Raw genomic sequence first — 144,179 nt, 5'->3', positions numbered from 1 at the left:
ATAGTCATCAAATGGCAAAATCAAAAGCTCAAACACATCAAACAACTGTCATATTCCTGAGAGGTATTTGATTACTTTTCACAAGATTTTTTATGTTATATTCAACACCATAGAGCCATAAGTTAAAACAAATTCAGCTTACTCTTTCCTCACTTATATCATGTATATTTACCCCAGCTTTTTTTACAAAGGGGTTTTTTTGTTACTAAATCTAGTTTTTGTGCATTTTGCATAGATGGTTATCTTTTTTCTTTAAGGCATGGTCTTATTCTTAAATGTCCTTCTTTCATCAAGGCTGTTTAATCAACTTTGCATTGTCTTTTCTTTTATTTCTAATTACATGTAGGTGGTTTTCTTTTACAACATTCTAAAATTGGAAACAAATATTGTTCTTTTAAAAAACTGCTTTCTTGGAAGAATGGAACAATTTCAACACGGCAAATTTTAGGAATTAAGTTTCAACATGGCAAATTTTAGAAATTAAGTTTCAACATGACAAGTTTTAGGAATTAAGGTTAAGTGGATTTGTTATTATTTGTGACAGACTTTCTTCATGGCAATAGATATATATAAATATACCTTGAATTAAAGTGCTTGGGCCAAAAAAAATTTATGTGTTTAAGGTCCCCATGGGACCATCATGACCATAGTCTTAACACTTGGCCACAGGCTTTCAAATCTTCTATCTAAGCTGCAAGGAATTCTTCTAAAGGTCAATATTAAATTTTCAAAAACACTGGCATAATAGACCACTTCAGAGTTCGTTGCATTTCCATCAAAAACTTTGGTTTTAGTGAACATTATTTGTGCATTTAGAGGCATCGTCACTTCCTTCCCATGTTTAGCAAGCAGTTGAAAAAGTATGATGCTATATTGCACAAATTATTCAGCAAAATAATTATTATAATTGATAATCAGCACTGCTGTCATTAGGGAATTGAGATTAAGTACCTACGGATCAACAATTATTTCTAGCTTATCCATTAATAGTACAGGGATACAGGTGGTCCCCTCTATCTGGTAAATGACGTCATGAAGGGTTGGATTTATCATTATGTACATAAGAATAAAGATGGGTGTTTGAAAAACGTCAAGCAGTTACAATTACTTTATCAGTTCAAAGATGCAGGGATCCAGTTAGCTCATAAAATGTTTAAATGCATGAGAAATCAGCATATAGTTAATGAGTATTTCTGGTAATGGAAATGATGGACAATAGATATCTACATAACAATAGGTGAGTAAAGGGTGTAACTAAATGGACAGTATCAAATGTAATTCAGGTGTTTGTTTATTTTTACACCAACAGTAGGAACGAAAAAAATGCCCATCAAAACACAAATAAAAATTTTATCTTTCTGAAACACAAAATGCACTTAACTATAATATATATCTAGTGGATGCTAGGCCTTAAAACTTTTCCAACTGCACAGGTTAGGCTGTACTCAAAGAGTAGTTTTTAAGGTGTTAATACAGCCATTTTTGTTCATTTGTTAAGTCCTAATAATTATGACGTCTTGAAAGGCTATTTTAATTTTTTTCTGTGACGCCTTCCATCGTGAAAAGGTGATTTCATTTTTTTTCTGTGACGCAAAAAATTAATATAGCCTTTCAAAACGTCATAATTATTAGGACTACCGGGTCTCACTAATTAGCGACAAGAAGCGTCAAGAAGAAACAAATTAGCGACAAGAAGAATAATTTAGCGACAAGAAGTATAATTTAGTCACAAGAAAACAAATTAAGCGTAAAAAATCAAAATAAATATCAATAATTCTAAATAAATAAATTTGAAACACTTTAAACAAATGTTAAAATGTCTTTTTTTTAATATGCGAGAAACAAGAGAATTAACTTTGGTTTTTTTTCATAAATTTATCAAGGATATGTTTCAGATAATATACCATCAGTTTACTTCATAGTGTATAGATGAATGAATCAATATACATGTATATGTAAAGTCAGCATGGTTGGTGTACAAAGTTAAGATTCAAACCAAATTATAAGATGATATTATCTTGATTTATTTCAGACTCAAAAGGGCAATACATATATACTAGTATATAAGTACTGACACAATTTTTTCTGTCTTAACAGGATAAAAGGTTCAAATATTTACATTATTAATAAAAAAACAAAAGGTATACATTAATGTTGGATTAAAAAAGGGGGGTCATTTTTTAAATTTTCAATTGCCATTTTTCTCTATTTTTTATTGATCCTTAGTATAATCAAATGATTTATTTTCTATAAATCTATTGTTTTAGTAGTAAATAAACTTTCTTGTCGCTAATTAGTGAGACCGGGACTACCATTTGTTATGGTGAACCAAAAGGCCTGTGGTTTCATAACATGACAATATATCAACAATGACAACATGACCAATAATCAAGAAAGGACTAATCAAGCTAGATTTCCGCACCTACTTCACTATTCTGACTTCATACCATTCAGTGATTCACCCAATACTTCTATTTGAATGATAATATTTATTTGATTACTGTTACTTGTTCGTCCCCCTTTTCAACATAAAAGTAGGGAGATGTGGTATGATTGCCAACATGTTTACATCGAAATAAAATACTAGATACTGATATATTGCTAGGTGTAAATGAAAATTGATATAACGTATAGCATACCGCAAACTGCACAATTGACACCACCATTATAGTTTTCATTCTTCTTCAAAATTTCCAGTACACCTCGGATGTCTAAATGCCTTTCTGTTGGTCCATTTGAGTCAAAGTGCCGCCCTGAATCATGTCGCTGTCGTCTTGGTCGAGAAATATATGGATCACAAGCGTTACTGCTCACCTCAAATGAAATCATCGCTAAAAATCCAGCTTTGGGAGACTTGGATGTGTATTTCCCGCAAAAATAATCACCTCGTGGTCATTTAGATCATAACAAACACACGTGACACTTCCAATCCAATATTTTAAACAGACACGCCCACTTCCGATAACATAACATTTATCACGTGAATTAAACCGCGGGAAAAGGTTCGCGGGCTTTTTAAAACACCACTGCACCTGCTTTTATTAAGAGGGGGAGGACAGGGGTAGGGGAACATGGAAATGAGGGATGGGATTTTGGGAAAGCGAAGCCACAATAAAGGTGATTCGCCGTTAGGAAGTAAACACAGATATATATGAGAGGCGGATTTGGAGGGACGGGCCACTCCTAAGTTACGGAGCTGCCTGGGAACTGCATGGTCATTTCACGTTCATTTTCTTTCATTGGTTTCGGGGGGGGGGGGGGGGAAGGGACGAAACATCTGAATTTCTTTTATTTTTTTCAAGTCCTCACCTTGAAGAAGGAAAATAAATCCAAGACCCCCTTCATACAAGTGAGAGGTATAGCTAGCTATAATCGACCATTTTCTACATAAGGAAATGCCTGTACCAAGTCAGAAATATGACAGTTGTTTTCCAACTATGTGTTTGAGCTTTTCATTTTGCTAGTTGATAAAGGACTTTCCGTTTTGAATTTTTTTGGAGTTTGGTATTAATTTTGTTATTTTTTTTCTTTTTTCCAAAGACATACAAATTTCAACCCACCCCAACACTTATCGCTATTTCTATTATTTACAACAAAAAATGCATGCATACAATTTCTATTTGTATACATATTATTCAATAAAGTAGTGTATCGATAGCGGCAATACAATCTAATTAAAATTAGGCGACACATCAGAACGGAAGCAACTAAAGGCCATGATTTAATTTTAATTAGATTTGTGGAAATAAAGCTTGAAATTAAGTAGGGAAGTTGTTTGTGACTTCAGGGAACTTTATTTAGATATGCCTGTTATGCCGGTCTTATTGACATTTATCACACATGACTTCGTTCAATTTCAGCACATTGTTCCTTTGCTTTTATTAAAGAAGTTAGTAAATTATTATTGATACTTTCCTGGAAGAACATGTTGAAACTTAGGATTTTTATTTGAACAATTTAGCCGAGCGGAGCGAGGCGAAAAAAAATGTGTTTCCTGCCTAAAAAATAATATTTTTTTGTATTGTAAGGGTAAGCATTGGGTATGGGTCGACTGACTCCGCATTTCCAGGTCTTAGCGGAAAATTATTTATATATGTAAGGAATGACTGCAATATTTTTTCTGTCTATTCGAAATAACATCAAAAATGTGGTGCACACTGAATAACCCGCGTAGCGGGTTATTTTAAAGTGTGCACCACATTTTTTATGTTATTTCGAATAGACAGAAAAAATATTTCAGTCATTTCTTATAATTTAATTCTAAATTCCATTTTTAACCGGAGTATACCATGAAAAACGTTGATGACGTTACGGTCACATGACAAAATTATGTCTATGAGCTGATAAACAATACAACGTCAACCAATCAGAAGACGCGTTACATCCAAAATTAAATTATAAAGACATATAAAAAGTTCCACACTTAACTCCTAGATATCATATAATATATTAAATATCAGAGTTTTTACTATATGGAGAAAGTATAATATTATAAAAAAAAAACCTTCAATAAAACCTACAAAAAACAAAGACACCAAACCACCATTCCCTATTATTGTCATTTTTCGTGTCCAACAAACAAACAGAAGATGGTCAATACGTAGCATGAACAAAACATTGAAGTGAAGTTTGAAGCCAAAAATTATAATACAAAACATAGATATGACATGTGAATCAAGTGTTAGACACTTCTGCTGAATAATCAGATACTGATTTAGAGTATTCATCAAAATAGCTATAATTTTTGCATGTTTGAAATACAGAATTGCACAAATCTTGCACACAATTTTCGATGCCCTCCCTCAACTAAAATATTGAAAAATTGAATACCCCTTTCCATGCCCAAAAATTTTCAAGGCCCCCTTAATTTCCTCCCATCCCACCCCCTTTCATGTTACAAATGACCAGTCCCTAAATGCATAGAATTTTTTGTATCTCTCCAAACGTTGACATGCCAGCCCCCCTTTCAAAATCAAGGATCCGCAACTGCATATATTTAATATCATTACAGTATATAGTCTCAGATTTTATATCCCTTTATTATCAATCATGAAGCAGATCTACAACAAGTTTGTACCCAGCACCTCTCTTAAATTAAAATACTACGATAAGAAAATCATAGTTTCAATCGATTGGGGAAAATGAACATAACTTGAAATCCTAGATGATAAAAACAATATAAATTTTGGAGATTCAGGATCCTCAGTCATAAACTTCCTATCGAATTTTGGAGGTAGAATACTGTACCCAGTATAGAGAAAATCGATATTGTAAACTTTATATTTCAGGAGATATTGGTGATGAATTTCACTAAATATTAAAATGTTCGAAATTTAATGATGAAAGTGAATAAAGTTTAGTGAATACTAGAAACATCAGAATGCTGAACCATTTGTGCAAATTCATCAGACTGATTTACAAACGGCTGGACTCTTAAGGGTAACATTAATGAATAACATTTATATTATATTGTATACATACATAATGTTGTTTTTTTTATATAAGCTGGAATTTCTTTCTTTTTCTACAGTTGTACATGTAGATCATACATTTGTGTTAATTCTGACTATGTGTTATATTATTAATGTTTATAATATCTCTGTACCATGGATTTTGGTTTATGAGAGTAAAGATATATGAAAGCATAGATTTTAGGTATCCGCTGTATGATTAATATTTTCTATCGGAATTTCATATTTCAAATCATGAAATAATTGCAAGTCACAGGCACTTGTTTCTATCCATGGGTAGGTCGACCTTCCCATGGATATCATAGAATCTATTTCTATTATGTATGGAAAGTCGACCTTCCCGTGGATAGAATCTATTACATGTATAGATAGTTAACCTTCACATGGATAGAAACAAATGCCTGAGTGCAAAGTTTCGGGTTGTGAAAAGAGGGCACTTATTTTTCACTTTCAAAAAAATGAAAAATAACTATTATAAATGATGAAATAGGTATGATGAATTTAAAAAACTTACACATTATTGATGTTGATTGTTGGATAAAGAGAGATAACTCTATAATTATAAATGACACGTTTACACCAAGTAGAGGATAGTTATAAATAAGTATTCAAATTGGCCGGGTTTTTTAAATAAATTTAAAAAAAATCAAACATTAGAGATAAAAATGTTTTGGTTTAGTCTCACCCATATAAATAGGTTGGTTGTACTGAGAAACTTTATATTGGGAAATTGGTTATTATATGTGGCAATAAATTTCTTCTCATTTGGCTATATTGAGGCACTGGAGTAAAAAATGTACCTCGTCTTCTACAGATTTGTGGAACTTAAAAAAATTATGTTGGGAAATTGGTTATTAATATGTGATAATAAACGTCTTATCCTTTGGTTATATTGAGCAATTGGTTAGTTTTATAGTGATAATAATAAATTTCAGCACATCGTTGCAAATAGAAACTGGCAGATACCAGGGTATCCCTCCACACTTTAGACTTTGCTGGCAGTGTGACTCAAATGAGGTAGAGGATGATATACACGTTCTCCTCCATTAAACCAAATTTAACGAGGAGCGAAAAATTTGTTTAAAACTATATCTCAGTCATGTAATAATTTTGCTAACATGAATCCTCCAGAAAAGTTCTTTTGGCTAATGACCTGTGAGGACACATCAGTAAATAAACATTTGAGTAACTTTATTCATACTCACTGTAAATAGTTTAATGCTTTAATCTTAAAATAAATTTGTTAAACTCATATTTCATTTTTTTAACTGCTTGCTTAGTTGGTTTTGGCACGGGGAGAATCATATTCAAACGATTCTTAAGGGCATACGATACAGTAGAGATCCCTCGTTGATTTTTTCTTGAAATTTTGGTAGAAGGTCAATTTCGATGTGAACTTTTGAAATATGCAAAGAAAAATATACCTTCATGACTTACTTTTTGAGATAATTTGGTTCGAAATTTGCATATTTGAAGGAAAAACCCTGAAATTTCATAAATAAGGACTTTTAAGGAAAGTACCAATACTTTTGAACGAACAGTCATATTTTAACCGGGTTTTTTGTAAAATGTTCCCTTGATCCATGGCATCAGCATGTTGTAACAAGTTAACGGTTGAAATAAATAATTATATCCTAAATTCTTTTAATACAAGTGAAATAAAGAAGTTGAAAATATTTTTGCGTCTACACAGAAGTACAGAAAAAATTCTATCGTTGATTTTTTCTTAAAATTTTGGCGGAGCGTTCTTGAAACAGAACTTGATCGATTGCAAAAGAAAAAACTGGGGGTCCATGTGCTTGTTTTTTCAATAAAAGCAATAAACCTTAATTTTTATTGGCAAACGGGACGTTTGCCAATAAGGCGCCAAACTACGTTGGAATAAGTTTTATTCGCAACAACGTCGTGAAATCTTTCCCGCCGTTCACTATACTACGTTGTCAATTTCAGTGGTAGAGCCAAGGTGTTTTTTTATAAACCAATGATATTAATCATGAAAATTAATAAAGCTGGCTCCTCGTAAAATAGCATCATATTTGCCAAACCTTTATGAATTGTTACGAAACTTGGATAGAAATTTTTTTCTAGTAAATTACTTTTAGAAAAGAAATGTTCGGAAACAAAACAGATATATTTAATAAAAAAATATTCATTTGCCTCTCTGTCCGACATTAGTCATACAATTCATGTAGACAACACAGCTTGAACATAGTTTTAATTATTCAAAAGGCCCCGACATGACAAAATGTGCATCAATTATAAAGTTAGGGGGATGATATAGAAATAAGGACATTTGGTATGATTGCAAAAGAGACAACTATCAACCATAGTTCAAATGACGAATATGAACGCTATTAAAGGTCACCCTACGGCCTTCAACACAATAAAAAAAAAGAAAAAGAAAAAGCCACACCGTATAGTCAGCTTTAAAAAGCCCCGACATGAAAATGTGAAATAATTCAAACAAGAAAACTAACGACCTACTCTATAGGCATTACATGAACACAAAATCATACCCACATTAAATCGGGTCAGCTTAGTCAATTACAGTGTAGTATAACATTCCATACAGCAGTCGATATTAGAGCATGAAATTTAATGATTCTGTATCAATAGATAAGTTACCTAAGCTTGTCTTCAGGTTTTTTTTTTATTACGGTACATATAATCATTGAATTACTTGTCTGTATTATACCTTCAATCTAGGAGTGAGTGCAACCACATTGATTGTCTGGTCCAACAAATATTTTGTTTCTTATCTGAGAAACTAATTTACAAAAAGACTTCGTATTTGGTCAGTAACTTAACATCAATGAGTTGCAACTCTGGTCTGTCAAATACCTAATTCCTGTGTGCCGATTTTTCTCTCTCAATATGTACACAGAGGATATGCTTAGCACATCAACGGGTGCGTTTTTGTTTTTGGTCTATGATACGGGGCTTATAACTGAGTCATTTTAACTGACAATTCTCCTTCATACACTTATATATTCCACGTGTTAAATTCTAAAAATGTTTTTTAAACTCTTTAATGTACCTTTTCAAAGTCAGGAGCAGTAAGATGCGCTGTCATTATTTATTACGTTTTTTTGTCATTTTGTTGATAGTCTCTGTTAAATTTATCCGTACAATTCTCATTACGATTTAGAGTTAGCCAAATGGTGAAGTTACTATATAAAAAAAAATTTAGTGTAGTTGGGTTTCTCTCTCATCGATGTCTTATGTGTTTCATATCTCTTATTCATTTTCTATATGAAATAACAGACATACAAAATAAAGAATGTGGATTTGATTTTTTCCCATTCGAAGTTAATATTGTTGACTTCCTTATTAATGAATAAAGGAATAATTCTCGTGATTTGGCCGATTTTCATTGCAGGTACTTTTTTCAAATTCGCGCAATCGGGATTATGACGTCAGTGGATTTCCGCAAATGTGACTACATCTAAAGCGACGGCGCGAAATGTAATCGTTCTTATTAGAAACAACGCGAAATTACAACGTTCTGATTAACAACGTCGCGAAAACGACACGAAAAGTTTTAAAAACGTTATTATCTGCCCCTGCTACTGTATCGTATGCCCTTAAGCACCGCCCTCTGGTGTCTCCTTCAGTTAAGCAATCATATAAATGGCCCCTATTTATCTATTTTATGTATTACTTCTTGTTGGCTTTGCTGGTTTAGACACGGGGAGATTCATATGAATATGATTCTTAAGCACCGCGTCCCCTGGTGTCTCCTCCACACTGTAAATATACCTGACGCCAGACGCGTCCGGACGCGTTCAAAATTTGTACACCGAATGTTCAATATTTTAACGTCATATGTTCATGCTTTGAGACGTGTTCAAAGTTTTAACGTTTGTGTTAAAATATTAACATGTGTGTTCAGACGCAGTGAACACCGGTGTTCAAATTCTGATCTAAAAAAGAAGATAGTCGTTTGTCCGATTTTCTATCCTTCCAATTGGCAAATTCAAAAAGAAATTCTTTAAAAAATATGAATGTATACGCAGGATGATGAACTTGTGAATTTTTGGCTAATATTTTAGTAATTGTGAAAAATTAAACTTCCAAGCTGGCATATATGTATATATATAGTTTATGAATTTATTTTATTATTTATTTATATATACTAGTTTTACTTATAAGTGACATAATTATGCATATCAATGAGGCCTGTTATGATAATATCGTAATAAAAATATGTCGATGTTTATCTTATTTCATGATCCGTTCATTTTATTAACATTACATGTTCAATCAGTGTTCAAATCGCTCGAAATTTTGAACACCTCGTGTTAAAAAAAATATACCAGGATACCAAATACCGGAAACAGATATCGGCTGGCGATTTAGGCGGTTAAACGAAGAATGGATACACATAAGAAAGAGAACTGGAGAAGGGACTTCTATCCCATATGAACACGAAAGAAGTAAGTAACAAGTTAGAATAATCTCCATAGGTAGTTCGATGGCTTCCTTGTTATTTTCTCATGCCAGATATATATTTGTCAAATATTCATAACTGTTATATCCAAATTTTCAATATTCAACATAAAAGACGAATTAAAAAACGGGCTTTAGATATAAACGTAAATAACTGTCAGCTTTGTTCTGATGATTTCCTAAACTGATGAATAAACAGTCTGTCTGCTATACAGAATAAATGATGATTTTCGACATCCACATACATTAGCTGAACACTAAGTGTTAAGAATTCTAACATCAAGTGTTAAAAAATGAAACACAAAGGCATTAAAAACTGAACACCACACATTCAATTGATGAACACTAAGTGTTAAGAACTCGAACATCAAGTGTTCAAAAATGAAACACAAAGGCATTAAAAACTGAACACCACACATTCAATTGACGAACACTAAGTGTTAAGAACTCTAACATAAAGTGTTCAAAAATGAAAGACAAAGGCATTAAAAACTGAACACCACACATTCAATTGATGAACACTAGTGCAAACATTTGGAACACCATTTTTGACTTAGAAAATGCATTTGTTTTTTTTTTATTTGCAGGAATCGTTAGATTAAAATGTTTGAATTAGGAACCGGTAGCCAATAATCCCAAAAAGGTCATTTCTGCATGCTATAAAGTGGTGGAAAAAAGAAAGATGTCGAAAAAAGGTATGACAATATATGTATATTAATAGCTTATGTGGGTGTATCATTTCTATCTGTTCACCTTAGGTCAAGAAATCGACTTTCGTAATTTATAATGTCAAAACTTGCATTTCATTGATATAGAATATCAATTTGTACACTAGTATATATCGACATTAAAGCATAACAAGCATTGCATAATTTGATGCTTTATGAAAAACTCTCTTCTATTAATTTTTAATTTTATTTTGCAGGATATATAGGCTCATAGACATTCCTTGTTGTGGAGGATTTTGACATTGGAAGTTGATAACAACACATAAAATGCCACCCAGTTGATAGCTTTAAGTGAAGATGCACTGAAAAGTGGAGCGTACATTGTATGTGATCGTACAAGAACTGTTGGAATTTGCAAACTTTTTTTCAACTTTCATTGTGACAAATACCTATATCATAAACTATCTAATTATCACATTGACATGCTTTTTTGGTTAGGATACAAATGATGTTGCAACTATCTAGTCATGTAGGGGAAAATCATTATTTGTGATATATATTTAAGTCAGTTTAAAAACATTATGTATGTGATTTCACTGACTGTTACTTGTGATATCATAAGGTATCTGGTTTACTTTTCTTACATATAATATGCTCATTTGATTACATAAAGAATTACTTGTTAAAATATGTTTTATTGTTATATTTTGCCTGATTGAATATAGTTTTTATAACAGTTTATTTAAGTTGAGTACTTATGGAAAATTATGTACGCTTGAAAATAGGACATGTTCCACATTTGAACACCATCACTTTGAACACTTATGTCAACTGTTCTGAAAGTTAACGTCTGGTGTTCTGAATCTTAACACTTTGGCTTTAAACATGTTCTATGAGTTCAAAAAGTGTTACATGGCTGTTGAACGCGTCGACGTATTAAGATTTTGAACATTCGGACACGTTAAATCGTTGAACACTAAGTGTTAAGAACTCTAACATCAAGTGTTCAAAAATGAAACACAAAGGCATTAAAAACTGAACACCACACATTCAATTGATGAACGCTAGTGCAAACATTTGGAACACCATTACACGTTCAAAAAGTGTTACAAAAAAGCGTTCAAGCAGTGTTCTATTTATTAACACTTAGATTTACAGTGCAGCTAACGTCGCGGCAATCAATTTACCAATTTGAATGTTGGCTCCCCTCTGGTCGCACTGCCGCAAACATCCTTATTGCAGAGAACTCAACATTTAAAATAATCTTATATTGTATTTGTTATTACCACATCGGTATTTTACATTATATGCTTGTACTGTGTATTGTTTGTATAACCGAATTATGATTGTATCTTTGGCATTGCCCCCTGGGTGACCTTAATTGGAATAAACACATGTTGTATTGTATTGAGGGCATTGGAGTAAAAATTGTACCTCGTCCTCTACTTGTTTTATATTATAAAACTGTAAAAGTCGTTCAAATCTGGGTAATGGTTCTATTATTCATAAGGAATTGTATTTTCTTTCTTTTCTTCCGGTTTCTATTTCAAGACAATGCCCCCGGCTACTTATTCTAAATTTTGTTAGGGTTGACCGATTATCTTTATTTATCATATTAATTTAGGCATTCGAACTGGAACGAGGATTTAATTTTAAAGCAAGTGACTACTTTGCCTTGATCATCAGGTGGCGAGTCTCTCAGATTATGTGCTTTATATTGCATTAACCGTACTTTTCTTCATATACATAATAACTGCATTGTAATATCATACAGTCAATTGTTAAGTACTGGTATAGATTTGAACATCTTCTGACTGATTTCAGACTCTTGAAAGATGCATTTAAATATTGTATTGTTACGTATATTGCAAGCCTTGGACACTGTTACAAGTCTCAATGTCTGTGCACATGCAGTAGGTATTGTTATTGTGTATTTACATTGTACGTATCTATAATATGCTAACCAATATGATCTTTTTCAATTCGAACACGAATTACAAGACAAAAAGTTTTCCTATGATTCTATGCATTTTCAGTACAACATAAGCTGCGAGGTGCTTTTTATATACTACTGACACTCTTACCACGTAAGTTAAAACAAACTGCAGTGCCGGATCCAAGGGGGGGGGTGGGGGTGGGGGGTGGGGGTTTGATTGATTGATTGGTTTGATTGATTGATTGGTTTGATTGATTGATTGGTTGATTGTTGTTTATTGAAAGTTTATTGACAAAAACTTCATGCATTCATGCAGATTCAGGAATGAAACAAATTGACAATTATCCAAATGATAGGATCTTTAGAATGGGTAGACCAGGATGAAGTGTTGGAATTTTAACACCAACTGGAGAACGGAATGACACTTTGGACAAGGGTTATGAATGGTGACGAGAGTGTGGCAACGAAATCCATCTTTAAATTTTAAGTGTATTGTTGTTTTCTCTCCTTTTTTGGGAGCAGGGGGCTATTGATTTACCAGACACTGGCACAAAGTTCTTCGTTATGATTAATCTATATTTGAGGTTTTGATATTTTCCATTGGTTATTGAATTGATACATATAAACATAACTACTGGTTCGAATTTTATAATCAGTGTTCAAATTAAGACAGGTCTTGATTATGCTACATATAAAAAAGAAGATGTGGTGTGATTGCCAATGAGAAAACTCTCCACAAGAGACCAAATTACACAGAACATGTTTGTATTGTTTTTTGTCTATCGTTTTCTTATTGATATGTTTTTTCTTTAGTAACAATCCTATTGTTTGGATTTTTAACTTATAAAATTCTTATTCTTATTCTTGTTCTGATTAAAACAAATATATTTGACACAATCATACTAATCTCTAAAACTGTATTGCATGTCTTGCAACTTATTCGTGCTATGGATAGATTATAACTGCCTCGTATTAATATAGCATATAGTACGTGAGAAAAGTACCACATTTGGTTGCTATAGGAACATATGGTTGAGAATTGGAGCACAGTAGTTTCCCATAGATAGGTTGTTTTTTTTTTCTGTTGAAAAACTCGTCATTCAAATAAACACATATGTTTTCAAGTAAACAAATCAAGCTTCAATCATGTAAGCTGTACACAGTTCTAACTTTTTGTTTTAATCAAGGATTTTTCCAAAATATACTTTGTTCATTTCTTTAAACTAAGATACTTCTATCTACGTTGATTTTTTTATGAAAACAAACGTTGGACTTGTGTTCTCTTATTCTGTTCCTGTGTTATTTATAAGGAATGCTTGTGCATGCATAAATGCCGATAAAGAATTCGAATGTTTGGAAGTATCTCCACTCTTTATTTACTATCGAATTAACGCATATTCATTTCAATGTAAAATTATGTTTTATATAAAAATTATGGTGTATTGTAGTGTACAAATGTCATTCTGCCCATTAATAACCCTTAATTGGAACAATAATATTATTGCATTTTATCTTACTATCTTTTCTATTCTATTTCTCTTCATCCATCTCTTTTGTTTCTAAGTCAAAACTTTGGAAAGGCAGTTGCCTCATTGCCCCAGTGGAAATGGCGGAGTGTTAAATCTAATTTAGGAGCATAACAAACTCAGATATCTATATTTTTTAAATTAGATTGTTACGAACTTATAAAAAAATTCCTAAGCGAGCAATAATTTAATGAGAAAGTGGTCCTATCCCTTTCAAACTTTGATTCAAATAAGACTATCATTTTGAAGAAAGCAATTATGTATTAAAAATATCTGGTGGAGAGGCAATTCTACTGCAGACGATTAGTAATAATCTGCAGGGCGGGAATTTTAATTCCGACGATTAATTTTTTTCCATGTATTTATAATGAGAAAACGAATAATAGTTGGTTGGTTGGGGGAGGGGGGGGGGGGTGTACCGTGGCTTCCATATCATTCATATTCAAACTTTTGATAAAACAGCTAGAAGTAAATTTATAACCATTGCGATTTCATTGCATAAATCTGATTAAGATTCGGATCTATCTAACTCACGTGCTCGTATATACATCAGGATAACAAAATCAGAGATCTATATTTTAATTAGATTGTCATTGCATGGACAGATTTGTTACAATATAAAGTCTATAATATAATTACTTCTGATAAAAATAGTATAAGAGAGACAATACAGTGGCGGATCCAGGGGGGGATTCCAGGGGTTGGAACCCCCCTTTTTGACGATCACTGCTTTTGAATGGGGACATATGGGTGGAACCCCCGTTTATTTTTTTAAAAATGGCGGATCCGTCCCTGCAAAATATAATTGTCAATTACTTGCAAAACTAGAACAATGGTCTCAATATATATAAAAGTACAATCACTTGATTTCCGGGGTCGGTTTCGGGGAGGATTTTCTGCGGATGGAATATTTCCAGCTGATGCTAGTACTGCTTATTTACAGAGGCGGATTTAGGGAAGGGGGCCAGGGTGCCCCTCCCTTAAGGGGCTATATATATATGGTTAATGCATAGACTCATTACATGTTCCACTCCAAACTTTGCATAATTAGGGGCCATGCATGCCCCCCCCCCCCCCCCCCCCCCTTTTTAAAAAATACTGGATCCGCATCTGATTCACTCTTGTACGCAATTATTTAATGCATTTTCCTGCATTTTATCGGGCAGAATATTTTATGCGAGACAAATTTAGTTCAAAGGTCATCATTTGACCGTTCTCTGATTTATCCACAAGCAAAATCATGATAAAAGTTTAATCCTATATTAATAGCGGTTGAAAGTGTTTCGTAGTTCACAACATTTTATAAAAGAATTAATTTCGTAAAATCATTGTTTTTTTTTGTATTTGCAATGTTTCTCTTATGACTTTTGTTAATACATATAAGAAGATACTTATTATTATTCATTGTGAAAGGTTTATGTCAAGTTTGGAAGGTTAAACTACTAAGTAATCTAGTTCCATGTGTTAATTTGTTTTCAATTAGCGACAATTACTCCAATCTTTCCTAGTATTCTTTGATATATTTAATTCGATAAGTATGTCTGTGTGTTCTTTTGTTAATTGTTAGCTATATGCTCATTTGTCTATAATCCGTTAATTGTATTTGTCACTCATTTAGAGAAATATTTGTCTAGTCACTATTCACGTATTGTTTGCTTTGTTATACGAAGAAAAAATGTTTTATAATTTCGATATGGCAGATTGGATTTAGTATTACATTGAGCAGTACCTACTATGTACATTGTATTCCATACTGAACTTTTCAAAATATAAATCTCGGAAACCAGAGTCGTCATTTGTTGCAAGAGTTAGTCTCAAGAGTCGGTGTAGACTTTACTGTTTCTGTGTATGCGTGTTATGTTGCAGGCCAACATACAATCCAGTCACCAGAGATTCAGTCTTAGCTTAAATTCGCTATGTATTTTTTTTAACTATTACGGACACTGAATATCCCTCCCCACTAATAATCATCGAACTCTGGATCCACCCGGCCGTGTGTCTGACCAGAAACTATCTTTCATGATTGTTAAATTCTTTGGAACTCCAATTGCATCTTTTTATTTAATTCAAACGATTCTTAAGAACCGCCCTCTAGTGTCTACCCCAGTTAAGCAATCATATAAATGGCCCCTATTTATCTATTTTATGTATTACTTCTTGTTTGCTTTACTTGTTTAGACACGGGGAGATTCATATTATATGATTCTTAAGCACCGTCCCCTGGTGTTAATATGACCGGAAGAAAAGTGACATTGGGAACTTTTACCATAATTCGAAAAGTGCTTTATATGAACTCTCGTTTAAGATTGGATATTTCTATGAACTCTCGTTTTAGTGTTAAATTGAATATTTTTTGTTTTAAAATGTTTCTTTATTCTTAAATAGAATGTTTCTTTATTTCAAAAACCCAAAGAGATTATAGATTTACTATTTTACAACTTAATCCGATGGCTGTCAAAAGTGCGAAAGATAATACATGTATCTCATACTCGAACTACAAAAGAAGCAATTATCGCTATTTTACCAAGTTTAGCCGGTGGACAATAATCCGATTATTATTACATAAGATTGAACAATAATATATATTTGATGAGAACCTTTTATAATGTTTTAATACCCTTATCTTTGACTTAATTTATGTTTTGTAAACTGTTGCTTGGGCAGTCTTCCCCTAGCTCTCAAGCTGTATACTTGTGAATAAATTTGTATATATTGTATACGGTCTTGCGTTTAAAGCAGCCACATTGTCGATTATAGACCAACAGACTTTAATGTAAACCGTACCAAAATTTACGGGGTTATATCTCCTCCATCCAGCTAACGTCGCGGCAATCAATTTACCAACTTGAATGTTGGCTCCCCTTTGGTCGCACTGCAGCAAACATCCTTATTGCAGAGAACTCAACATTTAAAATAATCTTATATTGTATTTGTTATTACCACATCGGTGTTATACATTATATGCTTGTACTGTATTGTTTGTATAACTGAATTATGATTGTATCTTTGTCATTACCCCCCTAGGGATCTTAATTGGAATAAACAATAGTGGGGACACTTCGCTATGTATTTTTTTAAACTATTATGGACACTGAATATCCCTCCCCACTAATAATCATCGAACTCTGGATCCACTTTGTGTCTTATCAGAAACTATCTTTCATGATTGTTAAATACTTTGGAACTCCAATTGAATCTTTTTATTTGATTAGATTTTAAGATTTAGATTATTAAATCTTTTAAAATATTGATGTTGCTATAATGTCCATACCCTTTGAAGGGGGGTCTCATGGGGGCGGGGGTTCTGATACAGGATCCCGCTTATTGTTTTGTCAGAATCCTGTATCCCGCTTATCATTGTAATAATAGCGCTTGTAATTTCAGGTGTCCCGCTCGACTTCGTTTCCCGTTTTCACGCAAAATAATTTGACTTTCACGTGTCACAATTACAAAAAAAAATAGGCCAATCCCGGATCACGCTTACACCCCAATGAGACCCACTTGAAGGTCCATGGAGGTAAAATGTATTCTACTTTCATTCATTAAGTTCAGTTCAAAAAGGGAATTTTGGATGGTTAAGGGAACGGTCATTATTAATCAGTGGCCGAGTAGGTCGGATAAAATTTTGCAACAACATAGAATGGATAAGTGGGCAATCTCCTACTACCACTCTTACGAAACATATAATGATCGATGACCCATAAGAACATATATGTAGTTTTTAAAGCAAGGAAACTCCCTCCCCCCCCCCCCCCCCGCCCCAGTCACACACCCAATTGCTATTCCCATGTAGTTCTATAATAAAAATTTTGAGGGGTGCATGTTTAATTCTAACTTTCTTTTTTAAATGCTAGTACTTAACTTCTAGAAGGGAAGTGAAAAAAAAAACAATATAAAATAAAAACAAATTGTGGAACATCGATTTAAAAAGAAATTCCTGTTCTTGTATGTTGTATATCATTGTAAAAACATAGTTTATTCTTCAAAACATTTGAAAGAACAAGGAAAAAACCTGCCTCCAAACTCAAGCTGATTTTATCGATATTGACCCTCCCTAAAATGCTTCGACCTCCCCTCTGTATATATTTATATATATCCATACAGAAAATCAACCTAACAATATTAGAGTATATCTGATTCTTTACTTCCTCCCCGACAGTGACTGGAACCGACCTGTACTGGCTGTTCCTAAACCCATGAAAGTATTATATTGACTTTTTCATTTTACTAAGCCTGCATATATTCTCTAGAGATAATATAGCCGGTTTGTTTATTTACAGAATAAATTAACATTCTCGATCGAGATGTGCAGAAATCAGGCCAGGTGTAAACTATGCGGCTGGCATGCATCAATTTTGGTCAGTTGGTCAAGGTATCAATCAGAGGGTCACGTTGGGTTGATCCAGGGACATATATACGTGTGTATATATGTCTCTGGTAATTGATCTAGCTTGGAAACTTTTTGTAAGATTGTCTCCCAGATAAAAGCCATTGTCAAAACTATAAATGTAGATCATGATAAAATACGAAATATCATTTCAAATTTGTAAATGCCAAATAATTAAATGTACTAAAAGCAATAATAATAATAATAATAAAAACTTTTGTTACGAATAAGTACTGCAGAAATGCAAACATTTATTTTTATTTCTCGTAAACTTAACGTTCTCGCTCGAGGAACTCCTGACACTCGCTACAAATTAACCGATAAGTAATAATTGTTCATTCAAGAACATAATTACACACTCTATGCTATTTGATCATTGCTTATCTCTTTCTTCCTTTATCTATTAACGAGCCTTGGGTTAAACGAGAACAGTTTGATCCCACGATAATATTTCGTTCTCTATTGTGTAACTTCTATCTGATTGCGTGTCATATTTTGCCCCTTAGGGTGCCCACTACATCACTGACAGTTTGCGCATGACCTAGGAGCATCATCGGCTGCTTATGTGTGGAGGTAGAAAGGCGTGGCAGATAATCGTAATATTTTTTGCAGTTTTTGAGCGTAAAGTTTGTTAACCCAGTAATTTTATCGTCAAAATGGCAGGAGGACAATGGCAACATGGACTTTTTGGATGCTTTGATAACTTAGGATTATGCATTATCTCTTATTTTGTGCCTTGTTACCAGTTTGGGAAAAATGCCGAGGCAATGGGAGAAAGCTGTTTACTTTATGGAATTGGGTTGTTTGTTCCCTTGTTGGACATTTATCTAGCAATTACACTCAGAGGAAAGATTAGAGATTCTAAGGGAATAGAAGGAGGCTGTGTTGGTGACTTATTAACTTGGTGTTTTTGTGGAATTTGTGCATTGGTCCAAGAAGCTCAAGAGGTTCAGGATATCCGCGTCGGCGGGATGGCAATGGAGCGGGAATAAATATCCTTAGTTAGAAAATATGTTGGAAACTTTATTACATTTTAAATTTAAATAATTTGTAACATATAACTTTCCCGTTAGTTTATGATTATCGACCATAAGATAGAGTATTGACCAAGTATCCTACTATAGCAGACGACCTGTTGAGATCCATCAATGGCGGAATATCACGATTGATGCGTTGTGTGGAAAATTGAACTTGGTGTGTATTGCCTTGGGGAAACATCTTGTGTACTACAGCTTGACGAAATCTATGTTCAGCAGCATTATCATTTTAAAATTGTGCCTAACATTTCTTCATCATTATTAGCATGTGAACAGTTGGTTGTTATATTTTTGTTAAAAAAAAGGTTGTATTTGTTTTTTACATGTCAATTTGTTTTAAAAGTTATTTTGTGTTTCTTGCCAAAAAAACTGCCAATTTAATGTATATTTTAACATACTTTGCTGTCTAGAGAATTCACTTTGTTGAAGCACTTGTTTATAAGGTAACTCTTCCCATTTTAAATTTTATTAGACACATTTTATTAACATCAAAGTTCGTGTTTATAGATACTCTCAGTTGTTTGCATATATTTTTTCTCTATTTGAATTGCTTATTTTATATTTTAATGTGAGCTTTGCCAATAAGCATTTTATTTTATTGTATTTAGTGTACCTTCAGTAAAATATTTAATATTTTTAAGGTTAAAATTGTTTGCATGCAACAACATTTTAAATATTATTGTGAAGTAAATTGCATATTTTTATAATTTTTGTTGTGCTTTTAACAAAGTTATTTAAGTCTTGTGCCAAACAAAACTGCATGAATAAATAATGCTAATATTGTTCATTTTATGAATCAAAATATTTTCTTATTTTAATGATCTCTTTGATTTAATTTGCTTTCATTTTAAAGCTATACATGTAACAAAAATCCAAAATTATTTTTTAAACTCTGTGTACATGTATAAACAAAAAATAGTTATATAAAAATCTAGCATCAATTTAGCAATTCTAGTCTAGTGTTAACTCTATATATGTATATTAAAGTGAAAAACTGTTGATAAAATTAAAATATATAATACATTAATACTGGTTTATTTTTTAATTGTAAATATACATGTACAGGATACCTGGAAAACTATTGTCAGTGTTGACAATCAATTTTTAAATTGTTCCTCAAAGCTTTTTCACATCTGATCAGTAGATCTACAGTTTAAAAAGTTTCCAATCAGACAAGTAAAATATAGTTTTTTCAAAAGCTATTATTAAGACTGACACTTGATTTCCCACTTTGTTGTAAATTGATCCTATTTATTGAATTGACAACAATAGGGGTAACAGCTTGTTACATCTTGTTTAATGTTGGCATTGTTAATATCCCAGGGATGAAACACCTTCACCCATGTTAGTTGTTAAAATGTATCACTATATGTTTGAAGAGATCTCTCACATTGAATGATCAATTCATTCTTACAAAGTTTCTTATCAATATAGCTGAAACTTTGTTAATATATTTGGTATATTGTTTCCTTACAGTACTGAAGGTCAACAGATGTTAACAATTTTCTGGCTGGCTTAATTGACAAAATTTCAATAGAAAAAATCAAGCACAGCCTTCATCAAAGGTACTAAAAATGTACAAGAGGATTATTTTAAGTTATCCAATATATGGCCAAGATTTAAATGCAACTGTTTATAAAAAAAGACGTGATAAAATCTTTGAAAGATTTGGTACTGAAGTTTTACTGTCAGATACCCGGACATTACAGTTACATGTGTATAAATAAAAGGTTATGTGGTGTACAGGTTAATGAGAGCAACCCTATGACAAAATTAAACAAGACATCTAATGGGAAGCATAGTCTTCAATAATCCAATTATTGATATTATTGTCGTCGTTTGTATGAAATGTACAATATGTTGAGCTGTAAATCGTACAGTTGGAGCCTAAATCTTGTGACTAAATAACATTATTCTTTAGTAATACATTGACCTAGTGTAAGTGATCTTTAATCTATATAATACTGGAAATATAAAAATAATAAGATGTGGTATAATTGCCTAAGAGACAACAGAGACCAAATGACATACTAGAGGTCACCATATAGCCTTCAACAATGAGCAAAACCCATACCGCATAGTAAGCTATAAAAGGCCCTGAAATGACAAATGTAAAACAAATCAAACCAGAAAACTAAGGGCCTGCTTAATGTAAAAAAAAAATAAATGAAATACAAATTTGATATACAGCAACAAACGACAACCACTAAATTACAGGCTCCTGACTTGGGACAGGTACAGACTTAGTCTGGATACTCGGTTGGCGGATCTTGTCATTTATAAAAAGGGGGGTTCCTAACCCAGGATAAAGGGGGGTTCCAACTATATGTCCCTATTCAAATGCATTGATCGTCAAAAAAAAAGGGGTGGTTCCGAACCCCCCCCTGGATCCGCCACATGAATATTGCAATGTCCACCCATTTACGACTAGAGTGGACGTGACATTTGTTATCATTCATCATTAAAATTGAAGGTGCAACACCTTGAAATAATAAGAATATGCTATTGCACTCAATAATTTTACAAAATCTGTTCATTGTTGTTTAAATTGGGTGGACATACTGTGATACAGTGGGTAGGTGGAAAATCCACAGGAGATGGAGAGGAGTATTTATTTCATCCATATCAAATAGAACAGCTTAAGACTTAGAATTATTTACAAGATGCCCAGTCTAAATTTGTTCTTGATCAAATTAATGAAACATGCTCAAACAAATAAACAAGGTTGTCTTAATCGGTCCTTTGGGTTGACCTATATTTGATTATATACTCGATGTGGTACATATAGGTTCATTGTAGACCTGATGTGCAAAAATCTATATGATATTGATTAAGGAACAAATTTAAATCAATAAACATCTTGAACATTGTATATTGATTGGAAATCAGAGTTCAAAGTATTCAATGCAGTCTTCACAATTGGCCACAGGTCCACCAACCCAAGCTTGCACAAATTTCTATCGGGCCTACAAGAATTTCTTCGACAGGCCAATAGAATCCATACAAAATTTTCCATAAAGGGAGTGGGGGGGCCTGTGTCTGCAAAAAGTAAAATAACAAAAATACAGAACTCCAAAGAAAATTCAAAACGGAAATTCCCTTATCAAATGGCAAAACCAAAAGCTCAAACACATCAAACAATTGGAAAACAACTGTCATATTCCTTACTTGGTACAGGCATTTCCTTATGTAGAAAATGGTGGATTAAACCTGGTTTTATATCTAGCTAAACCTCTCTTGTATGACAGTCGCAAAAGTTTATTGTGAAGAATGTCAATGCGGACATAATAGTTGTGGCAACTTTTAAAATATGATTATGAGATGTAGAATATATATACATTAATGAGGCAGCAAGCCAAGGACTAAAATAAGATTTAGAGGCCAACAGAGAGGATCCTGTGAAATATTGAGTTTTGAAATCATTTTCAGGTCAAGATCAAAAGATATAGTTCCTAGGTATTTTCTGAATTCACACTGTAAGTACAGAATTGTATGTGGGGGAACTACATATTACTGTTTGGACTAATTAGATGATGAACTACATGTAATTAAGATGTCACTACTGGATGGCCTGGTCTGAAGTGAACTGGAAAATCCAGATCTGAATGAAAATACAACTTTCAGATAAGTGCTTAATGTCGTGACAGAAGCACAGGTTATTCTTTTAATGACAAATATATAACTCAATTTAGTGATGTCATAAAAGAAATCCATTTCAAATTCTTAGGGCACTAGAGAATTTCAAATGTTGAGAAAGTGATAGGCCTAATACAAAGTATATATATAAATGAAAAATGAGTTTTTCCCTTTTATGTCAATTGGAAGATCAACATTTGAGGTCACTTATGCCTGAATTTTGAAGTCAAAGGTCGTCATATTTAATGTATAATTATCAAGTTTAAGGACACCGATGTCAAAAGTAACTTCTAACTATTAAGTTTACTTATCTGAGTTATGAAAGCCAAATTATACAAGAATTAAGCGGCATCATAAACTAATAGTTATATATTTCAGAGTATAGAAGACCTAAAGGCTTCATATACAGATGCCTCATGTTACGAAGTTTCCGTCTGTCATAAGTCCGTTGTCCTTGATCTCATTTTCATGGTACAGCAACTGCTCGAAAAATATGAAGATTTTTTTGTCATGTGAATTTCTCATTTATTATGAGTAACAGGATAACTAAATTTGATATATCATGGGTACCTTGCAAGGTCTACATGTCGGTCAGACAGGGCTCACCAGACCTCGACCTTAGACACTGAGCAGTCATTGAAGTCTGAACACTGAACTATATCTAGTGTATGGAATTATTGTAGGGTGTACATGTCTGTCTGATTTGGTTTATCTGACATTGACTTCATTTTCATGGATCGTTGACAATGTTAAGTGTATGTGATACTTATAGTAAAACTTTATATGTAGGACTATCAACATAAAATCAATCATACTCTACAAAGCAGACGAGACATTTCAGCATGCATGTTCACTCTTGTCATATTTTTCCATGAGAATGATTGATTTGATTGCTTATCAACCAGTGGCAAATATTTCCAATTTATTAAAAAATAGGAATATAACTATAAGTGGAAAATGTGCTTTGAACTAGCTTTTAGTAACTGCGAGAACATTACGATAGGAGCGTTGTGTCTTTTGTCATTGTGTGGTCGGTAGGGGCGGATTCAGCCATGTTTAAAAGGGGTTCCAACTCAGGATAAAGGGGTCCAACCATATGTCCCCATTCAAAAGCATTGATCGTCAAAAAAGAAGGGTTTCAACCTCCGGACCAACCTCCCCCCACCCTGATCCGCCACTGCATGGTCGGAACAAATCTTTGCTATTACGCTTAGATATACCTCATACCTCATGCCCAGTGGCGGATCCGGGGGTTGGAACCCCCCTTTTTTTAACGATCAATGCATTTGAATGGAGTCATATAGTTGGAAACACACTCCCCCTCCCCCCCCCCCCCCTTTATCCTGTGTTAGGAAACCCCCTTTTATAAATGGCTGGATCCGCCCCTGATGCCTCATGCTTATGCAATTTACAAGTTACGAACCTTAATTTTGGACTTACAAATTCCATAAAAACAAAGTTTGAATTTTCTGAGTTTCGCTATATGCTTATAACGTCGACAAGATTCAAATTTTAATCATTACTTTTAAACGGTTTAGTAATGTACGTAATTGTGTTAATGATGTAAAGCGAGTTAAGGTTTCACGTTTGTAAGCCAATTTTAATCATGTGGTTGACCTATTTTCAGGTAGTGTGTTTATATGTTATTTTCTGATTGAACGGTATATTTGTAATTTTATGGCATGTTGCCCCAGATGCGGACCAAGGATTTTGAAAAAGGGGAGGGTGGGGCGCGGGCCCCCAAATTAGACAAAATTTGTAGTGGGACGGTTTAAAAGTCTGGATTAACCCGAGGATTAACCCACAAATAAAGCTCCATAAGGGAGCCCGGACACCCCGGCACCCCTAAATCCGCCTCTGTTCCCCCCAAAAAATCCACGCAAGCCTTTTTAAAACTATATATATATTGTTTGTTAAGGGTCACTTTTTTTTTAAACCACCGCCCACACACTACTATGCACGATGTTACCATTGATTGCCGGCCATAGATGTTTATACATCTATGCTGTTACTGACACCACAGGAAAGTCTGATTATTGTTCCGTCCCCCTTTTACAATTTCAAATGATAATGTCATGCCCTTAAGTCACGAAGTAGATTTTAACTTCACTTTATTCTAAATTGTGTAAATGAATTGGGTAATGTTGCATAATAAAACGATAAATCAGCGTTTACCCCTTAAATCGATTTAATGAATACAAACGCTTGTTTAATGAGTAAATTAAAGGTGTAGCTATAGGTCATCTGTTTTTATTCTCAAAATAAATTAGGGAAAATTGAAATTAAATACTCGACCAAAAACCCATAAACGTGGTAAGGATGGGCTGGGAAACTTTAAACGTATATTTTTTCTCGGTCTAATCAAAACAATGAACATCATTATATCGTTGGGGGGGGGGGGGGGGGGGGGGGGGGCACTTACTTTGTATTGAGTGGTAGGGATGGTTATATTTATGAGATAAAACGTAAACCCTGGTGTTAAGTTTTGATATTTGCAATCTAATTAAAATATAGAACTCGGATTTCGTATGCAGTATAACGAAATCCGAGTTCTATATTTTTATTAGATTGTGATATTTGCAATGGTTTTAGGAATCGAAACGGCATTTGGAAGGCCATTTAATTTACCTCAATTTGGGATTGACTCTTGAATTTTGAAGAGTCGAAATAGGATGAACGGAAGCCCAAACGAAAACATATAATTACAAGTTTAAATTGAAAACAACGTTCAAACCTATGATTGCGTTGAATAAAAACCACAATTTTTATACGTGTGCATGCAAAACAAATTTCTTGGTAGAGGAGTCTAAATACAGCACAAACAACATTTTCGATTTCTAACATCACTGAAGAGACATTAATTGTCGAAATCCGGATATGGTGTATAAATTTTTGCACCTCATGCATGTTTGCGGTATACCATTTTTTCCACAAGTTTATTGTTTTCTGTTTGGTATTAAATTATTTATTAAGATCCATTTTTTTATATACATCTGCATCCGTTTATTTGGCAATCTCCATGGCAGTCAGCAGGGTTTAAGAACATCCGTTGTTCGACCTGCTAGTCAAATGCGTTTTGTTAAAATATACTTTTTCACTTTTACATATATATCCCACATCCCCAAGTTTTTTACCCGTATATCCCATTTTCCCAAATTAATGCGTGTCATCATATCTAATTGGCAAGTGGGAGCCATTTTCGGCATGAGAAAACCCCCCACCCCTCTATAGCCAGTATTTATAAGATTTTACCATTTTCACCACTTCATTTGTTCAATTCTGATTTTTTCGCAACTGTTGTCATGATTAACTGGGGCATGGTGTGCTAACGGTATCTGGTGATAATAAAGGCATTGTTCACTCTTTTCTACTTTTTAGAATTTTCTTCAATAATTAAGCACCGAGTATTTAATCCGATCTTGATTTTTTTTGTGTTGATTGGTTTCTTTCTCAGTGACGTCAATCAAAGATATGCTTTATTTCATAATATTGTTAAAGTTAAACACAAAATTGTGTCAAACGTGATTAAAAGACTGCGAGAAAGTGCATGTTATTTGGACACATTGTCGAAAATGTTGTATTATTTTTCTAAATGTTCTCAGTACTGCGAAAACGATTTTCTGCACTTGTCCAAGGATTTGTATAGTAAACTATACAAATCGATGGCCTTGACTAGAAGTCTTTGAAGCAACTTTCTTTCTTTCTTTTCAGTAAATCCCTCCACTATCTGGAGCACCACAGGAATACTGTGTAACAGAGCAACGGATTTTAAAACTTCTTCTGCATGTGTGGGCCTAAGTTTATATCTTCGAAACTACACAGTAGAATATAGTCTTTACAGCAGCACAGATAGATACACATTTTCCTACCACCTATAAGAAAACGCAATGCACAACTTACAGAATTTTTAGGTAAAGCATAAATAAATTGTCTTTCTTACAACCCACATTTTCGCTCCGGATGTCTGACCTCCGATGGTTAAAAGATGTCATTTAAAGTTCCCTCATAACAAAATATACACTGTTGTCCTGTATAATCCGACCAGAATGAAATATTTTTTGGACTGTTATTTGACATGTCTTGATTTTTTTCTCTTTTTGTTCATGGTGTTGTACGTTCCTCTCTAACGTTTTTTTCCCTTTTTGGTCATGGTGTTGTACGTTCTTCTCTAACGTTTTTTTCCATCTTTGGTCATGGTGTTGTACGTTCTTCTCTAACGTTTTTTCCCCTTTTTGGTCATGGTGTTGTACGTTCCTCTCTAACGTTTTTTTCCTTTTTGTTCATGAATGGTGTTGTACGTTCCTCTCTAACGTTTTTCCTCTTTTTAGTCATGGCGTTGTACGTTCCTCTCTAACGTTTTTTTCCCTTTTTGGTCATGGTGTTGTACGGTCCTCTCTAACGTTTTATTGTTTTTAAACACTCGCAAACCAACGACACAAATCACATTTACATGTCAACATCCGGAGGGTCTACAACGATTAATACAATATATAGACTGTAAAGTGTAAAGTGTATATATGTTGTGTACAAGTTATCATTTTGTACAAATTATAATTTGTACAAAAAAATTGTACAAATTATAATTTGTATTTTGACTTTGTACAAATTGTAACTTGTACAAAAAGTGCTTGTACAAATTACAATTTGTACAAAATTTGACTAAAATTCACTTACAACTTGTACAATAATTTATAGTATGAGTTTTGTTATAAAAAAAGATTGATACACACTATTGAATGTGTATTCAATGACCACACAAAAAACCTTATTTATACAAAACAAATACCCAGATGGAGACAGGAAATGTAAATGATACATGCATGTCAGTTATGGTCGTGCCCCAACTGATCCTCGAAATATCTTAGGTGTAATTATTGAATCTGGGGAATTTGGGTACCGCATTGGAACAGCTATAGGAATTTTAACAGGATATTTGTTGAGAAATTAAATTGAAGCTGTTAAAGACACATCTTTATTCGTAGCAACGGTTCCTGAGCTTCAACTTTTGCTACGTGAATCAGTTAAACGGCTTTCAAACCTGGTGGTCAGGGTCCGTTAGGGGGTTCTTTTATGTAAATGCAAAGGGGGTGCAGCACTTCTATATGTAAATGTAAAAAGCAAAAGATGCAAAAAGATGCAATTCCCGATGCCATTATAGCATAATTCACTCACATGCTCAAACAAATGATACAGAACTATTTTTTTTATTTTGTAAATAAGGTTTCAAAAACTGGTGGTCAGGGTCCGTAAGGGTTTTTTTTCATGTAAATGCAAATAGAGCACTTCTAAACGTAAATGTGAAAAGCAAAAGATGTTGTGCAATTCCCGATGCCATAATTCACCCACATGCTCAAACAAATGATACAGAACTATTTTTGTATTATGTAAATAAGGTTTATTGTGTGGTCATTGAATAAACATTCTATTGTGTGTATCAATGCCTTTTTTTAATAACAAAATCCATACTAAATTATTGTACAAGTTATAAGTGAATTTTAGTCAAATTTTGTACAAATTGTAATTTGTACAAGCACTTTTTGTACAAATTACAATTTGTACAAAGTCAAAATACAAATTATAATTTGTACAATTTTTTGTACAAAATGATAACTTGTACACAACATATACACTGTGTCAAACTCTTGTCCCGAGTCAATAAGATTGTAAATAAATTTAATAAAGACTATACATGAACTAATTTATTAAATCACAAAAAGCTTAAGATAGAAAAAGACAACAATGGACGAGCTTCATTGCTTAGGTCAGATACATGAACATGTGTCGGTTTAAATAGTTCAGTTAGACTATAAAGCAAAGAAACCCCAAAGATTTGAAGGACAATCCCTAAACCTGCTATGTTTATGAATAATATTACTATAAATCTGGGTTTGAAATACCAGGCATGCAATTTCTATATTATATGTGTATGTTATATGAATGTTGTTTGACGAAATTGTAAGTTTTGGGAAAGATCGATCATATTTATTTTGGAAAATTAAATACTTGATATTGAATTGTACTGTATTACATTCCTGCAGGTATAAAATCGATCATAATTCCACAACTTTTTATATTTGTGATAAAACCAATATTTGAAACAATTCAGTAGAGAAAACCAACGACCGGATTTATGATTTAAGGAATGACTGTAATATTTTTTCTGTCTATGAAGAAATAACATAAAAAATGTGGTGCACACTAAATAACCCGCGCAGCGGGTTATTTTAAAGTGTGCACCACATTTTTTATGTTTGTGCACCACATTTTTTATGTTATTTCGAAAAGACAGAAAAACTATTACAGCTATTCCTTATAATTTAATTCTAAAAAGGAGTAAATCATGATAAAAATGTTGATGACGTCGCAGTCGCATGACAAACTTGTGTCTATGAGCTGATACACAAAACACTTTCAGCCAATCAGAAGACGCATTACATCCAAAATTAAATTATTCAACAATGAAACAACGAAACAATACCAGGCAGCAACCAATGACAATCACTTGCTTACCAGTTCCTGGCTTGGGATACGTTACGATACATCAACAGTGTGGATGGATTAAACATGTTCTTGAGTGCTCAGCTCTCCCCATAACCTAGCTTGGATGTCGCTCGCCTATGTCTATGTGCATGTTCAGCAATGGACACTGTAACATTGTAGACTAGAATATAGAATTCATGATATCAAGCTATTTTTCGTTGATCTTGTATTGCTGATCATTTTTCTGTTTACAGTTTCTCTCTACTTTCTTATCTATCCAAAACACTAAAAAGGTTAGAAAAATATAAGGGCAAACACTCGTACAAAAAGTCTCACTTGGCCGTTTGGACAACAGGCACCAAGTGTAAGACAACAGGCATCAAGTGTAAGAAAAGCTCACTTGGCCGTTTGGACAACAGGCACCAAGTGTAAGAAAAGCTCACTTGGCCGTTTGGACAACAGGCACCAAGTGTAAGAAAAGCTCACTTGGCCGTTTGGACAACGCGCCAAGTGTAAGAAAAGCTCACTTGGCCGTTTGGACCAGGTGAGTTAAAAACAAAATACGACCGGACTGTTAAATTAGTTGGAAAGAGCTTGACTATAAGATCGGTGCTAACGGAGACTTAGGTACTAAGCACTAAACAAAAACTTTTTATTTCGACAACCTTAGGCCTTTCATGCTTCGATATGTAAATACAGATTAAGTATTATTAATGAGTCCTCAAACCATTGTGTGTAATGCTATCTTAGGACAGCTTTGAATTACAGTCTAAGACATAATATTACTAGTAAATTCTGTTGGAAGATTTATCTAATAACATCTACTCTATCTTGAGATACTATTGAAATCCAGGCCCTAAGTCTTTGTTGATCAAACTGGGGACATGTGATCATGGTGATAACAGTGTGTTTCTGCTCCTGTACACGTATACAGCTTCTTACTTAACTGGATGATAGGCAAACAACAATCACTTGTTTATTCATATCCAAATATTTATGTAATTACATTTTATAAGTTAGGTTAGTATTGTTGAATTTATTAACTTTATTAAGGAAGATCTCTATCAATCTTTCCACCAGTGATTTTGATTACTGATTATATAATATACGAGGGTCTGGATGGGGAAAGGGGGGGTGTCCTTCACTTCCATATTCTTTAATTTTTTTTTGGCCATTTTTCTCCATTCTTTATACGGTAGCACATTATTCTCTATTCTTTATATTTTAGCACCTCATTATTCTCTATTCTTTATATTTTTGCCCATTATTCTACATTCTCTAAACACCCATCCACATCCTCATATATCTTCTAAGTTATTTTATGATCTCATTCAAATAGGCAAGAGATTTAAGAAAACAAAATGGACATTTAATTGACACTAAGATATATAACTGTATGATGGCATCCTTCATTTATATTAGTTCAAATTTGATGCAAGGGAAGAAACATGTGATGGATTATTGAATTTGTGTTCAATGTCCAGTGGCAAATAGTACATTCATATCAGGACAATCACATGTCTTTTAAATGTTATTTGAATATGAACCCTGCTATGTACTCAACAGAAACACAGATGATTTTAAACCTGCTAGTTTACATGATAACAGTCTGCAGGAAGACAAGCAACTGGACACATTATTTAAACTCTGACTTACTACTTAATGCTGCATGCTTAGGGATTAAATGCAAATAGCAATTTTTATTTTTTTGGTTTGACGCAGACAAACATCAACCAGATGACCTGCCAGGCTTGAGCTAACAATGCTACCAATAACTAAACAGCACCAAGGCAGTCGCTTTACATCCTAAACATCCAATTGTATTGTTGAATAAAACTTGTCACCAAGTTTGTACTACCATGAATAACATGAAGGGTGCCACATGTGAAGCAGAAATTGCTTACCCTTCCAGTGCACCTGAGATCATCACAGTTTTTGTTGTTCAGTCTGTGGTTTTCTATGTAGTAATTGTGTCTTGTTCGTTTCTTTTCTTCTCCAAATGATTACTCATTATTTAATCATTCAAGTATCGAAGGTTTTGTTCGATTGTAATTATTCTGCTCAACCTGGGTGCTGTGATTGGCAAATAAAGTATATGTTGTTATTTAAGACATTAAGAAACAAAATTTAGGCATAAACATTTATTAAAGCAATAATAATTAATAAATAGTTCATAAAAATCTTATCAAATCTTAAACAAAAGAGTATTCTTCAACACTTTTTATAAATATAATCTGACAACCCTGTTGTATTATATAGCTGTAAACATAGTGAAATTACAAACAGCTGTATGTCTGGAAGACTTCTTCACATTTTTTAATTACATGAAAATTATGGAACATTACAAAAAGTTCTTTTAAGGTAATATGGGGGTATAAACAAAACATCACACAATTATTTTCATATGTTGCCAAAATGTAGTTTTTATTGTGCTTTTTTCAAAAATATAATAAAAACTATTATGTCAGCAAACTTTTTTTCAAGCTTCAAGTTGTGAAAAACTGACACATTTTGAAAACCGCAATACACTTGTTTTTCTAAAATACATGTACAAAAACGAAATTTAACTGTACTGTCCAATATAAAATTAAATTATCTGAGTTATCTGCCCTTATAATACTAAGTTTGATGGAACCATATAATTTTCTTTTGTTTAAATCATAATTATGACAAAAGAATTGCATTCCTATCTCAATCATTAAAGCTTGTGACAGATTGTTTTTCCCTACCTAGTGATAAAAGTTGACAGAAGACCCCCATACTACCTTCAGCAAACCATTTATTTATTTTTTTTACAAATGTTTTATTTTTCTAATTAGAAGAATTAGTCATCACAATTAAAAGAAACTTATTTCATAATTTCTTTTCTAATTAATTTTATTCATTTAGTATAAAACCAAAATAAACAAATCTTAGATTCTTCCCCAATTAATTTAAGTGCAAAATTAAAAAAAAATGCATTGATTTTTATCTATTTTTGTTTTGTTTTTTGCAATATGCTGCCATAAAAATTGTCAAAAATAAATCTTAATTAGACAAAAATTCTCCAATTTAAAAAAAAAAAAAATGTTGGATGAGAATCTAAGATTTTTTTTATTATGGCTTAAACAGTAATTTTTCTTATTCCATATGGCAATATATAAAAGTATGCAAAGATAATAAATCTAACTTGTAATATATAAGATATGTGAAAAAATATATAAGAATTTGTGATTTGGCAAGACATCATGTGTTTATAATTTGCGTGTTTTCCTCAAACATTGGTTAGAAATTTGTGACAGAAATATGTAAAAAAACATCATATCATTACATGTAAAGCTCTTTTTAAAGCAAAAAAATATTTAAAGCTATAACATATCTTTGACCAAAACAAATCAGCTTGTTTAAAAAAAAACATTAAGCAAACAAAATTTTAATAATCTTCATAGTCCGGCAAATTTTTTTAATAATCTGGCAAAAAATTTGCTAATAAACTAATTTGAGAGGAGCCAAGTATCGTAAAGTATTGTATGCATTGTTCGTTGAACTAATGTAGGTTTTTTTGAAGAATTATGATGTTGTCTGGCGACGAATCTTAGTTCTGACAACTTGCAACATAATAAGTTTACGAGCTCCAAACTTGTCTCCAAGGGCAACTATGGTTCCTTTGTCTTGACTCATGGTTACATTAAAGACATCGACACCAGTATTAAAGGCACAGATCTCACTTCCGTTTTTCGTACGCCAGAGACGAATAGTACCGTCTTTGGAACCTGAGACAATGATCTCATTATCAACAGATATGGCAGAACACCAAACCTGAAAAATATAGGGAAACAATTGTTATGTAACAATTCAAATTAGATGAATTTACTTAAAGTTACTATTAATTTATGGTATATCCAGAAATAAAAAGTAAGATGGTTGGATCTTTTAAGGTCTGCACCAAAATCTTTTCCAACTACTAGTATAAAGACCAATAATCAGACATTTTTCTTATGTGTTTAAACAGAGCTTTGCAAATACTTGCTTGTCCGAATAAAATGAATGGACCATCAGACTAGTGTCAAACGGTGCAGACTGCTTGGAAAAACATATCTTTTAATCCCATTCTGCATAAAATTTAAGTTCAATTAATGTTTTCCTTTACTCTTGAGGCTTTCTCCAAGATGATAATTTTACTAATATAATCTGATGTTTTATCTTTTTTTTTCACAGAATACAAATCAGGGGAGATAATCATCATTACCAATAAAAGTTGCAAGATAACCAAATATCTAATTGCAAATCACTTTGAAGGCACTTTCTCCAAGTTGATAATTCCACTAAGATAGTATGATTTTCTTTATTTTCTTTTTTTATAGAATACAAAATAAAGGAGATATAATCTACATTTTTTGTTTGTTACCACACCAAAATGTCGCAAATTTCAAAATATTAATTCTTGCAACTTGCTGCTCATGTGAACTTAGTCATCCGTGGGTCATATTTAGTAAAACTTCTAGACGTTCCCCTGCGTCTATCCTATAAAGTGAAAATCCCCATTCCTTTTCTTTCATGGTAAGAACTGAAAATACTCTATACCTTAGCAAAATTAGTTAGGCTTATGTATTTAATGTTTTACAACAGGCTTCATCTGAGTAGACAAGAGAGGACTGCCCATAGTGGGCAGGTTCAAATGCCCCCTAGTGGCCAGAGCTTGTGTAACTTTACAAGCTATAAACTAACCTCATCAGTATGTCCTGACATTGTCTGCACTGGCTTTTCTGTTGTCATATCCCATAATTTCATTGTGTTGTCTGCGGAACAAGAGACTAAATATTTATTGTCCTGTGATAATGACACAGCCTTAACTTCTTTACTGTGGGCATGGCCGCCAGATGATAATAACTGACGATCAGCTTGACCTGAACGTAATTTCCAAATAACGAGATCACCATTACGTAAACCTGTACAAGCTTCTTCATGTGGCAATATGGCGGTACATTCAGGATTAGCATCCAATCGTAAAATACTAGCATCGTTTATATTATAACTTGTTAATGTCATATCAAACACTACAAATTCTGCGTAATTGTCGAAAGAGTTTGTAAATCCCGCCACACAGTAGCGGTCATTCTGTGACAAAGCTAAGAAATTTATATAGTCATTGTTTCCTACAGGTGCATCGTAACGCATTTCTTTGATTGGTTGGTTACCTAATAAGTCCCATACTACGATACTTGAAGCATTGCCGAATTTGTCTGAACGTCCAAATACGACCTTGTCTGGATCTGACATTACACATAAAGCTGAGCATGTTTCTTCTACTCCCATGTCTAATGGCTTCCCTGTTGTAAAGTCCCAGATCTGAAAATTAGGAAAACACATATATCAAATAATATCAAAATAACTGACTGACTCCCACAGAAATTAATAGTTACAGGTATAGACAAGTCATTATTATGTATTATGGTAAAAAAAAAGCAAACTATCTCTATTATGTGAATTAGTTTTGGTTTGTCAATACAAATAGGTTATATCAAATTACTGTAAATGTTGATGTGTGTCTCTTTAAAAATTCAATTTCAAATATATCATATGTTAATAAAAGCAAGGCCCCTAAGAGCCCATTGAAAAATTACAGATAACAATTTCCTTGAGTATTTATTGGCTAAGATTGTGTCTATAGAAGCCAATGGATGTTGGAGATGATTATCAATCAAAAAATTTAATTTGCTGAATAATTCGTGCAATATAGCACCATATTTTTTCAACCGCTCACTCAACATAAGAAGGAAGTGACGATGCTCCTTAACGGACAAATGATGTTCACTAAAACCAAAGGTTTTGACGGAAATGCAACAAACTTGAAAGTGGTCTATTGTGCCATATAAAAATTAGGAGATGTGGTATGATTGCCAATGTCTCATTCAACTACCCATCAGATGATGTGGATATAAATGTTTACCAAGTTTAACCTTTGTAAAAAGATAAGGAGTGCTTTGCAGTATCATAAACTACATTAATATGAATCACTTACTGTTGAACAGGTCTTGGGATATATTCCCAATTCTAAATCTCATTCTAGCCAATAAAACCTTGGCCACATCATGAGTCAACCAATCAAAACTGATATTCGTTCAAGTTATTTTTCAAGATGGTGTGAATATCAAATGAAACTTTTAAAATAGCTATGCACATACCTGCCAACTTTGGGGGATTTAAGGCACAAGAGGACCTAATGCATACCTATACATGTCATAGTGTACTTAATTTGAATATCTATGGTTTTGAATGAGTATACATGTGTTTAAATGTATTTTTACTCCTCTGAATGCCTTTTTTAATTTTGGTCTAAATATTTGAGTTGTATAAGGATCAGGTCAACACCTCTCATGGGAAATATCCCCCCCCCCCCCCCCCCCCCCCCAATAAAATGGGAATGTTGGCAGGTCTGTTTGCACCATGATGCAAAGCAATAACTAACAGTTCATAGTCATTTCCAACAAATCTGTAGTGATAATATGACAAACTATCATTCACCAGAATTATGCTGTGTTAATTATTGCAAAATATACCAATATTTATTATAGATATACCTCATGTTCATTTCTTTTTTCAAAAACTGAAGCCAGAACCCTACCTGTAATTTTTTAACTGTTACACCTTTTCTTGTAGAAAATTCATTTATTTCTAAATCAGCATGGACTGCTCCAACTAATAACCGATCATTACAAGCCAGATGTAGATTTGTTGATCCCACTGTGTCTCCTTTCATTATTCTTAGTAATTCTCCTGTCTGAAAGATAGAAAAAAAAATATACACAATGAAAACATTTTTATGCTTTTAATATTTCAAGTTCAGTGAAACCAAGGATTTACATATTATACATATTAAGGTGGTACCTAACACTACAGGGAGATAACTCTGTAAAAATCAGCTAAACGTTTTAATTACGTTGTATTGTTAAGGATATATTAAGCTTCTCAATGATCAAAATTAGTGTTTGTCAAACTGCTATATAACCAATGAAATTTTTCTGATAAAGTGGTTGGTTCAAATTTTTTGAAATTTTTATATTTTTGTCAAAGGGTCAAAGTAAACATTTTGTCAAAATTTTATGAAAATTAAACGAGCCAAATTAATATTAGTCAAGGTGTTTGGTACCACCTTAAGTTTTACTAAATAAATCATTGTTGAAACTTACTCTTCAATAGTAAACGATAAAAGTTCCTTTAGCTTTTTTGAAAGTCAATTTACCCAGTGTGTGTATTTAGACCTTCCTACACACTCCATACTTGTGGCGGTCCCAGTGTTTATTTTTAGACCTACCTGCATATTCCATACTTGTGGCAGTCCCAGTGTTTGTATTTAGACCTACCTGCTAATTCCATACTTATGGCAGTCCCAGTATTCAAACCTTCCTGCATATTCCATACTTGTGGTGATCCCAGTGACAGTATTTAGACCTACCTGCATATATATATATATATTCCAGACTTGTGGCGGTCCCAGTCAGTATATGTTTAGACCTACCTGCATATTCCATACTTGTGGTGATCCCAGTGACAGTATTTAGACCTACCTGCATATATATATATATATATTCCAGACTTGTGGCGGTCCCAGTCAGTATATGTTTAGACCTACCTGCATATTCCATACTTTTGGTGATTCCAGGGACAGTACTTAGACCTATCTGCATATTCCATACTTTTGGTGGTCCCAGGGACAGTACTTAGACCTACCTGCATATTCCATACTTGTATTGGTCCCAGGGACAGTACTGAGACCTACTTGCATATTCCATACTTGTGACAATCCCAGTCAGTATATACTTAAGATCTACCTGCATATTTCATACTTGTGGCAGTCCCAGTATTCAAACCTACCTGCATATTCCATACTTGTGGTGGTCCCAGTGTTGATCCTGTTACAACTGTACGTCCATCTTCATTCATCAGACAACAGTCTACACGTACTTCATCTCCAGCAGCTCCAGGGGTGACGGCACCACTAGCAGAATGATATGTAACTAGTTGTTGTGTTCCTTGGTTGTTGATAAGTACTGTTCTCACATTCTGAACCTTCAAAAAATAAAATACAAATATTACTGGAAAAGGTATGATGGTATTATATTTTCAGTGAATAAGATTACCCTCAAACTTCTTTTATTACATCTATTGCACTGATCGTCCTGAAAATGCATGAACTATTTGCCACTGGACATTAAGCAAACAACAATCAATCAATCCATTACAGTGAAACACTGTGTCAAAGAAAACGTCCAGTATTTTCATGCTATAGCTTCATACAACAATCGGTCTAAAGACATTGTCAATGATATTGCATTGTATCAATACAAAGTGAGAAAACATAAAAGAAAATGATTACCTTCCTTCTATTTCATACTTTACATTACAAGTCATTGTAATACAATTTTCAACTTTTAACCAATTGATTGATTGTTTTTGGTGTTTTACACCACTTTCAGCACTAATGAATAAATGTGTTATTTGGTCATTGGTTGAATATTTTTTCAACATTCTAATTCTTGGATTAGTTATTCTATAAATATTAGATCCTCCACCACATTACCTGATAAGAAGACTGCATTGTGCTGTATTTATTCATAGTATTAGAGCCACCACCACCACCTCCCATCATGGTTCCTGTTCCAGATGCTAAGTCATAATCAGCTGTTGTAGATTCACCGGCATCCATAGCTGAGTGACCACCAAGAGACTGACCACCCATTGTATTTGAACTGTACATTTTAGATGCAGAGTAGTTGCTGGTTCCAGTTCCATATCCTGCACTTCCACCTCCGCCAGTAAGAGTTCCAGTTCCATATCCTCCACCTCCACCGCCGCCACCAATGGTGCGTGTAGTAGTTGTTGAGTATTCTCCACTTGTCATACCATAACCACCTCCACCACCACCGCCATAACCTCCTCCGCCACCACCGCCATATCCTTCTCCACCAGCAATACCATATCCTCCTCCAGCTCCGCCAGCACCACCTGCTGTTGCCGTATTACTTGTATAATATGACGAGAATGCTGATCCTCCGCCTGCACCTCCTCCCATACCACCGCCGCCAGCTCCACCGCCACCATTCACAACTGTTACCTACAGAGAAAAATAAATGCAGTTTTTAGAAAAATCATCTTATTTATCAGTTATTTTCCGAGGATATGAAAAAGAGCTTTTTTCCCTATTTTCCAACTGTTGCTTTTTTTGGTTCAAAATTCTGATCTGTAAGCATCTTAAATCTCTGGTTTTCATCTAGGTGTTTATTAAATTTCATTCCTTTAAAATATAATTTTCAGAACAAAACATATTTTTAATTAGTTCATTTCTAAGACATGAATTAAAAGTTTTGAACATATGTGAAAGGCTTCCACTATTAGTTGTACTTATAAAGATACAACTTCAATTTTCTATGGATGCAGTACGTGTATATAAACAATCTTATAAAAAGTTTCACTGTAAGACATATTTGGCTGCAGACCCCCTTAAATATCACAACATTATATTGATATCGTACTATAAGGCCTTCTTTGAGAAAAAAAAACAAAAGAAAAAGAAAAAGCTGAAAATATTCATGGTAATGTAAACACATTGAAATTAAAATCCTTCCCAATTCACAGAAGTGCTATTAGCTGTCACTCCAGGTAAATTTTGTCAAAATAAGCTAAAAAACATTGCAAATGTATTATTAGCTTTTAGTAAAAAATTCAGTTTATTTGAACCCTTTAATTTGACTTGGGTTACGCAAGTTCTAACCATGTTCAGTTGTTAAACAAAAGAATGTCAACATTGTTTCATACAGCAATTTTAAGTTAGGCCACAAACTACAAAATAAGTTAAAGCCCCATTTAAGATATATTTTAAGTACAAAAACCTCAACTTTTAAAAAATTTACCAGCATTAGCAGATAAGTTAGAAGAAAAGAAAATCAGTAAGAAGCTATCATATTAATCAAGGGACAAGAGTTATTTTAAAATACTTAAACTGTTTAAAACAAGGAATTATTTGAATCTGGAATAATTTCAAATTCTGTAAAATTGATAACTAGAGGCTCTCAAGAGCCTGTGTCGCTCACCTGTATTTACTGATGCTTTGGAAATCATGTAAAATAAGGTTAAAATCATAATTAATAGTATTAGATATTAGATATTATAATGATATCTAAGATAATAACAAAAAACTGCTAAATTTTTGTAAAATAACTAACTCAGGGGCAGCAACCCAACAACGGGTTGTCGGATTCGTCTGAAAATTTCAGGGCAGATAAATCTAAATCTGATGAACAGATTTGCTCTAAATGCTTAAGTTTCAGAGATATAAACCAAAAACTGCATTTTACCCCTATGTTCTATTTTTAACCAAGTCGGCCATGATGGTTGGAAGGTGGGGTCATCGGACAAATTTTTTACACTAGATACCCTAATAATGATTATGGCCAAGTATGGTTAAATTAATTTGTCTCAGTAGTTTCAGAGAAGAAGATTTTTGTAAAAGATTACAAAAATTTACAAAAAATTGTTAAAAATTGACTATTAAGGGCAATTACTCCTAAAGGGGTCGACTGACAATTTTGGTCATGACAACTTATTTGTAGATCTTACTTTGCTGAACATTATTGCTGTTTACAGTTTATCTCTATCTATAATAATATTCAAGATAATAACCAATAAAATGCTCCGCAGGGCGCAGCTTGATACGACCGCAGAGGTCGAACCCTGAACAGTTGGGACAAGTATGGACACAACATTCAAGCTTGATACAGCTCTGAATTTGGATTGTGATTAAATATTTGACACAGCATAGGTTTCTGACACAGAATGAATGTGGTCTAAGAACTTAAAAATTTTAAATTGGACATTCACCTATTATGGTCCAATATCCAAAATCTAAATACATGGTTAGATTCAGCATATCAAAGACCCCCAAGAATTCAATTTTTGATGAAATCAAACAAAGTTTAATTTTGGACCCTTTTGACCTCAATGTGGACAAAGTTGATAACGGGGCCCAAAAATCAAAAATCTAAATACATGGTTAGATTCAGCATATCAAAGAACCCCATATATTCAATTTTTGTTGAAATCAAACAAAGTTTAATTTTAGACCCTGATTTGGACCAACTTGAAAACTGGGCCCATAATCAAAAATCTAAATACATGTTTAGATTCAGCATATCAAAGAACCCTAAGAATTCAATTTTTGTTAAAATCAAACTTAGTTTAATTTTGGACCCTTTGGACCTTAATGTAGACCAATTTAAAAACGGAACTAAAAATTAAGAATCTAAATACACGGTTAGATTCGGCATATCAAAGAACCCCAATAATTCAATTTTTGATGAAATCAAACAAAGTTTAATTTTGGACCCTTTGAACCTCAATGTGGACCAATTTAAAAACGGGGCCCAAAATCCAAAAACTTAATACACGGTTAGATTCAGCATATTAAACAACCCCAAGAATTCAAGAATAAAACCCCATTGAAATTGGTCAAGAAATAAGCAATTTATACGAAGTATCTTCTTTTGCACAATACTGTGCAATTGAATATTTCTTGCTATTGTGCAATACTGCACAATTGACAATTTTTTGCTATTGCGCAATATTGTGCTATTGGATATTTCTTGCTATTGCGCAATACTGTGCAATTGAAGATTTCTTGCTATTGCGCAATACTGTGCAATTGAAGATTTCTTGCTATTGTGTAATACTGTGCAATTGAAAATTTCTTGCTATTGCACAATACTTATTATATAATAATTTACACATCCTGTTTGGTGTGTATCTCCTACCATATCATTATTATTTGCTTTTAAATATAAATCAGAAATAACCAACTTAAAATGGAAAATTTTAAAAGAAAAAAAAAATGAAAAACCCCCCCCCACCCTCAAATTTTTTGAACCCCCTTATGATTCATCACCCCCAAACTCAATCCCAGCCTTCCCTTTGTGGTATATTACCTTGCAGTACAATTTCAGAGAGATCCATACACTTGAACACAAGTTATTGTCTGGAAACTAGAAAAATGTGTTTTTGGGCCCTTTTTTGGCCCCCAATTCCTAAACGTTTCGGGCAATTACCCACAAACTCAATTCCAGCTTTCCCTTTGTGATATGGAACCTTGTAGTACAATTTCAGAAATATCCAAACACTTACACACAAGTTATTGTCATAAAACTAGAAAAATGCTTGTTTTTTGCCCCTTTTTTGGCCCCTAATTCCTAAAATTTTGAGGCAATTACCCCCAAATTCAATCCCAGCATTCCCTGTGTGATATGGAACCTTGTGGTACAATTTCAGAGAGATCCATACACTTGAACACAAGTTATTGTCTGGAAACTAGAAAAATGCTTATTTTTGGCCCCTTTTGGGCCCCTTATTCCTAAACGTTTCGGGCAATTACCCCCAAACTCAATTCCAGCTTTCCCTTTGTGATATGGAACCTTGTAGTACAATTTCAGAAATATCCAAACACTTACACACAAGTTATTGTCATAAAACTAGAAAAATGCTTGTTTTTTGCCCCTTTTTTGGCCCCTAATTCCTAAAATTTTGAGGCAATTACCCCCAAATTCAATCCCAGCATTCCCTGTAAGATATGGAACCTTGTGGTACAATTTCAGAGAGATCCATACACTTGAACACAAGTTATTGTCTGGAAACTAGAAAAATGCTTATTTTTGGCCCCTTTTGGGCCCCTTATTCCTAAACGTTTCGGGCAATTACCCCCAAACTCAATTCCAGCTTTCCCTTTGTGATATGGAACCTTGTAGTACAATTTCAGAAAGATCCATACACTTTCACACAAGTTATTGCCATGAAACTAGAAAAATGCTTGTTTTTTGCCCCTTTTTTGGCCCCTAATTCCTAATATTTTGAGGCAATTACCCCCAAAATCAATCCCAGCATTCCCTTTGTGATATGGAACCTTGTAGTACAATGTCAGAGAGATCCATACACTAACACACAAGTTATGTCTGGAAGTTACAAAAATGCTTATTTTTGGCCTCTTTTTGGCCCCTAATTCCTTAACTGTTGGTACCATAACCCCCAAAATCAATCCCAACCTTCCTTTTGTGGTATTGAACCTTATGGTAAAATTTCATAGAGATCCATTCACTTAAACTAAAGTTAGAGTGTGAAAACCAGTGTGTCTTCGGACGACGCAGGACGACGCCGGACGACGACGCCAACGTCATACCAATATACGACCACAAAATTTTTTGCGGTCGTATAAAAACTGCAAAATTTCCTTAAAATTACCAATTCAGGGGCAGCAAGTGCCAGCAACCCAACAACAGGATGTCAGATTTGTCTGAAAATTTCAGGGCAGATAGATCTTGACCTGATAATCAGTTTTACCCTATGTCAGATTTACTCTAAATGCTTTGGTTTCAGAGATATAAGCCAAAATCTACATTTTACCCCTATGTCCTTTTTTTAGCCATGGCGGCCATCTTGGTTGGTTGGCGGGGTCATCGGACGAAGGACGCCAAGTGATGAGAAAAGCTCACTTGGCCCTTTGGGCCAAGTGAGCTAAAAATGAGTGATGAGACTAAACAAGCTAAAGAGGGAAGGTTCATTTTACATTCACTGATATATCAGTTAACTAACTAACCCCCCCCCTTAAGCCATGCATGTATGGCTTACCCTCCTAACTTGGTTTAGTTTTCATCACATATTTCTTATCAATTGTACAGATTTCAAAAATTATTTCAGATTCAAACAATTCCTGTTATCAACCTTTTTAATCAATTAAAAAGAAATTTCCATCATGTTTCAAAAAAAAACTTCTTTGTCATATTATAATCAAAGACACTTACTCTGGATAAAATAAAGAACAGTCATGGGAATTAAACTGGTTAAAAGTGCCTTGAATAACAAAAGAAATCTTCGGTAACTGGTCGTTAAGACACGATCATAAAGAACATTAACAAGCTAATTATAATTCATAAGACTTTCACCCCTGTTTGCCCTTCGAAAAAATGACCTGCTTTGATTATTTTTTTTCTATCATAAATCAAGATTTTCAAAAATTTATTATGTCCATGTCTTGAAAATGAGAAGTCTTAAGGCTTTTTTCCGTCATATTTCATACCTTTCTACATTTCAAAATCTCCACAGGGAATTTTTAATATTAATCGACCTAATGCATCTCTATTACATGTAATGTCAGGACTGTTCTTTTGGTCATTTTTCCTTTTTTGCCATGAAATTATCAATTTGTTGTCATCAATATAGCTAATCAACCCTTTGCTATCTCTGCCTCTCTTTCATAAGAGTTTTCAATCTGATATTCTATGGTTTTGTATGCCTTTTATATGTATTTAGTTTCTATAATTGAGCACTCAAGGGTCATGACAAAAACGGAGAAAGTTAGTAGGTCTAATCTTTCAATTAATATAATTTCATCATTAACAGAGTAACCACTTGACCAAACTCCCAAAAATGTGATCCCCACCAGTGACAGTGATTCAAAGGCTAAATTTGATGCATACAATCATTTTGTGTCATAATTAAATCGCTCATAAACATCCCACGACATGGAAAGCAAAATGAAAGAATTACCGACACCCTACTAAAAATAGAACTTGAAAAATGTGTATACGCCAAAATTGACAGAGAAGTAAAATCTTTCATAAATAGAATGTAAACAAAATAATATCCTCATCTGCCTACATAAAAACTTCAATTGGCCATAAAACAGATCTGTAAAAATGCTGAATCAAAATATGACTGATTGATTGATGGTTGCTTAACTTCCAAAAACAAAAGTGAAAATATGTGTAAATGACTTCCTGTTAGTGTTACTAAGCAACAGGATTTGTTTGTTTTATTAGTATATGTAGTGCCCCTTGAAAATCTAGTACAAAGGAGTACACAAAAACATACCTCTGGGTATTGAAAGAAGTTCAACGACTATTGAAAAATAAGCCAAACATTACATACATCAAAATGAAAAGATATTGGATAAGTGTTCATAAAAAATAAAGTCTAAAATACATGTACCATTAATGTGAATAAAATAGTTAAGCATGCATCCTTTCATGCCAGAATTTGAAAACAATAAATATGATCATATTTAGTATAAGGTAAAAACACAACTGTCACATTTTATCCCATTAATAAAAACTTCAATGGAGAACCACCTGAATGGACATTAATTCTTTCCTTATGTTTTTTTTTCAAGTATTATTTTCTTATGATCAACATGTGGTTAATTTGATCTCATTTTTTCATTTGTAAAAAAAAAAATTCATGACGTCAAATTTTCTTGCTTTCCATTTTTGGGGTACCTGTAACAAAAACTAGAGGCTCTAAAGAGCCTGTGTCGCTCACCTTGGTCTATGTGCATATTAAACAATGGACACAGATGGATTCATGACAAAATTGTGTTTTGGTGATGATGATGTGTTTGTAGATCTTACTTTACTGAACATTCTTGCTCCTTACTATTATCTCTATCTATAATGAACTTGGCCCAGTAGTTACAGTGGAAAATATTTTGTAAAAATTTACAAAAATTTACAAAATTTATGAAAATTGTAAAAAATTGACTATAAAGGGCAATAACTCCTTAAGGGGTCAATTGACAATTTTGGTCATGTTGACTTATTTGTAGATCTAACTTTGCTGTACATTATTGCTGTTTACAGTTTATCTCTATCTATAATAATATTCAAGATAATAACCAAAAGCTGCAAAATTTTCTTAAAATTACCAATTCAGGGGCAGCAACCCAACAACATGTTGCCTGATTGGTCTGAAAATTTCAGGGCAGATAGATCTTGACCTAATGAACATTTTTATACCATCAGATTTGCTCTAAATGCTTTGGTTTCAGAGATATGAGCCAAAAACTGCATTTTACCCTATGTATTATTTTTTTGCCATGTCGGCCATCTTGGTTTGCGGGCAGGGTCATCGGACACATTTTTTAAACTAGATACCCTAATGATGATTGTGGACAATTTTGGATAAATTTGTCTTACTAGTTTCAGAGGAGAAGATTTTTGTAAAAGATTACAAAAATTTACGAAAAATGGTTAAAAATTGACTATAAAGGGCAATAACTCCTTAAGGGGTCAACTGACCATTTTGGTCAAGTTGACTTATTTGTAGATCATACTTTGCTGAACATTATTGCTGTTTACAGTTTATCTCTATCTATAATAATATTCAAGATAATAACCAAAAACGGCAAAATTTCCTTAAAATTACCAATTCAGGGGCAGCAACCCAACAACGGGTAGTCCGATTCATCTGAAAATTTCAGGGCAGATAGATCTTGACCTGATAAACAATTTTACCCCATATCAGATTTGCTCTAAATGCTATGGTTTCAGAGATATAAGCCAAAATCTACATTTTACCCCTATGTTCTATTTTTAGCCATGGCGGCCATCTTGGTTGGTTGGCGGGGTCATCGGACACATTTTTTTAACTAGATACCCCAATGATGATTGTGGCCAAGTTTGGTCAAATTTGGCCCAGTAGTTTCAGAGGAGAAGATTTTTGTAAAAGTTTACGTACGACGGACGACGGACAACGGACGCAGGACGACAGACGACGGACGCAAAGTGATGAGAAAAGCTCACTTGACCTTTCAGGTCAGGTGAGCTAAAAAAGGCTACCCTGCATAATGATGTAACAAAGAAAGAACAGAATTTTTTGCAGATCAGAATCCTTCATATGGTTAACAAGAATGTGTCCATAGTACACGGATGCACCACTCGCACTATCATTTTCTATGTTCAGTGGATCGTAAAATTGGGGTCAAAACTCTTAATTTGGCATTAAAATTAGAAAGATCATATCATAGGGAACATGTGTATCAAGTTTCAAGTTGATTGGACTTCAATGGGGGTCTCATTGGGGGGTTCTGATCCCAGATCCCGCTTACTGTTTTGTCAGATTCCCGTATCCAGCTTACACTATGTATGTAAGCAATTCTCATTTTTTTGTAATTTCCCGTGTCCCGCTAGACTCCAATTCCCGTTTTCACGGCACAATAATTTTACTTTCACGTGTCACGCTTACAAAAATTAGGCAATCCCGCGTCACGCTTAGACCTCAATGAGACCCACTTCAACTTCATCAAAAACTACCTTGACCAAAAACTTTAACCTGAAGAGGGACAGACGGATGGATGGACAAACAAACAGACACACAGACCAGTAAACATAATGCCCTTACTACTACCGTAGGTGGGGCATAAAAAATCATTAGATAAACAGATTACTCCTCACTCTAGACAGTCCTTGGATTTTAAATTTGAAAATTCTATTTCTCGAAAACTATTTCACACTCTATGCAGTGGTAGATTATTCACATTTTTCATTAGGGTCTAGATAGGGGGTTCATCATTTCTGTATTCTTTAATTTTTTGGCCATTTTTCTCTATTCTTTTTGACAATTATTCTCTATTCACTATTCTAGCACCCCATTTATCTCTATTCTTTATTTATTAGGCCCTTAACTCCATATTTATTTTCATTATTCTCTATTCTGTAAGCCCCGTCCAGATCCTCATCACATTTGTCAAACAAACTTCTCAGAAAGATAATCAATTCTCACAAGCAAAATCAGCAATATTGTCAACCTCATTAAAATACTGATCCTGTGTCCAAGCTTTGCTTACCAGGATCTACAACCGCTCAATTCTACTTTGTGTTTCAAAGAACTTTTGGGATCCTCTGGTTTTGTCGGATTAATACACACCTTCAAAAACTTGAAGGCTGAAATTTCATTGGCTGATGTAATAATTACCAAAACAGAAAGTAAAACTTTGTGTTGTTAGATTCTTGTAAGCAAAGCTTGAACACAAGATTTGTATTTTAATTAGATTGCAATATTGTAAGCATCAAACAAAAATTAAAAATTACAAAGTATAAAAATATGAATTTCAGAAAAATAAACCACAAAAAATGACTTACTTCTGCATCCAGCTAATTTTAACGAAGCAGGAAAAAATATTGAATGAATGGTATTAATGAAATTAAATCTAATTAGCAACAAGGCATACAACATACATTCAATGTAGCAATGATAATATCAAAATAACATGGCCTAAACAATGCAATAATTCAGATAACAGAAATCATACAATAACAATTTAACACTGTCAAAGAGATACAATTTTTCCTATTTTACATTTTATTTGACTAATACTTTTTCTAAAATGTTTATTAACTTCTCTCTATTTTGTGACTAAGTCTCCACAGTTTTTTTATTCAAATTTTTAATATCCAATTTTCTCCTTCCAATGGTAACCATATAACAACATGAACAATTAATAATTACCTTAGCTCCTCCTGCTCCTCCACCTCCAGCTCCGCCTCCTAAAGCTTGGGCGACAGGCAGATTGGTTGCAGTAGGTGGTGAAATTGACATTGAGGGTGCTCCGCCTCCACCACCGCCTCCTCCTGCTCCCATTGGAATCACTCCTGGTTTCAAACCCCAGAAAGCCCACATCAGACTGGCCAAAAATGCCATTGTTCCAAGAATTGCTCCCATTACAGCTCCAGCTCTAGCTCCGCCAGCAGCTCCACCTCCTGCAAGTGGTACGGGACCAGCACCACCTCCTGTCAGGGCACCAGTAATTGGCCCTCCACTTCCTGATGGACCGACACTTCCTGAACCACCTCCAACAGAAATAGATCCTGGATTACCAATACCTACATTAGTTCCTCCGCCTGGCCCACCACCAGAGGCTCCAGGGGCAACAACTCCTCCTCCTCCTAGATCTCCTGGAATTGGGTATGGTCCAGTTGAAGGAGGAAGTGGGACCCTCTGGGGAGCTGTGGGTCTCCTATCAATACAAAACATTATATTAGTCATGTATAGAAAAAGAACAATTTACTTCTTTACATTAAACTGTTGGTGGACTCAGTAATCAGTGCTTTGGTACTTAAATAATTTTTTACACATTTTTTTAAAAATTCCCCAAAGGTAAATTAAGAAACTATTAAGAAACTAAGATTCCAACTCTCTTAGTCAAAGTTGACTTTAAATGAGTTTTGCTATTTTTTTTAAGGTCCTTTTCAGTAAGAGCTCTGAACCTTTCCTTGTATCTATACATCACTGGCTTTCAAGTATAAAAATAAAGATGTGGTATGATTGCCAATGAGACAACTATCCACCAAAGTTCAAATGAAGTGGATGGTAAGCATATATACACACTGTACGGCCTTCAACAATGAGAAAAACCCCATACCGTATAGTCAGCTATAAAAGGCCGTGACATGAAAAATATGTAACAATTCAATTGAGAAAACTAATGGACTAATTTATAACAAAACAATTTATGAAAAATAAATATGACAGACTATATGGGTTTGAGCAATCCTAATGAAGATAAATCTAGGAAAACAGTTCAGACGCAACAAATTTATAAAATGTTATTTTCATTTAGTTCTTTACATTGGAAATTTTGATCCAAATAATCAGATGACCTGATTTAAAACTTTCACTGGTTACATCATAAAAAGGTCATTGATTGAGAGGCTGGTTGTTGACTGCCTCATGATGGTGTCTTATAAATATCTGTTTTACTCATTTTGATTTTGGTTACTGATTCATACATTTACTTTTAATTTTATTAAAAATTGCAGTGTAAACACCTTGCAATTCAACCAATCAAATGAAATTTCATGTTGGTTACTTAAATCATATCACTTTAAAAAAATTGCTTCCTAATAAAAAGATGTATTTGATTAGATAATATCAATAGATTTATATATTATATATTGTTATTATTTGTGTATATTATGTTGTAAATTGGAAGTTATAAATAATAAAAATAAAAAAAAAAAAAAAAAAATCATATCACTTTATGAGCACTGCCTCAGTTGTCTCATGGTAGCGTGTTCGCCTCAAGTGCGGGATGTCGTGGGTTTGAACCACATGTTGATTATAAGAAAATAGTCAAACGAGAGACTTTTAAATTGGTATTTGCTGCTTCTCCACTAAGGCATAAAGAGTAAAAGCAAAGGCTGGTCAGCTCGGAGTCAGAATAATGTGTCAGGGTAAGTTGACAATTTTGTCTTCCTGCGGACTGTTACCTTGTGAACTAGCATGTTAAAAATCCAGCTCAGCGTGTTGGTCTAGTACAAAGCAGGGTTAATATTCATATAAAGTTAACATGTTCTCGTCCTAAATATGAATATTATTTTGCTTCTGGACGTTAAGCAGCCATCCATCACTTTACGATACCCAAAGAAAAAATAACGAATCCACAGTACAAACAATGAATGGACATTTCATCCAGTACTTCTGTTAAATACTTACGGTATACTAACAAGAATGTATCCTGGTCTTCCATTAGTGATGACATAATAAGTACCCTTCCAGTTGGCACCTGTTGCTGATTCTCCAAGGTCTATAAACCTGTAGTTCTTGTAAAAAGCACCTGTGAAATGAAGAAAGGTTGAGACTTCATATCATATGAATCCTACTGCAAATTCTTAAATTCTGTTAATAAATTATTTCTCCCCAAACTTTATATTTGTGTTTTGTCTATTCTAGGGTCTTTAGGAAATCTCTTTATAGACACAGTTGTAGCTTTTACTGATTTTGTACTTGCCAAGCAACATGACATGTGGCACTAGTGGAGCAGAATCTATTTACCTTTCAGGAACACCCAAGATCATTTCCACTGTTTGTTAGTATTTGTGTTACATTATTGTTTTGTGTTTTGTAGTCTGCTGTTTGTATTGTCACCATTTTTTTTTTCTTTTTCTCATGTAGTCTGTTTTTCGTCCACTTTTGATTTTTGATTGCCCTCTTTGGAATCTTCTGTCTCTTTTTATGGAAATTTATTTTTTCAGTTTTAATGTAAGAGAAGATCATAGTTTGACATATTCATAATGATTTATATTTGCATTAATTTCCTACTTTCGGAGTTATCTTCCTTTATCTATAACTTTAATTTGTAGTTAAACATATTTTTAGAACATATAGATTCATACACCATGCACAATTCATGTTATTTTCTATAAAATAGTTTTCTTGTTAAGTATGGTTATCCATATACACATCATTTTGTAACTCTGATTATATATAATTATTTAATTTCTTGACATGGATAGGATCTAAAGAATGTTCACATGACTTAACTATGTTGTTCATGCACTCAAAGGTAGATATGAGGCCTGGAAAATTAAGGATGTTCGCTTGTCATGTTTTGGAATTTTTGTCAGATTTTCGGAATCCCATTGAACACCATTTTCCTTTTTATAAATCTTTTACATGTATAATTATAAGCCACCTCTAAAATTCTTATAAAATTTTAATTATTTTTAATAGTTTATGAGATCTTAAACTTGTCAATGATAAAGCTATGAAAAGTCAAGAGAGAACATTTTCCCGCCAACATTTCAATGGCTAATATCTCAAAAACAAGCACATTGACCTATATATTTTTTTGGCTCTTTTGGTTTCTTTATTAATCCCCTATCAATATATACTACTGTTATGAAAAGCTTGTTATTTTGAAAATGAGTAGGGAACTTCCTTAAGATATCAAGCCTGTTACAATAGGGTTTTGGATTACATTCTCCTCAATTTTTACCCCAGAAAACAAAACCCTGTCATACCTCCTATGATACCAGTAAATGGGTTCATCACATTACCACCAGCATCCAGTCTGCCTCCAATATAAACATACTTCACTTCATCAAAGACAGAGTGACTTACTGAAAATACAAATACATCACTACAATACATTGAACGATTCATGCTAAATACAAATACATTTACTGTATCATTTAAATGACCTTTGAAGTGACCCACTGAAATATAAATATGGTTAAAGCTAAAAAAAAACCCTATATAGTATGTAAGACCCTCCCTCATCTACTCAAAATTAGCCTCATGGTCTATTCTCATTTAGAAACAAGTAAAACTGTGAGCTACTGCTCACTGATGATACCCCGCCAAAATATTTCGGTAAACAGGAAGTTGTTGAGTGATGAATCTGAAAACACATCACATGTTAAAGCTGACTTATATAAACCCGGAAACCAAATTTCAGAAATCCTTGTCAAGTAGTTCCTCAGAAAAATGTGACGAAAATTTTCAACTTGGCTATCATGTGTAAAATAATACAAGTGTTAGGTAAACAGGAAGTTGTTGAGTAATGAATCTGAAAACGCATCACACAGTGTAACTTACTTATATAAACCCTGAAACCAAATTTCAGAAATCCTTGTCAAGTAGTTCCTGAGAAAAATGCGACGAAAATATTCATGGGACGGACGGATGGACTGACGGAAGGGCAGACAGAGGTAAAACAGTATACCCCCACTTTTTTAAAGCGAGGGTATAAAATCAGGAAAGTTCAATAATTTAATGTGGGAAATTTACCCTGTTTATTCTCTGACAGTGAAATGTGAAAAAATTGCTTTCAATTAAAGTTCTTTAAATTCACCATTTCAGAATTACAGAATAAGACAATAAATTATTTTGACTTAATTTTTTTAGGTGTTTGGTTTTGTTGTTTTGTAACCATATGAAACATCTGATAAAATGTACCCTCACCAATTATACTTATATTTTTACAGTATATTTGTTCAGTCTCATAAAAACCTAAAAAAATATATTGCATTTCATGCTGAATACATTTAAATACCGTATGAAATACTTGTACTTGATAACATATCACTTTTTAAAATTTTTTTAAACAACTCTTCCCTCATTCTACATTTATTCATATTCATGAAAATATTTGGAGCAATCATGCATTACATTTGAAAAACTTTTAACTGCCTACATACAGTTAAATAAATAAATAGAGATGCAAAGTATATCATAAAATATCAGCCTTTGAAGTTTACAATTAAAAAAAGTCATGCCTGATACATAATAGATGAAAAAACACATAGCTTTAATCTTTGTAGTCATCAGTTATCTCCCCTTATAATACATTCAGTAATGTTGAAGCATGTTGAATCAGTGTTGATTAACAGTAGTATAGTTCAAGATATGATATTGTAAATAAATAGAATTGACAAATCTGATAAAATATACCACAAACGCCCACTTACCAATAATCCAAGCTAGAAATTGACAACATGTAGACATAAACAAAAATCACATAGGTTGAAATAGTCTGAATAAATATATAAGGTTGAAATAGTCTGAATAAATAAGGTTGAAATACTCTGAATAAATATGATTGAAATAGTCTGAATAATGCCTATTTAAAGAAAAAAATGTCAGTTTAAAGAATTAAAGGGTTAAGTATTCACTGCTGTTCAATTTATGATACAAAGAGGGTCACTTGAAGTCAAACAATATTTCAAAATGTTTTTACATCTGAAAGACATCAGTTTTTAGATGTGTTCATATTGTTATTGAAAATACATATGCTACGGCTATTTGTGTCTCAAGCAGGAGGTTGGACAAGACAGAAATATCCACATATATATGTACACACTGTTCCCTGAGATAATCAAAAAAGTTTTTAATACATTTAACATTAATGGGTAAGAAAAAAAATCAAACACCAGCAAGAATAAAAGACAAAGACTTGAAGTCCTTTTGTTGGCCTTGGGCTGTTTTCTGCTCTTTGGTTGGGTTCTTGTCTCTTTGACACATTCCCCATTTTCAATTCTATTATGATAAAATCATACATTCCGGTATCCAAGTCTTGCATTCCTTTTGGTGCTTGATTCTTTATCTCTTTCATTGAATTCAGACTATTTATAATTTTGCAATACCATTCACCCTTCCTGATTAAATGCTCAATCTCATTTAGAAAGTAACTAAAAGATTGATCTAAAACATTAAGCCTGTAAACCTCCATATGTTTCCAGCCCATGTGTTCATTTGCACTGCTCTTCAAGAAAAAAAACCAATTTGATTTGGTGTATGAACAGCATGTTATGTGGATTTAATTATTTTTCCCAGAGTACCAATTTTGGTAAATAGTCAGAGTTCTCAAAATGTTGTGGTGAAGGTTTGGACCACCAACATTTTTAAAGGACTGACAAAATTTTGGTATTTTGCAATAGAAATAATAGTGAGGAACAGTAGATTTTTCTTCAAGGACAAATTTTGTGGATACTTGATTTCCAAAAATGCAATTCAAGACTTATGAACTGTGCCCTACACAAATCAAATTGTTTATCCATTGACCTTTAGTTAATGTGTATAACGTTACCTCCTGATTTGTGAACTATCCAATTGAATTGAAAAACAATACAGAATATTTAATATTTAAGGAATGATTGTAATATTTTTTCTGTCTATGAAGAAATAACATCAAAAATGTGGTGCACACTGAATAACCCGCGTAGCGGGTTATTTTAAAGTGTGCACCACATTTTTTATGTTATTTCGAATAGACAGAAAAAATATTACAGTCATTTCTTATAATTTAATTCTTAATTCCATTTAAACCGGAGTAAATCATGAAAAAACGTTAATGACGTCAAGGTCACATGACAGAATTATGTCTATGAGCTGATACACAAAACAACGTCAGCCAATCAGAAGACATGTTACATCCAAAATTAAATTATTAATGAATGTACATTACAAAAAAAAATCCTAAGTTCTGATAGAAATCGTTTTATTTTGTTCATTTTCACTTGTCCATGGCAGGTGTGGACACAGAGTGGTCAAAACTTCTAGAAAGTTCCCTATACCTATCCTATAGTTTGGATATACCATTTATTTTCTTACATCACAATAATTGAACCTGCTTTATGTTGGAAAATAAGTTAAGTTTTAGAATTCAATATTTTAAAGAAATCTGTGATTATATTAAAGTTCAGAAGTGGGCCAGTTGAAATGCCAAAATCCCTGTAAATTGTAGCGTATCATCTTTCAACACTGAGGGTGTCCATTAGATGTTGATTAGGTAAGAGTTTAACATACAGATATTTTGGAATCCTTTCTTTATATGTGTTATTAAGGATCCTAAATATTTTTATAATAATTATGTGTTATTAAGGACCAAAATGTTTTTATAAGAACTATAAGATAATTCTTTGGTAATCATTTTTACACATCCAATCTGTAATAATCTTTTGTTATTACATTAAATTTTGAATGAGATTTACACTCTCTTTTTCCTTAAGAAAAATAATAGCTCATACCTTGATGGGCAAGAGTTTTTTGCACATTATCAACAACTAAAAATCCACCATCGGCAGTACGTGTAAACTGTACCACATGATAATTCCCATCATTCAATCTTCGCTGATCAAAGGATATGGTCTGCTCGCCATTTCCTGTATTGTACTGGGCCACCAAGTATCCATTTTCCAGTCGAAGTTCAATGTATTCGTTGGCACCACCACTATCAATTCTCATAATAATTCCATCTTTCTCTTCAGTCATGAATCCAAATGCTAGTTTGTCCTCCCTGGAGTTTTGTGGATTAATAAGGTCAAATTTAATGACACCATACTGCTTTGAATCAATATATTTATTAAAATAAACACCAACTGGATCTGAAATTAAATATATTTCTTTAATCAGTACCGGTACGTAAAGATAAATTCTGATAAAACAATCTAAAGTTTAACCCATAAAATTTCAAGAGTACATGATAGTTTCAAATTAAGTATTTATAAAATAGTAATTTTAGTTTAAAAATAAGCAGTTTCTTTTTTATAACAAATTGAAAAGGGAAGTAACTCATGGTACTTTACTTACTATGGATTCATTTATTTTCGTGGGTACCAATTTTCGTGGATTAAGGAAAACTTACATGTTCGTGAATATTTAATTTCGTGGTTTTGCCAAAGTCTGCATACAAGCCTATAGAAAATTTGGTATTCGTTGAACATTAAATTTCCTGGTTCACCTGTACCCACAAAATCCATGAAAATTGGTATCCAACGAATAATAATGAATCCACAGTATCAAATTTTCTTGTTTTGTCAGAATACCTTGGTTTGAGCACATTTGTATTCCTGGTTTGTGGAAAAAAAGTTTTTCTTTTTTTTAAACTTAATTGTCCAGGCTACATTAATTTTGTAGCTTGATCTATGGTGTAGACATTTGATACTGTTGAAGACAGCATGCTGACCATTATATGGTGTAGACATTTGATACTGTTGAAGACAGCATGCTGACCATTATATGATGTAAACATTTGATACTGTTGAAGACAGTACGCTGACCATTATATGGTGAAGACATTTGATATTGTTGAAGACAGAATGCTGACCATTATATGGTGAAGACATTTGATACTGTTGAAGACAGCATGCTGACCATTATATGGTGTAGACATTTGATACTGTTGAAGACAGCATGCTGACCATTATATGGTGTAGACATTTGATACTGTTGAAGACAGCATGCTGACCATTATATGGTGTAGACATTTGATACTGCTGAAGACAGCATGCTGACCATTATATGGTGTAGACATTTGATACTGTTAAAGACAGCATGCTGACCATTATATGGTGTAGACATTTGATATTGTTGAAGACAGCATGCTGACCAGTATATGGTGTAGACATTTGGTATTGTTGTAGACAGCATGCTGACCATTATATGGTGTAGACATTTGGTATTGTTGTAGACAGCATGCTGACCATTATATGGTGTAGACATTTGGTATTGTTGTAGACATTTGGTATTGTTGTAGACAGCATGCTGACCATTATATGGTGTAGACATTTGATATTGTTGAAAACAGCATGCTGACCATTATACTGTTGTAGACAGCATGCTGACCATTATATGGTGTAGACATTTGATATTGTTGAAGACAGCGTGCTGACCATTATATGGTGTAGACATTTGATATTGTTGTAGACATTTGGTATTGTTGTAGACAGCATGCTGACCATTATATGGTGTAGACATTTGATATTGTTGAAAACAGCATGCTGACCATTATATGGTGTAGACATTTGATATTGTTGAAGACAGCATGCTGACCATTATATGGTGTAGACATTTGGTATTGTTGTAGACATTTGGTATTGTTGTAGACAGCATGCTGACCATTATATGGTGTAGACATTTGATATTGTTGAAAACAGCATGCTGACCATTATATGGTGTAGACATTTGATATTGTTGAAGACAGCATGCTGACCATTATATGGTGTAGATATTTGATATTGTTGAAGACAGCACGCTGACCATTATATGTTTGATGATCCTCTATACTGTGAACCAACTAATTTTCGTAATCCAAATATTTTCGAGAGTAGAAAAACATAATGTGAACTTAAACGGTTGTGAATGTAAATTATATCATGAAAATTAGAAGATAGCAGAACTATAACTCATGGTGAATTTTGTTAGAAAGAACTTTACACAAAATAAAGTATGCACAAAAATGTTTTGGTGTACAGTATGTCCTTTAACCCAAATAATTCAGGCCCTCCCCACAATCGATCTCTCCTGAAATCTTTACACAATTAAAACCAGTCACAAATCCTGGATTTTCATTGGCACCCTTGGGAGAGAGAGCCAATAAGCTGGCAGTTCACTTTTAAAGAGATATGTAAATCTGTAATGTTTGATTGAAGATTTTTCATACACTGGGCATTCTGATTTATTCAGGAATCAAATATATAATGACTGAATTATTAGGGTTAAATGTAATTTTCGGACCAAACAAATATTCAACCATAATTTATATTCCACTACTCTACAATGGCTTCAGTAATGCCTGCAGTCTATTCAATGAAAAATCACCATTTTATCATTCAGAATTGGTTTAGGATTTACATATCTCGATAATCATTGTTCTGTGAAAAACAAACACATTCTTGTTGATGTTATCTTCTCTTGAACCTCATTCATTGTTTAAGTTGTAATAACCTCTCCAAAGTTCTGAAAACTTAATTCTAAGACTAAAGTGCAAGTATTTACTAAAGTATGTCAAAACAAAGTGGGTGTGGCATGTACTATGTATGAGGGGGTGACACTTGGATGCTCATTTCACAAATTCTGCTTTTTTGTAATTTTTTTCTTCCTTTTTCCCTATCCCAATTTTTTGTACCTTTATCCCACACCCCTCTTTTTTTTACCCTCTATATCCCACATCCACATTTTTTTTTACCCCCATTATCCTACGTCCCCCTTTTTTTTTACCCCCTATATCCCACATCCCAAAATCATGCCATCCCCCTCATGTATGTTTCTGATTGATTGGTTACTTACAATCCTGACATGTAGGTCCGTAATACCCTGTTAGATCACACATACAACGTGACGAAGCGATACCAGGAATACATATTCCACCATTAGAACAATAATCAGCAGCGCAGGCTTTTATATCTGAAATTCATTAAATTGGACTGTATCATTGTTTAGGTACTGTGAACCAAGAAGTTATAGAGATGTTTTCATAATTGTGAAAATGTTGCAGAAATATTGTATTTATTTCAACTCACATTTTAAATTCCTAAGGAATTAGTAATTTAAGTTGTCTGTAATTTATCTATGAGGTTATCTGGCAACAACATATCAATTTTTAAGAAAGTTCAATGCACTTGATTTAGAAAAAGGAGTTTTTAAAGATAGTTTTGATATAGATTTTGATAGATTTTATGTACATTCTATATAAATGTTGATTTATTTTAAGGATTTACATTCCATTATATTTTAGTTTAACAGTTAGAGTTCAGCTTGTAAAAATCACATGCATAATCTGTTTAATAGCATATTTGCTGTTCCTTGACCTTAACAGTGAAAATTAATCACAGAAAATAATATCAAAACAACTTAAATGATAATAGGGGTGCAAATAGGGTAATTGTCAAAAAAATAAATATTATACCTCCTTTGCAGGTCACAGGTCCAAATGTAAGATTTCAAACTTTTTAAGGAAAAATAGGGAGTCCCCTTACTAGAACTTATGTGTTGGTAGGTATAGCATTTGCTTATCATTTCAACAGTAGTACACATACCTGTACAGGCAGACATAACAGCTGCCTTATCACTAGCAAAATTAAACAGGTTCGGTGAAAATCCATTTAGATCTACAGAGGCCAGACATCCCATAAATCCATGACGAGACACTATACTGGATGTTATTGCACTATCTTTAAAGTAGGTCGTCGGTAATCCACCGATATACATGTTACCAGTTAGCTGAAGATTTTGGTTCCCTGGAATCTGTATGTCCCTAGATGTTGCATCGACAGTTATTCTATAGTATTGCTGTCCACCTTGTATGAATTGTCTTACTTCAAACATGTGCCATTGGTTGTTGTTTACTCTATCAGGAGTTCTGATGACCACCGACTGTTTTGACAAACCGTTATTAAAGTGGAAGTTTAAAAACCCATCAACCAATTCAACAGCAACAAATCGACCTTGGGGTCCCTGGCTGTATAAAATGACACCAGAATCGTCTTTTGTTTTAAAATTAAACATCATCCTAAAGCTAAGACCCATATGCATTTGGTCAAGCACAGAGTGGACTTCACGGGTAGCAAATGTGATTGGACGATATATGAATTTATTCAATTGTCCTTCGTTTGTGATCCAAACAATTTTGAAGGCAGAATCTGGCAACCTGCCCTTGAGTTCACTGAACAAGTCTAGTCTATCCCAGTAAACATTCTGCATCAGGCCCAGATAATTTGGATGGTTTTCTACAGAAACTCCAGAGTCGCCAACTCCACCAAAGTAAATCTTGTCATATCGCAGATAGAAATTCTCACCCTGGATAGTTTCTACAAAAAAGAGTATAATGTTTAGTTGATTATGCTGATATATATATATCCTGTCCATTTTTTTTAATATGCTGATCAATACAATCACAACTAGTCTAGACTCAGTCTATACAGAGCAATACATAAGGTTGGGCTCTTGCCTTTTTATTGTAAGCAGTTCAGTTATCTCTAGATTTCCATTTTTTTGTATTTATTTGTGTTATTGGGTTACTGTATAATTTACATTATCCAAACCTCCACTTAATTATATGTGATATTCATTGAACAATAAATTGCCAGTCAACATTGTGTATACTCACTTATGATTGGTTGTTCTGAATCCACAAATAATTCAAGATGGCTGCCTCGTCGTTTGATAAACAAATTATGCCATCTATTGTCATCCAAGTTAGAGCCAACATAAAATACCTGAAAATGACAAAATTATTAAATGGCATATTCACAAAATAAACACAATAATGTTTGTTTAATACATAACCCACCACGCAATAGCTTTGGTGTATTCAGTTCAAAACCTTGGATGCCATCTGGGAACAGTATATCTAACGGGAAATGAATCTGATACGCTTTTCAGTATAAAATTGATAAAATCTCTGACTCCTCGAGACTTCCCGAGATTTATGGATTTGGTAGCGTCTGACTGAAAAACTATCAGAACTGCTCAACAAATAAACCACATAACTCTAATTGTAAATAAATACAAGTTTTATCATTTAGTAGATATATTTTGTCATATAAAATTACCAAAATAAGTTTGATTTATTTGATGTGAAGTGTTTTATGATAGTTTGGGAATTTGTAAATCATCGCGGCAATGGCCGCCATTTTTTTATTACCTGGTTTGCATTCTGCACAATTCTGTGATAAAATGCTTGCGATTTTAACAAATTTGAAGTGACAGAATACAAGTTTGATACACTAGCATCACTATAAAACTAGTTTGAATGACATTTTATTGATAATATCAGAAATTGTTAGGATAATAGCGAGTCCGTTTTTAACACATATCCGTTTCTGTATCGTATCTTTATTAACTATGGCACGACGATAAAATCGACTACAATCAGGTAGTGTCAAGTCCCGTCAATATATATGTTCCTGATGCCATTTTCTATAATATCATGCCACCGTTACACAAAATTTCACTTTTCGCACTTATTAATGTCTTATATTTTACAATTTCAAATTCATCTCTTTAGTAGCAAATTACCCTAATACTTTAATATTCATGAGATGAATGTTAAGAGATAGTTATTTCCCCTGGTCATGGTTAAACTGTCAGAGATGATTTTCACTTTTTCCCCAACACTGAATGTCTTACATTTTATAATTTCAAATTCATATTAGAAATTTGTCTCTTTAGTAGCAAATTACTGTATACTTAAATATTCATGATAAATGTTACAAGATAGTTATTTCCCTTGGTCATGGTTAAACTGTCAGAGACTGTTTTCATTTTCTAATTTCAAATAAATACTAGAAATTTATCTCTTCAGTGGCAAATTACCGTAATATTTGAATATTCATGAAATGAATGTTTAGATAAGTTATTTCCCCTGGTCATGGTTAAACTGTCAGAGACGGGTATACTCACACTTATGTAATACATGTAATTAAGAGGTTCTGCCCTCTTTATTATCCTCTGAATGCATTAATAAGAAATATAAAATATTTTATAATACAGATAATACGATATGATTCTGTAAATGTCATTATCAAAGTACAATTGAAAAATAATTTCACATACCCGTATCTAAGAATATTATTATTCTCAGCTTGTAAAAAAAAAACTGAACTTTTACAAATAAAAAAAATCTCTAAAATAATAAAATTATATCAAAGTATAACTCTAAAAAAGAATTATTCAGTATTAAAAATAGATATCAGAAAAAGAAAATTAGAGATTTAGCAATTGAAGTTATTGTTACATATATATGATAAAATCTGAAATGCAAAAAGCATAAACTTTTTCAGTCTATATTTGAAAATTTCTATAATTGATGGATTGAACATACCACCATCATGCACATATATGATATCATAGGGTTTTTGTAATTTTTTTGTAATTTTTTTCAATTTACATGCGATGATCATCAGAAACCTTGTTCCCCTTGTAGCAAAAGGTATTTGTTCAAACATTCGCCAGACTTGAAATGTAAATATTTTTTACCTGGATTAATTTTTTCTTACCTTTATTGGCAGCTGTACAACAAAGAAAAAATAAAAGCTGCAGGTGAAAAAAAGGCTTTGTGTAGCCAAGCTTTATAGATATTAAATATCCTTTCCTTTTTTTGGTTTTATGTTTTAAAATTATATCTTTAATGCTTTATTTATTGTTTTACAGATTTTCTTTGAATTCATCAAATATCTTTATGTAGCACTGTTTATCACATTCTTTTTCAAATTCATTTTCTTTTTTGATGTCTCAGAAAAAAAACCAAACCAAAACACACATTTACATAAATATACATAAAAAGAAAAGACTCAGGTCAGGGATTTCTCATTTGAATTGTTTCAGATTTTGTTATTATACAGTGCAGGTTTGCTAATTGTAGAAGGCTGTACAGTGTTAATTTACATTCATTGAGTACTTGTAAAATAAATAGATTAAGGACTCTGTCTGATTTGATCTAGAAAACTAGAATCCTTGAAAAAAAAAAAAATTCAAAAAAAAATTCCACAATCCTTGACAAAGACCTTTTCAAAGCTTGGGTTGCCATTTTCTGTCTCAATACTTTTCTGTTTTGTGAATTTTTTTCTGTTTTACCTTTTATAGTTATGGTTGTACCTCAAGTTATTTCTTTAGTTATTGTATTTTTTAAAAAAATTGTGAAAAAAAATCCTCTAATTGTATAAACTTTTGGATAAACTTACCATCTAAATTGTAAACTACATGTATATATATTTGTACATCAATACTGGAAAATACTTTTGGTTAACTAATTGACACTTTACCATCTAAATTGTAAACTACATGTATATATTTGTACATTAGTACTGGAAAAAACTTTTGGTTAACTAATTAACACTTTACCATCTAAATTGTAAACTATATGTATATATTTGTACATTAGTACTTTAAAATACTTTTTGGTTAAACTAATTGACACTAATATACCTATTTCTAAAAAAAACATTCTATCAGAATCATTACCTGAGGAGATTGACCTTCAACTTTGATGGTGACCTTGACCCTTCCATTATCAAGTTCAGCACGAAGGTAATCATCACTGATACTGGATATAGTTTGGAAGAGGAATGCGTTTCGTAAGAAAGATTTAAATCGTAGTGATATATCATTAGTATGAGATTCTTGTCGTGTGCTGTAAAAATATGTAAGGTAGTCATTTCCTTGGAAACCACCAATCATTGCAACTAAAAAGGAAAAAAAACACAGATGCATTAACTTGAAAACAAAACATTTAGCTACAATGCAATGAAAAATTGATTTCATATCTATATGTGATACCGTATTTGTCTTTTTTAGCATGTCCTTTTTTACTGATTAGGTATTGTCTATCTATTTGTGTGTCTCAAATTTTGGAGTATTCAAAAAATATCAACAAATAAAAAAAAAATGTCTTTTGGTATGAATTTTTCCAATTCTATCTTTAATTTCTTGACAATACAAAACAGATAAGGGTACCTTATTACAAAATAACAAAGTTAATTCCTGCATTAAAACAGCTGTCTGTTAGATAAGAGATATTATTCACTAAGTTGTCTATTAAACAATAAAGGTGCCAAGTGACCTTGTCTTGGGTCATTATTTTTTTTTTTTAATCACTGATGTTAACCTAAACAGATTTCCTAGTTCGGAGTTCGAACTCAGAACCTCAGTGTCGACAGGCTGGTAATTACTGTAGATCACTTGGCCACTGAGGCCCAATATTGTCATGTGACAACTTACACTAACATTATCATGTGACTTAATCATGTGACAACTTACACTTACATTATCATGTGACATAATCATGTGACAACTTACATTCATTACATCTTGTACCAGCCCATCCAGTGCCTGCACAATCGCAGTAATATTGTCTGACTCCATTATAGCATATTCCATTATTACATGGGTTTGTAGACACACACTGTTTGTTCATATCCATACAACCAAGACTTAAGTAATCTCCGACGGGTATATCTCTAATAGGTCCATTCATATTTGTGTCTGTAAAAGTAAAATAGAAATTCATGATAACTCAAGTTAATTGCTATAAATTCAGAAATTTTTGTGATGTTTTAATTATTGCATAAATTATGACAAAATTGCCTTCCAAAAAATTGTCGGAGGATTCTGAGTATCCTGAGAGAATCATTGACCTTTCTGAAGGAAAACTTGAAATGCAATTTTTAAGTACAATTTTTAAGTAAAAAAAAGATAGGAGTCAAACAGATTTTGCCATGAGTGGGGTTCGCGCTCACAACCTCAAGTGTTGACAGGTTAGTGATCACTGTAGACTATTTGACCACTTTTGATCATGATATTGTGTCTTCCTTTCTGAATATCATTTTTATTGCCCCCTTGATGTTTTTTTTCATGTTTTCCCCAATTGTCTGATGAATGTTGACATCTCAGTAAATGATTCAAAGCTTATGAAATAAAAATTCAGTCACAATTTTGCTTTTATAAATTACCAGACCAATTAATATAAAAATTAGGAGATGCGGTATGATTGCTTATGAGACAACAGAGTTCTCGAAAAATGGTGGTCTGAAGGTTTTGACCACCAAAATTTTGCAAAGGACCGACACAATTTTAGTATTTTGCAATAGAAATAATATTGAGGACCTGCAGATTTTCTTCAAGGACCACCAGGGGAAAAAAGATTTCGAGAACTCCGAGAATTTTTTCCACCATAGTTCAAATAACAAAGATATAAGTAATTATAGGTCATTGTATCAACAATGAGAACAACTTATACAGTATAGTCAGCTATAAAATCCTACTCACTTGTGTTTATAAGCTGTAAATCACTGAAACAGCCAAGGAATTTACTGTTAGATGAACCCCAGACATACCAAGACTTGAAATCTTCTGGAAAACCACCTATATAAATACCATCATTGAAATATGCTTGTGTCACCTCTTCTGTAGTCAGGTCCAAAGTTCTCTGAATTCCGTTGAGTGAAATGAATATTTTTCGGTCCTGAATTTCCAGTTTTATGTTCTGCCATGTTCCATCATTGACAATAACGTCAGAAACCAATAGTCGTCTAGTTCTTGCACCGAAGTCAGAAATGAAGTATAATTTACCGTCATATATCTCAAAGGCTAAAAATAACTGATTAGAAGAATTTTTACGACGAGCTAAAAATAAGACACCTCTTGACTCAAGTGTTCTAAATCTGAATACAATTGTTCCGCCAGATCTTAAATCCACATATGAATTTTGATTGAGATGTAAATTAAAAGATTTGATGAAGGATATGGTACTGAGAATAGTAACAGTTGTCTGCCTTGGTGTTTCTGGTCTGGTTGGTCTTGGTGTAGGTCTTGGTGTATAAGGCCAACGTGTAGGCCTTGGCGTAGGTCTTGGTGTTACTAGCGGTGTTATCGCCTGTCCTGGTACTATGATATCAATACCACTATTAGCTCCAGACCCATGATGCATTTGGGTAATATACTGCATTAAACTTACACGGAGTAGTAAATTTGGTAAATTCTTCACATATAATATCTGAAAAGTATCAATTGGAAGTCATGGCAGAACTCAATTTATCTATATTTCTAACATAAAATATATGAAATAAAGGAGGAAAAATCTAGAGGCTAAATAAAAATATTCATATTCATATTTCACCAAAAATCCAACAAAAATGTTGACCCTTTTATAATTTTACCAAAAATTAAAAAAAATATTCAAATTGTTATTTTAACAGAAAAAACAACTGTAATTTGAAGTACATTTCCCCAATGATTTTCTGCTGTATTCATGGTCTCCAAAGGAAAGAACCTCTAAAAAGCAAAATGGAAACTTCCGAAAGTTTCAAGACCTTTTACCATAGAATTATGACTAATGTATGCACCCTCTTCTTCCCTCATACTCATCAAAAAAGAGAATAGCTCTTCTATATAGATCATTTTTTAGACAACATTCATGAAATGTCTTGTTGAAAGAATGATACCATTAGGATAAATACCCAGGTAAACACCTTACTATGAAGTGAATAATATATGCATGAGGTTTGTTTTTTCTTATTTCACAATAAACGTTAAAAGTAAAAATGTTCCCTCAATTTAATTTTATCTTCATGGAACGTCAATGATCGAAGAAAAGAAAAAAGCGAACCAATTTTCATTTGAAATTGCCAAATTTATAAAGTAAAAATAACTCCCTTTGCTGTACTTGGTATGATGGGTGGGTGCTTAAGGCGGTACCAAACACCTTGACTAAAATTAATTTGGCTTGTTCAATTTATATAAAATTTTGACAAAATATATACTTTGACCCTTTGACAAAAATATAAAAATTCCAAAAAACTTGAACAATGCACTTTATCGGAAAAATTTAATTGGATATATAGCAGTTTGACAAACACTAATTTTGATCATTGAGAAGCTTAATATTTCTTTAACAAAAGAATGTGATTAACACGTTCAGCTGATTTTTACAGAATTACCTCCCTGTAGTGTTATGTACCACCTTAACTTCAAGTGTCAAATGCTTATTCAGGAGGAGAACATGTTAATGTTATATGAATATTTACCCTGCTTTGTACTAGACGGACATGATAAGTTTGATTTTTATCGTGCTAGTTAACAAGGTAACGGTCCAAAGGAAGACATGTAACCAGCCTACTCCGACACATCATTCTGACCACGAGCCATCCTGTCCTTGCTCTTACTCCTTTATGCTGCGTACTTAATAGCGGAGAAGCAGCAAATACAAATTATAAAGTCATTGGTTTGACCTATCACCTCCTGAGGCGGTCTTACAGTATTTGGCCATTGCTAATACATGTAGTAATTTTGTTAAGACTTACCTTAGTTATTCCACCACTATATCCTTGAGTAATTACGGCATCAGTATAATCTATTGGTGTACCTCCGAGGTAGACATCTCCTCGACCAATCAGCTGGATTTCTCTAACGGTAGTTATAGTTCCGATATATTCTTCGTCAATGAAGAATTTCAGCTGAATAATAAAAAAATATAAATAAATTTTGTGCATCTGAATAAAAACATAAGAAAAAAGACAATATAAAAAAGAAGATGTGGTATGATTGCCAATGAGACAACTCTCCACAAGAGACCAAATGTCTATTATCTTGAAAAAAGTATAGCAACTGTAAACAGCAAAAACAATCAGCCATACAAGATCTACAAAAATGCCAATGCATGATAAGAACCAATTATACTTATAAATAACATAAATCAATTAAGAGGTTTACTTTAAAAATTGGTTGAAATGGAGGAAAGCTGTGAAAATTTGACTGCCAGAAAGAAATGAAAGCCAAAAATACCAAAATTTTGATACAGCATATGGAATATTAAACACCACTACAGATAGTGTTAAATAAATAATTAAGTCAAACATGTCTAACAGACAAAATTAGCCCCTCTCCCCTTTCCCCTGTTAGAACTGAAAATAATTCAGTATTTTTTTAACACAAGTATTTTTTCATCCTCACAAGTAACAATGAAATATTTGACTCAATACCCCTCCCCCCAAAAAAATTATATTTAATAAAAAAAAAAAAAAGAAAAAAAAAGGTCAATGTCAATATAATGCCAATTTAAATAGTACTGCAAAATTCAGAAATTATTGCATGCATTTATTACTGCAATTTTTGAAGAATGGACAAAAATTCGAGTTTAATTTTGTGATATCAGGAAAATCTGCATACAGATAAATGTATCAGACATAAGAATGTGAGTTCTTATTATTGCAATACTCATACAGATAAATTTATCAGACATAAGAATGTGAGTTCTTATTATTGCAATACTCACACAGATAAATTTATCAGACATAAGAATGTGAGTTCTTATTATTGCAATACTCACACAGATAAATGTATCAGACATAAGAATGTGAGTTCTTATTATTGCAATACTCATACAGATAAATGTATCAGACATAAGAATGTGAGTTCTTATTATTGCAATACTCACACAGATAAATGTATCAGACATAAGAATGTGAGTTCTTATTATTGCAATACTCACACAGATAAATGTATCAGACATAAGAATGTGAGTTCTTATTATTACAATACTCACACAGATAAATGTATCAGACATAAGAATGTGAGTTCTTATTATTGCAATACTCAAACAGATAAATGTATCAGACATAAGAATGTGAGTTCTTATTATTGCAATACTCACACAGATAAATGTATCAGACATAAGAATGTGAGTTCTTATTATTGCAATACTCACACAGTTGCATTATTCACATTAATAAAAACATCGCAAAAATTTCTGAATTTACATTATATAAATGGTTCTAATTGTTACCTCTCTTCCAACCCTATCCACTCTAAATGTATGCCAGTCCCAGTCATTCAGTTCTTTGATTTTTCTGGAGGTTAGTTTGATTTCCTGGACACGTCCATTTCCTTCATCAATATGGAACAGGAGGTAACCATCCTATGGATAAAAGTACATGTGACCTTTGACATAATTATTAAATCTAACTTATGACAACATATTACAATACAACTACCATAACCATTGAGAACTTATAACTATAAGTAAGAAATATTTAGATACATTTGATCAGAAATACATCAAATTCTTATATTGTACAAAAAAGGGGTTACAAAATGGGGATATACGTAATTGTGAATCCCTCCTCCACTTCTCTATAACTCCCTCGTCTCTCCCTATCTTAAATCATCTAGACTCCAAATTTATTTTGCCCAATTCCTGCCCTCCCCCAAAACAAACTGCCAGTTCCAAATTCTTTTCAGGAAACTACCAAATAATTAAGAATTTAGCACTGTATTATTCTTTTTTTCTTCTTTAATTAAACCAATTAATTGTATCTTTAGTGTTAGGCTTGAGATAAAAATTGATATTCAGCAAATCCATTAAATTTGCATAAATACAGAGGAATGTGTAATAGAAAGTGATTTAGAATAAACAAAAATATTTAGGCTTGGATAGTACATGTTTGCCCATTGTATTAAACATGATGAATTTTAACTTTCTCAGCATGAAAAAATTACATTTGAACTGGCAAATAGCTTACATCAAAATAACCCTTTAACACTTTCTAATTTTCCCGTAGGTGCAAGTATTGTAAAAGTAACAAATAGCAAAAACATATATAATTATTAATATACAATACAAACACAAAAGCATAAACTTTTGTTAAGTAAATTCTACTGTCAGTAAAATAAAAATAATAAAATTAGAATAATACCTAAGGCTACTTTATGTATACAAATGACAAAGTTATATACAAATGTTCCTACAATAACTAAGAATTGTAATAAATCAAAGACATGCTTTTATAGCAAGAACTTATTTTCTAATTCTAATAAAAGCTACATTTATATTTCAAATGTTACATTTTGCAATTCAATATTATCAAATTTTTCTGAAACTTAAATTTACTTTTCATGCAGAATATTTATTTCGCCATATAACAAAGCAGTTTTGAAATATGATTACTACATACCAATTAATGAATGTTAATGATGAAGATGGGCCACTTTGCAAATGGTTTTTATTTTTCCATGGGATGCATGGGTCCATTTGGGCAGCAAAAGACTGCAATTTACATGAATTTAATAAAATAATTAATAACTGATTGAAACTAGCTTTTATTATGTTATAAAGTCAAGATTAACATCCCTGCTTACATCTATATTCCAGTCATAAATGAGAATCCTCATTATATGATTACTTGGCCGTTTTTAAAGTGATTATTTGATTACCAGACCAAATATTTCATGATTATTTGATAATCTAGGACTGTATTTTTGATTATTTGATTATCTTGTTTAAAAAAATAATTAATGATTATGTGATTATATTGGCAAAAAGTTTGTGACTGTGATTAGTTGGACACCCCTATGAGGGGCCTCATATATTAGATTTCTGTCACTTTTAGGCTTTATAAATCCTGGTGTAAGTTAATAATGGGTGGATTAAAATTCACACACCTGCACCTGTTTTGGGGTTGCAAAATATAAAGAAAAAGTTATTTTGGTTCCTTCAGTCAATAAAAAATTATTAGGACAAAGGGAAATAACTCTTATTTATAAATCATTTTAATACAATGTACACACAATGAACATACAAAATACAATTATTCCTTCAATAAATACATATGGTACAACTGATACATATTTCTTCAAACCAAATGTATAATAGAAAATATATCAAATTAAAGAGGATATAACAAAACTGGAGAGAGAGATAGGAAAAGAGAGGGGTTGATATTGGATATTTTAAAAGCACACAACATAAGCAGGACATGTATTCTTTGCAAACAATGCGAGCTAATGCAATGAAAGACACTGTATTTCGACAGCAACTATTAATAAATAAAACAATACAAATGAATGGGAGATGATAACTAAAATAGGAAAACCTTGCCTAAAAAAGGGAGACAATCAAATAATGTTTTCACGAAATAAAAGTAGACAAGGAAATGTGCAAATAAAAACAAATTAAAAAAGCAGTGGGTTGCTTAATTGATCTAGTTTACTAATGAAAGAAACTTTATAAGAAATAAACCATTATGTATAAATTTGTTATAAATCAAAAGCAAAAAGTGTGTATGTACAAATTCCACCTATTAACATAAAATCTTTTGTCTGGCCCTGAAATGCTGCTTGCTGTTAGGTTAGACTTATAATAAACCATTAGAAAAACAACAATATTCTGTTAAAACTTAATAACTGATAAAATATGAATAAATTCGTATTAAAGTCTAAGATTTTAAGACTAAATTCTTCTCTGACAACCTTACTGGTCACCTGGTATAATCCCCACCTTGAATTAGGGAGGCCATAGGTTTGATCTCTGACTTATAAAACTAGAGACTTTTCAAACATTGAATTACATTCTAGTACCATGATGACACTTAAAATCTATGGTATGATTCAAGCAGTGGAACATGTATGAAATCAATGATGAATGATAACATATCATGTGACAAGGTCATGTGATAAGATCATGTGATAAAAGGAATCATTCATCAAAAGCATCTACATGTACTGATTCTAACTGCAATCAGAAGAATACAAATTCATGAATACCTTTCTGGAAAACTTTGTCTATTTGCATTTATAGCTTTGTTTACGATCAAATAATTTCAGTAAAAAATCTGGACTGATAACTGGTCATTCCCAATCTTTGACGGCATATTTAAATACTCCTACAAATGACCATACTGTTGATTCATTTGTTTTCAACAGTACAATTTTTTTGTGGATTCAGAAAAAAACTTGTAGTTTTTTCAACCTTTGTGGATACTAATAGTTTAGTTGTATTCAACAATTCTGCATAACAAGCCTAATGGAAATTTGCATATTTTTTAACATTTAAGGGAGCAACCATTTAACTTCAAGGGGAGGGTTATGGTTTTTTGTTTGAGTCAGAAATTTTTTTTCGTGCAAAGTGCTATCAATTTTATTTAGTTTTTCAACACTATCATTCAAATTATTTTTCTCAATATTTAACACTATAAGGTATGGGGAAAATCTGGATTCAGAATATTTTTTAATTTTTTTTTCATCAAATTGGGGATCAGAATATTTTTTTTAGTAAAAAACCATAACCCCCCCCTTGAAGTTAAATGGTGGTTCCCTAAATTAGTGGTTTCACCTTAACCCACAAATTCCACATAAACTAGTAACCCACCAATAATAATCAATCCACATAAACTAGAAACCCACCAATAATAATCAATCCACATAAACTAGAAACCCACCAATAATAATCAATCCACATAAACTAGTAACCCACCAATAATAATCAATCCACATAAACTAGAAACCCACCAATAATAATCAATCCACATAAACTAGTAACCCACCAATAATAATCAATCCACATAAACTAGAAACCCACCAATAATAATCAATCCACATAAACTAGTAACCCACCAATAATAATCAATCCACATAAACTAGAAACCCACCAATAATAATCAATCCACATAAACTAGTAACCCACCAATAATAATGAATCCACATAAACTAGAAACCCACCAATAATAATCAATCCACATAAACTAGTAACCCACCGTAACCCACCAATAATAATGAATCCACATAAACTAGTAACCCACCGATAATAATGAATCCACATAAACTAGTAACCCACCGATAATAATGAATCCACAGTGTTTGACATTTAGGATCAGCATATTTATATCTATATCATTTTAAATATGCCAATACAAGTTGACCAATTCATAACAATTGTATCATTCTCCATTTCAAAAAGATCTGATTGGCCTGTTTTTGTAAAGTTATCTTGAGTTGCAGATATTATATTAGAGAAACATTTCCAGAAAGATTTCCATTCCATGTTTTAATCTTATCATTCTGAAAAAAAGATAATTATATGAGTATGAATATTCATAACACTACAAATATCAGTCAAAAAAGTTGTTTCTTTTTCAGCAAAGATTAAAAATGTTTTAATCTAAGTGTTAAACATAAAAAGCCAAAGCAAGCTTCAATACCAAATGGGTTGTGTTTCAACTTTTAGTTTAAGTTTTCAATATTGCATTAGATTTTTTTTTCCACAGCAGGAATATTTACTCCTAAAAAATGCATACTACTATAAATTTCCTCCCACTATTTTTAAAGATCTCTTTTTGTCATTTTTCTCTCTATTTTTATAAATTCTGTTCGCTTATCTCATGAGAAAAGAAACAAATTTTGACAAACACATGCAATACATGTTTGGACTTACACATTCTTTCCCATGTTCTATATTCTGTAGATATTAATAAGTCATATTTTACCCATATCTATTTATACACATAAACTATCCTATATACACCAGTCTGAACTGTGTTTTAAAATGATTCAAAATAGCTACCATTAATTAATGGAATGAACAAATGCTGTTTGTATGAACAGAAGACAGAAAAAAAATTAAGCTTACAGTAGTTTTTGTCTCAACTATCTACACTTATTTAATATATGGTGAATTCTTAGAGTTCTTATAGAGCGCTGACTCATATGTAATACAAAGTTAAATGATACCAACTTACAAATTATAACCTTTATTACAATTTTGTCTGGCTGTAATTATTCTATTTTAAATTTGTCAATTATATATATTTTTTTTATCTGATTGAGATAACAGGAAAAGTCATAAAAAATGAAGGCAAATCTGTGGTTGGGAATTAAAAAAAAATAAACAGAGTTATCTCTCTTAGGTTATAAAATTATCACACAGATTGATACCCCTGTGCATTTTTTTCAGATTTACTAATTAGTAACTACAACAAAACTTTGGACTATAAGCAAAAAAAATAACAAATTAAATAATATGGCATATGAAAGGCAAAACATTTGACACCCACAGATATTTTTTTTAAATTCCATTACCAGATTACGAAGAAAAAACAAAAGTGGTTCTTGCCATAACAAAAACATATATATACAGCATTGAAAAGCTGTAATTAAACCAAACATAAGTTGGTTTGCTTTCCCTCATCTTCTGACCTATCCATTGATTTGTGAAAAGTTTAGTTTGAGAAATTTGCTCATTTTTTTAATTTATTATTCTTAAGCATTGTTCTTTTCTTTTATCAATTTCTGGCCAATTAAGATTTGATTACCGGTATATACAACAAAAAATATCCTGCCAATTTGAAATGTTTAGGTAAACTAGAACCAACGTACATGTATATGTAAAGGTGACCTTATATATATATATATATATTCACATTGTGCAGATCAGCTATAATAAAAATATAAGTATTTGAATTATATCAACATGCCTCCATTTCCAGCTTGTAACTTTGCCTCACTGAAAATAAATAATTTTCTACTTTCATATTCATCATGCCCATTGACCTTCACCTTCAGTTTGTCCTTGACTTTTGTACTTACACATTCTTTTTTGTCAATTATATTCTATTTGATAAATCAAAAACTTGGTTAGTAACAATATACTTTAAATACTCAGGAAAAGTCAAATCAGTATCATAAGGCTCAATTAAAACAAAAATTGAAAAAACCAAAAACAAAACTGGTTTGACATTTTTTTAGACACCCATTTATTGTTGAAGATTACATGTTGCCCTCCAGATGTCTTTTGATATTTGTCCTTGGGTTGCTGTCTTATTGACCTAAACGTTTATCTAACTTTTCTTTTTATTCATTTTCAAAAGACTAGTTAAATCAATCTCCGATGTAAACGCTTCAGGGCACTGACCTGTCTTCAACATTGAGCAAAACCAATACCTACATATAGGATATAGTGAGGTTAATAAAAGACCCTTGCATGGCAAAATGTGAAACGATTCAAAATAGAAAACAAAAGGCCTAATTATGCCTAAAAAATAAATGAAAAACATATATATATATATATATATGACAGACCGCCACAACAACCACTGAAAAACAGGCATCTGACTTTGAACAGGTGCATAGATAATGTGGCATGGTTAAACATGTTTGTGAATGCTTAACCCTCCCCTATCCTTGGAAAGTGGTGTAATGTATATATATATACACAATTCTCTATACCAAACTAGTCATATATGGGAATGTTGTTATGTATGAAATTGAGGCCCATCCAGCCATTGACATGGTCCCCCATACAAGTGGCATTTCTCTTTTAATCATAAGAATTGATTATACAATACCTAGGAAAATGAGAAAAGGTATCATTATCAATGTTTAAAAAAAAATCATGTTAAAATTTGAGTGGGCATTCCATGGTGGGCAAGGTGGAAAGAGCAAAATCCACTTCAATTGTACTGTTTTTATCTCTTTTTCTTGAACTCAACATATGAAAACCTTTCCTATATGAAATAAACAGTATTTTGTCATTATGATGTATTAAAGTCAAGATTATTTCTGGCTTTCTTGGTTCTTCGTAAGGCCAGTACTGCATATGTCTTAACACACCACCTATATCAATAATCATGATCATACACAAATAAAATCTGTAAAGTTAGCTACAAAAATATATCTATAATCAATAAAGAGGGTTCTTCCTGCTGCAGGATTTATTCTCGAATCTTGTTTCTGTGTTCTCTAAATGTCACAAAATTGAGAAAAGTTGCATTATGTTATGAAAAAATTTAGAAACCATGATGTTTGTTAATTATTCATGATTTCTTAGTTTAAGGTTGAAATCAACATCTGCTTTCCTTTAGCAACAATTTATTACATTGTTATTAAATCAGAACCAATAAGATAATCACTAAATAAAAAGTACAGATACAAACAATATAATCTTGAACTTCATACTTTTTAAACTTAATATTTCAGATTGGGATATCTTTAATATCTACTGCATATAACCTCACCTTAACTGCCAAGTACATTCTCAAATCTTCATCTTGTCTATCGTCCAACCAGATCAGTCCATTTTGTTCACTGGTAATAAACTGGAAGGTGAAGGTCTCATTCTGAACCCTGGCCAGGATATCTTGCTGTTCGAATCCAACTTTGTCAAAATCATAATGGATATATGCGTTGCCATGGAAACGAACAATATTTGAGAAGTACTTGTCAAAGTCTGTGACATCGTAGCCGCTGAAATATTGTCGAGATCCTGTCTGAACTACACCGCCTCCTGGGTTAATTACTGTCCGTTGGGTTGTTACCTGGGCTGAAAATTCAATTAAATATTTTTTGGTTATAATAAAAAGTAGTTGTTTGATATCTTGACCTCTAAATGTTAGTTGATGCACTTTCTCTCTGTCTTATACCCAACATCATGCATCTTTTATTCAGACATATTTTATTTTAGGATTTCCCTATTACCATGATTACCAACTTAAAATTTTATTGGCATTTTTTTTTTATTGAATGTAACATACAGGTCTTCCTCAATGTATAGTGAGGTTCAGGCAGAGGTATAACCTCCTCCCCTTAAGATTGAGAAAAAATATAATTCAAAATTTGTTTTCCTATTTGCTTGCCACTTTTATTACCACTACAAATAATTATATCCCCCTTTTCATAAAACTATGGATCTGCTCCTGATTAACTTCAGGTAAAATTTTGAGCAAAATAAAATAAAAATCCAGGAAACTCTAAAATCACATGTACTTTCATCCGATTTATAATTTTTTTTTCACTATCAAATGTGGCATTTAAATTTATTCAAATAGGTCAGGTGATGGACTGACCATCATGACCATACAAAGCTTCTATTGGAATGTGTAACAAGTTTGAAAAAGAGTGATGAAGGAAAGCTTCAGAAATCTCTGGTTGATTCAGCACTCTCTCTCCCCATGGTTCAGATACCTTGCCCCCCCCCCCCCCCCCCCCAAAAAAAAAATCAGCCTCTGTTAACTCGTTTAAAAACAAATTTATCAAATGGTCAACTGGGACAGAATTATTCCATTCACATACACAAACAAATATGTTAATTATGTACACCAAACAAGACTGTCAGTGATGTCAAATGCACCCTGTGGGCCCATGAACAAACACAATAAAATATTTGCCAAATCAAATGTCATTTTCTCTAAAGGGATGATATTGTGTATTCATATGTACTTGGGGACAGGACAATTTTTTTTTTGCCCTCCCCATTTTTTCCAAAATATGATTTTTTTTGGTTTTCTATTAATTTCAATTATTTTCACGTTTTTCTGTATTATATGAAAATAACTATACTAGAAATGACTTGTATTTGCTATTTACTATCAGTTCCAAGTTTACTATCCACAGCAGTCACTGATATATTATGTTTAAGTACCTATGTGCTGATGAGTGTACATGGTGTATTGGGTTTAGAATTTAGATACCAAGTTAGTGATGTTCATCATTCCTTTGTTGTTTATTGGGTGAAACTTGCACCTGATTAAGAACTATTTACAATTATCCAAATAATCTTTTATTCGTGGGGTTAGGGGTACCAATTTTCGTGGTTTTCGTGGATGGCTTTATCCACGAATTTAAGTTTCAAACGAAATATAAGGGACAAGTTATGGTCCAATTAACACCTTTGGTGACCGTTAATCTGTTGATCAAACAATCTTGGGTTAATTAGTGTCATCACTTCTGATTACCCGTGTGCAACAATTAAAATGTTTACTCTGCAATTTCCTTCAATCGATCTGGGACTATCATACTATATATATATATATATGTCCCAGAATCGATGATGTAAATTTTTACAAGACTTTGCATACAGCTAACTTCATATACATGTAGGTGAAAGTATAAATAATAAGTATTCCCATTTCTCCACTTCAATTATTGAAGTCTATTAAAAAAACATAACCACCCAGAATATCAGATTTGGGCAAATATTGTCAAACAGTGAAAAAAGCCTCTTCAGGTTATCTATCCCGTTTCCCACAAGAACGTAACACGGACGGGGAGTGACACGATATTGCAATGTCTCATTCCTAATAGCAATATTGCGTGTGAGTGCTCTGAGGGTGAGTGATACTTTCAGCAGTGGTGGATTCAGGGTTGCAGAGGACATACCCTCCCTATGATCGGAATAAAATCGGCAGTAATTTTACCATTTTAGAAAAAAATACACCCTCTTTACTCCTGAAATTGTCTGAATCTATTCTCAGTGTCTGTGGTGCCGGTTATCTGTGCATGGGTCTGCTAAACAAAGTAAATATTCTTTCAATTCATGAAATCTTTTTACAAAAATAAATTAAAAGGCTTAGTCGAATGTCATTTTTTTTAATCTGCTCAATTACAAATCAAGAAAACTTACTCTGTTTTTTTATAATTTATTTCTACGCCGTTTTTAACGTTTTTAAATCTTTAGTTTTTACAAATTCAGACAAACATATATATAAGTATCCTCCTTGTGAACCCCTCTAAAGGTGCAGAAGTAATTAATACAGACAAAATACAGATGGTTTGTTATTATTAGAAAGAAGATTACCCAATCTCCTATCTGTCTAAAGCATTACTCATCTAAAAAACATTCTGAATCAGATCAAACAAAAATCATCATCATCATCGCATCAGCTGTAATGGGATTGTAGTGTATATGCTAGTAATCAGTTGAATAATTGTTGCTATTTATGTCCAGTGACAAATATTTCAAGCATATTCATGATGAGGTTTAATTATTTTTAGTTGCTTTTAATCCGGTTTTCGAGTGCCGCATTATGTATAAGTTATGTATTTTGGAAGATTGGTCTACATGCTTCTTATATTTATAATATATTTTCTCACAATTTAAGGTACTGAAAAAAATCGCTAGACCTCTAGAAGGGTTAATTCGTTATTTCAGTAATTCTTTCAGTAGATTCACTGGAAGCACAGGCGATACATGTAATATTTCAATTGTCTGTAAAAAGGGTGAATGATAAACAATTTTTACAGGGAGAAGTTCGGCTAGGTGACTTTATCCCAATCAACCCTTGTGCTGCTTTAAGAAATAAATATAGTCATCCTGGCTAGAAGGAAGGACTGTGGCAATAAACAATTTTTACAGGGAGAAGTTCGTCAAGGTGACTTTATCCCAATGAACCCTTTGGCTGCTTTATGAAATAAATATAGCCATCCTGGTTGGAAAGAAGGACTGTGGAAATAAACAATTTTTACAGGGAAAAGCCCTTGGACTGTTTAATGAAATAAATATAGTCATCCTGGCTAGAAGGAAGGACTGGTTTTGTCAATCTAGATGTTCAATCTATTTTGATATTCATGGATGATGCGGGGGAGGATGTTGATTTTAATTACATTGTTGTCTGTTTCTAATTATTAATCTGTTATCTCGGAGGTAGATAAGTCGTGTAATGGTCAGTTTTAATCAAGATAAGACGGCCTACCACAGCGAGCAGAATTCCATGCACAGTCTTAGTTCGAATAAATTTCAGTATTAATTCGCTATGAAAAAGAAAACATAAATCAATCTATAATTAAATCCAGTTGATTCTGTTTTAAAAAACTACATGTATTTTATTTTCTAAAGATGTTTTGCATGCTGGTACATACGGTACATAGTAGACAAGGGTAATTTTTACACAACGTAAACAAATGACTTATTTCTGAAAATATTTCGATCTTTGATCCTTAAAAAACTGAGACTGGATATAGTTTTCATTTTTACTGGTTCTACCAGCACAGTCGAAGTAATTTACTCTTTTGACTGTCTATTTATTCTTTAGGAAATAGATTATAGATTTAGGGGGGGGGGGGGGAGAAAACGAATGTGAAAGTTTTTTTCTGTTTGTTTACATTTTGATTTTATTAAAAAAGGTTCTTTATTGGATTAAGGGTCTAAAATCTAAAATTAGGCAAGGTAATAGGGCGGTGTGGTTATATTTCGTGGACTACCGTTGATTATAAAGATTTCGTGAAATATTTCTCAGATACGTAAAAATTCACACATTTCAGCTATTTTGTTTTACATTCATAAAAGTTCATAACAGAAGAGTCAAACAGTGTTCTTAAAGTAAACATATCACGACTAATATATTTAAAGTTCACTTACCTATACATAGAAAGGCAACGCTAACAAATATTTCTATCAAAATCTTCATGTTTATAACGTTATACATTCATACTTCAGTCTCTTTATAAAAATTTCTTTACTTCTCAGTTCACCCAGCTATTTTCAAATTATGTCACTAATATTTCAAATATTTCCGTTACACTTCAATTATAAATTCTTTAAAGTCCACTTGTTTGAAAAGATAAGTGTTGCACACCAAAGATACAGAAGCTGTCAAATGACGTCACTTCCCTTCAGCTAGCCTCTCTACGAAACGAAATGCGATATAGATGCTATCTACTCATCCCCAGTACATTAAACCGATGTTGCTATGGAAAGTGTGTCTTCATTCATTGGTATGGTGGTTAATGTTTTTCATCCCTTACTTAATCAAAGGCGATCACCCCGATCTGACTTGAAGGCATTTTACTTGTATATAATTAATGGATTGTATATAAAAATGACACCCCTCCTATTGGCCCCCGGCAATGTAGAGGTGATGAAAAAGTCTTAGCTACTGTTAAATACATTGCTGGTAGCCAAAAATAGTCAGTTAAATTTCTTATTGCTCATTCATTCATTGATTCCAGAGGTATACAGTGGGATAGATCAATATGTTTTCAATTATTTTTTACCTTAATTTTTCTTTAAATACAGTTCATTGAATTAACATCTAAGAACAAACATGTATTTATATTTTGATAACATATAACTATATCTGTTTGATAAATTTGCATATTCATTACACAGAAAATTATAAAAACATAATTAAAAAAAAAACGTAAATTAAATTTAGCCCCATTTTATATTTACACCTGTAGTATACTTATTCCCACAGTTAGGTGATTTTAAAAGAGCTTTTATCGTTTAAAGTTATCATTGATGACTTAATAATGATTTAGAGATGTAAAACGTGAGAAGTAATTATTAAACTGAACTTTTAGTTTCACTTTTAATTTTAAGTAAATCAAAAACGAGCATCTAGGACATTTCATTTGCATTCAGCTTTGTAGGGAAATATGAAATTATTTTGAACTTTACAGAATCAATTTTAAATTTATATATTAATTTGATATATAAAGTTATTTCAAATGGATTTGTTTCTGGAGTTGTCCTAACATACTTAAAATAAAAGATTCACAATTATTACATAATAAGTAGATGATATATTATGAAGAAATTAGACACCAACCAATTGCTAATATATATATACATAAATTCATAAGTATTCATATGTAGATTTAGATAATTTTTGGACGGTATACTAAAATTTAAAGATGATATGCTTTATCCTGCTTACAAATTCACGAGGCTCATTGTTTGCCCTGAAAAGGTTAAAGGTTAAAGATGCAAACCCTACTCTCCCTATTTTTGCAATAACTGGTAAAAGTCACATAGTTCGCATGAATAATATGCAATTACATATTTGCCACTGAACGTTAAACTCAGAAAACCAAATAACCGATCAATCCGGAAAATAATCAATCAACCAATCAAAGACAAGAGAAAAGACAGTGAAAGGATAAAAAAAGTAGAAAAACATTTTAAGTTAATTTCGCAAAAGGGGAAAGAGACAAACTGCATATAAATCACATACATTTTTTATGGTAAATTAACGATGAATAAAAATGTCCATCTAAGATGACTATCGCAAATGATTTATAGCTTTATGACGTTAAATAAGCCACAGTATAAGGGAAAAATATTTAAGTTTTGTGGCTAAAAGGTACCTCTTTCCTTTTTATATATTTAAGTTTTGTGGCTAAAAGGTACCTCTTTCCTTTTTATATATTTAAGTTTTGTGGCTAAAAGGTACCTCTTTCCTTTTTATATACTAATTTTTATACTACACGCTCCACGAGAGAAGAAAACTATTTCTTTTGTGTCTCCGGGGAGAAAGAAATATCACTTCAGAAATATTGAAGAAATTAATCTTACAGATAATAGTATGAATCACCTGGTATTTATACAGGTAGTACACATAGTAATATTACTGTGCAACAAACAGGTGCAGTCAATACAGGAGGCTCCAATGGGATTAAGACTGATAACCAAAGGTTCCGATGGGATTGTAACTGGTGGGATACAACTGATGATGATTGAATTGACCGATGGGATTTATAGTTCTAGTGGGACCCAATATGATGTTTTATGAAGGAATACACCTTATCGCTATTTGTCCGCCATTACTGGACATAACACAAGTTCCCGTAAAATTTTGACGTCATAATAGAAATATCTGACGCCACAATGGAAAAGTGATTGTTGTATGACGTCAAAAGTTCGAGCGGGACTGATTCTCGGGTCAAGCGGGATTCAGTAGCGATAAGGTGTATATCAAGGGGGTGACCATTGGCAATTCTAGGAAGGTGAAGGTGGTGATTTTGGAAAATTAATATTCTGGGGAGGGGCAGTTTTTTGGAAATTAATATTCAGACTATGATTGATTGATTGATAGTTATTTGCTTAACGCCCAGTGCCAAATATTTAACGCTTGTCCAGGACGAGAACAAATTAACAATAAATACAATAGGTAGGTCCTGTAAAAGTGGTCGTCTGCGATGAAAGTCGTGGAAATATTGACTGGCACTGGAAATTAGGGTAAATTGGATAGAGACAGAAATTTTGCCTTGCAACAGGCTACATACGGACCCACAAAGAGTTGTCGTAATGGTTCTTAACGTGTAGAAAGCGTGGTACTCTCTTTCATGAGGCATCGGCTTTAACGTCCCCATTATGACCGGACCTGACTGCGAACTTGTAAAACCAGCACGGCCGAACGGACGTCAAACTTTGGCAAAGGTGTAACTATCAGTCGGAAGAAGACCAAAGTGACCATATTTGTATTCCCCAATCGATCTTTGGGTAGAGGGGGTTAATATTTGTGTACAAGAGTGAAAATGAACAAGCTGTACTAGCAACAGGTGAAAATAAAGTTTCCGCATCCGCAAAAAAAATAATCTTTCTCCCCTTCAGTCAATCAAATGGTCGTCTCTTAATGATGCAGTCGGAATAAAATATTAAAACTCTTTAAGATTTACTTCATTGGTAATCGCCATGGCATGACATGTGATCATACACAGACACATTATTCGCAGACTATGATACGACCAATCTTTGCTCTAACTCCTCAATGCCGCGTGATAGGCGGAGACGCAGCAAATACCAATTTTCAAGTGACCCGTCCGGGGTTCGAACGCACAACCGCCCGAATCCGAGACGAGCAAAAAAACACTGAGGAAATCACCGATGCAGTGAAACTATTAAGAAACGTAACACTTGTGATTTACCACAATATTCCGGGTATATGGACATGATGATGTAACGAAAAAAAAAAATCAATTCCTTCGAAATCATGGAAATATGAGGGAAAATAAAAATTCTCAGATTTTTTGGTGTCGATTTTAAGGTCTTAACTTAAAAACGCGTGAACACTTTTAATCAATATTGATCTGCCAATTGCAGTCTTCTGTCGTCAATCACAACGAATCTCTATCAAGGCCAGAGACCTCAACAGATCCACAAGTCACATGACGAATTTTCTGAAACAGTCCATTGCAAGTTTGATAAAATCAATTTGGATTGTCTCCCTTGTTTTTCAGTCTCGTATACATTCGAGAAACTTGTACCTCTGGTTTTGTGCATAAGTAAGTCTTCCCGATCGATCTTCTTCAATGTTTGATGTTTCTTGTTTGAAGTATTTGTTGCATATGTGCATCTCATATACAATTAACGTACTTTTATTCATATTTCATAGGAGAAAAGATATAAAACGGAAAAGTGGATCAAATTTTTCAGCATTTGCGTTTGTATCGCCTAACAGGATCCTAATTTATTCAACAGGGTATTACCAATATTGCATATACATGGATACAATCCCTTAACAGCTTTCCATAAAACACAAGTGTGCACACGCTGAAATCTCTCTCCTATTTCACTGGTTATGGTTGAATTATATGTTTTAAGGGAGCTACCATTTGATTTTTATGGGGAGGGGAGGCTAGGATAATATTTGAAAAAGGCAGGACAGGAGTTTTGAGAAAAAAAAGACAGGATGAGCAACTAGGCAAAAAAAAAGGCAGGATGACAATTTATGTAATAAAAGTCAGGATAAACTAATAAAAAATAGGTAGGACCGAATAGAGTGGAAAATAAAAAGGCATTACAATCAAATGGTAGCTCCCTAAGTTGGTTGTAAGAGTTCCTTAGATCTCACGTTACTTTTTATTTTGTAAATATGTAAATATTAATAAAATTGATTTCCTTACTTATACCTAAAGTCCTAAAGATAAAGGTCACTTAAAAATAATATCAAAGAATATGAAAATGAGGTTGAATTTAGATGGTCTATCAGACAGACATGTTAAACTTACAATCATTTGTGTAATTACTCAAAATTTGCCAAAATCTGTCAAAATTGTAGCTTTGAGCTATCTTTAGGCATGATTTGGTCATAAGTTCGAAAATATACCAAAATGTTGGTAAAATCTTAATGTACACATTAGCATCTATGATACTGTGAATTTTCTTTCTAGGATGAAAAATGTTGTCCTGCATTTTTTTTAGTTGTAATCTCTGTCCTGCCTTTTTATTTTTCACTCTATTCTGTCCTGCCTTATTTTTTTTAATTTATCCTCACTTTTTTTTTACATAAATTGTCATCCTGCCTTTTTTTTTTTTGCAAAGTGTCTCATCCTGCCTTTTTTTAACCGTTGGCTCAAAACTCCTGTCCTGCCTATTTTTTACAAATTTCATCCTAGCCCCCCTCCATAAAAATCAAATGATAGCTCCCTAATAGGACAGACAAAATAAACAAACAAAGCTCTGACAGATCGGTGTACATATCAGTTAACTTACCTGGTCTTGGCGTCGTCCTTCGTGTAGGAAGAATTCCAAAAGAACCATTTACCACGTAAAATCCATTACCCCCTTGAATATTAATTGAACCTGGATCTACAATCACTGGAGGTTGCGGTCGAGGTTGGACTACAGGTGGCTGTACAACAATGGGTGGCTGTGTCTGTACAATGGGTGGCTGTGGCTGAATAAGAATAGGTGGTCTTGGGCCTCCACCATTAATTTCTGTGCGAATGATTTTGTGAGTTACCAGATACTGTTTTCTAGCATTCCAAATATCTAAACGTTCAAAAACAGCATCGGCATACCTTTCCCTAACCATATCCGATAAAGATCTTCCCAAGTACAATTTACTGCTCCAATCACGGACCTCATCTTGGGGTGTACCAAACGTCGTGTGAGCAGCATCAGCTCCATTCAGTGTCATTGTGAGACCTGAAAGTCAATGAATAACATTTGTTTTTTTTTCAACAAATACGAAAAAAAATAAATTCAGTTGAAAAAATGTAAAATGGAACTTTAATTTTGAAATAAGCTATATCATTCGAAGTCCATACGTTTTTTTTCACCTCCAACAATTATATATATAAGTGATTAAATGCTGTGGAAGTTTTTGAAGGTGAAACCCACTTCTTTTCATCCGAGTGTATTGAAAAATAATCTCAAAATTTTGAAAATAATATTTATGATCATCCATAGAAACATTCCAGAACAAAATGATTTAGATAAAAATGATACACTAACAAACAATATTATTTATTTCTGTACTAATTCAGTTTGTCCATTTAAAAAAAGTCAATAACACTGCATAGGGTATGACTCGTTAACTGTATAATACACTCTTTCATGTTATTAACGTAATTATGCTGAAGTTAGATTATTTCATCCTTCCTGTATTGTATTTCATCCTTCCTGTATTGTATTTCATCATATCTGTATTGTATTTCATCATATCTGTATTGTATTTCATTCTATATTTGTATTGTATTTTATTCTTTATTTGTGTTGTATTTAATTCTACATGTATTGTAATGTATTTTGTATTGTATTGTATTGTATTGTATTGTATTGTATTGTATTGTATTGCATTGTATTGTATTGTATTGTATTGTATTGTATTGTATTGTATTGTATTGTATTGTATTGTATTATACTGTATTGTATTGTATCGTATTGTGTTGTATTGTATTGTATTGTATTGTATTTCATTTCATTTCATTTGTATTGTAATGCATTCTATTTGTATTGTATTTCATTCTGTTTGTATTGTATTTCATTCTTATTTGTTTTGGATTTCATTTTATTTTAAGGTTCATATATGTGCATTTGAAATTTGAAAAATTAACTACCGTTGCTTGTGGATGACACAATTAAGATTTATTACGTCTATAAGATGCCACAATTAAAATTTATTACGCCTATAAGATGCCACAATTAAGATCCATTACGTCTATTATTACCCGCTAGTGGATGCCACAATTGAGATCTATTACGTCTATAATTACCTGCTAGTGGATGCCACAATTAAGATCTATTACGTCTATAATTACCTGCTTGTGGATGCCACAATTAAGACCCATTACATCTATTATTACCGGCTAGTGGATGCCACAATTAAGATCCATTACGTCTATTACCCGCTAGTGGATGCCACAATTAAGATCAATTACTTCTATTTTTACCCGCTGGTGGACGCCACAATTAATATCTATTACGTCTATCATTATCCGCTAGTGGATGCCACAATTAAGATTCATTACGTCTATGTTTACCCGCTAGTGGATGCCACAATTAAGATTCATTACGTCTATTTTTACCCGCTAGTGGATGCCACAATTAAGCTCCATTACGTCTATTTTTACCCGCTAGTGGATGCCACAATAAAGATCTATTACGTCTATAATTACCTGCTTGTGAATGCCACAATTAAGATCCATTACGTCTATTTTTACCAGCTATTTGATGACACAATTAAGATATTTTACGTCTATAATTACATGCTTGTGAATGCCACAATTAAGATCTATTAGGCCACACCAATTTGATTAATAGTTCTTTGGATTTTCCCGCTCCTGTTTTGGAGAAATTGACTTTTCAATAAAAAAAAATTACCGCTTCCGCAAATTTTTGGTCCGCATGCAGCTCCAAAATTAGTTTCTCCTTGAAATTTTTTCTCTCCAATTAGACGCTTTTCGGTTGCATATAATGCCCCTATCGTTTTAAACACACGTGTGATAAATCTATTTGTAAATAAAAGATCAAAAATCGGGATGCCAACATGTAGTTGTGTAAGCTAATTGCCGTGGACAGGTAGTTATTGAACACACAGTTATCCGAATTGCTTCTCGTTTTACCGTTAAAGACCAGTTCTAGGATGCAAAACTTAAAAATCTTTCACTAGATGACCACAAACACATCAATATTTGTTAGAACCATCGTCACCCCGATCCTTGTTTCAACAGGCATAGACCTATCTATCTTTTGGATGAAATGAATTGTAAATTCCCATGAACTTTTTTAACACGAGTGCACACGCTGAAATGTCTCGCCTTCTTTACTAATCATTTATATTATGTTGATAGTCCTAAATATAAAACTTTATTACAACTGTCACATAAACTTAACATTAACCAAGTAAACTAAACATTGACCAATGAACCATGAAAATGAGGTCAAGGTCAGATGAACCATGCTAGGCAGGCATGTACAGCTAACAATTCTTCCATACAACAAATATAGTTGACCTATTGTTTATAGTTTAAGAAAAACAGACCAAAACACAAAAACTTAACACTGCATGAGCAATGAACCTTGAAAATGAGATCAAGGTCAAATAAAACCTGCCTGACTGACATATAGATCATAAAATATTTCCATACACCAAATATAGTTGAACTATTGCATATAGTATTAGAAAAAAAAAGACAAAAACTCAAAAACTTAACTTTGACCACTGATCCATGAAAATGAGGTCAAGGTCAGATGACACCTGCCAGCTAGACATGTACACCTTACAATCATTCCATACACCAAATATAGTTGAACTATTACATATAGTATTAGAAAAAAGACCAAAACTCAAAAACTTAACTTTGACAACTGAACCATGAAAATGAGGTCAAGGTCAGATGACACCTGCCAGCTAGACATGTACACCTTACAATCATTCCATACACCAAATATAGTAGACCTATTGCATACAGTATAAGAAAAACAGACCAAAACACAAAAACTTAACTATAACCACTGAACCATGAAAATGAAGTCAAGGTCAGATGACACCTGCCAGTTGGACATGTACACCTTACAGTCCTTCCATACACCGAATATACTAGACCTATTGTTTATAGTATCTGAGATATGGACTAGACCACCAAAACTGAACCTTGTTCACTGATCCATAAAATGAGGTCGAGGTCAAGTGAAAACTGTCTGACGGGCATGAGGACCTTGCAAGGTACGCACATACCAAATATAGTTATCCTTTTACTTATAATAAGAGAGAATTTAACATTACAAAAAATCTTAACTTTTTTTTCAAGTAGTCACTGAACCATGAAAATGAGGTCAAGGACATTGGACATGTAACTGACGGAAACTTCGTAACATGAGGCATCCATATACAAAGTATGAAGCATCCAGATCTTCCACCTTCTAAAATATAAAGCTTTTAAGAAGTTAGCTAACGCCGCCGCCGCCGCCGGATCACTATCCCTATGTCGAGCTTTCTGCGACAAAAGTCGCAGGCTCGACAAAAATCACAGAAGTGTTTGATGTTGATGAAACCACATATCACCTTGTTAGTCTTTTGGCATGCAAGCAGAACTCTTTTTTTGTTGGGAGTAATTAAAAGAGTTCCAACGAGACCAATGTGATGCCGTATTGTGATTGGCATGCTCATAATAATTAGGGGTGTGTAATTGGTTCAACCACTTCTAGTCAAGCTAAAGAGTTTTAAATGCATTACAGCTTTTAGGAGCAATATGAAAGAGTACTTCTTAGTAAGAAAAATGCATGTGAATGGGGTGACAGGGTATTTTAAGGGAATATTTTAATACATTTGGATCTACATGTTTAGCAATATGACTATTTTACTCAGGATGTTGTTTTAGTACACAGCAAGAAGTATTCACCTCACTCATTATTTTGATCCTAAATATGCATTAATAGTTCCAACTGGATGTCAAGCAGCAAATAAAGAAAGACAACAGTAGTATACCGCTGTTTTATAGTCATAATTCGATTTAGCAAAAACAAATCCGAGTAACAAACTTAAAACTAAAAGAGGAAAACAACGGAACAACAGAAACACTGAACTACAACAATAAACAATCATTACCATATAATGAAACTATCAAATATCTTTCAGGGGCATTTTTTGGAAAAATACATATATTTAATCAACATGTGTCATTTACCTAACTAACATACTTTCTCTTGTATAACTGCATCTGCTATGCTGCTTCCTAAATATATATATGGATTTAAATGAAAATTCACATAGACAAAGCTTACTTGAAGAAAACCAAAATTAACTAAACCACAGTGTGACAAGAAAGTCTGATATGGTACAGGCACCAATAAATCAAATTAATTGCATTAGAGCATCTCTTGCTCCTCGTTTTTCTATGAAATAACCCAGTTATAACATGTACATAAATTGTACAACTTCTAAATCACACAATTAAATAATATCAAATTATATACCGCTCGCTTCACTTGTAGAGCACTCGACTCGAAAAAACTAATTTTCAAGAAAAATATAAAAACAAAAAAAAAATTCGCTCGCTCGCCCCATATTTTTTTAAGCTTTTGTCCGAAGAACTATTAATCAAATTGGTGTGGCCTTACGTCTATTATTACCCACTGGAGATGCCACAATTCAGATCTATTACGTCTATAATTACCTGCTTGTGGATGCCAAGTAATTTCAATATCTTGCCACTCGTTCTGTCTGATACCAGGAGTAGATACAGTCCATGCTTTAGTTGGAGTTCTGGCAGTGGCAAACAACTTTCCATCTCTGTAGTAAATCGACAAAGGGAAGCTATCCAGGAAGTACATATTATTTAGAAGGTTTTCAGGTTTCATTGCCATGCGCAGTGTGAATCCCTGTGGACATTTGTCAAGGTTACCCGTGCAAATAACATCATCCCCTACATAGATGTACTGTGATTTGCCATTGACACGGATTGAAGCATGCTGGTCACCTTGGGCACGTGATGGGCCGTTGATTAGGTAAATTGTTCCCGACGGAGTCACAATGGCTGCTGTTCCATTGCCGTATCGTCTTGGAGTTCGATCGAATAGTACTGGTCGATGGTTTACGGATCCTTGATGAGAGAAAATATCCCAAATAAAATAACGAATGTCAAAAAAGGAAAAAAAAATGTTATTTCAAATGAAATTTTGTTACAAGACAGATTAAATTTAAACTTTAGAGATTTCGAAAAACAACATTTTCATTCTTCAGTCCACTGGTGTTATCTACTCTGGTGTAAATCTATGAACATTTTTAATTAATGCCATAAATAACAATGAAATTCAATTGTTATATATTTCTATGCTCAGTAACTAAAACATAATCTAAACATCGTTCGCTTAATAAATTTAATTTTGATGTCTTGCTTCCACAGGATATGTAAATGTTTGGGTCAAATATGAAAATGACGCGATGTTTGAGCAACCAATGATTATGGATCAGAAAATAAAACATTTAACATGCAGTATTGATGATGGATCAAGTCCAAGAACATAATTCTTGATAAAATTTAAGAATTAAGTCTCAGCTCATTAAAATATTCCGTGAACTCACTTTGAGATTAAGTAAATAATATAAATCAATAAAACCGTGTTTCATTCATATTACTTAGAATATCATTTGCATATTATATAATTTGTTTTGGGAATGAAAACTTTTTTTTCTTAACTTTGAAAAATTTACACACCTCCCAAATGACCGGAAGCCATTACTTGATCACGTGGTCCATACCAGAACTGCACTTCATCAATGTCTGCTGCAGCTGTCCTAGAAGTTCTGTCAGACCTCCCAATCTTAACCGAGTTGGATGCTGGCTGATCTCCTTGCATTTGCTCTCTGAATCTTTTTGTTGTTGCTTCCAGGTTGCCGTCTATATAAAGACGAAGTCCAGTTTCCGGTGTCCAACTCAAATCCACATTGTGCCAATAATCGGGTTTGAAGTTTGGTGTAAACACCTCCCATATCTTACCTCTGCGATTAAATTTTCCTTGCAGACGACCATCACGGTAGAAAAGTGAATACGATGGAGTTGACAGGAAGTATGTGTCATCGACAAGGCGACGGGCTTTCAGCCACATTGAAACGGTAAGACCGTGCTTACACTTTTCAAGGTTTGCTAAGCATTTGTCATCGTGGACGCCAATGTCAACAAACTGTCCATATCCATTTAGTGAAACTGCATTTCCCATCTTTCCCGGAATTAGCCGAGCGCCATTTTCTAGAGTAACAGTAAATTTTGGATGATCAACTATGTCATTTTTTTGCGTTTCCATGGAGAAAATCTCGTGTCGAATGTTGTCTGTTGGAATTGAAAAAATGAAATAAAAGTCTTCAATGGCATATCATGCATGAGTAAGGTAAACACTGGGTACAAGGTACAAGGTATAAGGTATAAGTTGATACCAATTTTATCCCCTTTAAATTAAGTCCAAGAAAAAAAAAATACTGTTTCAAATCAGCAATGTAATTTTACATGTTCTACATTTGATGCCTTTTACTGTACTATTGTTCAACACTATTTAAAATATGATGAAAAAGATATGACTATCCATTATAATTGTTTATTTAATTTGCTAAAACAACAACAAAAAAAGCAGGAGAACATAGTAAATTGGTATCAACGGACTACAATTCATATGAAATCACAAAATACAACAGTACTAAATACCACTACAAAGAGACAAATCGTTCAAACTGGAAAAAGTATGAGAACAAAGTTTGATTGACATTTTAGGAAAATGGACGACGGAACTCATAACTAATTGGCGCTGTTGTATTTAATGATCCCCACACAATGAAATGAAATAAAGAGTTCAAACAAAAATTGAAACATGCTTGTGGTAGTTAACTAAAACTAGAAGGTATAAACAATTAACTTTGCAAAGTCTATCCCATGTATCTCTAATGACGTGACAAAACGTGTGAATTGTAGGAAAACACATCTGACCAATGATATCACAGATACAGATTTCCCAACAATACAATAGTTTTGTCTCTTGTCATTACAGGACAGTCATTATAAACACATGCAAAAGTAGAACTTAAAAATAGCAGAGCATAAAAAATAAAGAAAGGTTTTGAGTCCAAAACAGATATGAGGTTAGAAATAACAAAGGCTGATAGTGTTGTATGAATTTGAACTATTAAACATCACACCCTATTACCGGTTATCATAACGGAATATACATTAGGACAGTGAACTCGATTTCCATTCAAACTACTGTTTATGCTATCGTGTACAGCATAGTTGTGTCTGCCCTCACAATTGTCATTGCAATAACATTGATTTTGCAATCATGTCCACCATATTTTAATGTTATTTGTTGCATTTGTAATACCAATAGCAGGTAATATGATGTGTTTATATAACGACCTTGTTTCTTGTACATGTACAAGAAAGAACAAGATGACAAAATTTGACGCATTGAATTAAAAAAAAAACCTGTATAGCGAAGAGTGATACTCGTCTCCGTTTTTAAGAAAGGCTTGTAAATATGGACTTTAGTTTTTGTTGTCATTTTCATAGACTGTCTTCGTAAGCAACAAAAGTAAATCGATTTTAATCTGAAACGATCATTTGATCTGAATCCATCGTAAACGATTGATTAATATGTGTTTAACAAAAAACGTTTTTCAAATACACCAAGCTTATACTTTAATACGTCGGCTTAAGGTGGTACCAAGAACCTTGACTAAGATTAATTTGTCTCGTTTAATTTTCATAAAATTTTGACAAAACATTTACTTTGACCCTTTGACAAAAATATAAAAATTTCAAAAAACTTGAACCACACACTTTATCGGAAATATTTCATTGGATATATAGCAGTTTGACAAACACTAATTTTGATCATTGAGAAGCTTAATATTTCCATAACAATAGAACGGGATAAAAACGTTCAGCTGATTTTTACAGAGTTATCTCCCTGTAGTGTTATGTACCACCTTAAATCTCATTGGTAGCTTTTGAATAAAACAGTTGAAAGGCCAATTCCATAAGGAAGTTATAGAGCATTGAAAACGTTGTGTCAATGTCAGGTTCAGTCTTTCAGTTAATTTTCAGACAATATCAAAGCGGTATATTTAACACTAGTCATATACGATCAACAAAGGTCAGTTTATATCAGTTTGTAAATTAGCTGTTATTTCCCTGTGCTTATAATATCAAATTTCTGAAAAGTGACTGAAATGAGGTTGGTTAGCTGCAAGAGCAAGTTCAGACTACAATGAACTGCAATGAAATATCTGAAAAGGATCTTAGAATCTTAACTAAGCGTACGTTCAGACATTTCAAATAGTGATTGTCAATATTTCTTTAAATAGTTGAAAAAGGTTAAGAGAAGGAAATATAAACCATGTTAGGTAATGATAGCAAAGAGTTTCCATACCATTTTCTCTACACAAAGTTCATATTTCCTTTTTTACCGATTAATTTTCTTAGTTTTGAATCACATGGTAAATTAACACAGACATTGAAGCTATAAGTAAGTTTTCATTCATCTTCGAAGAAGTTTTTTTTCACGGATTTACCATAACATCTTTTCTAGGCAGATGATAATATAATAATAACATAAAAATGTAAGAAACATAATAGAGGGTCTGGATGGGGGATCCTTCATTTCTGTATTCTTTAATTTTTTAGGTTATTTTTCTCTATTCTTTATATATTTTTAGCATCCCACTGTTATCTATTCTTTATTTTTTTGGTTTTTTTTTTCTCTTAAATCCTTAATTTGTTTGGTCCATTTTTCTGTAGATTTGACTTATGATTCTCTATTCTGTAAACCCCATCCAGATCCTCGTAATAACCTGACACTATATTTCAATACATAGGAATATACGTAAACTAAGCATCATATACTAAAGCTAGATATCATATATGCTTTTAAAATACTACAATGTGGTATTGCTGTTATTATTTAGATTCTTTGAAGTCTGAAAGGTACTATTCTCAACTCATTGCTGAAAAATATTTATTCGTATTTGTAAACAACTTATCCATCAATCTCTCCCAGACGTTAAAAAAGGGAACTCTACGGACTGCAAACTGTTGCCTTTTCTAGAAACATGTAAATGTAAATTTTGTTTTAAAAAAAAATCGAGAGGACAGATTTATTATCATCTGTATTTGGTGTCCAGGAAATAAACTAATAAATTACAGTCTATAACCTATATTTAATAATATGTACTAATCAGTCTTTAAATCCCTTCGATGACAGAAACGTGACTTCAATTTATTGTTTTTTGCATTAAACATTAAAGGCAAACATCGAATTCAGATGCAATAAAACGATACACACAAAATTCTGGAAGGAAGGTAAGTCACTATTGTATTCTCAGTTTACTTCAGTAGCTAAATAATATATGGAAATGTTCATACAAATGGAAAAGTATAAACATTTTAAACTAGCAGAATATATACTCAGGCCTATGAAACAGTTAGTATTAATTTTAAATGTTTGCCTTAGTGTTAAAAGAAAGCAACTGTAAAGCATGGATGAGAAGCTGAAAGGATAAAACACTGCAATTCCAAACAACAGTAAAACCAGAAAGTATATATATGATTTTTCAATGTGAAATAGAAAGAGGACTAAAAACATAGATTTTGGTAGAGCTAATTTTTTGTGATTAAATCTATAATTTATTTTTCGTTTTGAAAAACGATTCCAAACTGAATAAATCTCTTAATTCAAAGAAATTGGGTTAAAGACAGTGTCTCTTGCAGGGAGACTGAATGGTTAGTTGTTGATAAACCAACCACTTTTTGATAATCCCAAACTATACTTGTTTTATTCAATTATGCGACAAAAAGGTAACTTCTCAGGAACTTTCTGGAATTATTGTTTAAAAATGAAGGTAAGCGTAAAAGCGGAATATAAAATACAAAATTAAATCTGAACACCAGAAAACGAATACAAATCCATTGAAGACTACAATAAACCTTTAATCGAAATCCTCCTTAGCAACCTGCCATGGTTACAGCATGTATCGGAAGTAGATAAGTGTGCGATCTGATACGCATGTGCGTGTACAGACATTCGACTGAAAGACTTTCTCACACGGTGTCTGAAATTGTTCCACATATATAACAATCAAAATTCAAAATTGATTACTTTATCTACAGAATTACAATATTTTTCTTAGTCTGCATGCAAATTGTGGGGATATGGAGCATGCAAATTAATTCTGACGTGAAGATACACACAGATAAGTCTACGTTACACAGAATATAGTTTTAAGTTCTTTCAATGGATGTTATTCTTATCTTCAAATCTTTCAATGAAATATAAATAGGACATTTTTATCATTTTATTCGAATACGAAATTGATTTACTCCATAGAATTCGTTTTTCTTTTCAAAAGAATACAACAAAATGACAGAAGACGGTTAATACAGATTTTGTCAAGGATGTTCGCTTGTCACGTGATCAATTTTTATTTTGTAAATCATCTACTGTTTCCTCCGCTTTGCATTAATCATTTCTGACCGGTAACCCCTACATTTAATATTTTTCTAAAGTTTACATGTCGAATACATATATATTCCTTTGAAATTCTCTTTGTTATTTCGAATATATTTTGATATCTTTATTTATACTAATATCTATCACATGACATATTCGGCGAAATCTTTATCCTGATAAAAATTAGAAATTTTTAAGTGATCGTATCCAAAATTCAAACTTAAGGGTCTTTCTTTACTTTTTCATAATTTTGATGTGTAATACATTATTTATTGATTTAAGGAATCATTGACGAATTTCAATAACGAATATTCTTAAATGATCAAATATTCTGATAATTGCAAAGATAACATACATTAAACCTGGGAAATTAAAAAAAACTTGAATGAAAAATGTATGACGTAATCATGACATGAAAAAACTTATCTCAGGTCAAAAACGTCTACTTTTATTTACAGCCATTCTAAATACTAACACCTTATTCATATAAAAAGCTAACATACTTTTGTATATTTGTATATAAGTTATAATTCCATCTAGATACAACTGTTTTACGAGATAAAATACTACATACAGAGTGCACATGCCTTTGAAAAACTTACTAATTAAATAGACGAAAGAAAACAAGCACACGTTTTCAAAAGATAGTAGTTGACAATCTCAAACTATAACCTCTTCAATAGACTACACAAATCAAATAAGAGACATGACCATGCTTACTTAAGTCAAACATTTGAACACATGTGCGTTGGACAAAAGTCAACCTTTTGATAATCTCTGAATGTCAGATTAATTTAACTAATACACAGAAACAACAAATGCAGAAAACTTTATTAGCATGTCATGTGTCTAACCCACAGAGTGAGTGAGCAACGTAGATAACATATATGTTACTTGTACTAATGAAACACGACTACTGTGGATTATAGAGAAATAAAATAAGGTTCAAGTCAGAAAGAGTTTTTTTTCAAAATGTAGTAGTAAATAAATGCCAGAGGAATGCGTTGAACGTTAGTTATCATTTTTGCTATACAAATTAGCGTTAAAGAATCGATTGATTATAAAAATAATCGTTAATTATAACTTCTGTATTTTATAGACTTTAAACATCATTGTATTGTAGTTAGAGTTATCATTCTTGGCACATTCACCTCTCTGACTCGAAGTTATAAACATAAAAGGCATGCGCTTTGGTACAACATAAATATACTGAAATAACAAGACTAATTCATAGTAATGACTTGTCATTTATAGAGTATTAAATATGGAGGTACACAACAGTTGTTTAAAAATAATGTTATAAAAACCAATGAACTGAATAAACTTTCAAAGTTTTGTTAAATTTCACCCAACATATGTTATCAATGAAACATCGTATCATTCGACAAAATATTTTGATTACTCTTGGTTATTTGTAATGACTTATATTCCAATCTCCTTTTATTCATAATAAGACAATTATATCAGGAGGCTTCACCTTTCAAATGCTTTTAAAATGTTTTGTTAAAATCTAAACAGTTTTTTATTTCTAACATATTCTGTTCCTCCTTTACATCATTAACACAGCACTCATTTAGCATGCGACAAGCTTGCATGTGGTGTAATCATAATAAGCGGCTATTGTCTACTTTTGGAGAGGTGTGCAAGACTTTATTAATAAGCGTGAAAACCAACTATCTATGCATAAGTTATCAAATACAATAAATTAATAAAAATACAATTAAGTTTTAAACTTATGACATTAATGTTAAAAAACAGAATTTTTTACAAATAAGAAATTAAAAACTTACGAGACAACGAATAAAAAGTTACCAAATGAATCAACTATAGAATTCTTATTTAAAAACAGATATTTGAAATAGAATTGAACAAAAATCGTTTTACTGAAAAAAGCCAATGTAACTTTCGCTATACACTAACACATTGTCATCTTCTTAATCATTCATCATAGAATATCAAAGACATTTTAAACGCTAAACATTACAGTTTGCCCCTTTGTTATGCCTCATCGTATTCATATTTAGATTTTGCTTTACAAATTTAGTGAATAATTAAGATATGAATGGCAACAATGTGCTTTCCTCCTTCAAAAACTAGCTTCGATGCACGAATGAGATAAAAGAAAACCAACATTTTCTATATTTTTCAGTAATTCATCTTTATGTAACTCAGAATAATTGACAGCCTACTCCGTTGCAATGACTAAAAAGATGACTTTGTTTTCTGGTCAAGCTGTTTTTTTAAACTTCTTTAGAAACTTTTTTTAAGTTTAATTATCTTCTGTATACTTAATATTTACCTCTGAGAATGTAGTCGAATGCCATCAATTCTTCCCTCCTACCATACCAAATTTCCATCTCGTCAACAACCATGTTCGCATCCTGGGTGGGTTCTGTTGAATCACCTGTGTTTGCCTTGCCTAGTAGTACATGCGGTCTTGTTTGTACCAGTGGAGTTTCAGTTGTTTCTGTGTGCGTGGATTTGGCAACCAATGAGTTGTTCAAATACAAACCAAGGCCAAAATCAGGGTGCCATGACACTTCAACAAAATTCCAAGTTGAAATGTCGAACTGTGGTATACGTACATGCCATTCTTTCCTATTTTGGTTAACCTTGACATTAAGATAGTTATCTTTTATGTACATACGTATTCCATTATTTCCGGTTGAGAAAATATATGAGTTGTCTTGAAGTCTTTGAAAATTCAGCCATGTAGAAACGGTGATTCCATTGTGACAAAGAGCGAGATTCCCTATACATTCTTCTGGATGTTCTCCTAAATCTAAGTACTGACCTCTTCCACTTAAGGAAAGCCCATTTCCTATTCGTCCCTGGACCAATATTGGGTTGCGGAATGTTGTTAAAGTCAGTCTTGAGTGAGGTACTGTTGTGCCATCAATAGATTCAAACGGAATGATGTAACTTTTAGGTTTGTCTGAAGTAAAACAATATAAGAATATTTTTAGAAATATTTAGAACAAATTAGCACAAAATAAATGCGACAGCGTTACATTGACAAAAATCATGTTAAAATTCACTGCTTATAAATTAAGTCCTAACTTAGCGCAGGTCTTTAATGCTCGCACGAAAATACGATTACTAGTACTATGTGGGTGATGCCTTCACTATATACCTATCTTTCATCAATAAACAGGTAATAAACTAAACTTATCAATTCGGAATTTGCCGCATTCCTGCGTTTTTCTTAATAAACTAACATTAGGAAGTCACAAAGAAACCAAGCTGAATAGCCAGGATCTTGCAAGCTTTTTTTTCAAAAGCGAATTAGTATGCGAGTTTATTTTGAAATTACTAACCACACAATTTTCATGATATTGTTTTGTGTACCCTTTGAGAACATCAACAGAATACTTAAGAATCTAAATCGGCGAATTCATGGAGAATGAAGCTACGATAACTGCGATGATACAATCGCGAACTTTCTTTTTCAACCAGGTGGAGTATCGTCGCAATGTTAATACATGCATGAAAGTGATGCGTTCTAAAGTTTTCTACATTAATATTTATCAGACACGTAAAGAGACTGACTTTTTAGGTAATATGCACACATTCTTTAGGATTTATTATATCAAAACCAACCTTCAAAGAGTATCCAGAACCAACATTATCTCAATAACAATTTTCTCGAGAGAGTTGGAACATTTTGTATCTAAATGTGTAGTAAACTGGGTTGATGACATTCAAAGAGGATTCACTAGTTTACCACAATTAACTATGAACCAAACGTAATAAATCAAACTAAACATGTACCAGAAATTCCTCAAAGCCGCGAAGCATAAAACTTAAAAGAATCAATATGATAACAAAGAAGTAGCAGAACAGACGAGTAATATTAATAGTAATTTTCCGCCCAGTTAATTTTATTTTTCCTTCATTGTTTTTATACCCTTATATAGTTGTTTCATATATGACTATATGTCGTCTTTACAATTAAAACCTTGCCTCGATTTAAATATCCAAATGCTTCCAAATAGCCACGTGGTCCATACCAGTACTCAAGTTCATCGAATACACCTTTCGCGTAGGTACCACGTTCCATGTTTACATTACCACGTCCTAAATAAAATTTATCTGCAACCGATCTACCAACAAGATCAGAAGGAATTTGATCATTCCTTCGATCAGATTTGTAGTCATCGGCAACTAATTTGTTGTTGATGTAAAGTTTCAATCCTATTTCAGGATCCCAGTCAATCTCGACAAAATTCCAATGGTGGACGTGAAGTTTGTCGGTCGTAACCTGCCATTTCCGTGTAGACGTGGCAGCAGTTATAATAAATTCATTTCCTTGGTTTGAAACGCTGATACCATTATGTCCATTGGATAAAAAGTGCATGTCATTTCCAAGATTTGTTGGTTTAAACCATAATGCCATTAAAGCACCATGATGGCAAAGGTCAAGGTTACCTAGACAACTGTCAGATTGTTCTCCTATATCTACTACCTGTGACTGGCCATTTAATTTCAGTGCTTTTCCAATTTTTCCACGGACAATTTTAGGTTTATTGTATGTATCGATTAGTAGAGATGGGTGGTCTATTATATCTCCTCGCATATTGTCTAATCCAAATTGGTATTTATTTGGTTTACCTATAACAGATCAAAAGTGTGAAATTACTTTGTTTTGTCGGTGTAACATGTTTTTTAAAATGCATGTTGAATTGGAATCTGTGGTTGTATTAATTTTGGGAAAAAAGCTTCATTCAAATCTATGAGTCAGGTTCATACTTAGAAGTCTTTTTTATCATGTTCATTTAATGGGAATGAATTTTGTATTTTTTCTTAAAAGCCTGGTATCTTTGATGAGTTTTTTTTAAGCGGGAAATATAGTTTTGTAAATATTCATCTTCACGAAGGTTATTGGTTAGTTTTAAAATGACACTTTGTAACAGAAAATATCTGTAATATACGTAACATACACACTTAAACATTTGCTATACATAATATTGAGTTCAAAATTGTCATTGAAGATATGCAATACTATTAATGGAACCACTTTATTGTAAGCACACACCACTGGTCAAGGTTAACACAGTTAGTTGGACCCGAAAATATCATAGATTTTTTAATCATTCATTTTTTGTTTTTTTTTCTATATTTCCTTTTTTACATTATTTATCGAAATTCTAAGGACGTTCTACACCAGGAATAAATTACCCAATAGCTGTATTTGGCAGAACCCTTCGGATTTTTTTGGTTCTCAATACTCTTCAGCTTTCGTACTTTATTTGAACTTTTTAACTTTGTTTATTCGAGCTTCACTGGTGAGTCTGTTGTAGACGAAACGGGCGTCGTGGGTACACAATTTCAATCCTGGTTTCTATGATGAGTTTATCTATATTAATGATTTTAAAACATTCTTAGTTTTTCGAAAAATGATGTACAAAAAAGGAATATGGAACAAACTAATTTATATTTCAAACCAAAATAGTGTGTAATTTAGGAGGTTTTTGTTCGACTTGATCACATTCTTATCACCCAATATAGTAATTTTTAAATTCTCTTCTCACCTCTCTGAATTAAATCTAAATCCAGTAGAGTCTGTCGTTTTCCATAATACATGTCTACTTCATCTATGATTGCTGAAGGATTCATTTCTTGTCTTCTATCACCATGGGAACGGCCAATGAAGAAGTTCCTCTCATTTGAGGGTTGGAGACGCTCAGAGGTACTACGACGTTGAAAAGATGCTCTTTTCAAATCAAGAAACATCTCCGTACCCTTTTCTGGATCCCATGTTAATTCTACATAATGCCATTTTCCAACTTCCAAACCATAAAAACTGTCTCTCCAAACTTTATTGTCACTTCGCACTTCTGCATACATTGTATACTGCTCCGAGAAAATATTGAAACCAGTCGAGCTACTTGAAAAGTAGTATGTTTTGGTTGGAAGAGTTGTTGGGTTGATCCAAAATGATATGGTGAAACCATAGAGACAACGTACTGGATCCCCAAGACACGTGTCTTGTAAGTTTCCAACATCGATGTAATCACCGCGACCGGTAAGTGCGATAGCTTTCCCGATTTTCCCGTCAACCAATGAAACGTCTCCTACTATTTCGGTCTCAGCATTGTCTACAATTAGCTCTTGTCCAGCAACCTCATTCATATTGAGGTAGTATCTGTACATAGGACCTTAAATAATACAACAATATGAATTTTTAAAGGGATGCGCGAAGCCAATACTATAGTTAATATCAGTAAGCTCATAAACATCACAACAGAAGGACAGAATTTGACAACTAACAATTGTTTTTACTTTAAGATTCGAATTATTATCTGACACTACCCTTTATTCATTTTTCTTAAGCTAGTGAAAAAAGTTTTTCTTTTAAAGTCGAAGGGGTTAAATATTTGTGTTCCATATCAATCGATCGGAAATCCATACAAAACCAAAGAACCTACCATTTTCTTGTATTTGTTTTTGTGACAACATCTTCGGCCAGAAGCGGAATTCATCAACTGTAATTTGTCCTAGGTTGTTTAGTCCCTGTCTGTCATTAGATCTACCAATTATGAAATCATTATATCTGACTGAACCCCTTACTGCAACTCTGGAAAAGATTTAATTCACTCAATACAAGATATATCATGTAGAAATAAATAACCCTGCATTAATATTAATGCAGAATTTGTTTTATTTTATAGGATACCTTATTAGCAACGCAGAACTTCAATACATTGGCGAAGTACGTGTTCCCGAAAGGATGTTGGGTTTTAAAAAAAACTTTAGAATTCTTATCTCTTTTAAGAATCAAAACTCATCAACGACACCAGGTTCACAATTTGCTACACCAGGTGTGCGTTTTCTCTACCTAAGACCAATCGGTGGCGCTCGAATAAAAAAAAATAGATGCAAAATCAAACTCGAAATTGAAGAGCATTGCAAGACAAAAAATTGTTCTGAGAAGCCAGCCACATACGGCTGCGATCTTCTATACATGGAAAGGAGGGTAGAGGTGCTAGAAAATTCGTAAGGGTTCCGCGGAACCCCGTGTCTCGCCTACTTTTGCTGTTAGTCGCAGGCTCAACAAAAATGGGGAAATAATTATTAAAAATTTTCCACTAGATACTATCTTTTGAATGTAAGAAGCTTCTGTTCAAGTCTGGTAAGAATCCAGGATGGTTTATGAATCTAATAAATGTTTTAAAAACTTTTACTGCAGACTGTATGTAATTTTAACTGGAAGAAAAACTAAAAACTAAGTCCATTTGTAAGATATATACAGAAAAACAGGAATTTTTTTTTTACAAAATTTCCTTCTAGATACTAGCTTTTGATCATAAACAAGCTTCTGTCCAAGTTTGGTACAAATCCAGGATAGTTTAAAAAAGTTATTAAAATTTTGAAAACTTTAACCACAGAGTGAATGTAATGTTAACTGGCAGGTAAAACAAGTCCATTTATAAGTAAAATACGGATAAACAGGATTTTTTTTAACAAAATTTACTCTTGAAAACTATCTTATGATTATAAACAAGCTTCTGTCCAAGTATGGTACACATCCAGGATAGTTTGAGAAAGTTATGAAAATTTGAAAAACTTTAACCACAGAGTGAATGTAATCTTAACTGGCAGAAAAACTAAATCCATTTATGAGCAAAATACGGATAAACAGGATTTTTTTTTTACAAAATTTACTTCTGGATACTATCTTATGATAATAAATAAGCTTCTGTCCAAGTTTGGTAGAAATCCAGGATAGTTTAAGAAAGTTATTAAAATTTGAAAAAATTTAACCACAGAGTGAATATTTGTGGACGCCGCCACCGCCGCCGACGGAATGGAGGATCGCTATGTCTCGCTTTTGCGACAAAAGTCGCAGGCTCGACAAAAAACCGTTTTGTTTCAAATATTGCAAAATTTTATAAAAAGAAAATTTCCAAAAGATGACCGTTTCAATGATACATCATGTCAACATAAATTGCTGACTACTGGACTGGTGATACCCTAGGTATAAACATCCACCAGCAGTTGCATCGACCCAGTAGTCTTAAAAACTCACCAGATACCATGCTTACAATTTAAAATACCAGACGCGCGTTTTGTCTACACAAGACTAATCAGTGGTGCTTGAATAAAAAAAAAGTGGTGAAAGCAAAATCAAATACGTTTGAAGCATTGCAAGTCAAATATTCCAAAAAAAATGTGCCAAATACGGCTTTCACCATCTATACATGGGGGTAGTATTTAAAATTTCATTAACTGAAAATTTACCAAAAAATGACCATATCAAGGATATTTCATGCCAACACAAAATGCTGGCGATACTCTCGATACGAAACGTCTCCCAGCAGTTGCATCGACCCAGTGGTTGTAAAAACTCATCAGATACCAGGCTTATAATTTGTAACACCAGACGCCCGTTTCGTCTACATCAGTTCAAATTGTTACATAACAGTGATCATAAAATATTTCGTTTGAGATAGACATCTGTAAATTTTTACATTGCAGTGCATTTTGTTTACAAAGAACGAAGACGACAGATCTTAACTTTTTATATCGATACACCCACTTGAATTGAAACATAAATGTACATATTAAATAGAAAGTCGTTTTCAATACTTTATAATTCAAAGTTTTGAAATTTAAACACTCCTTTGAGTGGTTTAAATGAATAATGCATGTTATGATTATGGTTAATAAGAACTTTTTATAATTAGTTTAGCTATCCAAACTGGCAGTAAACAATATCGCCTACAATACACCTTCAACCGGTCTTTGTGCATGTTATATTAATTATTATTGTGTAGAAGATTAAATGATGAGTCATTTTTTCATACCAATGATTTCCTTTAAAAGACATTTTAGGGATAGATTATTTAAGAAGTTATTACCTCCTACCTTTTTGATTACCACTGAGACAATAGACGACCAGCTGCAATAACTAAGACAAAAAAGGTTCACATCAAAACCCTCTAGATATAACCTATTTGAAACTTTAATGTTACAGCGGAAACCTTACCCTACCTATCCTAAAGAGACAGTCAAAAAATACATAAGATACATATATCCAACCAAATATATACCTTATCAAAGTACAAGATGGATACCAGAGCTAATCCTAATAAATAGTAAAAAGACACATTAGATTCCTAGGCCAAGCCCAACATAAACATAAACGATCGTGAACCTAAACAAACCCCTTGAAGACACAAAAAAGGATATCAAGGATACCAAAACCAGTCCTGATAAAGACAGTACAAGGACTCATGATCGGATACGTAGGCCATACTTAACAGAGATATAAAAGGTCAAATCGGACCGTAAGCAAATCCCAATACAGCTACAATAAGGACATATCGATACCTCAACCAATAGAGACATCATACCTAGACCAAAACTTGAAAATGATATGAAAGGACACGTCGGATACAAAAGTGAAAACCTGCAGGCAATGAAATAACACATTGGACACCTAAGCCAAAACCGGCGAACCAAGGAAAGGACAACTCTGATGCCTATAGTAATCCAGAAATGAACATAATAAAGATATCTAGACCAATCATCTATTTGCTATTGTTGAAGAGATAATCACATACCAAACATACTGACATCCTACCCTCAATGATTACCATGATTACTATTTCATCGCGATAACCTTTAGTTTATCAATTTATAAATAAGATTTAGGGACATTCAACTTGTAGCCTACAGTAAAAGGTTTACACCTGATTAAAATTTGATTGACGAAAGGTGATTGTATAAAACATAAATTTTGTAAACTTGTATTACAGGGAGCATGACTGATGTGTCAATGGAATGCTTTAAGCATTTCATACTTAAATAATGCTTAATCTTACTCGTTTGTAAAATGCTGATTTTTTTGGTGGTAGTAACATTTTTATTGTAATGCTTACCCACATTGACATATAGCTTGAAACAAAACAAAATGTGTACATGTTTAAAGTTATCCAAGTTATTATCTTTCAAAAAGGCGATAAACTTAAAAATAAAACATTCACCTGCAGTCACTTGATATATCAAAGTGCTTGTTAGCGCTGAAGGGTAAAGATTGCTTTCATTTTGCAATTTTGTGAATCAAAAATACAACATTGAATTGTATTTAGCTAGGCAAATTATCAATCTGAGATAGAGCTACCTTACTTGGTCAATGATTGTAATTTGTAGTTAAACCTTTTTATAACAGATTCATACGCTACGTATTACTTATGTAATTTATAATAAAAAAAGTTCTCTTGAAAAGTATGGTAATTCAAATACAAATAATATTTTAACTTAAATATCTTAGTATAACATATCATCAATAAATTGCATCATATTGACTAGATATGAACTAAAGAATGATCACTTCACTGCACTATTTTGTTTGCACTATCAAAGGTAGTGATTAACCTTGGATGATATCGATATCAAGGCAGTACCATAAGGGTTTTGATTGCATTTCATGCTATCTTTACCCTACAAAGAATGTAGTGTTAGTCAGACCGGATGAGTTTCAATGGCAATACTTTATATATCATTGGATATTGAAACAATACACCTGAGAATATTGCATATTGAAATAAAGTACTTATAACTGGAAAAACTGATAAAGATCCTTTTTGCCAGTATAATCATGATAATGTATTGATTACTCTTTTTCTACGGTGAAAGGAATCATCTAGTCTATTTTAATTTAGAAAATGCTGAATTGTTAAAATGAAGACATAACTGAGTGTAACTGCAAAAAGCCATACCAAAAATCAAATGTAAAGTAAATGGTATAATCTTCTTTTCGGGCCAAACTAAAATTGAAGTTTTAACCAAACTAAAAGATAGTATGGTTATTAAACACACTAGTATCTAAGAGAATAAGTATTTTTTTTATCTAAATTGCTCTTACTATTATTAACATGGTTGGTGCTACAAGCGGAACAAAAAATACTAACTTCATGTTTTTACCATTGAAACAAAAAAAGGGTACATAATCCTTAATGGTAAAGTAACATATTGTGACAAAATGTTAAGTAAAGAATGATAATGATTGTTATCAGGGTAGTTAAAATACCTTCTCTGTGGCAAGTTCATTCTGTTTACAAGATTCCCATTAATATAAAGATGCAGTCCCCTATTCTGAATCCAGGACACAGTAACGTGGTACCATTTATCAGCTAAGAAATTGTCATCTGATACTGTCCAATAGTTTCCGTTTTTACTACGGAAGATAAATTTGATTCGTCCGTTGTGGTAGGTCATTGCAATACCATGTGACATTGCATCATGACCGCCATTGGACAGATAAATTCCCTCGTTGCGTCCTGGGTTTGAAAACTTCAACCACATTCCCATGGTATAACCTTAAATATAAATCACACAAAACATTTTAAAATATGATATATTGCGCTTTAATACTGTACATAGGGAAATTCGAGCATGTGTCTAAAGTTCGCTATTTTCCCGATAGACATTTTACCACGAATTTTTCCTATACGAACATTTCAACGTTCATTTAAATGCATTGTACAAAGTGAGGAAAAGCTAAAAATTAGAACAGTGAGGATTTAACTGTGTCATGTAAGGACCATACTGCGAAAAAAAACGATGCCAAACTTTATATACCGTATTAGCTCGTTTTTTAATGAAATGATGGTCCAAACAGCTCCAGTGATTTCCTAAAATTGGGGGCTACTTTCATTCTTGCAATTCTGGAATTCATTGACCTACACCATGTACACCTATATGTAAGCGATAAGGCACGCGATGAGTTTATAAACTTAAAATTTTTCAGAAATGTTTTTATGGCATTGGGCTAGGGGAGTGTCGTAACTATGTATTTTGAAGACATATTAATGAAAAATCTTTAGGACCTGATAATCCTAAGAACAGGAAGCCGACTAACATACCGAAAGAACAAAAGATAAGAACATGACTATACGTGTAGAAAAGAGAGAACATTGACAATTAAAGAATACAAATTTTAGTTGAGCATTTTTGTATAGTTTTAAAAATCGTGTCTTCTACGTATACACATTTTCCCCTCTCGAAACGGTCTGACGGAGAGTACCGACATGCACAGTAATGGCACTGTAATGGTTCTAGAAACTGGTTCATACACTCATTCTTACCTTCATAGCACAGCTCAAGGTTGCCGAGACATTCTTTACGGTGTCTTCTACCGCTAACTTTGAGGTACTGTGTTTGTCCATTAATCTGCAAAGCATTGTTTTTAGCGCCCTTTATTAATTGTGGTTGTCCAGTGACAGTTGAGTCTAAACCAGATGGATTTTGGAGAATATTGTTCTTGATGCTGTCCATAGGAAGATAGTAAAAGGAGACTCCATGATCTAAAATATGTCGAAAGACCATAAAAACATTTACCAAATAACAAAGAAATCAAATTTATTCAAAACCTAACTGTCTAATAAATCAACTAATATGGTTAATGACAAAGTCAACAAAACGTAGAAGAACAAACATGTACACTAGTGAATTAATTTTGAACTGAAACAGTAATTTTGATCTGAACAGCTCTTATTAAATACTGTTCTGTTTTTCAGTTAACCATGTTAACATAAATCAGGCCGTTAGTTTTCTCTTTTGAATTGTTTTACAATTGTCATTTCGGGGCCTTTTAATGCTGACTATGCGGTATGGGTTTCACTCATTGTTAAATACCGTACGGTGATCTATAGTTGTTAACTTCAATGTCATTTGGTCTCTGGTGGAGATATGTCTCATTGGCAATCATACCACATCTTCTTATTTTAATATTATACACTGCTATTCAGATATATCAATTTATGAAAATAACTTCAATCTTAACAAGACTAAACGTTTTGACTTTTCAAATGATGTTAATATCAAAAGGACTACAATTCATTTATTAGTGGAAAAAATAACAAGAAGAAAGCATCTATAATTATATATGATATACCGGTAGTTTATAATTCAATTACGATTCGGGGCCTCGGTGGCCGAGTGGTCTAAGTAGTCGAACTACTGTATCACTAGCCAGTCACCACTGAGGTTGTGAGTTCGAATCCCGCACGCGGTAGGTGCACTCGACTCCAATCTTAATTGACTAGGATTGTCAGGTTTCATACCGAAGATTGGTGGTTCTCTTCGGCCTCCTCCAATAATAAAAACTGACTGCCACGAAATAGCACCAGTGTTGAAAGTGGCGTTAAACACCAATCAATCAATCAAATACGAGTCCCCTATCCTGAGTAATAACGACTGTGTCATAAACGAACCTATGTTTTCTGTTTTCGTGTTGAAAAGCAGAGAATATATTTCAGTTTTGCATTATCATGATTTTCTTTCAAGTCATTACAATCTTTTGGACAATTTATCTTGACTTTTTTATGTTTCTCATCTTCAATTGTATTGCAGACTAAAATGAATGGTAATGGGTAGTAACTTTTATGGTAACTTCTTAAATAATTGAAAACTCAAGGATAATGTTGGCAAATGACGGATTACGTGGAATGGGAGATCCCTTTTATTTCTTTCTACATGTCTTTCAGTGTTTTAGAAGTTTTTAACTAATACAAATTATTCTCTATTGACTATTACTATAAACAACATGCATTCGAACAATAATTTTGTCTGAAACAAACATTCTCATAAAGATAACTAACCCGTTCGGTTATTTTGGTGGGTTTTTTTTGCGTTTTATGTTGCTAATATTTCCAATTTTATAATTCTCTTATTAATATTCTACTTAAAAAGTAGTTGGTTTTCTCTTTTGCAGTATTTAATATTTTATCATCATTTGGGCCTCTATTTGGTTTTGCTAATTTTTACGGCTGCACGGTTACATGAAGTTGTTCACATCCCTCTCTGCCCTTTGGTCTTTGGTGGATAGTTGTTTCATTCGCCCATCTTCCTTTTGTACATATGTAAGTGTATGTGTCAATTAGACATTATCCCGACACAATAACAAAACACACAAAAAAGCCACCAAGAGTACATGTGGCAATCACCTGTAACCAAAACTTTTAAACTAAATAGAAATATAAAAATAAGGAGATGAGGTATGATTGCTAATGAGACAAGTGTCCACCAAAGTTCAAATAAAGTGAATGTAAGCAATTATAGCTATAGGCAACTGTATATATATTGCCCATAGCTATAATTGCTTACATTCACTTTATTTGACCTTTGGTGGACAGTTGTCTCAATTACCGTATAGTCGGCTATAAAAGGCCCCGACATGAAAAATATGAAACAATTCAATTTAGAAAACTAACGGTCTGATTTATAACAAAACAATTAACGAAAAACAAATATGATAGACATGATTGAACCAACGACAACCACTGAACTACAGGCTTCTGACTTGGGACAGGCGCATATATATAGAATGTGGCGCAAGTTTGAGCTATGAAGGCGGAGAACCTTATCAACAAAACTTTTCCCGCGTTCGTTTTCAACCTTTGTCTTGCTTTATTTATTACATTTTGTTTTGTCTGCATGCAATTGTTCCAACAACAATTTTATAAGAAAGAACTAGATTTCCCCTCAAAATAATAAAAAAAAGAACGAAACCATAATCTTGGGTTTGCGACAAATCAGTAGTTAAAACATGCTTTGTGAATCATTTTGAACATGTTTTTATCGGAATTTGAAGAACATAAATTACCAGTAACATTTTCTTAACGGCAAACAATTTGTTGTTGCTAATCATTACAATCGCAAGATGTGTTTGATGATCTGCTTCGTTGAAATGTAGTAATTGACAAGCGTACATACCGTATTTATATGTCATGTATGTCTATGTGCAGTTCATCGATTTTTTAACATTCAATCCTAATTAACAAAAAACATGTAAATTCCATGTAACTTTGTAATTAACAAGGGTAATCAGGCTGTAATTCCAGTCGAGTGCTGAGAAATTACACTCAGACATGCTTTTGATCATTTTGCTCCCGACAATATAAATCAGAAATAGAAACATGCTTTGAAGTATAACGTGAAGCAAGTGATTATACGGAAAATTAAGAGAGGCGGAAGAAGATAGTTGAAAACAAAATGACAACGCCTTGACCAAAAACGGAAACGACCAAAAGACGAAACATAGAAAACTGAAGACTTAACAACACAAACCCCATCAAATCCTGGGGATCTCATGCATGCATGTGCTCTGGAAAGGTTAATATATCCTTCTTTGAAGACTTCATTTGATTTAATAGTGAATTATATATCAACAATGATAAAAGGACTACATGTATATCTGTAGTCCATGGATACAATGTAAACTAATAATTTCCTAACTCGATTGTTTTATCCGAAATTATTTAGGGAGCTACCATTTGATTTTTATGGGGTGGGGTGGGGGGTGGGGGGGGGGGGGGGGGCTAGGATGAAAAATTGTGTCCTGCATTTTTTTTTAGCTGTAATCTCTGTCCTGCCTTTTTATTTTTTTCTCTATTCGGTCCTGCCTTTTTTTTAATAGTTTATCCCGACTTTTTTTACATAAATTGTCATCCTGCCTTTTTTTTTGCCAAGTTGCTCAAAACTTCTGTTCTGCTTTTTTTTTAAATTTCATCCTAGCCCCCCCCCCCCCCCCCCCATAAAAATCAAATGGTAGCTCCCTTACTGCGAATGTAAAGTATAATAACAATGCAATAATTTGAAGTAATTATCTGTTATTTTATATTTTAGGTGGATCGGGAGATACAGGTTAAATATTTCAAACTTTTACAGCTAAGTAAAAACACGGTTTTGCACATACTGGGAGAGATATCAACCGTCTGACGTCTGACGGAAGAATTAGGTTTAAAATTTTCATATACTAAGTACGTAGCTATCCTTATTTATTCCAGCAAGCTAGCTTAGATACAGCTAATCCCAAAGGTATAAGTTAGTTCAATAGAAATGAAAAGATCAGTTTTAATGCATTATATCTATCTGCACAAGATACAATTAGACTCGACACATCTCAATACGAGAAAGTTTATAGTTTTGGCGCAAAATCAGGTTTTTATGTAAAATTATATTGTATACATACGCCAGTCAAATGTATTTCACTAATATGCGTGAAAAAGGTTAGGAATTTCAGAATAAAATGGGTTTTTTTTCTTGTACCTCCCTCGTAATTCGTGTTGATCAGTCTGTACTTGATAGCTGTGCAGATAGGTATGTGAAGTAAATACCAATAAAAAAAATGTTTGCGTCTATAGCAAGATGCTGCCAAGTGTCTGTCATTAGTTTGCAATTAAATCGTACATAATATTTTTTTCTTGCACTGTCAGCAAAAGATGTATCTCAATTTTCACTCGAAAGACATGTAGACAAGGACTATGTAATCGGTTAATTGCAAGATTTATATACCCTAAAACAAAGTCAACCGACTTATTTCCGAAGAAAGAAACTATACAGAACATATCTCACTCAATCCTATTATCATTAGAATCAAGGAAGTATAGTCAAAATTAAACTTCCGTAATTGAATTAAGCAATTGGTCTTGAAATAATGGAGGATTAGGAGTGTTAAAGTAATTGTGCCCTGACGGATCCAGGAATTAAGGGGAGTGTTTTGAGGGGATTGAAACATCCATTTCTTTCGATTTTTTTTTAATTACGTAAAAATCGGCAAAAATTTGACGGGAACCCTTTGTCAGACAAGAGAACTTTCCACGCAACCTCTTTAAATATTTCTAGATCGCACCTATTGACATTTTTCTATGTACAGTGGCAAATATTTCAGTGGTTTATCATTTCAACCTCTCACTAAAGGAAAATATGCGTAGGAAATAACAATCTCGGATAAAGTCCTCATTTTGTTTCCTATACTTAAAATAAATCAAGATATTATTAATTATTAGCCGCAAGAATGTCGTCAAAGGTCAAAGGTAAAGAGAATAGTTGGGTTCATAATCACCAATGCACTGTGAGTGATGTTGATGCTGTGTAAGGAAACAGACTCAAGTTTTCGTGAGAAAACTGAGGGAAATTTGTCAAAAGTCGCTGAAAAAAAAACAAAAAAAAAACAAGGTTACAATGATACGTCTGTGAAGCTTTTTAATGTTTGAAACAAAGTTTCATGTCGGGTTGTAGCTAATTAACAGTGGCAGATCCAGAAATTTTCATAAGGGGGGAGGGGTCCACTGACTGCCCTAAGAGGGGGTCCGCCTATGATTAATAATGAAAACCCACAATAGAGTAATATTGCTTATATATTATCAGATCATAATACGTCACGGTAGATAATGTGCCACTTGTTATATGCATATTGTTTACATAAAATGTCAATTTAATTTTTTACACTTGGATTACGAATTGGATTGGTTTTGCTTTAACTTGACCAATAACTTTGTGCGAATTCATAACTCGTTGTCGAATTTCAAAAATGAGGATAATTCTCAAACCTTAGATAAATATCATTTCCTATATACTTGAGATAAATCAAGACTTGAAGACTTAGTGTTAACCTTGTTCTAAAAGTTCACATTGTAGTCTGTTTTGCTTCGGCCCTAGTGTGTCCCAAAAATGCCCGTCAGACGACACAGCTATCTATGCCTAGATTGTATGCTGCCACGCTTTCTGAAGGAAAGAATGAAAACAAGTTTGTATATTATCCAGATTTGTTATCGATCCGAAATATCAATTACGAACAACAGGAAAACCATATATCGTCTTATTGGAAAGGTTCAACCCTACAGTGTACGCTCCGGACCAACTTTTCTCAACTATAACATAAATTCTTCCCATCGTACATACTTGGTTTGCTTTAACCAATGTTTATATGTTCTTTCCTTTCATTTAACACTGAGACGGAATAAATGGTTCACTTGGGAAAATTGCAATAAAAAAGAAGATAAACAAGAAATGCTTTCATCATACAATACACACAAGTAATTGTTACACTTTACAAGTAAGAAAAACAAGTGTCTTTTGTAAGTGCATGTACATTTTTTTAATTTTTTTTTCGTCCTTGGCAATTTATATTTCTTTTGTTAAATAATCAACGACGATAGGTCTGGACATATATATTGAAAACAATATTTTTGTCCAAACGTCCGTCCCAATTTTTACATTGTTTTCTGCTGATGGCTACTCAAAAGTTTTCACTCTACCTATTTTTTTATGTAAGTAAGTTTGTATACATAAACCAGGCTTCAGGTTTAGTTCAACTTACAGAAAAGATGTAATAGTCATGAAGCTATATATAGTTATTGTTATTCTATTTCATAACATTCCACAGAAAATCAAATTCAAAAGTATGAATCATTACGACTGAAATTCTAAAATGACAAAATTTATTGATTTGATATAAATCTTACATATCGATACATTTAGCTAGTGTACATATCATTCTTGCATGTCTAGCCAGATTTACAAAACGCTTAATCTACCTTAACGTCTTGATCTTAAATTTTGTAACTGATCTTTTTTAATTATTCATAAGGACAATGGAGCTACGTTCGTTTCTTGATTTTTTTAATGCTGACGATGAAATAAATATTACTAATGTTTCAAATGATGAAAGATTATCAACTGTCATATAAAAAATGACTATATAAAGAATCTGTTCATCAAATTTATTTCTATGGTCATGACCCTGATCTATAGTTTTTTATTGCTCACTTTTAGTACATTTACTTTTATAACAATGTCTGTAACACAGAATTCAAAGCAACACCTATCAAATTAGCCAACTGTCAAATTCTATGAAGCTAGTGCCCATTTATGTAGTTAAGCTGTACTGCTGCATGTGCATCGGTGGCTTTAGTTCATCAACTATATCGGTAGTTCTCTCCGGGTACTCCGGCTTCATCCACCAATAAAAAAATATCCGCCGCGAAATAGCACAACAGTGCTGGAAGTGGCGTTAAACAACAACAATCAATCAATCAGAGTAACGATGCATGAGAATGGTATATCTTGTTTCTCGTAGGATGTTTAGTACTACACGTGCAAGAAACAACAAACATGTGAAAGTAAGATGTGTGAACAAGAAAGTACAGCTTGATCTTCTCACTACTTATCGGTATTTACTTTTTACTACATTGAAATCTTTTAGAAAGCGATTAAAACGATTTCAAAATGTGTTGATTATTTCACATCTTTACTGCGAGTTCTTGGCACAGATCTTTAATATGCATGCATATTATTTGAAGAATTTGGCGTTGATTTCATGCAGATCTCTGGTAGGTTTAGTTCCATTTATCCACAGATTTTAAGAACTCTGAATGAATTAGAATTGGAAATATTGTATATACACGACGGCTGCCACATGTGGAGTAGGATTTGCTTACCCTTCCGCAGCACATGAAATCACCCCCAGTTTTTGGTGGGGTTCGTGTTGCTCAGTCTTTAGTTTTCTATGTTGTGTTTTGTGTACTGTTGTTTGTCTGTTGGTCCTTTTCTTTTTTAGCCATGGCGTTGTTAATTTATTTTTGACTTATGAGTGAATGTCAACTTTGGTATCTTTCGCCTCTATTTGTTTATTCTTTAAGGCTCCATTTTGCATTATAAATATTTTTCGGTTATTTCTGTCAGTAAGTTGCTATCTCATTGGCGCTAACCCATCATGTCCTTTGCCTAATAAATATTCATATTACATTAACATTTTCTCGTCCTGAATATGCATATTAATTTGCCGCTGGACGTTAAGTAGCCATCCATCATCATCGTCATCATCATCATCATCCTTTACTTATGCAAGATAGTGAGCGACTTGTACTTTGAAATTTGGTTTATAATTTCAGTATATATTTTTTTACAAATATTTGAGAAAAATATATAAAAATCCATACGATACAAAAACGTATGTGTTAGATTATGTCTTCTGTTTTATTGAATATTCAGAAGATTGAATATAAGAATAAATCATAAGCACAGAAATCTTCAAAGATTTAAGTATTTACTTTGTACATCATAATATGTGATGACTTGGCGTGCTACGTTAATCACTGAACAAAATCAATGATCGTTAAAACTAATGGAAAAGAAAAGATATGATAGTATACATGTAGATCTAACATCAAGGTAAACAGTGGAGTTGGTGCCAAAGACACAATGGTCTACTTAAAACTGTTTTCAGACAAGGTTAATGTATAACATAGCACCGAAACATTATCAAGAATCAAGATGAAATTTTCCACATCAGATTTTGGGTGCATTTTTCTATTTCAAAAAATAAACTGAAATTCAATTTGACATGTTTAGTGCGAAACAACGCATTTAGCTTACTAGTAGTTCGTATGGGCGCCGATCTATAACGGTGCCAATTGGGATCGACTCCCTAAATTGACATTTAGGAAACAGCAATGTTGATATCAACCAATCAACTTTATTTTTACATTTTTATTTCTACCAATTTCGATCCAGAGTTTTCCCCAAACGTCCCAACTAAAATCCTTAAATTTGGTTTTAGTCAATTTGTGGTGATTCGCAAGCCTTTTAATGTCGAGACAAAACACAAGCAATTTAATAGGGAAATTTCTTATTTTTAATTAGTTTTGATAGGATTTTTACAAAGAGTTTTCAATTGTATTTTTTTTTTCATTTTTTCTTTTTCATATTATGTTCTAGTCTCTGAAATAGGTTGATAAACAGATGCAAGAGTACAAGTTCGTACTGTGATGGATACTAATTGTATTTGAAACAAAACATTATAGCAATGAAGATTTCTGCATGCAGGAAATAAATATCTGTAGCTTTGGCAACGAGGCAAACCATCGAAGATGAATGTACTTATATTCGCTCTCCGTCTGGATGGATACATTCTATCATATATATATATGTGGGCTTCGAAATGGTTCCATTTCTTTTATGAATTACTTCTCGCCGCGGCAAATCCTATGTGTGTGCCAACAATCAATTAATCAACCTTCTTGTCCTAACATCTCTAGTTCTCTTGTATATACAATATATGTACTTTGTGAGAAAAAAAAAAAAGAAATATATTTGTACGAGCTTGAGAAACAGCGACTCATTTCACAAAAAAATCTTACGAGAAAAAATACTCGTAAGTCATGAACATTTCAGTATAACTTACGATCTATTTTTGTCGTAAGATTTCTTGTGAAAAGAGCCCCTGGACGAAACAAGATGTTTTTCTATAGAAATCGACATGGCTTAAACGCGGACCGTAAAGAGGACACCAAAATGAACTGGGGCGTAAACTGTAATTTTTTTACTCTTCCGTTCGCTCTACATAAAAGCAGGATAACAGGAGACTTTATTTGTATATTACATGTATACTTTATTATTGCACTTTTGTAAGTCATATAAAATTATGTCATTCTTTTACATGAATTGTATTCGACACTCCATGCATTATAATTTGTTATGTGCATTTTATTTGTTTGTATTCAAATACGGCAGTGGGGGATCTTTGAGAAATACAGGTTTCAAGTTTCAAGTAAAAATTGGGCAAAAATTTATTTGAATACCTGTTATTTGTATACAATGGTTGTCTGATTGCACGATAAATGATTTTACATAACATTTAGATTGAAGATAAATTCTATCTTATTCTAGGGTTTTGTCATGATCCACTAAGCCTTTCAAAGTTATATATTTATATGACGAGGATTTATAAATTTGGTATTTTTGCACCTCAAAAGCTATACCAAACCTTTAAACAGACTTATCAAGAAGTGACATAGTTACGATACTGTTGTCAGGTCATTAAAGATGGCATTTTTTGGAATTGATATTGATTCACTCATATGGTCTTTGCATCGGAAATAAACACATTTTTTTTTCTAAAACCAGTTGTTGGCATGATACGGGTTTTGTTCTTCTCGTATATTTTATGATGGTATGATACTAAACCCCTAACGGGAGGGATTGTGCTTGATTTTCATAAGATGAAGACATAATCTTTCAATCAGTTTAATTGAGGTCTGGAGCTGGCATGTCAGTAACTGCTAGAAGTCCTTTGTTAATTTATGCTGATTATTGTCATTTTGCTTAGTTTCTTCTGTTACCTAGTCTAACATCTGATTCGGACTTCTTTTGAACTGAATTTTACTGTGCGTATTGCTGTGTGTTTGTTTACTCCACATTGGCTAGATGTATAGAGGGAGGGTTGAGATTTCACAAAAATATGTTTAACCCCGGATTATTTTTGCGCCTCTCCCAAGTCAGAAACCTCTGGCCTTTGTAAGTCTTGTATGTTTTTAAATTTTGGTTCATCTATATGTTTCGTAATTTAGTGTGACGTCCTTTAGCTGAACTAGTATACATTATTGTTTCGGGGCCAGCTGAAGCCCGCCTCCGGGTGAGGGATTTTCTCGCTGTGTTGAAGACCCATTGGTTGCCTTGGACTGTTTTCCGCTCTTTTGGTCGTGTTGTTGTCTCTTTGGCGCATTCCCCGTTTCCATTCTCAATTTTACATAACATTCCACAAACATACTGAGATACGGAAGTAGAGATTTTGACCGTCAATAACCCTAACAGACTTTTTGACCATTAGGTTGATGTTTAAGTCACTAAGCAATCCTTGCAGACTAACTTTTATCTAAACAAGTGCTTATTCCATTCACGTGATGTATTTTCAACTCAACGATAAATTGAGTCCATTTATCTCTATATCCATCCACACACCCGACAATATACCCTTTTATCCTCCATGACATCAACCTTTTCTTTCCTGATGTAACGTTCTCGTCCTCTTTAAAAGCTATTTCCCTGAAAATGGTTTTTCCTGGAAATATTCCCCATGAATGCCTTGTGAGCAGGTCCTGCTCAGTTACACAGGGTCTTTTTGGGGAAAAAAAACCCGCTTTTATTTATATTAGTTATATCATATTATCTAATATATGCATGTTTACATGGATTTATTCCTAAAACATATAGGAATCTGATGTTCAGTAGTTGTCGTTTGTTGATGTGGTTCATAAGTGTTTCTCGTTTCTCGTTTTTTATATAGATTAGACCGTTGGTTTTCCCGTTTGAATAATTTTACACTAGTAATTTTTGGGGCCCTTTATAGGTTGCTGTTCGATGTGAGCCAAGGCTCCGTGTTGAAGACCGTACTTTGACCTATAATGGTTTACTTTTATAAATTTTGACTTGGATAGAGAGTTGTCTCATTGGCACTCATACCACATCTTCTTATATCTATATTGAAAATTAGATAATGAAATGTGAAAATTATGACATGAAAGACCCAATTACAATGTAGTCATGTAGTCAACGCTTCTTTCATGTCTGTTATGTCTATTTCTTTATGTAATAAAGTAAAAGCATGTAGATGGTAAGGGGTTAAATACAATACAATGTTACATGGTACATTTGGCACCATGTTGGTGCATACCAAGTAACAGAAAGATGATGAGCCAGTCATTATGATAGAATTATCTACTACATCACGATAGTGTTAATGATATTAACATGGTTCATATATAACCTCATCAAAAGACGCAGGTAATAACGTTATAGAATATTCATACACAAAGACGAGTGCATAAATGTGAATGGAAAGAAAGTCTTGAGTCATTTTAATTGTGGAGTAGGGACAGAAGGATTGATTTACGTCCAGTGGCAAATATAACATGCATATTCGGGACTGAAGGGTACCGTAGAAAAGTCTCATTTAAAAATGTAAAAGTTTTTTTAATCTTTTTTTTCTTGTTTGTCACTTTTCAAATTAAAGGACACAATTTGACGTATTCAAAAGGATAGAGGCTGGTCTTTATTGTTGAATGTTAGGGAACGTTATATTTTTTCAAGATATATGCGGATCCAGTATTTTGAGGAAAAATGAAGAGGAGGCAATCTCAGAATACGCCTCTTTAAATACATTTATCCACAAAAGACCATGGTTAAAAATTTGTTAAAACAGGTTTAAATTAAAATGATAGCACTCGTTAATCCCACCTTTTTGTAACCTGTTGATCTTATATAACAGACTTTAGGGAAAGTTTTACACCCGTTGATCTAATATAAGACTTAGGACAAAATTTCATACCAGATAAATAACAACGTATCTCTGTTGGTAATATGCTTCAGTAGGTTTAACTGCAATATAAAGTTTAGATCTACTTTTACTACTTATAATTTCGATAAGCATGACTTGTTCAAACGATGAGGCTGTTTTAATGCATAATTTAGAAAAAAACAATGTTGTTGATTCATCAATTTTAGATAGGAATTTGCAATTTGTTACGACTGTGATTTTTTTCTCTCGTAAAACTTCTTTTGTTTGATAATGTTCAGACCAAAATAGAAAAAAAACAAAGATCTTCTATAAATTAATGAAAAAAAGGAGCTGTGTTGTGATTGCTATATAAAACACAATATACGAAAAACAACATTGACACATTGTTCTTAAAAAACTGTATATATTCATTATAAACAAGATGGGCAGTGTTAAGACGCTACTAATTCTAAATCCACTTGTCAGACTTAATATCCAGTAAGTAAAGACCTTCCTTTGCCTTTAAAACTAAATCTATGTTGATCCTAATATTTGTAAAGATAATTTTACAGGTAGGTAGATATTTAACAGGTGTGACAGTTCGACACTTCATTAATTATACATAAAACATGGAAATATAATGTATTTATGTTGATACACATCGCAGGTTGACATGTTCAACTGTCACAACGAACTGAAAAAGTTTTAGTAAATGAAAAATGAACTTGAAGACTTATAATTCTGAGACCTTCCCTTCATTTTGTTTTGCAACAAAATCCGAATATGGAATAAAAAAGAAACAAAATCAAACTTGAAATATTTTCAACTACTTTGCATCTATTCTAAATACCAGAATGTCGTTCTATCAAGGTCTACACTATACATGCTAACATAGAACTGTTGAACACAACTGTATTTGTAAAAGTTTTTCTTTTTTAAAATTTTGCAGCGAAAAACAAAATTTGAAAGACAATGCATGTATATAGCTTTACTTATGAGGGTCAGAATTTGGGAAAAAAAAAGGGGGGAGGGAGGGCACAGGCACTAGTTTCTGAAAAAAAAATCATCTATACCTTAAAATTTCAGAGACAACTGCTTGTGGGGAGGGGTATTCATTTCCGCATTCTTTATCTATTTTGTCATTCTTTTCTATTCAGTACATGTAGGCACCGCATTAATCTCTATTTTAATACAATCTTTCTCAATTCATTATTTACATATAAGAACATCATACATGTATTAATCTTTATTTTTGACAGAAGTTTGGTTTTGGTTTTGGTTAAGGCTACTAGTATATATCTTTCTTATCAATTTTTTCGATAACAACTAAATATTTGTCGATATCTCGCGACCTAAATGTGCACGTCTATCAGTCTTTATGTACACGTATAGACTGCAATCATGTGTTGTCATTTCGAACTGCACCTACATGTACATGTGTAAAAAGGTACATGTATTATATGTAAAACCTACACAAGTCTGAATCATGTCTATTAAACACAATCTCTGAACCGAAAAATTTAGCTTACAAATTATGTCTGCGGTTTTAATAGATCGAAAAATATGTTTATATGAACTTTTAATAATCAAAATAAAATGTGCCTAATTGTAAATGTTATCTGACGCGTACACTTATTATCGAGTGCCGGAAATTGTAAAAAAAAAATATGTGAAAATTCATATGCAATGAGTTCATGATCAAATGATATTAAAAAATAAAAACAGTTTTTTATTGTCTTATTAACACATGGTTGTTTGTGACAAAGAATAAACACCAAAGAAAACAAAGAAATAACATTTCTATTGATAATAAATGAACACTTGAAAAGTTATGAGACCTCTGCCCTCAGTTAGATGGAGTTTAGCATTTCTTTCATGTTTTTGTTGTTTGGTGAGAGCCATACATTATCGGTAGTTTAACAATTTTGCAAGAGATTTTTTCCCAAGGATTTTCGTTGATTTTTATCCCCCAGCAAAAGTTTTGAAACAAACATACAAATCGGGATTAAAAATTGCGGTTTTTATCCAACCCAATCATAGGTTTGAACGTTTTTTTCAATTAAGACTTGTTTATTTTCTTTCGTTTGGACTTGTATTATATTTGCCTTCGGGTCTATATGATCCGTTCATCCTATTTCGACTCTTCAAAATTCAAGAGTCTATCCTAAATTGAGGTAAATTATATGGCCTTCCAAATACTGTTTCGATTCCTAACATCACTGAAGAGACATTAATTGTCGAAATCCGGATATGGAGTACTAATTTTTACACCTTTTGTTTGCGGTATACAATCTTTTCCGCAAGTTTATTGTTTTCTGTTTGGTATTAAATTAATAGTTAAGATCCATTTTGTTACATCTGGTGATCCGTTTATTTGGCAATCGCCAATGGCAGTCAGCAGGGTTTAAGAACATCCGTTGTTCGACCTGCTAGTCAAATGCGTTTTGTTACAATATAATTTTTCACTTTTTTGGTCTTTGGGAAAATGTTGTTTGTGCTGTATTTAGACCCCTCTACCAAGAAATTTGTTTTGTATGCACATGTATAAAAATTGCGGTTTTTATCCAACGCAATCATAGGTTTGAACGTTTTTTTTCAACTTAGACTTGTATATATATCTTTTCAGCCAATATGGGACACATACTTCAAATAAGCATTCAGCTAAGAAGTCGAGAGTCTTACACGACAGAAAGTTATTTAATCGATATACATGTAGCATACAAACATAATGTCAACAAATCGAAATTTTCTTTTCAATTTAAGAGATAAAAAAAAACCCAAAAACCCACATAATTTAAAAAAGTATACATGATATGCAAAAGGCTACTCATTAATAGTAATTTATTCTCCTTTATCATGGTTATGACTTCCTTGCTGAAGTAATCCTTCTAGACAACTGGAGGTATGTTTGTACATGAAAAAAAAATACTAGTGGATTTTTTTTATGCCCCACCTACGATAGTAGAGGGGCATTATGTTTTTCGGTCTGTGCGTCCGTCCGTCCGTTCGTTCGTTCTTCCATTCGTTCGGCCGTCCGTTCGGCCGTCTGTCCCGCTTCAGGTCAAATTAGAGTTTTGACCCCAATTTCACCGTCTACTGAACATAGAAAATGATAGTGCGAGTGGGGAATCTGTGTACTATGGACACATTCTTATTCGATATTAAATTCTTATATTTTCACTGAACACTGTAATACGACAGCCTTTTCTCCTCGCAGTAGTGAGTACCTGCCATTACTAGAAAATTCGAAGATAAGGATTAAACGTTTAAAGGTCTAGATTGTATATATGAATGATTGATTTATGACCTGACGTCCAGTAGAAGATATTTCATTCATATTACGGGTAAGCTTGCGATGGCTAACGTGCATGATTTTTCAGTTCCATTCTATGCAAGCATTAAAATTGAATTTTCAAATGGACTCAAAATTGAGTACATAATATTTTTTTTTGTATTTTCTGATATTAGACTTAAGGACATATATATTGACGGGACTTGACACTACCTATTTGTAGACGATTAGATATACTGTTCCCAGGTTTGCCATGGAAAGTTTTTTTTCTTTCTCATCTTTAAATGCTTTTCCTTAAAATCATAATTTTAATATTACTATTTATGTGTTATCAGGCCCGTAGCCAGGATGTCTCCGATGGTGTTGTATGGCGCTCTGACTGCCGGAACATCCCTCGATACCGGTATGGTTATTATCGTATTAATAGAATTTTCAAAGCAGAAAATAGGCAAAAAATGCGGTTCATCGTGATACTTCCTATATAAATGAAACATTTGTTTTCATTTACATGATAAGTTCTACGAAATGAAAATATTAGATATAAACCTGAAGGCGTTTTTCTGATGGATTGGGTTTATCTGAAATGACTATATACCATGCTATTATTGTAAATGCAAAATTATAACTTTCAATAACTAACAAAAACAAACAGGGGTATTAGATATACAGCTGAGGGCGTTAGCACAATAGGTTTTTCTAAATCATATCATGATATTATTGCTAATGCTAAATTATAAAGGGGGGGGGGGGGGGGGGGGGGGGGGGGGAGGTCTTTCAAGAGTTAGACCTCATTTTAGGATAAGCATGATATATGCAATTACTTAAAACCAAATACATTTAATGACATCATGCTGTAAGTATCAAAAGCTATTGTTTTAAAAAAGGACGGTTGGTGTTTGTTTTGACAGAATAGATTATGTATACGTGTGAAAATTTAGCATTTCACATTTATTTGATTAATTTTATCTACTATTAAATAATAACATGTATATAATGGGAAGTTAACCAAACATATTAAATGTTTTCTGTTGGCAGTTAAGACGTTAATGATGTTGGAACCGAGTCAATAGCACAAAAATTGTATACGACTTCTAGAAAGAAAATTGTGTATCATATCAGTAACTTGTTGATGGCTTATATAAAACACTTTAATAGGAATAAAATTGTGTATATATTATAAAATACAGGGTTCACAACACATCCAAACTTCTTACGTAAATATCCCTCAGATAATATCCCCTGAATAAAGCACCCGCATTTATGGCGCCACAAAAGGCTAAATTTACTGTTCCTAACGAACTATTCTAGCTTTTCAAAGAGCTGTCAAAACTTTTTGTCTATTTGTGTAACAAGTTCGTAACTAAATTCTTTAATTTTTTTAACAAGTAGTTAATTTGATATTAACAGATTGGAGTCAAGTCACCCAATTGGGTTATAATATCCTGTTTTGGTATATAATAGCCCCAATGCATGGGATATAAATTTACTGTGCAAAATATTTTTTTTCATCTAAGCGAAAATTTTGAATAGTGCATTTGTTTAGACCAATACAAAGAACTGTATGTCAGCAACTTTTCCAAAAAAAAAAAAAAAAAAAAAAAAAAAAATAAGCTGCTGAAAACCGGAGAGATAAATCGCATGAACAATCAAGAAACGTTACTAACCACGTAGTTAATTGGCTATATAAAAATAAATATGGAGTATGCCTGCAGTTTTGTTATCAGCATTATCCTAAAGCAACACACATTATCTATATTGCAAACAAAGAAAAAAAAATGAACTTCTTGTTTGTCGAGCGACGATATTGGTTGCTTCGACTCCGACATCGTCAAACCATAAAATAGTACTTACCACTTCCGCATCCGTTATCTACCACTTTACACTGTGACCCTCTGTCAGAGCTAACACACAGAGCCTCACCACACGGGTTTCTGGCCTCACAAGCTTCTGGTCGACGATTATCCACATTTTGGCTTGTGAGCATCTCTCCTCGCACAGGCTTGCAGGTGCAATTGTAATAAATAACATTTCGGATCTCACCTCGGAGAACGTTTTTAAACATGACCGATGGCAATGCCAAGTATCTCAGCTTCGTTCGGAAATGATCCTGCGGAAGACCACCAAAGAATACATCGTTGTTTTCCGGGATGTGAGCAAAATGGATATCTTCGTCTAAAGATATCCTACTATCTGAATTCTTATCCACAGTCAGAATAGTCTCTAGACGGTTCCTCTGAACTTTCACAGTATGCCAGCGATTGTCGTTCATACCAGGTCCGAGCTTGATATTGATGCTACCGTCCATCTTATCATCAATCTTGTACGTTAGTACCACACTACCTCCTTCTAATACGACCATAAAGAAATTATTTGTTACGTTGTCGCCTTTGTCGTCAGTATACATGAGAAGAGAATCAGCTTGATCCGTTTTGAATTCGAAAGTGATGGAAGCATTGACACATGCATTCCATTTTGGGAATCTGGTATAAGAGTTTTTCTGACCGTTCATGCTGAAAGATTCGGAAGGGACTGCAAGAAGCAGTGTCCCTATTAAGCAGTAAAGAGGAACAAACCCCATATTGGAAAATCAACGATTTTGGATTTCTCTATTTAAATGGATTTCATTACATAACCAAAAACAAACGAAACTTTCACTAAAAAGATCGCTACAGACTATCGAATCGTTTACATAAACAACCAATTTAATGAAGTTTAAATGTTTACGTGTAAGCCTAAAGATTAAATAAACTCGTTCTCTTATCGCTTTATCTCAAAAAGTTTAGTTTTGTTACCTTAAGTTATCCAATTGAGTACTCATTTCCTTTTTAGTAGTAAAAATCTTTGATTTAATCCACTAGATAATTTGCATATATGTACTCCAAGGTTCCTTATTTGAATTGATTTGCGCTTGACGTTATTATTCCGAAAGGGTTATACTGCAGTCTGGTATCCTATAATTGCAGCTTCACATAATAAATCCAGGCTACTACTGTCACGAAAATATATGCACCGGTCCTCTATCAAAGTAAATGCAAATGTGTCACCCACGCTATACAATACACAGTAGTGTTAAATCTCTCAATAAATAAATCAGTACAATAGTTTATGTATGAATGAATCAGTATTTACCAATCAAAACAGGAATGTGGGTCTCACTAAACACTATTCGGACGTACCTCTTGGTTATGCTCCATTGATAAGCAATGAAAATATCCGTTCCGCTAGCTTCTCCCAATACACTGAGTAGTCTAACCTACGAAAAACATTAAGAAATTTAAATTTGAATGGTAGGTTGACTTTAAAAACCTGTCACGGTATTTGGGATTTAAATGTCCATAAAATACGTATACTAGTAGTGCAATTATAGATTTTTGACTTACCTTGTTCTAAACACGGTAGTAGTGTATTATGCATATGCATTGAAGGTAATTGTTTGTCTACAGTTTTATGTAATACAAAAACCTTTGATTTTAGCCGCAGGATGACAGCGTTGTCTATTAAAATCACAAGATTTGACATGATATTGGACTTTTTAAAAGATTTGGGATTGATATTATAGGTGTATTACAAATAATATAATTATTCACTCAATTTAATAACTTAGGGAGCTACCATTTGATTTTTATCGGGGGAGGAGGGGATTTGAAAAAAAGGCAGGACAGGAGTTTTGAGTAAAAAAAAAGGCAGGTTGAGCAACTTGGCAAAAAAAAAGGCAGGATAAACTAACAAAAAAAGGCAGGACCAAATAGAGTGAAAAATAAAAAGGCTGGACAGAGATTACAACTAAAAAAATGCAGGACAAAATTTTTCACCCTAGCCCCCCCCCCCCCCCCCCCCCCCCCCAAAAATCAAATGGTAGCTCCCTTACGAAAACATGTCCCAAAATAAGAACAACAATCAACTGGAACTAAAATGCAAATTTATGTAATTGTCGTCAATGTATGTTATAAATCATGCCGCATGGTCTTGTTTTGATTTTACATCCGATAATCGGAATCCGTTAAAAAAAAGGCATACAAATCATGCCTTAAAATCCATCAAAAAGAAAGCAATATTTCATAAATTTGTTTTGTCCGAAGTGTTTTTCTGGATTCAACTTCATCAAGAACGGTCGAAGAGAAAAAAAAATACACTTATGTATAAATGCTATAAAACTTGAGGAACTGTTTAACCAGCAGGGACATATAAAGAAATAAACTAAATCCACACAATGTCAACTTTAGGAAAGATTTCCTTTTGACCTCTGTTGATGGAATAGTCATTCATCAAAAGGTTTCAATGGAAGTTTTTGCTAAAAGCAGAACAAACTGATTGAAATTCCCTATCGACAAACTTCAGTCCAAAATTCTTTAGAAAAAAAAATCAGTAAACATGTGATAATTGAAGCATTGGAAGGTAAATAATTTTGATTGTTGTCAAAAGATAAAGTTATAACGCACTTGTCCAGAGAAGACATTCTAGTATCGCTTCGTATATATCTATATTATAAATGCATATTTGTATTTAAGGTGCTTGTAAACAGGATTTATACATGAATTGCTATGTAGATTACACACTGAATGTAAAATAAATGCAATTAACATTAAAATGCACTCTAAAATTCAAATAAACCTTAACTGGCCCATCAATCAACAAAAAATATGACCTTTTATGAAAAACTGTTCTAGATAATGCTGGCACATGTTTTATTCTAAAATACACCTGTAGCGGGACATCTCAATCTTGCCTTTCCGGAAAATGTAGAAGAGGTGGGAAACAGATCTGTATACACTAAATGAGATGGCCAAAATGACGAACAACAATCGCCTGTGACAGATAGTTAATTTTCCATCAGGCAAAAAAAAAAACCCCAAAAAAACCCTACTTTCCTACCTCTAAAAAAGTAGGGTAAGGCTAGGTAGGTATGGGTATATATATCATGAGCAATAGGTATAGATAGAACAAATATTTACTGCTTAAATACGGTATTATAATTTACAAATTCGAAATGGCATCACACAGTATGAAAAAATGTCAAGTATTTTCAGTCCAGTAGTTCCTATGCTCTAAGACTTTATACTCCACCGACCATAGATTAGTCATGATGGGACTATATATAGAAAATTACTCTGCTTTGAATATACACGATTTCAACGCAGTCAGATGTAACCCAAATTCGAAGTTTGCAACTAGAGAAGTTTTGTATCCTTCTGGCGCAGAATATTTTTGACATAGGATTATTCTGAAAAGGCATCTCGGCGACAAAACTGAAACGGGATTTTTTACTTCCATTTACGAACTGCGTGTGTACACGCAAGTAAACAAAGAAACTTTGTTGACGGTTGAACTTTTTTAAATAAGTACGATCAAAAATCTTTAAAATTGCTGGCTCAAGGACTTGTTTAACCAGACGCCCGCCATGACCTGTTTATTACATAAGATACCGGCGATTTGACAAACATACGTCTTACCTGTAATAACGATTACCTGTCCTTCAATGTGACTTTAAAACGAGAAAGTATAACAATCAATAAAGAATTCAAAATAATAACAGACTATCATCATATTGATTGTAGACATCACCGAACCATATGAGACATGTAAAAACATTATCAACCATGCGTAATTAAATTATCGAACTGCACATCATAATGAAAGTAGAAATGATTAGATGCAGTGATGTGTATCGGCTGGATGTTTGCAGGATTGGAGTTTCAAATCGATTACGCTACCGTCTGTCTGGTTTGAAAAGGTCCAAAGTCGTGGAATTATATGTTTAGGAGTTGCTTCTAATAGACGTTGCAGTTTATAATTCATGCTAGAGAAAATTAACTTTGCGAGGTATATTATTAATAGTATTGCTGTAGTTTTACATACCGAGTGAAGCAGTTCCACGACTTATTGTAACAACTGTTACATAAATGTATATGAATGAAAACATTCATATTGATTTTTGTATTTATAACATAATTTTTCTTATAACGCCAAGAACGATAAACATTCAATATTTTATGATATTTTAACGTGATGGGTAAAGACTTGAATAAAATTTGTCTTATGGAACACTTGGATTGACACTGTTTGAAATGTGTCAGTAAAAAATACAGTTTTCGTTTGTCTAATCGTATAATTCTATTGAAAAATTCGCTCGCTTATGTCAGACAGTAGCAAAATTTGTCAGACATTTCAATGTTTTACCAGTCAAATGATCCGAACTGACTTTTCCGATTTTGGATATTTTGTGTTCGACTGTCGGTAAGGGAAAACAGCTTTATAAACGAAATGGAGAAACTGTTTAGATAACATGGGACAAATTTAAAATTCTATCGGGAGTATTTTTCCAAAACATCATTTGATCTTTTTGAAGTTTATTTAAAAAATGGCTTCCGTTGGATATGATACTTAGATGTCAATTATAAGTAAATTTACATCTTATATACATTCCGTTCATATGTCTTATATCATTGATATTTATGTCTTGTGGATCGAGCCGGACTATACACAATAAAGAATTTTTCAAAGGATGATCTTTTGACCACATACTACATGTATCTTTTTTGAATGGAGCCAATGGGCATTTCTTGACAAATGTGACAGTAAACATAAAAGTAGAAATAATCCCTCTCTTCATAACATAAATAAAATCAAACAATAGAAAACGCCCATTGATGTACATTTCACTAGTGGTAAAAATAGACAATTTAATAAAATTTGAAACGAAAATTTTAAGACTTAATCTCAATGAATATAAGATGATAGCTTTACAAAGGTGCCTCTGTAAACTGACAAGTCAAAGTTTGACACATGCAACATATTGTTTCTGAAATTTTTGGATTCCTGTAAATTTAATGAAGATATTTTTTATACAATGTATGACCAGAAACATTTGTTTCGAAAATGTTTTCTGTTTAAGTAACAGACAGGTGCAACATATGGAGCAGGATCTGCTTACCCTTCCGGGGCACCTGAGATCACCCGCAGCTTTTGATGGGGTTCGTTTTTCCTAGTCTTAGTTTTCTATGTTGTGCTTTGTGTACTGTTATTTGCCTTTCCGTCGTCTTTCGTTTTTTGCCATGGCGTTGTCAGTTTGTTTTTTGCCATGGCGTTGTCAGTTTGTTTTTTGCCATGGCGTTGTCAGTTTGTTTTTTGCCATGGCGTTGTCAGTTTGTTTTTTGCCATGGCGTTGTCAGCTTGTTTTCGATTTTATGAGTTTGAATATCCTTTTGTTATCTTTCGCCTCTCCCTAAACAGTTTAAAAAAACTGCCAACACCCAGATTAAGGCCAAAGTTTTACATTGCTATATATTAATACTAGTTCGGGAAAATGGGAAGTAAATATAGTAGAGAGTGGCCAATTCAGGTGCGGGGTGATCGAAAAAATATCATATTTTTGCATTTATTTGTAGAAAAATTCACTCCGTGATATTTTACAATTACTGGACAAACAGATATTTACGTATCCACTTTCTTCGAACCTGGGATCCGCCCCTGGTGTAAACAGCGTTTATTTGGTGACATAGGATAAACCTTTGCGAAATTATGTACCGACAACTTCGCTTCACAAAGGTTAAATTCGTTTTGTGACAATTTTGATAAATTAACATAATTATATCTGGACATACTTTATGACAACTGAATTGTGAACAAAAACATATAAATGTAAAAAAAAATCTCATTACATTAAGCGCTGATGATAAGTGTTTGTGATGGTTAGATGGCCCTCTTAAAATTATTTTTCAATTTTTTTTATTATTCTATGCCAAAAAATCAGATTTCATTTAATATATTGTTTAATAAAAATCGTGGAAAAGTGAGTTAGATCGGGTGGTTCCAGTATCCCAGTATCAACCTTCGTTGACCTTTACTGAAACGGTCATAAGTTATTGAAAATTCATTTTGAAAGGAGGGACGACAATGCAGTCAGCAAGAATTTGTGATTTTATTGGTTTTTTAAAATCTAAGAATGTCTTCTATTTAGTTACTATATGAAGCAAGTTTCCTGACAAGAAACAAAACGTAGGTTTATATCAGACTTACCAAATAAACAAATGAACGTGTGCATACATGATGCAACAATTTTCTTTCTAGGGTACCAAGTTGATTAAAATCCGACAAGTATCCCGCAAAAATTATTTGAAAAATGTGGTTTTGAAAGAAAATATGTAGCGAAAAATCGCAAGTGACGAATACAGGCGTATTTGCATACACTGTATGTTATCAGACTAACCTATCTGTAACACTACTTATAATAACAACTTACCATATGTATTTCACATTACTTCAGTGTGAATAGTAAATTCCAAAAGTCAGATTATCAAATAACGACACTTATTTTCCCGCCTAATTAATATAATTTTCTAATAATTATATATCAGTTTGAAGATTTGGTAAATTGCTGAAATATTTGTTTAACCATTTGTAAAATATACAGGCGATTGGAGTACGTGCACAAAATGCACGTGAATAGAGTGACAAACGTCTGCTTGTTCTGCAAGTTGCCGAACAATCAATGTTTTCGTAGTTAACTGTAAAACACTTTGCACAGTAGGGTATAATGACTTCCAGATGAGACATATGTACTAATCAAAATTCTTACAGATAATTTTAGGGTAATGATAATCGCGGCGACTTTCTTTGGAAATATGATATGTTGCCCGAGGACGTAGATCCACGATCACAGTGGGAATCGGAAATCTGTTGAATCTACATGTACAAGGGATTTGTATATATGTATAATTTTAATTAGATAAAATTTATTAATAAAAATAATTTTTTATTGAACGTTAGGACTTAAGCTTATCAAATTTCGACCTTTGAATGAAACATTTTCCCCAGCTTTTACGAATATCGAATATTTTTTTTAAGAAAGAAACATTCTTTCGGACATATAGATATAAATGTTTGAAGAGAATTAAAAGATAAAAGATAATTTCTAGGGATAATATGAACTGGACCCCTGTTGTGTTCACTTATCGCTACACTCTCGGTGCGAAGCTATAGATGGAACGGCGGACCAGTTTAGGGATAATATATTATATCAAGTTGATAAATATATCTTTAAGAATGTGACTCGAGAGTTTAATGGAAGAAAAAGAACAACGTACGACCTCTTGGACTTAAACAGCTTCATCTAAGTGTCTTGTTTTTCACCAAAAATATATTTTGTTATTAAAGATAAAAATATTCTTTTGATCTTATATGATTTGTACATAATTTTTGTACAAGTAATCGGTTTGTATGAACCTTTTAACTTGGATAAAACAAGCACGTTGTCTTTGATTTAGCTTATTACTGTTATATTTGCACGACTACATGCCTTATACCAAAGATATAATAGCCTTATACCGTGAACGTACTATAAACGTTAGAATACTTCCATGCTATGTTGTGATGTTACACTATTGTTTCAGGTAAGGGTGAAGGTTGGTACCTATTAAAACGTTTAAACCCGCTGCATTTGTTTGCACCTGTCATAAGTCAGGAACCTGATGTTCAGTGGTTGTCGTTTGTTGATGTAGTTCATTAGTGTTCCTCGTTTCTCGTTTTTTTTTATATAGATTAGACCGTTGGTTTTCCTGTTTGAATGGTTTTACACTAGTCATTTTTGGGGCCCTTTATAGCTTGCTGTTCGGTGTGAGCCAATGCTCCGTGTTGAAGGCCGTACTTTGACCTATAATGGTTTACTTTTACAAATTGTAACTTGGATGGAGAGTTGTCTCATTGGCACTCATACCACATCTTCTTATATCTATTATACATAACACTGATACAAAGATTATATAGGAGCAAGATATTTTGGAACTTTAAATCTGGTATAAACGAAAACAAATATATGTTCAGTAGTTGTCGTTTGTTGATGTGGTTCATAAGTGTTTCTCGTTTCTCGTTTTTTATATAGATTAGACCGTTGGTTTCCCCGTTTGAATGGTTTTACACTAGTAATTTTTTGGGGCCGTTTATAGCGTACTGTTCGGTGTGAGCCAAGGCTCCGTGTTGAAGACCGTACTGTGACTTATAATGGTTTACTTTTATAAATTTTGACTTGGATGGAGAGTTGTCTCATTGGCACTCATACCACATCTTCTTATATCTATATACATATACTCACCCAATCTAGTGTACTCATTTGCATCTTTATTTTAAAGAGGACATTGCTTAATGCTAGGTCAAAGTTATAAAATTGTGAGAAAAACTTCAAGCTGGTCAATTAATAAAGATGGACTTCTATCATGTAGAGAAAGAAGTTTCGTGGTAAAATACGGATATCTGTACAAAAATCTGAACAAATTAAAATTTGCACGAAAATACACTTAATCGCGACATATACTAGTACATGTATACGGCCGGAGTATACACATAATTGTATTTTGTAGAAGAACTTGTCAAATGATACATGTACCATTACAGTGTTGAACCATGAACCTTTTTCATCATTTTGTCCAGTTTTTATCAAGGACTGGAACTATTTATTGCATGATCCAACAAAAATAATCTTTAAGAAAAAACCTATACAATTGATACATTTCTCAACCTGTTCCATCAAACTATTTTTCTCTTAATAATATAAATACAAAAAACACATACTACGCAAGATAACGATTCTTTAAATTGTCCAATAGTTCGATAGTTTATTACATGAACTAGAGACAATTTAAAAAATTATTTCATCTGATTCTGTCGGAAATATTATTCACATCTCTTTTGATTCTTACTAGTAAAGAATTATTTCGAAGATTTCAGAAGTTACAAGTTAAAATAAACAGTTGATCTTATGTTGTCTGGAAGTAATATAACTTATCTGAGTTTGAAATCTTAATTAATGTTTGATTCTAATTTTCAGGTGTTTGTACTTAGGTCGACATGATATAATCAGATATTCTGCTCTACCGGGTCTAAGGGGAATAACCCACAAGAAAAAAATAATACAAAAATGCACATTTTTTAGAAGACTGTAAAAATTCAATGGACAATCTGTATATTTTAAAGCTACAAAAGTCTTGAGGTATGGAAACATCCTCGAATATCACCATATAAATATTTGTAATTCGAAACACCAAAAATGAAAATACTGATTATATCTATTAAAGCATTTATATCTGTAGAAAAGAAAAGGTGTAAGTAAGTAAGTAAGTAGATATTATTTAGAGTCGGGGCATGACTAGTGTGAAGCTAGCCGGCGTTAATATTCATGAGGCTAGCCGTCAATAATATTCATGAGATAAGGCCGCGTTCGATGAAGTGGTGTGGGTAATTAATAGATTATTAACAATAATATAATTTTATGCTGTAATTATGTGGTTATGTTATTCATAGCAATAAATATCAAATCTTAAATCAATAGATGTCTTCTGCAAGGTCCGCGTCATTTGAAATGAAAGTAAATAAAAAGGTTGAGGACAAAATACACATTAAACCAAGAAACAATTCATTGAAATCTTGCGATTAGTGAAATAATGTAAACTGAAACTACAATAATAAATAAAAGTTTGATTAAATAAAATTATAGAAATTTTGCGATTACTGTAAATAAAGAGATTGAACAAAAGCGATGACATAAATGCATCTTCAAACTTGGACATATACTCAAACAATCCATATGAATACGGTTCGTATAAATAGTTATCATCTTTGACTTTAAAGTTTGACATTAGTAAATTAACAAATATAATTTACACGTACACTGAAAGAAAGGAATTAAAGGGAATTAATTGACTAGTGTGAAGCTAGCCGTCGATAACAGCCGGCGTTAATATTCATGAGGCCAGCCTTCAATAATATTTATGAGCCGTCAATAATATTCATGAGATGACTTGCGTTCGATGAAGTGTTGTCAGAAACTATGATCGATTATTATGATTAAATAACGTTTTTTGTTAATATTTGATATTGTTTCAAACAGGCAAGTCAATGGATATCTTCTTCGAGGTCCGCGTTTACTAAATCAATTATAAAAAGGAACTATTGGTCTTCTGCAAGGTCTGCGTCTTTTGACAACATTTACATGCCGTGTAAATACTACACGGACGTTCTTAAGAATGAAATTTTAAATTCATCTACATTCAAGTTCATTCGCCTCACAGAGAGTCATATAGTTAACAAACATATCATAACCACATCACAGCTTAAGGCTTCTTCTGAACATTTGAAGGTCCCTATTATGTATTGGTTACCTAAACTACACAAAAAACCAGTAAAATATCGTTTCATCTCGGCCTCTAGTAAGTGTTCTACAACTAATCTTTCAGTGCTTTAACAAGTTCCTTAACTACTATCAAAGAGCTTATCATTATAATCTATTGTAATAAAATATATGAAAATAGTGGAATTAACTATTTTTGGAGTGTAAAAATTTCTTTGGATGTTTTAGATAAATTACGTGCTTTTGATGGTCCTTTTGATTCTGTTGACAGTTTTGACTTTTCTACTCTTTACACTACACTTCCACACAATCTTATCAAACAAAAATTTGACTATTTAATTAAATGGTCGTTTGGTAAATCTGAATGCAAATATATTTGCTGCAACTCATTTAAAGCCTTCTTCTCTAATGAGAAAGGTAAATATGCTAGATATACTTACTGGAGGTGCGATGAGATGATTGAAGCTGTTAATTTTCTCCTTGATAATATTTATGTACGTTTCGGCAGCAAAGTTTATCGACAGGTTGTATGTATTCCTATGGGCACTAATTGCGCCCCTTTAATAGCAGACTTGTTTTTGTACTGTTATGAATCACAGTTTATGACCAAACTCAGTAAAGACCCGTCTTAATTGCGTTTAATTGATAAATCCAACAACACTTACCGTTATCTTGATGATATTTTTTCGTTAAATAATCAAGAATTGTCTCGATATACTGCCGAAATTTACCCAAAGGAACTAACTTTAAATAAATCAAATTTAAACGGTAACAACTGTCCTTTCCTAGATTTAGATATTTCGGTTTTACACAGGAAACTCCACACTAAAATTTACGACAAAAGGGACGATTTTTCGTTCCCTATTGTTAATTTTCCCTTTTTGGATAGTGATGTTCCTTTGGCACCATCTTACGATGTTTATATTTCACAACTCGTTCGCTATGCCCGTGTCTGTTGTGACGTTTTTGATTTTAACGAACGTAATCTATGTATTACTGGTAAATTATTTAGCCAGGGATTTCGTTACCACAAATTACGTAAAACCTTTACTAAATTCTTCCACCGATATAAAGATTTGGTTTTGAAGTTTGGTTGTACCTGTAGAAAACTTATTTCAAACTGGATCGCACATCCTCATTTTTACGGCAATACTGTTTACCGTGCCCGAAAATTTTGAAACGATTGTGGTAAACTTATCGATCCTTTAAATAAACTTATTCTAAAAGGTTACCAATTCAACACTGTAACTAGATCATTAAATATTGTTTTTATTGGTACTAATATTGATTTTGTTATCAGTAAATTAAAAGCAAACTGAATATTATTGTTATATACATATACACATTCATTGATCTACAACCTGTCGATACCTGTATCTTGGCATTGCGCAAGGTCATGTTTTTCTCTGACTGTTTATGACGTCTTTACACTAAATCCATTGGATGTTGGATGTGTAGGGATTGATAATTTAGTCTTAGATGCATGATTTTTTGTATTAGTTGTTAGTGGCTTTGAACTAGCTGTCAGTAACTGCGAGTACTCTCAGATCTGTACTTAGTGTCTTTTTGTTGTTTGGATGTACAAGTACCCGGCCACGTCCACTTGTATTTGTAGTATTTGTATTTTTATCCATCTGATGAGTTAAGCCTCTTTCAACTGATTTTTATAGTTCGCTCTTAGGTTGTACTGTTACACCACTGTCCCAGGTTAGGGGGAGGGTTGGTATCCCGCTAACATGTTTAACCCCGCCACATTCTGTATGTATGTGCCTGTCTCAATTCAGGAGCCTGTAATTCAGTGGTTGTCGTTTGTTTATGTGTTACATATTTGTTTTTCGTTCATTTTTAGTACATAAATTAGGCCGTTAGTTTTCTCGTTTGAATTGTTTTACATTCTCATTTCGGGGCCTTTTATAGCTGACTGGGCGGTATGGGCTTTGTTCATTGTTGAAGGCCGTACGGTGACCTATAGTTGTTAATTTCTGTGTCATTTGGTCTCTTGTGGAGAGTTGTCTCATTGGCAATCATACCACATCTTCTTTTTTATATTTAAAGTGAAAGTAAAAAAAAAGGTTAATGCTTCATAAACATAGAACCAAGAACTGATCTATTCAAAATTCTGTGATTTGTGAAATAATGTAAACTGAAACAACAACAAATAAAAGGATGATTAAATATAGAAATTTAACGATTACTATCAATAAAGAAATTGAACGAAAGAGATGAAATATGCGTAATTATGAATCTTGAAAACGGGACATTCCACCGGACAAATAAAATAGAATAATTCTTATAAATATTTCTGACTTCTCGAAGTATTTAAATATTTAACAAGAATACATTACACGTACACTGAAAGAAATAAAAAGGAATTAATTGCCATATGGGCATTCCATAATCTATTCGTTGTCTACAAATATAGTCCCATCTCAAAAGTACTACATATCGTAAATGAGATCGGTTATCATCCATTTTAAACATATCAGACAAAAACAAAGTTTAACAAATAAAGAAAAAAGGAAAATAAATAAAAACTGGCCAAACTAAGAGATTCTCCACGTGGGCCATTATACCAAAGGTAGAGGTAGGCATTGCCTTTAAAATGACCCATAGGACTTATGCCCTAGACCCGTACGAGTTTGTCAGCAGAGGATAAGGGGAGTACTCTGGAATATCACAAAGTCAAACTAAACTATTGCCGGCTTGCCAAACTAAGCGATTCTCCACGTGGGCCATTATACCAGAGGTAGAGTTAGGCATTGCCTTTAAAATGGCTCATAGTACGAGTTTGTCAACAAATAGTTAAAGGGGGTGGGGTACCCCGGTATATCACGAACTAAGCGATTCTTCACGTGTACCATTATACCAGAGGTAGAGGTAGGCATTGCCTTTTAAATGACCCATAGGACTTATGCCCTAGACCCGTACGAGTTTGTCAGCAAAGAGTTAAAAGGGAGTGGGGTACACCCGGTATATCACGAAGTCAAAATAAACTATTGCCGGCTGGCCAAACTAAGAGATTCTCCACGTGGGCCATTATACCAGAGGTAGAGGTAGGCATTGCCTCTAAAAGGCTCATAGCAATTATGCCCTAGACCCGTACGAGTTTGTCAGCAGAGGGTAAGGGGAGTACTCTGGTATATCACAAAGTCCAAAGAAACTATTGCCGGCTGACCAAACTAAGCGATTCTCCAAGTTGGCCATTATACCGGAGGTAGAGTTAGGCATTGCCTTTAAAATGGCCTATAGGACTTATGCGGTAGACCCGTACGAGTTTGTCAGCAAAGACTTAAAAGGGGTGGGGTACTTCGGTATATCACGAAGTCGAAATAAACTATTGCCGGCTGGCCAAACTAAGAGATTCTCCACGTGGGCCATTATACAAGAAGTAGAGGTAGGCATTGCCTCTAAAATGGTTCATAGTACTATTGCCCTAGACCCGTACGAGGTTGTCAGCAGAGGGTAAGAGGAGTACTCTGGAATATCACATAGTCGAAATAAACTATTGCCGGCTTGCCAAACTAAGCGATTCTCCACGTGGGCCATTATACCAGAGGTAGAGTTAGGCATTGCCTTTAAAATGGCTTATAGTACTTATGCCCTAGACCCGTACGAGCATGTAAGCAAAGAGTTAAAAGGGGGTGGGGTATCCCGGTATATCACGAAGTCGAAATAAACTATTGCCGACTGGCCAAACTAAACTTTCTCCACGTGGGCCATTATACCAGAGGTAGAGGTAGGCATTACCTCTAAAATGGCTCATAGCACTTATGCCCTAGACCCGTACGAGTTTATCAGCGGAGGGTAAGGGGAATGATCTGGTATATCACAAAGTCCAAATAAACTATTGCCGGCTGGCCAAACTAAGCAATTCTTCACGTGGGCCATTATACCAGAGGTAGCGGTAGGCATTGCCTTTAAAATGGTCCATAGGACTTATGCCCTAGACCCGTAGGAGTTTGTCAGCAAAGGGTAAGGGGTGTACCCTGGTATATCGCAAAGTCAAAATTAACGATTGACGGTGGCCAAATTAAGAGATTATCCACCAGGGCCATAATACCAAAGGTAGAGGTAGGTATTGCCTTTAAAATGGTCTATAGCACTTATGCCCTAGACCCGTATGAGTTTGTCATCAAAGGGTAAGGGGAGTACCCTGGTAATCACAAAGTCAAAATTAGCTATTGCCGGCTGGCTAAAAAAATCTCATCTGTGTTTGATATGAAATTTATCTTTCCCTTGCTTAATCATAATTTTTTTCAGAAATATGCGTCTAACCCGCTCAAACTGTGAAATGGAATTGAATGAATTTTAAAAGTTGATATTAAAAATTGCATTCCTGTGAGCTGCATGGCGATATTTATCAGTTAAATGGTCATGGTCGCGAACTTTATCAGTTTTCAATTCTCCAACGCATATATTACAATGTTACTCTTGAATCGAAAGATACATGGTCTTCATTCTTTATTCTCAAGCATTTGTATAAGGCCCCGATGGATTTGGTTGGAATGGAACCCTCAACGTACTATTATAATTTACAAATTTGATATGTACATTGCTTTGGTAATTCTGTTTTTACACACTTATGCTGACTGCAATACTGTGTTTTTCTATGATGTCTTGTCTTGTAAAGTGACTTAAACAGTGTCGACACCGAAAAGTGTTATGTCAGTGCGTTGATACACGTGATCCTAAATATGAGACAACGGTCTTGATTCAACAGTAGCGTTGACTATCATTATTGATTACAAATAAAAGATCTACTAGCATTCGTGTGATCCTTTACTTTTCGATATTTTTAAGGGATATGCTTCCTCTACCTCCTTATAACAAAAACGTTTTATACTAAGATCATATCTAATCTTTCCAACTTATCAATCTCCTTGAGTGACACTGAAAATTCAGTGTCGACAATCTTGAATTCATCGGACCACTTTTGATATTGATCCTCTTTATTAGCATGATTTCGATCTACCTCCTTATTATGTAGCGCGGATGGAAAATACTTTTGATCCTTATGATGAACATTAATATAAAAGTTTTCTTTTTGTGCTAATTTTTTGTGAAAGTTGTATATAAGAATTCCCTACTAGAGAGTTAGTTTTGATTTAGTTATTTTTGTAGTAATTAAACAATCCTTACCCCTTTTCTATCGTTTTAAATTGCTTTTTTGTTAATAGCATCTTCCATATGGAAATTTTCTTTTGCTTTTTGTTTCAATTAGTTTGACTGAATCAGTTTTCAAGTCTGCTGTACCTCACTAATCCAGCCTTCTTGGCAATTTTACGCTGGTTTTTACCATTTTAGCTACTTTATTTTTAATATCCATAGGAGTAAGGTCTTCATCCTCTCGCGAGATAATGGGTCTGTTTTTTTTTTGCCTCCAACATAATTCAATGGGACCTGGTTTTCTTTCACAAAACCTGTTTTTAAGTATTAGCGGCGCTTTAAACGTTGTTATTAGTACCCTCTCAAATCCAACCTTCTTTTAGCACCACATGTTGTACATATTTCTACACCTTGGTTTGTTTTGTTATGTACATGCTCAGATTTAACTTCAGACTCTAATTTAGATTTTAAGTCTGAATTAGAATCATCTAAAAATTTGTGTAGTTTTCCATTTTACTTCTTGTTCAACTTTTCTAATAGTAGCCATTCCACTTTTTTCTTTACACTGATTTATTTCATTACACACACTATTTTTTGTAAACAGTGTTTGTTATTTTAAATATTGATTTCGTGTTTTATCTACTCGTAGCACTTAATAAAAAAATATTTTTAATTCAAAATAAAAATATTTTTGCGCATTCAGTCACTTCAAATATTGCTTCTTCTTATTGTGTTCCGTTAATTTTTGATCCAATTGTTTGGATCAAAAATTTTCTTCTTTCCAAACCTAGATCCTTGGTTTCTAATAATTGTATAAGATAAAAATCCCTGCTTTGATTTGTTAGCCAATTGTAAACCGTCACTTCTCATGTATGCCCCTTTCAAGATTGTTTTCTTGTTACACAATGCTTACCCAGTAAACACAATACTTGCAATGTTCTCCAATTTGGTCAGTAACCGTCAGAATCTTGCTCATCCCAAACCTACCCTTCACTTATTCAACATTCAAAATTTTATAAAAAATGAAAAATCCATTCCAGAGATCCTTCCACTTGAATGCTTCACAATTTTGTTCTTTGTCCTTCTCTTCCAACACGTATTCCCTCGAAAATTCATCATCTTCCTCCTTAAACATAGTTATGTTTTTTTTTTATTTTGCCATGATTTGATTATGTAGTTAAATTATTTTTGCAAATATAATCGACACTTGCCTACTACGTACTCTGGTATCATTCTTCATGTGGAGAGTCTCTTATTGTGGCCAGCCGGCAAGAGTGCAAGACTTTGGGGATTCCCATGATCTTTATCTAAATCTATATGATGTGCTATTATGGACAGATAACTGTATTATGGAAATGGAAGATTTGAGGGATATTTGTATAAGAAATTATAAGATATATCCCATGTGGTATTACAAACCACCATGATAAGCTTATGATGATGCAGGTCTTAAGATTACTAAGTTGAATTGGAATTGCTTTCGGATCTAGATATGGTGCTTATGTTTGAAACATCAACCAGAGCAGGAGTTGCCATGATGACATGGTAAAGCTTATAATTCATATATGGTTGATAATGACAAAACACAACTAATAAAATACTCACCTTATTTAGATGGTAATAACATTTTTTGTGGGCGGGCTATGGCACAACCTTTACCTAAAGGGGATTTTGATTGGGTAGATCCAAATGTTAAAAATAAAAGATAATAATTATAAATACATGGTTAAATATATAATAAAAACTTCATGATGCACATAATGACTGTTCACTAGCACCAGAAAATGTTAAGATTAATAAGGTTGGTAAACTATTACCATCATAAAATAACTTTACAAAGTATGTGCTCCATTATAGAAATGTTAAACATTATATATATCACTAGAAGAAATGAAATTGACTAGGTTCATAAATATATATATGTAGTATAATTAATTTTGTTCAATGCCTATTGCTAATATAAGTATAGATTTATATACAAGTCTTAGATCTAAAGCCATGTCAGAATATGAAAAAAACAACCGGCTGATTTATTCCGTATTTTGAAAACTATGGAGCATGTTTGCAAGCGAGTCGATGTGTAATTGGTCATCCGTAAAAAGGAAGCACTTTTGACAGTAGAGGTAATTTTACTGAACAGTTGATAGCCTTCATAAGAAAAAGACTCCGCTTAAATTTGATAAATCATTTTTGATTTGGGAGTTGTATTTGAGATCTTTTAAAAATACTAGTGTATGACATTCATTACAAATTTATACGCAAGTTAAATGACAAGTTTAAGCATATGTTTATAGATACAGATGGTTTAGCCCTGATATTCAAACGAATGATTTTTACAAGGATATATCCATTAATGTTTATAACAAATTTGAAACTTCTAGTTATCCAAATAACCATTTATTAGAAAGTGCAACTGGTGTTAACAAAATAGTAATTGGCTTTTTCAAAGATGAATTTGCTGGTAAAATACTGACCGAGCTTGTTGGTTGAAGGGCCATAATGTACGCCTACATAGTAGATGGTGAAATCACGAAGAAAGCAAAAGATTTATGAAAATGTGATTATGAAAAATATTACTTTTGAAGAATAAAAACCATGCTGGAATCACAACTGGAAATATACAAATCCATGAATATTAGTGGGAGTCCTCTTTCACTTTACTGAGGATATTCACAAGGTTAGTTTTGCGGCTAAAGATTACAAGAGATACATCTTGACCGATTGAATTCATACATTAGCTAATGAACATTACAAAGTTAAAAAAAGTATTAAAAGAACTTATAAATTATAAATCATGATAATGAAAATAAAATAATTGGTTTCAGGATTTGGATCAGACGTCCAATAGGATGAATTTGGTAATCCAAAGTTTGGGCATCTAAATTCTGTAGAGTAAGAGTATTCTGAATATCCGGGAAAAGCTGATAAACTGATTTATAATTTGACTGTAGAACCACAGATAAATACAACTACTAGATACGTTAAGTCTTCAAACATAACATGTTTTCTGGTTGGAATATATATTTAGATATAGTGACAATGAGTTTTTAATGTATAGGATTGCAGAGCTTTTTACTACAATTAATAGGAATTACTCGTATGAAGAGAAGTTTAAAAAAAACAATAAAAAAAACTTTGAAAAAATACGATCGACACATAAAGGAACTTACAAAAACGATAGAGAGCAAAGTGGACAATTCTGACTTCATTATGCAACAAAAAACCGATGCACTAATGGGATGCGGTGGAAGAGAAAAACCAGGAAAAACCTGGGCAGTTTAAAGTTATTTGTTAAATGAAGTTAAATGTCAAGACAAAAACAAATCTAAATCTTTACAATAGCCGCGGGGTAATATACCAATTGGTCATAGACTTCTTTTACTCAATTCAGGGGTCACCTTCGCAATATTTATTCGATGTGGTATGTATCTGTATTATTCTCCTAAAGTTCAGGCTCGTAAAAGGAACCTTGGATTTCTTCATCGTTAACATATTTGAGATAGTAAATAGGTCGCTGAGAACATATCACTCAGGAAATAGTGAACTCTTCTTCGGTTCAACTTGCTATGTTTTGTATCCCTTTTCAAACATTTCTTTCTGGCGATTTACACTATGTCACCCACACTAAATTTGAATGTTGCATAGAGGTTCCAATAAGAGGTTTAACAATACCCCTATCTATGTTTTCCTCTGGCTGTAGGATGGGTAATACGATTGAGTTCACTTGACATTTGTTTGTAATTTCGTATGAATGTATCATTGTGTTTATAATAACAGAAATCATGTCGATAGACCGCAGAGGATTTATTATTTGGACATCAGGAAGCAGCAAAAAAACTACTAAAATCTACTTCTTCGATCCGATTGGATGGACTTGGGTTTGTATGTATTTGAAAAATTGCTACAACATCAGATCAACCAACTCGAGAACTAGTTTGGACGAAGGACTTTCTAATTATAATCTCATCTTTATCAAAACAAGTGTTCCTATTTGCTATCTGATTTGGTGAACAGTATACATTTATCACCTCCGAGACAGCCGAAAAGCATTGATCCAAATTCTATCAACAAGAGAGAGATGTACCTGATCCACGCGAACTTGATATGTGGTTGAAAATTGATTGTCTTTGATGATTTATTGTTGGGAAAACAAAACAAGTGTGAATGTTTCTATGTTTGTGGACGGCACAACCATGTCGACTGGGTATATCTCTCACAAAATTATCTCAAACTACCCCGACAGACAATTCGAGAATACACCAACTTTATTTTTTTCTTCCAACAAAACACCAAGAATCTAGACCATATTTATCGAGATCACTGTAGTGCAATCACCCGAGGAGAGTTTGGTGAGCTTTTGCAATCAGTATTGGTCCGAGCCACATGGGTTTGTCACCAATGATATCACCAGCCCAAAATCCAATGGAAAGAAAAGATGAAAACTAGATGACTTCTACATAGTAAATATGAGATGGAGAAGTACAGAAAGTTTTTTGATGATTTCAATACTAATTCAATTTCAGACTCTGCATCTAAATTATACAGAAACTACATAGACATTCCACCGTATGAGATAGGAGTGAAAAAGTTATCCAAGGAATATCACTTCAGATGGATAAAAAAGGGGGAAGAAAAGTTTTATTGTAAGAATAAGATAAAAGACCGGAGAGAGTTGATTTGCTGTCGATGTCGTACAGATAAGTGGGCACAGCGAATCCAAACAGGAGGATGGATATGAATGTGTGTGTTTGTATTTGTGTGTGTGTGTGTATGTATGTATGTGTGTATGTAACCCAGGGAAATAATTGCACTTAACTATGTAGACCAAATCAATACAAATGTCTCAGACACTTAAAGATGGCTGTCGAATTCAAAGGCTAGACACCGTTCAATGCCGTTACACACTCATCAACCCTGTTCAACAGCATTTAAAACTGTTTAACACTGTTCAACAGCGTTAAAAAACTATACATAATTGACTCCTATTAAGATTTCTGATCATAAACAGCGTGATGCACTTGAATAGGAAATGCATTAGGCCAAACAAAATATTCGAGCAAGCAACTATCAACCCCGAATAGACGATATTGGAATACCTCGAAACCTTAGCAAAGAGTTTAAACCTGTGGTTGATGCGCAAAAGGAAGCTGCTTTTCAAATAATCAGAAAATTGGTAAAATTCCAACAATTCAGCCAGCTCTACTACAACATTCAGAGTTTTCCTATCCACTACATATTGTAGAGCATATCGAGAAATTCGCATTCACTTCTATTTGACAAAACCGCAGATGCATTCCTAGAACATCTTACTCAACATCATCTCCTACTAAGTGTGATGGATCAAATAGAACACACGTTTGAATTGCAATCTGATAATCGTGGTATTCTTATAGGAAA

At 33.0% G+C, this 144,179-nt stretch overlaps 1 protein-coding gene and 1 long non-coding RNA gene across 9 annotated transcripts; one reads left to right on the top strand and one right to left on the bottom strand.

Annotated features, from left to right (window-relative positions):
• The first annotated feature begins 9,573 nt into the window (after nt 1-9,573).
• LOC127717742 (uncharacterized) lies at nt 9,574-11,005 on the top strand. The gene is made up of 3 exons (XR_007989328.1): nt 9,574-9,907; nt 10,508-10,615; nt 10,846-11,005. It is a non-coding gene; the product is annotated as an uncharacterized LOC127717742 (long non-coding RNA).
• A 20,711-nt stretch (nt 11,006-31,716) lies between these two features.
• LOC127717737 (uncharacterized) lies at nt 31,717-130,012 on the bottom strand. Of its 8 annotated transcripts, none has more exons than XM_052223508.1 (33): nt 129,798-130,012; nt 123,410-124,811; nt 106,514-106,732; nt 105,457-105,745; nt 100,850-100,998; nt 99,953-100,579; nt 98,385-99,032; nt 96,721-97,356; nt 89,645-90,256; nt 88,604-89,029; nt 83,697-84,131; nt 74,722-75,026; nt 72,144-72,167; nt 67,722-67,853; nt 66,241-66,393; nt 64,208-64,934; nt 63,239-63,424; nt 62,405-62,625; nt 59,550-59,658; nt 58,480-59,250; nt 57,731-57,847; nt 54,691-55,047; nt 53,751-53,765; nt 51,184-51,282; nt 49,877-49,997; nt 47,891-48,398; nt 47,524-47,535; nt 44,480-44,506; nt 38,151-38,684; nt 37,445-37,639; nt 36,195-36,350; nt 34,298-34,918; nt 31,717-33,388 (listed from the first exon to the last, which is right to left on the bottom strand). In XM_052223508.1, the coding sequence occupies exons 2-33, from the start codon at nt 124,134-124,136 to the stop codon at nt 33,140-33,142; spliced, it is 10,407 nt and encodes a 3,468-aa protein (XP_052079468.1). In that variant the 5' UTR covers nt 124,137-124,811; nt 129,798-130,012; the 3' UTR covers nt 31,717-33,139. The 8 variants fall into 8 exon arrangements, with proteins under 8 accessions (XP_052079468.1, XP_052079467.1, XP_052079474.1 ...); XM_052223507.1 differs by lacking the exon at nt 129,798-130,012 and adding an exon at nt 127,009-127,128; XM_052223514.1 differs by lacking the exon at nt 129,798-130,012 and adding an exon at nt 127,009-127,128 and having other exon boundaries at nt 89,645-90,175.
• Between the last annotated feature and the right edge of the window lie 14,167 nt (nt 130,013-144,179).

This window comes from Mytilus californianus, unplaced genomic scaffold (assembly GCF_021869535.1).
Source record: "Mytilus californianus isolate M0D057914Y unplaced genomic scaffold, xbMytCali1.0.p SCAF_10, whole genome shotgun sequence".
Taxonomy (NCBI): Eukaryota; Metazoa; Mollusca; class Bivalvia; order Mytilida; family Mytilidae; genus Mytilus; species Mytilus californianus.
Note: the sequence above shows the minus strand (reverse complement) of the source record. Positions and strands in the feature narration are given on the sequence as shown.

Bases quoted from the DNA above. Each gene is read 5' to 3' on its own strand.
- LOC127717737 (XM_052223508.1), bottom strand. From the start codon at position 124,136: ATGGGGTTTGTTCCTCTTTACTGCTTAATAGGGACACTGCTTCTTGCA. The intron at 99,033-99,952 runs GTGAGAAGAGAA...GATCTGTTATAG, and splicing joins TTTAGATTTAATTCAGAGAG to GTAAACCAAATAAATACCAA. The intron at 89,030-89,644 runs GTGTGTAAATTT...TCTCTCATCAAG, and splicing joins GGCTTCCGGTCATTTGGGAG to GATCCGTAAACCATCGACCA.